Consider the following 121,697-nt stretch of genomic DNA (forward strand, 5'->3'; position numbering starts at 1 on the left):
CCTGGAGCTCCCCTGTCCCTCCCCTGCACATCCACAAAGACCCTACAAGTTCTGAGCTGTGTCTGGGGCTTGCAGGGGGAGGGAACAGGAAGGGCTGTCCTTCTCTGTGTCCTTAAGATGCCGTCTGTTAGGTGGGGCTAGTACATCAGGACGCCCCACTGCCCGCAAAGAGCTGAGCAGGGTTGGGGGGGTGGGGGGTGGGGAAGAAAGCAGACTGAGCGCTCCTGGAAAATTCCAGGACGGATTCTGCTGTCGGCCTGCACGGAAAGCCGAGGGGGTGGGGAGGGGGGCGGGGGAGCAGCAGCCGGGCACTAGACAGAGCCTGGAGGTCAGAAGTCCCGTATGCAAAGAACGTTCAGCACACCACCAGATGCTGCTGAGGGCTTGGGCCTGAGCAGTCTTAGTGAAGACAGGCCCTTCCACAGGAACTTACAGCGAGTCAGGGGACATCCTGTCACGGCCGTGGCTGGGGGTATGCAGGGTGGGGACCCCTTCCAGACCTGGCCCCTGCTTCCCCAGTCAGCCTCTGCCCGCTCTGTCCCTGGGGGCTGACCTCTCTGGGTCCTCTGACCTCCCTGGTTTCAGCCACTGGGAGGGTCCAGCAGGAGATCAGAAAGCAGGAGGAGAGGGCGGGGTGCGGGTGCAGGGAGGTGTCCCTGGTCTCCGCCTTTTCAGAGCACCCCTAGTGGTTTGCCATGCTCGTTGAGGGCTTTGGACCCTCCACGGACTACTCCGGGTTCCAGTACGGCCCCCGCCCTGTACCCTCCCGGACTGGCGAGGCATCTCAGTGCAGCTGACGCCTGGGACTCACCCCCAACTCAGGGGGCCCGTAGCCCTGCCCACGGTGACTAAATGCCCTTTGCGGACTCCGCGAGCCCGCTGACAGGACCCTCACCAAAGCCCATGAACACTGACAGCATTTCAGTTAGGCCTCGAGCCCCACCCCCCTCAAACGTCAGTAAATTATTCACAGAAGAAGTTGTATAGGTCATCTTTTTCTGAGTCCAAGGTAATAAAAAAGAGAGCAAACCAGAAAAACACAGCCCAAGGAGGAAACATCAAGCACTTTGGAAATGAAAAATGTATTTGGCTAAAGGAGGAGACAGAAGTGAAATGGCACTCTAGGTAGGGGTGAAGGAGGGGGTCCTCATTGGTGTCAGTCCGATGCAGCCCCTGTGTTAAAAGAAGCAAATGAGGGGCGCCTGGGTGGCTCGTGCGTGGAGCGTCTGACTCTTGGTTTCTGCTCAGGTTCTGATCTCACGGTTCGTGAGTTCAAGCCCCATGTCAGGCTCTGCGCTGACAGCACGGAGCCTGCTTGGATTCTCTCTCTCTCCCTCTCTCTGTGCCCCTCCCCTGCTGGCACATGTGCTTGCTCTCTCTCTCTCTCTCTCTCTCTAAAGAAATAAACTTAAATAAAGGGACACAAACGCAAGCCTTAAATGCTTTGATAAGAACTATTTTTAATGTTTATTTACTTTTGAGAGAGAGAGAATTTGCGCTGGCACACACAAGCAGGAAAAGGGGAGAGGGAGGAAGGGAATCCCAAGCAGGCTCCACGAAGCACAGAGCCCTGCTCCAGCTCAACCTCACGGGGCTCGATCCCACGGAGTGTGAAATCATGATCTGAGCGGAAGTCAAGGGTCTGACACTCAACCCACTGAGCCACCCAGGCCCCCCCTGGTAAGAATTCCAGAAGGACTGAAAATGATTGACTTATATTCAACCCCAGAATTCAGATGGTAAGTAACAACAACAAAGTTCAGCAGAGAGTTTTCAAGAGATAAGGTAAAACCTGGAGTTATGGAGGAGAAAATAAACAAAATCCAGACTCAGGGGGGAAAAAAAAAGGCTTAGTTATTTGAAAAGGAGAAAATGTAACTCAGAACAAATGCACTTTAAATCTTTATATGAAAGGTGAAAATCTAAACAAATTGGTAATCTTTTTTTTTTTTTTAACCGGGGGGGAGGGTCGTGGATTTACACTGAAAACAAAGGAATGAACTTTCTTTCTTTTTATTTATTTATTTACTAATTTATAAATTTGGGGAGAGAGAGCACGGGTGCGCAGGGCAAGGACAGAGAGAGAGGGAGTGAGAATCCCAAGCAGACTCCTCGCTATCAGCTCAGAGCCTGACTCGGGGCTTGATCCCAGGGACCATGAGATCATGACCTGAGCCAAAATCAAGAGTCAGTCATACAAACAACTGAGCCAACCAGGCGCCGCGCCCCTCCCCCCAGCCCAAATTGGTAATTTTCTAAGCAAGTGTTAATTACCAAGGTTTTCTCACAGGAGCTAATAGACTGAATGTTTATGTCCTCCCGAAATCTGAATCCCCTGCGGGATGGTATTAGGAAAGGGCTTCGGGCAGGGCACCAGATCACGAGGGCGGACAACTAGAGCATAAGGTATCCAGACGTCGTGAAGGACCAGCCCAGCAGATGTGGCCACATCAAATCTGGGACTCGAATGTGACAGAATCAACCAGCAACAGTTCAAGGACAAGAACTATCCAACGAGGAGGAAATGTTTACAACGTCTGCAGAGGTGTTTGGCTTCTATTCCGCGAAGGTGCGAACAACTCCTGTCGTTTTATTTGTTTTAATTTGTTTTTTAATGTTTATTTATTTTTGAGACAGACAGAGACAGAGCATGAATGGGGGCGGGTCAGAGAGAGAGGGAGACACAGAATCTGAAGCAGGCTCCAGGTTCTGAACCGTCAGCCCAGAGCCCGACGCGGGACTCGAACTCACGGACCGTGAGATCGTGACCTGAGCCGAAGTCGGCCGCTTAACCGACTGAGCCACACAGGCGCCCCTCCCCTGTCGTTTTAGATCACGAAGCTGCGTCAGGCTCGTGTCCGGCTCGTGTCAGGCTCTGTGGCTGCAGCGGCCACCGCACACACATCCCACAGGAGTCCGGCCGTCCTACTACTGTTCACGAGCGCGTGCAGCACCTGCTACTCTCGGGCCGCCAGGAGCCCCTTCCCCTCCCAGGCGCTCCCGTGGCCACGTCCCTGACACAGTTTTGGTACTCAGAGGTCGTTCGTTCACGTCCGTGTGTCTGGCTGTTAGGATCTTCCTGCCTGTGTGGCCCCCAAATCTGTGTTGTTTTGCACGTGATGATGTGCTTGTCGATCATTCGGGACGGACCCCTTCTGCACAGACAAAGCTGTGTGTGAAAGGCCTCCGACGCCCCTCTCCTCGGCACACGGGGCTCCCTCGGAGGGTCTTCTGCTCGCCTCAACCAAGACGACACGGCGCCCAGGGTGCACAGGGTGTAATTCAGACTCGCGGCTTGGAAGATGACGTTGCAGAATTGAAACTGGCAGCAGAAGTGACTGAAATGAAATCTTTTCTTAGATCTTGGCAGAAAGGAGGCTGACCTTGGAGGAAGGAGTTTGAGGATCAATTCCTTTCTCATTGGTTATTCGAGAGGATGTGTGAAGGAGCCAGGAGGCCAGTCCCGACGACAGTGACGGTGCTGTTTGCTGAGCCTTCTCGGGGAGCTGGTGTGAGCGGACCGCACCCCGCATTGCTTGCCCGGGGATTCAGGCCTCCTTGGAAGTGGCCGGGGGCCCCACTCAGGTGCCTTCGCTGGGGGAACGTGGGCGAGACGGCGGGGGCCGTGTGGAGGGGCGTCCCGGGCCACGGTGGAGCAGAGACCAGGGTCCCCCCGGGGAGTTCAGGGCCCAGGGCGTGGCCTGTGCAGGCCCTGCTAGAGCAGGCTTCCTCTGCCAGGTATGCATGGGACGAGACCCCAGTGACCTCGGGGTCTGAGCCACATTCTGGGAACAAGGGGGGAGAGAGGTAGGACCCAGAACACATCTAGAAGTGGTAGGAAGGGTTCGTGGAGCCCTCCCAACAGGGACGTGCTGTGCATGAGCCATAAGCAGCCTCGGGCCCCGACTGCCTCCGGGAGCTGCCTCTGCCTGGCTCCCTCCGCGGAGGCCCAGGGCCCTGGCCCAGCTGGAGCAGACGGGCCCAACTCCTGGGGAGACCCCAGCTGGAGCTCTGATGGCACGCATGTACCTGAGAGTGGCCCAGAGCTTTCTTCCTCTGCATGGTCACCTGGGGCCGGGGACAAGGAGCCCTGCCGGTCACCACGAATGGAAGCCCACGGCGGCCCCGTGGCCCAGTAAAGCTCAGTCCAGGGGGGTGAACTGCTCCATGCCTCAGTTTCCTCATCTGTAAACAGAATAGCAGCAGACTTTCTTCCAGGGGATTCAAAGATTGGCTGAGTTCAGTTCTGTAAAATATAAGGACAGGACTACCACCCACGCACCGCCCGTGCTTCTAGAACACCCCGGAACCTACTTCCCACTTGGGCTTTTGGTTTCAACCCTTCCCAGATGGATGCAGCAGAAGAGGGGGGCCCGGTACCCCCCAGAACTCTCTGTGACCCGCGCTTTTGGCCAGGCAGTGAGAACAACTTCCTGTCAGGGGTCCCAACATCACCCCCACGTCTCCCCAGGCCTTGTCTGCAGCCTTCCTGCTTGCATCAGCGGTCACTGCCGCCGTGAGTCCCCACAGGCTCCGGCCACAGAAGGTCATTGTCTCTTTGCTCACACCCAGAGCACGGCCGGGCTCAAAATTCTTCGTGCAGGAAAGTGAGCATCCAACTACCACCTGGGACCGACATGCACCCACGCAGACCTTCCGCCCAGCTTGCACCCGTGCCCGCAGACCCCCAGCCTCGCCTCTGCCCCACCTGCAACAATCCTACGCGGCTTTCTCCAAGCTCCCCGTGGGGCCTCAGTCTGGCCACTGGGTGTCGCTGTTTCCCGCGGGGCCAACGTGTGGTGTTCTCACCTCTGTCCGGTCCCCCAGTGGCTCCCTGGGCAAGGTGGGGTCCAAGCACAGGCTTTTGGAGTTGAATGACCTCTGACCCCAGACATACCCACTGAGAAGCCTGTCTTCTCGGGCTCCCTGCTGAAATGTGGATTCTCGGGCCTACCCCAGTCTTCCGGAACCAGAAAGTCTGGGCATTCTGATACTCACGTTTGGGACACTGTGCCCTCCAGACACAGGAGGTTGCCCGGGAAGAGGCACCTCCCTTTCCTGGCCGACTCTCGAAGCACTTTCCTTGCTGTGATCTGTGACTGTCATAGGTAAAGTCCGTGATTCCGTGGGGCTCTCCGGAGAAACCACGCAGGGCCTCCCTCTGTTCCTGACCTTGCCCCGCTCCACGGGCCTGGCCCACTCTGCACCCCGCCTTCACAGCCCTGGTTAACCTTTCTCCCTGTCAGATCTTGTCTCAGACGTGCTCCTGCCAGAAAGTTTCCCGGCCCTCCCGCTGCCACCCGGAGTGCGTGCGCTCGCTACCCTGGGTACTTCCCTGAGGCCGCAGGCCCTGCACCCCCCGGGCTCGCGCCCTGGAGCAGCGAGGCCACTCGGCTCCGGCATCTTGTTCAGAGTTGTTCATTCTCGTGTGGTTGACACACAGAAGGCACGAGAATGGTGCTCAATAAACAAAAATACGAACCGATGACGCAAAATGCCAGAACCTCTCCCAGAATGTTTCCGGAAGAAATGAGGCAGACGTCTGTCGCGTGGAGGACAGAAATGTGGGTCTGTTCACACGGTTGTGGGTGCTAAGGGAAAGCATTCAATTTCCCGAGGTTTAAAAAGTCAATTGCACATACTTGTTGGGGTCCCCAAGACCACCCAGCTCGGTGAGTCACTGGGGGCCCCCCGAGACTCAGCACAGGCCGCGCTCCCAGCTGGGATTCACAACACAGAAATGGTAGGGCGCGCAGGAAGGGAGAAGTCGGGGGAGCAGGCCTGAGCTCCGGGGGGCCCTCCCTGTGCACTCACACAGGCCACCACCAGGTGCCTGAGAGAGACGCAGCGCCCGGGGTTTTAATCGGGGGCTGGGCAGGAGGCCCCCTGGGCCTGGCGTAGATTTCGGATGCCCGGGCGGAAGCGGGTGCTCAACTCGAACCATGCCGCACAGACCGCACAGAAGTCAGGGGCAGCGAGGTCCTCTTATCCATGAGTTCCAGCCGCGGGCCACCTGGCGGGCGGGTGTTCCCAAGGAGGGCAGCGGGGCCTGCTGGTCAACCCTTTCTTGGACGCGATGTGTGGGTGCCCTGGGTCTGCCGTAACAGATGACCTCAAACGGGGAGGCTCAGACACGACAGTTTATTGTCTCTGTCCTGGAGGCCAGCATAGGAGAGGTTCCTGCCCACGTACATCTTCCAGCGTCTCTGCTGCTGGCAGTCCGTGGCTTGTGGCCCCATCACTCCCATCTCTGCCTCCGTTGTCACGTGGCCTCTTCTGTGTCTGTGCCCACACTTCCCCCTCCTTGTGAGGACAGCAGCCATTGGATTGCGGTCCCCCCTACTCCAGTGTGGCCTCATCTTAACCTGATCACATCTGCAGTGACCCTGTTACAAGTCACATTCACAGGACTAGCGCATATATTTGGGGAGGACCCCATCCAATCTACGACAGCCAGAAACCACTGGGACCTGTTTCCCTGGCACCAGGGCAGAATTTTCCAGCAGTGGGAGTGGCAGCCTTGGTGCGGCACAGGGCAGTGGGGCCAGCCCCAGCGGCGTCCCCCGACTTTGGCCTGGATTCTGCTCATCTCAGATGGGAGAGTCCTGCTGGGTCGTCCTGATGTAGGCATATCTCTCAGGCTCATGGAAGCCTTAATCCCTAAAAGTCTGAGTCCTGGAGCCAGAGGAGTGTGATGGGGGCCCAGAGGCTCTGTAGTAATTGGCACCCGGGTCTCCCCTGGTCCCTGTGGCCCTTGGTGCCTTCCCTGACTTATGGACGAGGACACTGATCAGGCTGCAGGTGACTCCAGATACCTGCCCGGGCCCCCCACCTCCAGGGGAGAGGCCCGGCCCCTCCTCTCTGAGCCCCACCTTGAGCCTGTTCACAGCCCTGTGGTGGGGCCCCCAAGGGTCCTGAGGATGGGGCCAGGAGGCTTCTCTCTCTGAGAACCAGCAGTGGGTCCCCGGGGGGCACAGCGGGGCCCTACCCCCGCTCCCCTAACCTCACCCCAGCTCGGTGCAGCCTGGGGAACAGACGACTCCATGAAATGCTAACTCCTGAGCCCTTCCAGAACTTAGAGGCTGTGCCCATACCCCCGGGGCACCCCCATGCTTCCCCCTCCTTACCCTGGAAGGGGTGCTTCACCCAGCACGCTCAGGCTGACCAGGGGCAGCACGGGAAGTGGGTGGTGTTTGGGGGGGAAATCAGGGAGAGCCCGGGGTCCAGGGTGCGCAGAGCATCGGAGCCCGTGTGCAGCCTCGGAGGCGCAGAGAGATGGGGACGGGGGTGACCTGGGGAGCCGGCGCTCAGACAAGCGGGCAGCGGTGAGGACGCGGTGGGCTGCCCGGGAGAGGAGCCGCGGCCGCCGAATTTCCCGGCCTTCCCGGGCGCAGGGCTGAAGCCCGTGGGCCGTCCCCACGTCTCAGCGCTGCCGCACGGGGCTGGGCTCCCGGGTCTGCCCTGCAGGTGCACGTCCTTCACTCTTGGACCCCTGTGTCCCGCACCCCAGGGCGCCCTGTGCCCAGGGAGGCAGCTCAGCGGGGCGGCAGGGGGCACCGCCAACAGACGGGTCAAGACGGGCCTGTGGCGCCTCTTGCCACACAACTAAGCCATCACCCAGGGACACAGTGTCTTCTCGGGGTCCCCTCAGTGGGGCAGGCTCTGTATGACACATACTGGGCAGAGACCCCTCCGTCACGGCCTGGACACCTGGGTCTGGACACTGCCGAGCTGAAAGCCACACTTCACAGCAGGCGGCCCCTGCCGGGGCCAGTCCTGCCCCTCGGGCTGAGACGGAGGTTTCAGGCCAGTCCCTGCCTCCTCCTGGGACCCGGCGGGCTGTCTGTGGGAAGGTGAGCACAGGGCCTCTAATGGCCTTCCCTGGCCTGGGGTGTCCCAGCAGGCTGGCTCTAGCCGTAGTTTGAGAAACAGCATCTTGGAGACGCCGGGCAGGAGCGGGCGGCCGGCAGAGGGGAGCGGGCCTGTGTGGCCCACAGACCGGGTCACCGTCCACCTCAAGTGCCGGGGGACAGACGGTGCGTGCCCTGCCTTCCTCACGCAGCTTGGGGGCACGGCGGGCAGCAGACCCGTAGGCAAAAGCAGTCACCTGCACTTTTCACATCCACTGTGGAAAAGCGGAGGTGAAAACGCAGACTCTGTATCACGGCGTGGCAGGCGGCAGCCGAGGGGCCCACGGCCGAATGGAGACACAAGACCGCCTGGGCCGACGGGGAGCTGGCCAGGGAGGACCACCCAGGCGCTGGGGGGAGGACTCCACGCCCCATCCAGGGCCCTGGCTGACCGGCACACTCTCCGGGGGGGGTGCTGTCCTTGGTCTCAGGTGCCTCGCTTGGTCTGGTGTCGAGCTGAGGTCGAGGCACACCTGGCCAGGTGGCCCTTATCTCCAGGGCTCCGGAGACAGAGGTCGGTTGCCTGGCCAGCTGCCGGTTGTCGTCACGGGCTCCCTCGGCTCCCAATGGGCTCTTGGCCTGAGGCGACGCCTCTCTGGATTGCAACAGCTCCCCCCTCCGCCCCCGTGTCGCTGACACAGGGTTCCTTCCTGTTTGGGAACAACACGCACACCACCCCCCCCCCCGGCTTCCTGGCCTGTGCCCACCCACCCACCTGCCGGGACGAACCGGCCAGTCCTCCCAGGCCCAGGCTTCCCCCTCCCTCCCACGTGCCGCACCGCACAAAGCGGGGTCCTTCCCTGAGGTGGGATGGGCCGGACCGCGTGACCCGGCTGGCATGCAGCACACAGCTCGGCGGAAGGGCGTCCGGGGGACCCCATGCAGCTGAGATGACTCCCTGGACGGGAGGCTTGGCCACAGCCCAAGAGAAGAGCGAGCAGGGTTGAGCAAAGAAAGGGACAAGCATTCCAGGCAGAGGGAACAGCATGGGCCAAGGCACAGAGGCACGTGTCAGACTGGAGCGAAGGGGTGTGTGTGCCTGGAAGATACAGGGGGAGGTGGTGCAGCTCCCCAGCCGGGAGGGAAGGGGGCCCAGAGGAAGGGGTGCAGCCACCAAGGGAAGGAGCCAGGGCAGCCGCTGAGCCGAGGGTGCCCAGCCCCGGGGAGGGCATGCTGTCCTTGTTCTTAGCGGGCAGAAAGGCGCACGGTGTGGTGTGTCCTCTCTGACCAGCTCAGGGCAGAGGAAGGGCTCACCAGGGCCGGGCCGGGCTGACACAGCACCGTGACTCCCGGGGCCCAGGGCTGCGCAGGCTCACCAGGCTGTGGTGGGGCAGGTGCCATGGTGGGGCAGGACCTGAGAATGCCGGCTCCATTGGGGGGTCTGCACACGTCCTCCTGACATGGGCCTCAGCTGGGCAGACCCCCCACCTTTGTCCTTCGGCCCCTGCGGTTCCCCCTGGGTCCTCACCGCCCTCCTGGCCCTGGGAGCGGCACCCTTCCCCATTCTCGAGGCCCCTAGTTCCTCCCACTCCACTTTGACCTTCTCCTGGCAGCCCCCTGGGGTTCTCCCCTCTTCTAGGCTCTCGGCTCCCAGCACCCAGGACTCCTCTAGTCCCCACTCCTCCCCTACCTATTAGGGCTTCTACTTTTCCTCTTGCTGATACTACATCAGCTAGAGCAGCCAGACGGGTCCTGGTCGAGAGTGAGTGCTCTGGGAGAGGGGAAGGAGGGGAGGGAGGGAGGGAGGGAGGGAGGGAAGGAGGGAAGAGGGGAGGGAGGGAGGGAGGGAAGGGGGAGGGAAGGAGGGAGGGAAGGGGGAGGGAAGGAGGGAGGGAAGGGGGAGGGAAGGAGGGAGGGAGAGGAGGGAAGGGAGGGGGGAGAGAAGGAGGGAGAGAGAGAAGGAGGCAAGGGGGAGGGAGGGGAGGGAAGGAAGGAGGGAGGGAGTAGAGGGAAGGAGGGAGAGAAGGAGGGAGGGGAAGGAGGGAAGGAAGGAAGGATGGAGGGGAAAGAGGGAAGGGGAGGGAAGGAAGGAGGGAAGGGGAGAGGGAGGGGAGGGAGGGAAGGGGGGGAGGGAGAGAAGGAGGGAAGGGGGGAGGGAGGAGAGAAAGAGTGAAGGAAAGAGGGAAGGAAGGAAGGAAGGAAGGGGAAGAAGGAGAGGGAGAGGAGGGGAGGGAAGGGGGAGGAAAGGGAGAGGAGGGGAGGGGAGGGGGAGAGGGAGGGCCCACTGAGCTGGAGAAGTCCAGGCCAACTGTCATGGCGGGCATGCCCCGGGCCGGCTGGGACCGCACCTTCCCTGGGGCCGCCCGGGCTGCTCTCTGCCCAGGGCGTGGAGCCTGCGCCCGCGCCTGCTTCCTCGCCCGTCGGATGGACAGACCACCACCGCTTCCGAAGGCTGTGGAGGTTCCCGCGTGCTCAGGCCCAGCCTGGCTCAGGCTCTCTGGGTCCCCGGGGCTCCCAGGATGCCAGACAAACCCAGATCCATCCACGAGAGCTGAAGGGAGGGACTTTGCTGGGCTGGGGATCGAGCCGGCACGGGGAGGTCGCGTGCCCGGCCCCAGGGGGAGGGTGCCGCCTCCTCGGTCTCCGTGAAGTCTCCTGCGGAAGCCACGATGCTTCCCCGTCCCCGGCGACCGAGGCCCATGGCGTCAGAGCCCTAAACACGGCAGGAATCCACGTCCTAATCCACGGCAGGCCCCGTCGAGAACTCTGCGAGGCATGGGCGCTGCTCAGGGAGCACCAGGTCGGGCTCCGGCCTTTCCTGGCTTCCCAGGGCACCTGGGGCTCCACTGCACGGGTGCCTCTGGCCCGGCTGGCCTGGCTCCCTTTCCTGCAAGTGGTCGAGCGTTGCATTTATTCCAACCACCTGTCGACTTCGCAAGCGGAGGACTCCCAGGCAGATGTGCCCCTGGGGACGTGAGTGAACACCAAACGTCAGGGCCGTCGGGAGTGGAGAGGCCGAGGAGACCCTTATTTCTAAAAGGATCAGGAATGACTGTGCCCTCGGTGGGTGTATGTGCGTGTGCGTGTGTGTGTGAGAGAGAGAGAGAGTGTGTGTCTATACAGACGGGGCATATATATTTTCCAAATTAAGCCTTTCCCTTAGGTCAGCAAACTGTGGTCCCTGGGCCAAATCTGGCCCGCGATTCGTATTTGTAAATAAAGTTTTATTGGCACACAGCAACACCACTCTAGCCACTTTTGCACGGCCACAGCAGGATTGAGTGGCCGCAACACAGCCTAGAAGGCCCGCCAAGTCTGAAAGATCCGCTCTCTGGTCCTTTAAGAAAAACTCGGGGGACCCCTGAGCCCAGCAGGATGCACTTGGCTGGGGCCCGGCATCCGACCGCTGAGGAGCTGGGAGGGGCCGGAGGGCAGAGGGCAGCTTGCCAAACTCTGTTTTTCATTGACCGGACTCTGAAGGAACCTCCCCCGACCGAGGGTTCAACACCCTGGCTGTCAGGCCCTGACATGCAGGAGAAGTGTCGATAAAGGGTCAGGTAACAGCGACAAACAACGAAAGGCAGAGAGGGTGCAGCGGGGGAGCCCATCGACCGGCCTCCGGACACCAGCTCGAGGCCAGCTGGGAAATGTTCCGAGCGCTGGCCAGGGCCAGTGCGACCCTGGGGCCCCAGGTGGCCGGTCGGGCACGGACCATGGCCACCCGCCAGCTGCTGGTGGCCCCTCCGGAGGCCCTGCTCAGGCCCCTGTCCATCCCTAACCGGCTGCTGCTGGGGCCGGGCCCTTCCAACCTGCCTCCGCGTGTCCTGGTGGCCGGGGGGAAGCAGATGATTGGGCACATGCACAAAGAGATGTTCCAGGTAGGCCACGTGGGTGGTGGCAGCGGGTGTCCTGAGTGTCCGCCTCAGGGGGGAGAGGGCAGAGGCGGAGGGTCTGACCTGCGTGCCCACGGCCCCCAGATAATGGATGATATCAAGCAAGGCATCCAGTACGTGTTCCAGACCAAGAACCCCCTCACCCTGGCCATCAGTGGCTCGGGGCACTGTGCCCTGGAGGCCGCCCTGTTCAACATCTTGGAGCCAGGGGACCCCTTCCTGGTCGGGGTCAACGGCATCTGGGGGCAGCGGGCTGCGGACATCGGGGAGCGCATCGGTAAGAGACGGGGCAGAGGGCGGGGTGCGGGCCCTCGAGCCATCCTTCCCCCAGGCCTCCCCCCTGCCTCCCGCCCGGCAGACCCACCGCACACGCCCCAGGCGCCAACCGTGGCCCCTCCGCGGGGAAGTGCCCGTCCCCTTCACGCCACCACCCCCGCCAGGCCCGCTGCTGCCTCCTCCAAGCGGGCGCTGGGGTGCTCGAGAGACCCCCGTCTCCCAGTCGCCCAGAGCTTGAGGACAGCTGTTTCCAGAGCACGTGGGCAAGCCTCAGGTTTCCGCACAAACCCGAGACAGCCCCCGCAGCTCCCCAGGGTCCCCGGGCTTCACCTCTGCTCTGTGACAGGACAGGGTTCTGGAGGCTGACACCCCCTCCCAGGGTCTCAGGAACAGCCGCCTCTCAGGAGCGGCCAAGTAAACAGAGGCACCGACGAGGTGTTCACTTCCAGAGTAAAACTTTCTGAAGAGGGACCAAAATCAAGAGCAGGAGTGTGCAGCCGGTTTAATGATTGATCGTGGCCTTTGGAAACATCCTGCACGGTCAGCTCCACACATGGCCGCACTCGGTCCTGGTTCATGGACAGCCCCTCACCCCTCACCCGTCCCCTTCGTTTCACACGCCGGTTTTCAAGGGGAGGCGGCGTCGGGCAGAGGCCAGGGCCCCTAGCGGACCTCACGGGCTCCCCCGTTCCTGAGGCCCTGCCTGACCCCTGCGCACCCCGGGCGAGACCCTTCTTGGCCCCCACCCGCACCCCTGCCTTGGGGTCCCCCCTGAGGCTCGGTGGTCCCACGGCCTCCTTCCTTCTACACCGACTCTGGAGCCGCTGTGCAGGGGGGCGCAGGGGCCCGAGAGGGAGAGCGGGACGGAGGCCTGCCTCCCAGAGCCTCACTCGTCCGTCCGTTGCTCCATCAGTCCATCACCGCACGCTGCTGAGGCGCGGCCCACCCACCAGGCCTCGTACAAATGCTTGTCTACTGGCCGAGGGAGGAGCCCGGCTGGGCTCGGGGAGGTTAGCCCGAGGCGGGGGCAAAGGAGCTGAGCCTGGTCGCTCTCATCCCGCGCACCCCCGGAGCCTCAGCTCCCTGAGCACACCCCACTTCCTCTTCCCTGCGGCCACGGGCCGGGGCGGTCAGCACAGACCCCCGGTCTCCACGCTGGGGTGGAGGGTGCTTACCTCTCACGCTGCCCCCGCCCCCAGGAGCCCGAGTGCACCCAATGATCAAGGACCCTGGAAACCACTACACTCTGCAAGAGTTGGAAGAGGTAGGGTGGGGCACGTTGGCCCTAGGGAGGGGAGGAGGCCGGCTGGCCGAGGGGGCTCGGGCTGGGAGACTGGGGCTGACCCTCAGCTCTCCCCGGAGCAGGGGACCGTGCACAGGAGGACTTAGGGGCTGGTGGGAAGCCTGATAGGGAGGCTGCCTGGCAGGGAAACTGAGTCAGGAGCCCGGTTCCGTGGGCTGGGCGAGAGGGGCTGAAGGCAGGAGGTGGGAGCAGGACGCCCTGACACTCAGGATGCCAGTCCTCCCCGTCGGGAAAGGTCCGTCCCAACCAGCCAAGACCCTGGGGACTCAGCTGACCTCACCGGGCCCCAACGGGACAAGGCAGGAGGAGGCTGGGCCCATTCCGGCTCTGTCTCGGGGCGGGGGGGGGGGGAAGTCCTTCTCCTCCCAGAACCAGCCCACCTCCCGGAGCCCAGACGCGGGCTCAGCACATGAGGCCCATCCAGTTTCCGCCGCCCAGATCTGTCCCATCCACGGGGAGGAAAGGAGGGTTAGGGGGGCAGATCCTGCCCTGCCCTCACCAGGGAAAGTCTTTCTGGGAGGGGCTGGGGGGCCCACGGGGAGGCGCCCACCCCCTCTGGCTGTGCCCACAGCTGGCACATCCGTCCCACTCAGGCCCTGGCCCAGCACAAGCCGGTGCTGCTGTTCCTGACCCAGGGGGAGTCCTCCACTGGCGTTCTGCAGCCCCTCGACGGCTACGGGGAGCTCTGCCACAGGTGAGCCTGGCCCAGGGGGCGGTGCCGGGGGGCGGAATCAAGCACATCTCAGAGTCTGGCTGGGCGTGGGGGTGCAGGCAGGCCCCTCCGGGCCAGGGGGCAGCAGGGGAGACCCGGCTCCCCCCATCTCCGTCACGCACAGTGAGATGCAGTCGGTCCCGGGGTCCTCCTCGCTCCGCACTGAGTCTGGGTGGGCTCCACCCAGCTGAGGGCAGGACCAGGTGCTCCCACCTCCCACTACCCTCCTCCAGCCTCCCCACCGCGGCAAGGGGCTGGCCAGACCTCGGGTGTAGTCGAGTGGGATTCAGGTCTGGAGAGCTGACCGCAGGATGGGAGGAGGGAGCTCTCCGCAGCCAGGCAGGCTCACCCTGCCAGGACAGCCCGTCCCCCGGGGTCTTGTCCAGTAAACCAAGCCTGGGCTGGGACCCTCGGGACATCCACGTGTCCCCTCCATGCCCAGCGTGGGATACTCTTCATGCTTCAAAAGAATTGTTTAAGTCATCTCGGTGCCCAACGTGGGACTCAAACTCATGACCCTGAGATTAAGAGCCACACATTCCACTGCCTGGGCCAGCCAGGCGGCCCCATGCCTCTCTCGCTTCCTAAGAAAGTGTGGAGGTGGAAGAGAGTCAAAGTTTCCAGCTCAGCTGTTTCTGGACTCTGTCCCCTCTGGGCTCTGGCTACACGGCCAGCGTGCTGTTGCCAGAGGGACCAGTCCCTGAGCCCTGGGCCCCACGCGGGCCTGTGGGCCTGAGTGCGCAGAGCCCCAGCCGCCCCCAGGACCACACGCCGCCGGGGCGGGCCCTCACGACTCCCAGACCCCCGGGATGGGCTCTGTGTAGGAACCAGGGCGGGCCGAGGGGCGGGCGTCAACGCCCGTCCACGGCAGGTCTCAACCTCCAGGAGGAGGCGCCCTGGGGGAGGCCAAAATTCCTCCACGCTTCTGTGCGGGCTTTCACGGCCCCTCCAGGAAGCCTCTCCTGCCTCACTGTCCTGCCCTGTGCCCCCAGGTACAAGTGCCTGCTCCTGGTGGACTCGGTGGCATCCCTGTGCGGGACCCCCATCTACATGGACCAGCAAGGTAAGGCGTGTCCCCTGCACCCGGCCGCCCTCCCCGCCACTGCCCGGAGGGTGCAGAGGGCCCTGGGGGGGAAGACTCCTGAGGCAGTGCCTACAAGCCCGCCGGATTAGGACCCCCGGGGACGCTCGTCTCCTCGCCGAGGCAGGACCTGCCCGTGGACTAGTCGATGCCCCAGCGTCTCTGCGGCCCCGTGGCGGGGAGCAGGTGGAGAAGCTCCCCCAGCGTCTGGAGAGGCGCTCAGAGCCCCTCAGGGCTGGGCGGGAGAAGCGTCAGGGCCCCTGTCAGTCAGGCCGGGCCTCAGGGTCCCCACCGGCCTGTCACACGCAGCGAGCACTGTTTCCGGGGTCGCCTTGCCGGCCAGCCTGGAGAAGCCTTCCGGGCCCAGCGTTTCCTCCCAGAAGAAAGGCCCGATCCACAGGGGGTGGGGCCTGGCCACAGCCACCCCTCCCCTCGCTCCATCGGGCAAGCTTCTTCCAGAATCTTTTCTTACCGGGGCGCTCTGGGCCGTCAAAGGGGAGATTTCTGGGCTGACCCTCAGAGCCTTGCTCCGAAAGGAAGGGCTCGGGGAGGGGACGGGGCTGTCCCCGGAATGCCCACACTGCGCCTCCTGGGCTGGCGGTCCCCGTGGTGCCAGGGAGGAGGCTCCAGCCCAGATCCCAGGTGACAGCGCAGCCCCGAGAAGCCAGGGTTGGAACCCGGGACGGCCTCCGCACCGTCCCTGTCCCTGCCTCCCCGTCCTCAGTGGAGGGTGTGGACCTCAGGGAAGTGTCGGCGAACGCTGCTCGGGGCGTTCGAGGCCTTTACCCGTCAGTTTCAGTTGGCAGGATTGAATTTGCGTGAATACGCCAGGCTCACCCTTTTCCCGTCAGTAGGCCTCTGGGCTCCTTCTGGGTTGACGCTTTCAGGAGTAGCCTGCAGAGGGCGCTCCTGCACAGACGAGGCTGCTGGGGCCGTGTGCGCACAGCTCCCTCAGGCCCCGGCTGCAGGGCCTGCAAGGCGGTAGCCGTGAACCCTGTGCTTTGCCAAGACCCTTCACAGCCACCTAGAGCGTAAATCTCAGGTGGTGACCTTGTCGGTTTTCGCGACAGTTCGGCGGCCGCCTGAGGTGGCTAGAACACCCGTTTCGTCCTGTGTTCTGCCACACGCTCGCTCACGACACTGATGCCACGCGTGGGTTCCTCCACCCGAGCCGACCCGACCGTAGGCGGGTGGCCTGCAATTTCACTCCATCTACGTGGAGAGGGCGTCACGTCGCATAGGTCAGGGTCTCACTCCTACAAGACCGTCCAGCCTGCCTCACACAGCACTTGTGCTGCAGGTCCCCAGGTTGCCCAAAACTTCTGTTCGACTTGCTGGGGTCCGGTCTGGGTGGGCACCCTCCCCACCCCCCCACCCCCGCGATGATCCCACCCGGGGCGGAGCTTGGCCCCCAGGAGCACACGCCCCTCCTCTCCACAGGCATTGACGTTTTGTACTCTGGCTCCCAGAAGGTCCTGAACTCGCCTCCAGGGACCTCGCTCATCTCCTTCAGTGACAAGGCCAAGTGGGTGACTCCTGGGCCCCTGACCTAAGGTGGATGTGCAGTGAGGCCGGAAGGCCCCTGAAGCGGGAGGTCAGAGCAAGAGAGGGAGGGCTCAGGGGCTGTGCTCAGAGACACCTCTGGCCTGTCCACCACCCGCCCTGGACAGGTGCCCACCCTGGACAGATGTGCCCAAGCTCTGAGTTCATAGGGCAGGGGGTAGCCAGGGCACGGTGAGGTCCCGGTGTGAGGCTGGTGGCCTGCCCAGTCTGGCCTCCAGAAGATTCTCCTCATGGAGCCTGGGCTTGTGTGTGAGGGTGCAGGGCCTGGCATTCTGGAAGTTCCCCAGCCTCAAGCCAAGGACTGGGGGTCCAGTGCCTGTCTCCCATGCCTCCACCCTTGGCTCAGCGTCCAGGAGCTGAGGCACGAGCTGCTTGACGGGGCGGGTGCGGACCACCTTTGTCCAGCAGCCCCGGTGCCCCCGGTCCCCAGCGTCCAGCCCCTGAGCCCGGCCAGGCCGGGATGGGGGAGGACCCAGGGATGCGGCACCGAGACAGTCTCGGATGGGGTCAGGGGTCGTCTGTGGCCGTGGGAAGTCTGACCGCCTGCGGGAAGGTCCAGGAGGCGGCTGGTGGTCTGAGTATAGAGCTCGGGCAGAGGCCCTGTCTGTCACGCCCGTCTGGAGAACAGGTGTATTTAAAGCTTCGAGATTGGCTGCATTCCTGGGGCCTGAGAGGAGAGGAGCCGAGGTCCCCAACCATGCCTGGCCCCCCGAGGTGCAGCGGCTGGGAAGACACACACCCTACCTGGGCCTGAGCACAAACACAGGGGTCCTGGGGGCACCTGCCCCTCTGGCTCGCTTCCCCGGAGCAGGCTCGCCTGACGAGACCACCCCCAGGCGCTCCGGCCAGACAGGCGGGCACTCACGCTGCTCCTTCCTTCCCAGAAATAAGATTTACACTCGGAAGACGAAGCCCGTCTCCTTCTACCTGGACATGAAGTGGCTGGCCAACATCTGGGGCTGTGACGGCAAGCCCAGGATGTGAGGACCGCAGGGCCGGGGCCGGGGCCATATGTGGTGGCGGGGCGTGGGGGTGACCTCTCTCTACACCCAGCTTCTCGTCAGCTTTATACCCTGGGTTCGGGGCCCACGCCCCAGCCGTAGCCGCAGGACTCACCAGAGTCAGGCCATCGATGCCCGCACTCGGCTCCCCCACCCCTCCCTGGCCTGGGAGCTCAGGTCCAGCAGCACAGCCCCGACCACCCTTGCCCCAGGCCCCGTCCTCCCAGACCCAGGGAACCTCTGGACGCTCTGGGCCTGGCCCTGAGACACCTTCCCATTCCTGGGCCTCGGCGTACCCACCTCTCAAAAAGAGGGGCTCAGCCAGGGCTCCTTGTGAAAAGGCTTTCGCTGTAGCCCACACAGGGATTAGGGGACCAGGAAGCGTGCCCTACTCAGTGGGCACAGCAGCTTCTCGGGAAGGACAGGCTGGGTGGGGAGCCAGCCCTAGGCGATCGGGCCAGTGTCCCTGCCCCGAGCCTCGCTCTCCCCAGCCCTAGCTGCCTCTCCAGCTGAGTCCGTACCCCCAAGCCAGACAGCAGCCCCCTGGGAAGTGGCTAGACCCGTTGTCAGGGGGCCTGGCCACCCCCCACCCGGTGACACCGGACCAAGTCCCCTCCTGTCTTCCAGATACCATCACACGACCCCTGTCGTCAGCCTATACAGCCTGAGAGAGAGTCTGGCCCTCATAGCGGAACAGGTGAGGGGAGTGGGGCGGGGAGCCGCGTGGAGCGGGGACTCGGCGGGTGCAGGACCCCGAGGGAAGCATTCTCAGCTCCTGGAGTCCCCGTGCCGAGGCTGGTGGCCTCTCAGAGGCCCCTTCTCCTGACTCCCTCAAGCCCTTCTGAGGACACAGATGGGAGGGATTCTAAGTGCCGGGCGGTCTGCCGGGTGGGCCTGGCCTGCACCGAAGGAAGAACGGGTCCACGGAGCAGCAGAGAGAGGGGGCGTTACAGCAGAGGGTGGGCTGCGCGCAGGAGCGCGGGGAGAGGGGTGGGAGGGCCGGCGGCGGGCAGAGGGGTTCGGGGGGGGGGGGACAGAGCACTTTCCCGCAGCCCCCTCCAGCTCCCGGGGTGGGGCAGGGGCCAAGCGGGGACACGTGGGTGTGACCAGGAGAGTGTCTTTGTCCGGTGCAGTGACCACGCTCTCGGGGCACAGAGTGTGTGGGCCCCGCGGGACAGAGGACAGGAGACACTGCCCCCAGCATAGCTGGGGGTCATCCCGGTGTCTCCCGGGAAGCCTGCGGCCAGCAGCCCAGAGGCGGGAAGAGCGCCATGAGTGGCCGGCCTCCCCAGGAGGCTGCGCGCTGTGTGGGCCTTGTGCGCCCTTCCGTGCCTGCTCATGGAGCCGGCACCCCCGGGCCCGGCCAGCAGGAGCTGAGGAGTCTCGAGAGCTGGGGGGGGGGGGGTCACCGGCACCCAGGCTGGCCGTGCACCACGGGGGCGTGTGGCTGAGAGGGGTGAGGACAGCGGATCGTGGGGTCCGTGCACGGGGAAGACGGGAGACAGGACAGCATGCGACTCAGAAGCCTCTTTCTCTCCCCTGGCCAGCGTCCCACCTACAGCAGGGGGATCCCACCTCGCACCCTCCGGGGGCCACAAAGCTCCAACCCATGGCTGGGCCCCCCACTGGCCCCCCCAGGCCCAGACTATTTCCACTGCCCCGAGGTGGCTCCAGCTCTGGCCCCTGGGGCAGAAGCGGGGCCCCGAATCGGGGGACTCCGGGGGTCTTTATGGGGATCAGAGTCCAGGCTAGGAGAGGAGCCCCTCCGTAGTGTGAAGCTGCCCCCCACTATGGGTGAGACACAGTTTCCCCTCTCTCACCACCGAAGGAGGGACCCCACCCTGCCCTCCCCTGCCCTGCCCACTGGGTGTCCTCTCCCCTCCCAGGGCCTGGAGAATAGCTGGCGGCAGCACCGGGAGGTGACGGCATATCTGCATGGGCGCCTGCAGGGGCTGGGCCTGCAGCTGTTCGTGAAGGACCCAGTAAGGAGGGCAGAGGGCAGGGGGCAGGGGGTGGGGGACAGGGGGTAGGGGGCAGGGGGCGGGGAGCAGGGGGTGGGTGGCAGGGGGCAGAGGGGTGGAGGGCAGAGAGCAGAGGGCAGGGGGCAGGAGGTGGGGGACAAGGGGTGGGGGGCAGGGAGCGGGTGGAAGGGGGTGGGGGAAGGGGGTGGGGGGAGGGGGTGGGGGATAGGGGGCAGGGGGGTGGAAGGCAGAGAGCAGAGGGCAGGGGGCAGGGAGCGGGGGCAGAGAGCAGAGGGCAGGGGGCAGGGGCAGGGGCAGGGTAGAGAGGGGAGAGGCAGAGGGTGTGGGGGAGGGGAGAGCTCCTACCCAGCCCCCTCTGAATGGACACAGATTCCTGGGGTCACCTGGGTGGTCATTTTTACGGTCGCAGTGGCCTGGCCTCTGATCTTCGGATGCTTAGCTCAGTGACCCCGCTCTTCCCGACAGCCTCCCCGCCTAAAGTAATGATGGGCGATCTCTGAGCCGGAAGACGCCCGTGGCCACCGGAGCCCCGGCAGTCCAGCCAGGCGGGGGTGGAGGGCGGAGGGTCCGCTCGACTAGCCAGCCAGTCCAGGTTTCAGTAGGAAACAGGAGAGATGGTGACCCCCGTGTCTTTGGGCCCCTTCTCCCTCCCTCCGTGCCCTCCCCCATCTCTGCCCGCCCCTCTGGGGCCTGAGACCAGGGCTGGCCGGGCCAGGACAGGTGGTGCTGGCCGTAGGCTGTCGTGGAAGAGGCTGAGTTGGGCCTGTCCCACAGGCACTCCGGCTGCCCACCGTCACCGCGGTGGCCGTGCCCGCTGGCTACGACTGGAGGGACATCGTCAACTATGTCATGGACCATTTTGACATCGAGATCACCGGCGGCCTTGGGCCCTCGATGGGGAAGGTAAGGGGCCAGCTGTTGCTCTGAGTGGCCAGGGGTGAGGGCTGGCCACGCCTGCCACGGAAGTTACATTCTCCACCCCCACATGGAGCGCCACATGGCCAGGCCCAGGCCGAGGTCGGCGGTCATCGGTTCCCCAGGACGGCAGGGGCACCCACACGGGAACATCCTTCTCTGAGCCCCAGGGGTTTTGCAGGGGGAGCTGGGAGAACGAATTCTCCTGCCCCCTTTCGCCCCAGCCTGGTGAGGTTGTGGGGTGTGGCCCCTCCGATTCCACCCAGAATGTCCTTCCCTCCGAGCGGGCAGACCAGGCTGAAGGCGCCAGGCCTGGGTCTGGCTGTGCCCACTGAGTGAGCGATTCTGAGTGACCTGTAACTGACCGTCATCCTGACCTTCCTTCTGGAGCTCTGTGCGTGCGGAGGGAAGAGAGCCACCCCTGCCTGGGTCTGGGAGGGAGGGGGGCTCCCTGTATAACTGGGGGAAGCTCTCGGTGCCGGGGTGGGGGGGGACCTGGCTCTGCCTAGACCTCACTCAGGGAGGGGCTCACATCTGCCCCGGACCCTCCCCCACCCCTGCAGGTGCTTCGCATCGGCCTGCTGGGCTGCAACGCCACCCGGGAGAACGTGGACCGAGTGATCCAGGCCCTACAGGAGGCTCTGCAGCGCTGCTCCCGAAACAAGCTGTGACCTGGCTGCCTGTGTCCCGCCCTCCCGGAGGGGCCGGCCGGAGGCACCGGGAGCAAACAGACTCTGCTGTCGGTCAGGGCCCCCGGGGGGCAGGAAGGCTGCCGTCCCCGCCCCAGGAAGTCCTTCTCCTTTCGAGCGGCACCTCCTGGAAGCGGACCACGTGGGCTCGGGACCCACGGCACCTCCCAAATGAGCTGCAACCCCCACAGGCCCCTGGCAGGTGGACACTCAATAAAGAATCGTCGGTCATCTGTCCTCACTGTGTGTAGGGCGGGCGGCGGAAGAGTCTGGCCCCTGACTCTGCCCTCATGGGGGTTGCTTGGGGGCAGTTCCTCGCCTAGGGCCTCCCCAGGGCTGGAAAACAGTGTGTAGGGGCCCTGTCACCATACACCCTGCCCCACATCTCGCGCCTGCAAAATACCGCACCCCCCACACCGCCAGGGCGACCCCCGTGACCCACGGGGCTTATTACTCGTGACTTGTGATCAGAGTCACAGAGATTAAGGCACCAACATGCCCGCAGCACACAGCCAGGACTTGACCTGGGAAGACTGAAGGTCACGACGTAGGCACACGGGCTTCCACATGTGCTGAGAGTCTGGGGGCCTCAGATGCATATCCGAGCGTGGCCTCTGCACCCCGACCCCTCCCTGTTCTTGGCTTGGCCCCCTCTGGCCCTCTGGCCCTTAACTGCCCCCTTGGGGTTTCTGCCCAGGCGCCCTTAGCTTCTCCTAAGACTTCTGGGACATGCAGCCTCGGCTCTACTCGATCACAGCTGCACCCGTGCCTCCACATCCTCACTGGTCCTAAGAGCCCCCGGAGGAGGGCCTCAAGTGGAGGTGGACACCCACAGCCCGTGACCTTGCGTAGGGCAGGGGTCGGCCTGGCTCGCCCCCCCGTCACTCACCCAGCTGCCGGCCGGCACAGTTGAGTGCGCTGGGGTCGTGGGGATGACCGGAGGTCGTCCGCCCCCTGAGCTCACGGACACCAGGAGAGACGCACACGGGAGCTGAGGGGGCCGAGGGTCTGAATCCAAAGTGGAAGGTGGGTGGAGGGAGGCTCTTCCAGAGAAGGCTGGACAGGGCCGTGTGGGCCACCTTGGAGACGTGGCCTTTGTCCCGACAGCAGCCCTGTCCAGATTGGGTTTTTCCTGCAGCAGACATGGGGATGAGAAAGGAATCCCCATCCGGTGGCGGGTGCCCTGTGCCCCCAGCCGGTCAGTGCCCCCACCGGACTGTCAGCACAGACCAGCTTTGTAGGTGTTTGCGTGACATATTCCCTATTGTGTCTGCTGCTTTCGTTTAACACTCTTGATGGTCACGCGTGTTGCCGTGGGGACGCGGGGACACTGTCTTCCTTGCTGGTGCTTTTCCCTTGTACGGATAGATCACAATCTGTTTCTCATCTGCTGTGAAGGGACCTTACCATTGGGGACTATTATGAATAAGGCTGTGATAGACTTTCCTATACGTGGCCTTGCACAGACACACGTGTTCACTGCTCTTGGGAAAATAACTACGAGGGAATCATGGGGTCCCACTGTAATGCTTCAGCTTTATAAGACGCCACAAAACTCTCTGAAGTGCTCCTAACATTTCACATCTTCACCAGAAGCATCCGAGAGTCCCAGTCCCTCCACAGCCTCACCGATGTCTGGTGTTGTCTTCTTGTCTAGTGGGTGTGACAGCGCACGTGATTTGGTTTTCATTTGCCTTTCGCCGATGACCGATGATATCGAGCATCTTTTCACGCGCAGACTGGCCACGTGTGAGTCTTCTTGTGAGACTTGTCGGCTCAAGCATTTGCTCCTATTCCTTGATTGTCCTCTTTTTTATTGTCATTTTATGGTCGTTATTTTATAGATTCGGGATACTGCCGGAAGAGTGGTGAGCCTTTTCTCCTTCCCCGCAGCTTACCATTTCATTTTCTTAATCGTGTCTTCCAAAGGGCAGGTCTTTTCCTTTGGTGAGCTCCTGCGGCTTCTCTCGTGGTCCGTGCTGTCGGGAGCCTCTCCAGGACACCTTTGCTGACATTGATATCTTCATAGGAAGATTCTTCTGGAAACTTTGCGGTGTCAGCTTTTGTGTGGAGGGGTTCATGGTGCACTTTATGTTAATTTTGTGCACGGGGTGGAAAAGAGCCAGGGTTTGCTTTTTTTCTACACTGACAGCCAGTTGTTCGAGCAACGATTGTTAAACAGACTCTCCTTTTCCCACCTGACTGGGGCGGCCGCTTTGCCACTGACCATCAGGGCAGACCTGCTTCTGGCCTCTCCCCCGTGTCACGGCCTCCTCCCTGTCGCGTACCGCCTTCGGTAACGCAGCTTCGTGAAGCGTCTTGAAACCAGTTAGTGCAAGTCTTCCGATTCTGCTCTCTCTTTTGAAAGATTGTTTTTCCTCTCCTAGATCCTTTGAATTTTCGTGTAAATTTGGAATCATCTTGTCTATTTTTTCAGCATAGCTTCCTGGAATTTTGATAGGAATTGCAGTAAATCTATGCATCAAGTTAAAGACAACGGAAATCATCAAAATATGAATTCCGTTCCATGAACATTGATTTGGGTCTTTTAAATCATACTCCACAATGTTTCAGTGCAAGGGCTTCCATAGCCTTCGTTAGATCTATTCCTGGGTGTGTTAGTTTTGACTACCGTAAATGGTAGTTTAAAACTTTTATGTCCAGTTGTTTATTCTTAATGTATGCAAGTGCAGTTGATTTTTCTCTGTTAACCTGTCTTCTAACCTTGCCAAGTTCACAAGGTTTTTTGTGGCTTCCTCTGGATTTTCCATGTAGGTGAGCGACGTATCTGGCAAAAGACAGCTTTACCTCTTTTCCGATATCTGTGCCTTTTACCTCCTTCTCCTGCCTCGCTACACGGTGAGGACCCTGTAACACACGGCTCGTGGTGGGCGGCTCGGGTCCCAGAGTCACCTAGGGTCTCGTGGCCAGTGGCTCCTTCTCCACCGGGGCCCGGCACCGTGACGGACGCTGCGCTCTGAAGCGTGAGTGGTTCTGTGCTCCAGATGGCGCACCCTTGCTCCCGTGTTAGAGTTCTTAGAGATGCCGTGTGGTGTCCCCTTCTCCCAGGGGTACCCTCAGGGCAGTGGTCATATTGCAGCGTGAAGAGCTCACCTGCGCCCCGGCCCCACTAAGAGCCTTCTGCATCGCCTGACACAGGGACATTCCAAGTAAGATGCACACAATCTCCAAAATCGGTGAGGGCCACCTGGCATTGTCCTTGCTCATCACAGGAGGCGGGGCGAGGCATCGAAACTTCCGCTACTCCTTAGAGGCAATGTCTTGGCATGCCCAGACCCCCGAACCTCTCAAATCGCCAACTATGAGACAGACCCTTGAGACTCTACCATTTCTCTTCCACCCTTTGGCATAAACGCATCTTACGAGGCATCCAAGGCACTTGCCAGTCAATGCTCCCCGGGTCTTATTAGCATGATGTCATCAAAAGAGTGAGCCAGCAAGATACCCCACAGGCCCAGTCCAGATGACAAAGGTCCATGGGGCCTATATTGTGACACAGAGCAGGGAGGTCAACCTCAGCCTGGGGCAAGACTGGAAACATAACTTCTTGCCTCTTCCAAGTGAACACAATTGTTTCTAACCGCCCCCCCCCCTCCACCCGACGGGGGCTGGAAAGAACTCATTCCACAGATTGGCCACCACGAAGCACATGCCACCGGCTGTGCTGTCCTGTTCTCCTAAATCCGTAACAGTCAGCACCCAGCACAGCACCTTGGTTACAGGCTAAAACTTGGTTCAGTTGAAGGGATCTGCTGTCATTCATCATGATCCAACTGAGATAGAACATTCTGAATTCATTTGATTATTTGGACTTTATTTTGAGGGGCAGTTTTTAGACACAGCCAAATGGAAGGAAAGGACAGATTTCCCATAACCCCCTGCCCCTACACATGCACAGCCTCCTCGTCCCCAACAGCCCCCGCCAGAGGGACCATGTGTTACAGGTGACGAAGCCATGCAGACATGTCATCATCACCCAAAGCCCCTTACTCTCACCAGGGCTCACTCCTGGTGTTGGGCACTCTGTGGGTTTGGACAGACGCGTCATGATATGTATTCATCAGTTTAGTACCACACGGAGTATTTGCACTGCCCTAAGAATCCTCTGTGCCTCACTTGGTCATCCCTCCCCCCGGCAACCACTGATCTTTCCACTGTCTCTATAATTTTACCTTTTTCAGAACGTCAGAGTTGGAATCATACAGAATGTAGCCTTCTCAAATTAGCTTCTTACATTTAGTACTAAGCTTTCGTTAAGTAGTAAGCAATAATTTAAGGTTCCCCCCTGACTTTTCATGGGTTGATGGCTCAGCTCTTTTCAGCACTGAGTAATCTCCCCTTGTCTGGACAGACCACTGTTTATCCATCACCTACTGAAGGACACCTGAGTGGCTTCCGAGTGTTGGCAATTACGAATGAAGTCACTGTAAAAATTCGTATGCAGGTTTTTGGGCAAACATGGGTTTCCAGCTCGTTTGGGTAAATACCAAGGAGTGGAATTGCTGGATCGGGCGGTAAAAGTGTTTAGTTTTCTAAGAAACCATCAGCCTGCATTCCTCCCGGCTCCTGATGCTCCCTGTCCTCGCCAGCGTTCGATGCTGTCAACGTTCCAACGTCGGCACGTGGAGTTTCCTCCCAGTTGTTTGAATTTGCACTCACAGATCGAGTTGAGGAGAACAGACATCTTGACAACCTTGAGTCTTCCTATCCATGAACATGGGACGTCCATTTATTTACCTCTTCTTTGATTTTGTTCATCAGAGTTTTGTCATTTTCCTCATACAGATATTTTGCATATTTTGTTGGATTGATACCTAAGTGTCGCGTTTTTGATTCATCCGATTTTTGCTAAGGTTATACTGGTGAATTCGGGTCTTTCGGGGTAATGCTACGTTCTGCTATTGCCCCTGGGAGACAGTGTGTTTTGCTAGACTGTTTTGGCCATGAGAATAGATGTGTTTTTGAACTTTTCCCTTTGGCCTTCCCCACTATTGAGGCCCTTAGCTCTTCCAAGCACAGGCGCCCTGAGACACACTCAGACACTGAGGAAATGACCGCAGGGTGGGCCTGGACACTTTGTCCCCACTGGGAATCGGATTGGACCAAGGTCCTGTGTTCTTTTCTTTCTTTTTTTTCAAATAATTTATCGTCGAATCAGTTTCCATACAGCAGCCAGTGCTCATCCCAGCGAGTGCCCTCCTCAGTGCCCACCACCCACTTTCCCTTCTCCCCGACCCCCATCCTCCCTCAGTTTGTCCTCAGGATTTAAGAGTCTCTTATGGTTTGCCTCCCTCCCTCTCTGTAACGTCAAGGTCCTGTGCTCTGACAGCCTCTGCCCTCATGGCATTTTGTGTCCCCCTGGATTCGTGTCAGCTCAGGTCCCAAATCACACAGCCTTCAAAGGCCCTGCCATTTCCTCTCCTCTGTGTGTGGCGATTCTGGCACTCGGCCGGGGGCTGCTTTGCAGGAGGTTTGGGGAAGGTGTCGCTACACGCATCGCCGTGGGGTTGCAGGTCCCAGGGTGCGGGCTGTGGCTCAGACGCCGGGGCATAAATAGCACTGAGAGGCAAGGAGGGTGGAGAGTGGACACCGTCTGCTAGGCGAGGGCACACGAAGGTCACGTGAGAGCTCAGCGGGGGAGGGGCTGCAGGTGGCCGTCACGGGCCGATGAGAGGGCGCGGGGTGGGGATACGGAGCCCTGAGAACAGAAGGGGGGGTGGTGTCAGATGCCAGGAGATGCTACCTTGCGTAAGACGGAAGACGCCCCACCTCGGCGGGACCAGCCCCTGTTGGCAGAGGGAGCCGCAGGCGTCCCCTCTGCTGGCTTCAGGTTCCTCTATGGGGACAAGGTGGGGACACCTGGCCGTTTGCAGAGAGTGGAGAAAGCTGGAGATTTTCTGTCTGCACAGAATTTCTGTCAGCCTCTTCTACTTCCGTGTCTCCAGGGGAATATTCTCCACATAGATACACGGAAAGCGGCGGCTGCCGTCCCCACCGAGCCTACCCGGAGCATTAATTTATTCAAGATCAGATATAGAGTATTACATCACCACGGAGGAGCATGGGACTCAGGTCGGGACAAGCCCTCGAGCTCCAGGTCTCAGGCAGACGCTTGGCTCTGAGAGTCTGATGACATCACACAGATCCACACGCGTCTTGTGAAATACAAGGCGCCTCCGTCCCAGGCCCTGGGGAGACCAGGCAGCTGCTCCGGGGGACCTGCTGCCCGGCGCTCCCAGAGTCCCGGGAGGCCATCCCCCGGGCAGTCTGAGGTGGACGTCTCTACCGCCCATCACCTGCCTCGGGGTGAAGCCCATTCCCTTCCCCAAGTGTCCCGGGTCCTCCGCGGGGCCGTGCAGCCCGGCTGTGGGTGGTGAAGACCGAGCAAAGGCAAGGCCGCTCAGCACTCCTTGCCGTCCAGGGTCCTGGTCTTCCGGAAGATGCTCTGCATGGCCGAGATCCGGTCCTCATCCTGGATGTTGAAGACCTGGAACTGCAGACGGGGCGGGGGACAGAGGGGTCACAGAGGCCCCTCGGAGCCCATCGCAGGGTCCTGGACGTGGCGCGGGACAACAGGTGCTCCTTGGCCGCCAGGACTTCCTGCGTCTGGGTCTCTGCCTGCACGGACCTCTTGACAGGTGGACCCACGCAGGGCCCTCTCACCCGGGGGCGGGGGGGGGAGGGGCTCTTCCTCACACGCAGGTGTCCCCGGATGGGCCCGACACAGAGGAGGCCCCAGCAGGTGCTTGTGGAGGACGGGGCACTCACCAGCCCTCCTGCTGCCGTCCCCCGGGGCCCCACATGTTCTGCAGGGAGACCAGGTTGGCTCTTTGGGGTGAGGGTGGGGGTTGGCCCTGGGGGAGAGGAGCGGGAGCGGGCTCTGCGGGAGCAGGGGAGGGGAGGGCCTAGCGAGCCGGCAGAACCTCGGAGACTCAAGGAGGTGCGGTCGGCAGAACAGCCGGGCGACCCCTGAACACCAGGCCGGACGCAGGATGCAAAGTCCGAGGACACAGCGTGGGCCTCCCGAGTCTCGGGATGCGGCAGGAAACTGGCCCCGTGAGGCCCAGGGACAGCCACACCCCTTCCTGAGGAACGGAGGCCAGCGTAGGCAGGCAGGGTTTGAGCACTTGCCGTACGTGGGTTTGGGGGTGGTTCTGGCGGGCGATGGAGGCACATTCGGACACGCTGCCCTGGGGCCCTGGGGCGCCAGTGGGCAGGGTCGCTCGTGGCCTGTCTGACCTCCAGAGGTCACGTCTGCCCCGGCCGGCTCTTGCCGGCCCGAGAACCGGCCCGGCCGGCCCTCCTTCAGCTCCTGCCCACCCCGGGGGAGCGGGTCCCCCCCACCCCGTGTCACCCCGGGCCCATCTGAGACGCCCCTGCCATGCCCACCTTGTCCAGCAGGACATCAAAGTAGGCGGTGGCCCAGTAGGCAGGGTCGCTGGCAGGCAGCTGCAGGAGGGCCTTGACCCCGCTGCCGATGCGCGGCGGGGGGCCGCGGCCCAGGTGGGTCACGTGGAGGCGCAGGGACGCCTCGGGTTGGCTGGCGAAGCGCTCCACGCGCTGGTACAGGGCGTTGAGGTCCAGGCCGGCGTCGCTCAGCAGGTTCCGCTTGGGGTAGACGAAGTGCGGCAAGTTCCCGGTGGCCAGGCAGCAGAGCAGCACCACCAGCAGCCGGTACACGGCGCCCTGCAGCTCCGCCCAGTCCTCGGGCGCCGGGAAGAGCGCGGACGCCCACAGCAGCACCGTCTGCAGCGGGGCGGGGTACGCGGTCCGGCCCAGCCCCGCCCTCCCGGCCTCCCCTCCACCCGCGCCCCTGCCCACCTACTCGTGGCCCTCCCGGCCTCCCCTCCACCGGCGCCCCTGCCCATCTGCGGCCCTCCCAGCCTTCCCTCCACCCCCGTCCCTGCCCACCTGCAGCCCTTCCGGCCTTCCCTCCACCCGCGCCCCTGCCCACCTGCAGCCCTTCCGGCCTTCCCTCCACCCCCACCCCTGCCCACCTACTCGTGGCCCTCCCGGCCTCCCCTCCACCGGCGCCCCTGCCCATCTGCGGCCCTCCCAGCCTTCCCTCCACCCCCGTCCCTGCCCACCTGCAGCCCTTCCGGCCTTCCCTCCACCCCCACCCCTGCCCACCTACTCGTGGCCCTCCCGGCCTCCCCTCCACCGGCGCCCCTGCCCATCTGCGGCCCTCCCAGCCTTCCCTCCACCCCCGTCCCTGCCCACCTGCAGCCCTCCCGGCCTTCCCTCCACCCCCACCCCTGCCCACCTACTCCTGGCCCTCCCGGCCTCCCCTCCACCGGCGCCCCTGCCCATCTGCGGCCCTCCCAGCCTTCCCTCCACCCGCGCCCCTGCCCACCTGCAGCCCTTCCGGCCTTCCCTCCACCCCCACCCCTGCCCACCTACTTGTGGCCCTCCCAGCCTCCCCTCCACCGGCGCCCCTGCCCATCTGCGGCCCTCCCAGCCTTCCCTCCACCCGCGCCCCTGCCCACCTACTTGTGGCCCTCCCAGCCTTCCCTCCACCCGCGCCCCTGCCCACCTACTCCTGGCCCTCCCGGCCTCCCCTCCACCGGCGCCCCTGCCCATCTGCGGCCCTCCCAGCCTTCCCTCCACCCCCGTCCCTGCCCACCTGCAGCCCTCCCGGCCTTCCCTCCACCCGCGCCCCTGCCCACCTACTCGTGGCCCTCCCGGCCTCCCCTCCACTGGCGCCCCTGCCCATCTGCGGCCCTCCCAGCCTTCCCTCCACCCGCGCCCCTGCCCACCTACTTGTGGCCCTCCCAGCCTTCCCTCCACCCGCGCCCCTGCCCACCTACTTGTGGCCCTCCCAGCCTTCCCTCCACCCGCGCCCCTGCCCACCTACTCCTGGCCCTCCCGGCCTCCCCTCCACCGGCGCCCCTGCCCATCTGCGGCCCTCCCAGCCTTCCCTCCACCCCCGTCCCTGCCCACCTGCAGCCCTCCCGGCCTTCCCTCCACCCGCGCCCCTGCCCACCTACTCGTGGCCCTCCCGGCCTCCCCTCCACTGGCGCCCCTGCCCATCTGCGGCCCTCCCAGCCTTCCCTCCACCCCCGTCCCTGCCCACCTGCAGCCCTTCCGGCCTTCCCTCCACCCGCGCCCCTGCCCACCTGCAGCCCTTCCGGCCTTCCCTCCACCCCCACCCCTGCCCACCTACTTGTGGCCCTCCTGGCCTTCCCTCCACCCCCACCCCTGCCCACCTACTTGTGGCCCTCCTGGCCTTCCCTCCACCCCCACCCCTGCCCACCTACTTGTGGCCCTCCCAGCCTTCCCTCCACCCGCGCCCCTGCCCACCTACTCGTGGCCCTCCCGGCCTCCCCTCCACCGGCGCCCCTGCCCATCTGCGGCCCTCCCAGCCTTCCCTCCACCCGCGCCCCTGCCCACCTGCAGCCCTTCCGGCCTTCCCTCCACCCCCACCCCTGCCCACCTACTTGTGGCCCTCCCGGCCTCCCCTCCACCGGCGCCCCTGCCCATCTGCGGCCCTCCCAGCCTTCCCTCCACCCGCGCCCCTGCCCACCTACTTGTGGCCCTCCCAGCCTTCCCTCCACCCCCACCCCTGCCCACCTACTTGTGGCCCTCCTGGCCTTCCCTCCACCCCCACCCCTGCCTAGCCACCTTCAGCCCTCCTGGCCTTCCCTCCACCCCCACCCCTGCCCACCTACTTGTGGCCCTCCCAGCCTTCCCTCCACCCGCGCCCCTGCCCACCTACTCGTGGCCCTCCCGGCCTCCCCTCCACCGGCGCCCCTGCCCATCTGCGGCCCTCCCAGCCTTCCCTCCACCCGCGCCCCTGCCCACCTGCAGCCCTTCCGGCCTTCCCTCCACCCCCACCCCTGCCCACCTACTCGTGGCCCTCCCGGCCTCCCCTCCACCGGCGCCCCTGCCCATCTGCGGCCCTCCCGGCCTTCCCTCCACCCGCGCCCCTGCCCACCTGCAGCCCTTCCGGCCTTCCCTCCACCCGCGCCCCTGCCCACCTGCAGCCCTTCCGGCCTTCCCTCCACCCCCACCCCTGCCCACCTACTTGTGGCCCTCCCAGCCTTCCCTCCACCCGCGCCCCTGCCCACCTACTTGTGGCCCTCCTGGCCTTCCCTCCACCCCCACCCCTGCCTAGCCACCTTCAGCCCTCCTGGCCTTCCCTCCACCCCCACCCCTGCCCACCTACTTGTGGCCCTCCCAGCCTTCCCTCCACCCGCGCCCCTGCCCACCTACTCGTGGCCCTCCCGGCCTCCCCTCCACCGGCGCCCCTGCCCATCTGCGGTCCTCCCAGCCTTCCCTCCACCCCCGTCCCTGCCCACCTGCAGCCCTTCCGGCCTTCCCTCCACCCGCGCCCCTGCCCACCTACTCGTGGCCCTCCCGGCCTCCCCTCCACCGGCGCCCCTGCCCATCTGCGGCCCTCCCAGCCTTCCCTCCACCCGCGCCCCTGCCCACCTGCAGCCCTTCCGGCCTTCCCTCCACCCCCACCCCTGCCCACCTACTTGTGGCCCTCCCAGCCTTCCCTCCACCCGCGCCCCTGCCCACCTACTTGTGGCCCTCCCAGCCTTCCCTCCACCCCTGTCCCTGCCCACCTGTAGCCCTTCCGGCCTTCCCTCCACCTCCACCCCTGCCCACCTACTTGTGGCCCTCCCAGCCTTCCCTCCACCTGCGCCCCTGCCCACCTGTAGTCCTCCTGGCCTTCCCTCCACCCCCACCCCTGCTTAGCCACCTTCAGCCCTCCTGGCCTTCCCTCCACCCCCACCCCTGCCCACCTACTTGTGGCCCTCCCGGCCTTCCCTCCACCCCCGTCCCTGCCCACCTGCAGCCCTTCCGGCCTTCCCTCCACCCCCACCCCTGCCCACCTACTTGTGGCCCTCCCAGCCTTCCCTCCACCCGCGCCCCTGCCCACCTACTTGTGGCCCTCCCAGCCTTCCCTCCACCCGCGCCCCTGCCCACCTACTTGTGGCCCTCCTGGCCTTCCCTCCACCCCCACCCCTGCCTAGCCACCTTCAGCCCTCCTGGCCTTCCCTCCACCCCCACCCCTGCCCACCTACTTGTGGCCCTCCTGGCCTTCCCTCCACCCCCACCCCTGCCCACCTACTTGTGGCCCTCCCGGTCTTCCCTCCACCCCCACCCCTGCCTACCTGCAGCCCTTCTGGCCTTCCCACCACCCCCACCTCTGCTAACCTACAGCCCTCCCAGCCTTCCCTCCACCCCCGCCCCTGCCCACCTACTTGTGGCCCTCCCCACCTTCCCTCCACCCCCACACCTGCCCACCCACCTGTGACCCACACCACCTTCCCACCACCTCCACTCCTGCCCACCCACAGCCCATCACCCTTATCGAAGCTGTCCCCTGGAAGTCCCCTGACCCCCACACCTCTCCCCCACACTCCATACCTCCCCCCAGAGGTCCCAGAGCAAGCCCCAGCCCCTCTCCACTTGTCCCTATCCTGCCACCTCCCCAATTCCCCGAGGCACTGCCACTGAGTCCAGGCTCGGAGGGACCTTGGGGCCCCACCCTGGCTTCCCATCCGTGGTGCCCAAGACCCCTCTCAGGAGATTCTGAGGCTCTGCCCCTCCTCTGGCCCTTCCCCTCGTGCCCTGCGCCCTGACTGCACTCCTGCTATACAGAGCAGCCTGAGCCTGTGGCATCGTCCTGGCCCAGGTCTGCATCAAAGCCGTAAGAGTGGACCTTCCTCCCCCTGTCCCTGAGCCCCCCAGCCAGGGCCCCTCCCCAGCCACAGTTGTGCCCTCCCACCAGCCCCCATCATCCCTGCTCACTATGGGGCTCAGGAGCCACAGTGGGCCAGACGCCAAGGGCCCTCTTAGAAGCTGCCGGCCCCTCGGGGATGGGATGAGGGCCTGCAAGGGTGGGAGCGGGTCAGACGGGCTCTCCTGTGCAGGCCAGGCCACCTCTCTGTTAACCCCCAGCTCTCATCACGGAGCAGCACTCGGCAGGCCTCCGCACCCCACCACGGCTCGCTCCAGGCAGAGACCCCGCCCGCTTCCCCTTCCCGGTCTTGTGCCCCGGCTCTGGCCTTCCTTTGCTCTTCTCAGCCCCTGCCGGTCACAGGGGCCGAGCAGGACACGGCTCCAGCCATGTCATAGCAGCCAGTGAGCAGCACAGGGCTCAGAGTGGGGACCCCCGGTCGGTAACATTCACGGCCGCGGGGGCCAGTGTGCCCACGAGCCCCCTATGCGCACCTTCAGGTGACCGAAGGTCAGGCCGGGGCTCTGGCCGCCGTCGCGCCAGCTCTCGTGGTTGATCCGGTCCAGGATGGAGAGGCCGTCCAGACGGTGGCCCGGGAGGGAGCCCAGCGCACCGAGCAGCCTGGTGAGCAGGTAGTCAGTGGAGACCCTGGGGGCCGGGACAGCACACATACTCGGTCAGCATCGGGGCTCCGGCCAGCCGTCCAGGGACACGCTGCATCCCCAGAAAGGAAAGCCCCCAGCCGTGGCCTCCCCAGGATCAGGTCTTGAGCCCCACAGGATGGTCCAGGCCACGGCAGGGACTATGCCGCTGCACTCGGCCCGGCCCAGCCCCACGAATGTCATCCACTTCCAAGGATTAACTGTGAGAGCGACCCCTGCTTACTTCAGCCCCGGGCTGCATTCCCGGGCGTGGGAGCCAGTGGGGCATCACCCTGGCCGCACCACAGCGGCCTTGCTGTTTAAATCCTGTCAGAGCTGGAGGGGGCTCAGTCCCTGGCCCTTGGTTCGGGGTCTCAAGGGGAGCTCAGCCTCTGCCCCACGTCCCCTACTCTGTCTTTCCTGCTCACGGACACCAACTTGGGGTCTCCCTTTGCCGGCCGGAAAGGGAGGGGAAGGGGCATCTGCACCTCCCCAGCTCACAGACTCCTGGGGTGGAGACTGGGGGCCCCACAGGGGCTGCTGGGGCTCTGGGGCCAGGCGGGGCCGGGGACACCACAGGTGGCGGTCTCCTGGCAGGAGGACCTACCGTCTCCTAATGGGGAAGGGCCACCGGGACAGGAAATGCTAGCAAATTCCCGGTGCGATCCCATCCCCCACCTCACTGTGTGGACACCCCTCCCGACTGTCCCCGGGACCTGTGGGACCCTGGGTGAGCCACCCGGCCTCTGGTGTCCAGAGCCTTCTGCGTTTCTCTGAGTGTCCCCTCACAGCCCGCCCTGGCCCCCGGCTCGGGCGGCAGGGGGCACGGCTCCACCCTCCCCGCAGCTCCAAGAGGGGCGAAGCTGGCGGTGGGCAGTGATGACCCCACGTCCCCCAGAGATCCCAGGGACGTCAGCGTGGCACAGAAGCCTATGGGGCAGAGGCAGGGGGAGGGGGTCCCCGCAGACCTTCCTGCCCGGAGTGGGAAGAACAGTGGGGTGGCAGCCCCCTTCCCGCCGGCTCCCCAGGACCCCACAGACCCCAGGACGCGTGTCCGACCTCCAGTGCTGGGCACTGGCTGGCACCAGGGCCGCTTCTTGGCTGATGGTCCTTTTCAAGCTGCCTTCAGGGAACCCGCGCAGCCACTGAGGCCTCTCCGGGGCGGGCACCCCGAGCTTTCTCCGCACCATGGGCACGATGTGGAACCGGATTGTTCGCCAGCCGCTAGACACGAGCAGGGACAGGTGGGACTCCTTCTCCTCCAGGCTGTCCGCGTTCAGAGAACCTGCAACAGCCCGCCGTGCCCTGGAACCCTCATCTCAGACGGCCCCCCGGGCCTCTGGGAAGGGACTGGGCAGGTGAAGGACAGGGCCAGACCCGGGACGGCTCGGGGTGAACACACGTGACCCCAGAGGCCCGGTGTCGGGAGATGCGTGCCTGGTGCCCTGTGCCCAGGAGGGCCTGGATCCAAAGGCTGACAGTGGATGCGCCTGGCTTCCACTCCACACCCTGGGTCCCCAGAGCCACACGCCAGATGGCGCATTCCAGTAAAGATGCTTCCCGCTCCCGTCACCCCTCGGACCCAGCCCAGCGCCCATATCCAGAGCCCAGAGCCCCCAGACCACCCAGGAGGGGACATTCCAAGGGTGGCAGGGCTGGGGGCTGGCGAGGCGGAGACACTCGGGGATGACCCGGGGCCCTCTGGCCTTCCTCCTCAGCTGTCCCTTCCCCTCCAGTAAACAAATTAATACCACAGAGAGAGGAGGGGAGCCGAGCAGTGTGGGGGACACTCCTGTCACCGGCCCTTACCAACCCCAGCCAACACCAGACTTGGAGACGTCCCTCCTTCCCTCCCCCAGCACTGCCCAGTGAGGGTGCTGGTCAGGGGTCAGGGGACCAACCGTCTGGGAGCCATGTCCCAAAGGGAACCCCCAACATGTGCCTTGAAAATAGGTCTCTGCAGGGACTGAGCACGGGGGGTGGGGCTCCTCACGTCCTACAGCGGCACGCAGCCCGCCCTGGCCCACCCACGGCGTGGGGGTCTTGTAGGAAGGAGCCTGGGCCCCGTCATGCAGACCGCTCCCCCCAAACCCCTGTGGAGTATTCCAGGTCCTGGCCCTCCCCCCGGACCACTCCATCGCCTACATGGGCCTCAGTTTCCCCATCGGTTACAGGAAGGAAGGAGCTCAGTGACCCCTGGCCCCTTCCAGTTCAGGGTTTGAGGCACTTGTCATCCAGAGCCACTACTGGTGGCTTCATTTCCCTACCTACCATTGGTCACACATTCTGTCCGCGGAGGCGGCTTGGAGGGCGGCCAGCCACACCCGCAGCCTGTCCCAGCCACTCCCTGCCTCAGCCCCCAGCCCGGTCTCACCGGTTTGTTCCCAGGTGCGGGCAGCCTGAACCTCGTCACCTGGGGTTGCTCTGCTCCCCTTTTAAGGTAAGTGTCTGGGAGCAATGCTTGGAATTTCCCTGCGTGCCCAGCTCGGTCGGCCCCTTGGGCGTGGCTCCCAGCCTCCTCTGCTTTCTCGGCCGGGCCGGGGGACGGTGGGGACCTGGGAGTGGCAGCTCAGAGTGTGCCTGAAAGGCCCAGGGCTGGGCCATCCCAGCAGGCGGGGCAGACGGCCTGCAGGTGACAGGGCCAGGTGGGCATGGCCACCGTAGATCATGGAAGGAGACAGCAGTGGCCCTGCCAAGTCACCTGCGGTAATTGAAAGGTTCAGAAGATGATCAGAGAAGATGTCCAAGGGGCCTGATGACAGGTTCCGGCTGCCCTGGGAGGGCTCTATCTATCGTCAGCTCTGAGAGGGTGGCCACCCGCCCGGGTCACCAGGCAGGTCTGGAGAGGGGCCAGGGTTGGACGTCGCCCCTCTTGCTGTCGGGAGACCGTCCAGAAGCCTCTCTGAGCAGCCCGGGGCAGGCCACTGTCCCTGCGACGGGCTGACCTTCCATCCCCGTTCTCTGACGTTATGGCAGACGCGAGGACCAGGCGGCTGCCACCGCCACGGCCCGTTCCTTCCCAAGGGAAGCGGGACTTCTGTTTGCGTCCCCACTTCTCTGCCAGGACACCCCGGTGTATTTGCTCTGGCCCCCAGGAGGGTGCTCTGCTGTCCCGGGCCTGCACCCACTGCACACACGCACCCACGCAGTCTTCCCGCTCCGCGCGCTGTGACCAGATGCCGGAAGCGGGGACGCCCGTCATGCTGAGCTGGAACTGATAACAGAACCACCTGCCAGAACTATGGCAGGGACCGTCATCGAGCAGGTCAGCTGGAAACCCCGTGCCCGGACTTGGCTTCTAGCTGTTCGTCAAGTAACATCCATTAACGTGTTGCCGCCAAAGTCACCAGGTGAAAATCAGGCAACGTGGAAATGGGTGACCTGCGTTCTTAGAAGCGTTTGGAACCAGAAAGGATCTCAGGGCGGGATCCCCCAGCCCGTGTGCCCTGACGCCCACCGAGCCATCACGTGTCCGGGCACACGCACGCAGACGCACACCCCCTGAGCCATCGCGAGTCTGTGCACACGCACGCACACACACACCGCAGCACACGCGCGTGCCCAGCGTGTCCCGCCCGCTACCTGGCGAGACGAGGCCCTGGTGTCTGCAGCGCACCACGGCGGCCACCAGAAGGTCCTTGAGGACGCGCAGGACTTTGCCGGGCGCGATGTGGCCGCGGCACCCGGCGCCACCCTCGGAGGAGACGCTGAGGACGTCATCGGCCACCCGCCGTTCCGGGCGGGCCCCTTCCCGGGAGACACCCAGGCGGCAGGGCGCAGGGCCGTCGCCCGCCTCGGCGGCCCCCACCTCCTCAATCAGCAGGGCGTCCGCGTCCACCCGCAGGGGCACCTCCACGCGCAGGGGCTCCTCCGAGGTGCGCAGGGCAAACTGGAAGGCCTCCAGGTCGCGGGAGTAGTCCACGAGGAAGCGGGGGTCCAGCTGGTGAACGCGCTCCAGCACCGTGAGCAGCACGTTCTCCGCGCGCTGGAAGTCCTGCGCCCGCCGTGCCCCCTGCGAGCGGATGGCCCGCAGGTAGTGCTGCCACAGGGGCACCTGCACGGCCATGGCCGGGGCGGGTGTGGACAGGACAGGGGGAGGCACCGGCCAGGCGAGGAGCACTCTTCGGGCGGGCCGGCTCCCCCGAGAAGCAGAATTCCAGAGTGACGGGGGCTGCGGGCCCGACCCAGACCTTTGAAGCCAGGCTGAGTCAGTCACCGACAATTAGGAATGTCACCGCCGCAGCCTTGGGTGGGGAGGCGGGGCCTGGTCACCACCCAGCCCGGGGCCTCCCTTCTGTCACGCTGACTCCGCCTCTTGGGCCCAAGGCACCTTCAGGCTCCCGACCGCCCTGGAGAAAAAAAATCAGTCGGCAGGCACCGCCACTCAGGGTGTGGCCACCCCCCGCCCTGCTGTCCTGGAGGTGGGGACCCCGTTCCTGGCGCCCCCCACCCTCATGCCAGCAGCCGCGCGGTGTCTGTGGCATCCGGGCCCCCCTGCGAGCCTGGGGGAGGGCCGCGTGGCATGCCATCGCTCCAAAGAGAAAGGTGAGGCCCGGGAGGCGGCCTCCCCAGACCTCCTGCATGGGAGGCAGCTGGAAATCAGCGCTGGGACTGTGTTTCCACGGCGACCTGAGTAGCCCCCTCGGGCACTTGTGCCCCCATGCGAGCTGGAGCCTCAGACGGCAGCCCGGGCCGCAGCCCGCTGTGAATCCTGCCTCCTCTCCCGTCAGGGCCACACGTCCAACCGCCACCCCCCCCCCCGGCCGCCCCGAGGCCCTCAAGCAGCCTGCCCCCCGGCCCGCGGGGCCTTCAGCCTGAGGGGGGCCCGCACCCACCTGGCTCTGCAGCGGAAGCGAGTCTGGTTCCAGGAGCTGTCTCCCCGGCCCCTCCTCGCTGGGCGGAAAGCCTCGCCCTGCCGAACCCCTCCTGCGCCGTGCTGGGAGCGCTGCCCGGCCCGGCCCGTCTCCCCACTCAGGGCCGGGCAAGTCCCAACCAGCAGGGGGGACCGCCCCCGCTGACCCTCGGCCCTGCTGGGCTGGCCCGGTATGCTGGGTGCCCCTGCCGGGGTGTCTGCAAACAGCGAGCCTGGAGGTAGCCCCCAGCAAGGCATCCTGGAGACGCTGCCCTGCAGCCCTCCAGCGGCGGCCTCGCCCCTACCCACACAGGGGCCTCAGACACCGGGTTGCGGCAGGCAGGGCCTGGAGCCAAGATGCTCACTTCCTGGTGCCCGGAAGCCCCGCTGACTGGCTCTCTCTTTCCGCACCTCCCCGGTCGGGGAGCTCACCACCTCACAGAGCAGCCCATGGCACGGCCAAACAAGAGACCAATTTCCTGCCTTAAACCCGGCCCCATCCTGTCCTCCGGGGTTGCCCAGAGCACGTCCGCCCCTCTCCCAGGGCAGCTGCTGCCTGTCAAGGACCCAGACCCCCTTGGCCTCACACCCCACCTCTACCCCGTTCCGTTGCCCCCACACGCTCTGCCCTGGCCCCTCTGTCTTCATGGGACTCTGACCTACGGGGCACTGCTGCAGAGGCGCTGGGAACTGCGGTCCTGACCCTGACCCTGGGTCACAGGGTCCTGTCTGTACCCTGGCTCCACCGTCTGTGACCCGATGATCCCGTGTCCCTTCAGCTTCTTTTCACGGGAACCTCACGGCAATCCCGAATTCACCCGGGAGACCCTGAGGCCCCGTCTTCCAAAGCGCCCGCTCTGGGGACGGTGCCGCAGGGACCTTCCCCATCGGGGGCAACCCCCACGTTGTGCCCCCAACCCCCTGTCATCCGGGGAGCTCTCCTCCCTTGCCCCCTGCAGCCCCCTCTTCCGGGCAGTGACACAGAAGCGCCCGAGGCCTGCGGTCCACGTTCCCCTCCTCCGCTGGTCAGCGGACCCTCTCTGCCTCCACCGTCGCTCTCTGCTGACCCCCGTTCTACAGCCCCTGCACCTGCTCCTGCTGCCCCACGGCAGCTCCGTGTCTGCCCCCGGACTGCCCACGGGCACCTCGCACCCCGTCCCCTGGGAGGGCAGAGGAGGGCAAAGACGCGGGCGCCACCCCGGCCCGCCGGGCAGAGTCTGACCACAGAGGGACCGGGACCGCCACCCTGCAGAGCCCAGGGCCAGCGTGGCGAGTGACCGGGGTGGGGGGGGGGGGGCTGCAGACCCGGGCCTGGGCGGCCGGGCCGCGGGGGCAGTTTGCTGGCCGGAAGATGTGCCGACCACCAGCACGTGTTTCTGCTTCTACCTCCCCGGAGAGCTCGGCTCAGGGCAAGCTCACAGATCCCGTGTCTCGGGAGCTCCCAGAGGCGCCGCAGAAAGGGACCCACACCGAGCCCGTGAGGCGGGCCGCACGCTGCCTCGGCGTCGCGGGCTCATCTGGAGAGGTGGTCCCGGGCGGGTGCCACTCAAAGTCCATGCGTCGGTCTCCCGTGGCGGCGGTGACACATCACCACACACCGGGGCGCTGAGAACAACACGAGCCTGTTCTCTGCCGCTTCTGGGGCCAGGGGTCCCAGGTCAAGGTGTCGCCGGCCCCTGCGAGGCTCCCGCCTGCCTCTTCCAGCCCCGCCTGTGCCTGCGCGCCCACGCGGCCCTCTCCGTGTATCTCTGTCATCGCCCTCTGCCTCTGTCCTACGAGGACCCTTGGGAGGGACGGCCCCGGCCGGCCTCACCGCACAAGCCTCAGCTCTGCTCACCCGGGACCCTCTCTGCCTGATCGTAGCGACGGGTTCCAGGCGCAGGGAAGCGGCCACTCTTCACGCGCATCGGACCGTGTCCCGCGACCTCCTCCGGGAAGCCGCCTCGCGTGTCTTGCGCTCACCCGCCCCTCCGCTCAGACTCCCAGGCCCCCGTCCACACCACGCTTGTCAAGTCCCCGCACGCACGGCCCCGGGGGGGGGGGGCCCGGGACACACAAGCAGACGCTGCCTGAGCTGCCAGTGTGATCCCCCAAAACGGTCAGCGTTGCCCGTGGGGACCCCTCCCTCCGTGCACGGCGGCGGGCCTTTCCCTCAGGGCCTCGCGGTCTGGCTGAGCCCGCGTGCCCGGAGCACCCGGGCCAGAAGCCGCTGGCGCTCGGGAGGCACACGGAGCGGTCAGGCCTCAAGAGAGGACACGCTCGGGGGCCATTTGACACTCCGCGCGAGCCGCTGCCGGCCCGGCCTCAAAGCCGTCGCGGGGAGACGAGGAGGCCACACAATGGGCCCCCGAGACGCCTCCACGCTCTGACGGTGACGGACGGCGACTCGAAACCGGCCCCCCTTCCACACGACGCCCGTGAGCTGCCGGCGTCAGAGGGCCCCTCCCACACGTGGCTTCCGTCGGCTTTAGGCTGGGACAGCAAGGCTCGCCAAGCTGGACGAACTGGAGTGCTGGCTCCCACGAGGGTCCCTGCAGCCCCACCGCCACGGGCAGCCCACCGTCCCGGGCAGTCCCACCGTCCCAGGCAGTCCCACTGTCCCGAGAAGCCCCACTGTCCCGGGCAGTCCCACTGTCCCAGGCAGTCCCACCGTCCCGGGCAGTCCCACCGTCCCGGGCAGTCCCACTGTCCCAAGAAGCCCCACTGTCCCGGGCAGTCCCACTGTCCCAAGAAGCCCCACTGTCCCGGGCAGTCCCACTGTCCCAAGAAGCCCCACCGTCCCGGGCAGTCCCACCATCCCAGGCAGTCCCTCCGTCCCTGGCAGTCCCACTGTCCCGAGAAGCCCCACTGTCCCGGGCAGTCCCACCGTCCCAAGAAGCCCCACTGTCCCGGGCAGTCCCACCGTCCCAAGAAGCCCCACTGTCCCGGGCAGTCCCACCGTCCCGAGAAGCCCCACCGTCCCAGGCAGTCCCACTGTCCCGAGAAGCCCCACTGTCCCAGACAGCCCCACCGTCCCGGGCAGTCCCACTGTGCCAAGAAGCCCCACTGTCCCGGGCAGTCCCACCGTCCCGGGCAGTCCCACCGTCCCTGGCAGTCCCACTGTCCCAAGAAGCCCCACCGTCCCGAGCAGTCCCACCGTCCCGGGCAGTCCCACCGTCCCTGGCAGTCCCACTGTCCCAAGAAGCCCCACTGTCCCGGGCAGTCCCACCGTCCCGAGAAGCCCCACCGTCCCAGGCAGTCCCACCGTCCCGGGCAGTCCCACCGTCCTGGGCAGTCCCACTGTGCCAAGAAGCCCCACTGTCCCAGACAGCCCCACCGTCCCGGGCAGTCCCACTGTGCCAAGAAGCCCCACTGTCCCGGGCAGTCCCACCGTCCCGGGCAGTCCCACTGTCCCAAGAAGCCCCACCGTCCCGGGCAGTCCCACCGTCCCTGGCAGTCCCACTGTCCCAAGAAGCCCCACTGTCCCGGGCAGTCCCACTGTCCCAGGCAGTCCCACTGTCCCAAGAAGCCCCACTGTCCCGGGCAGTCCCACCATCCCAGGCAGTCCCTCCGTCCCTGGCAGTCCCACTGTCCCGAGAAGCCCCACTGTCCCGGGCAGTCCCACCGTCCCAAGAAGCCCCACTGTCCCGGGCAGTCCCACCGTCCCAAGAAGCCCCACTGTCCCGGGCAGTCCCACTGTCCCAAGAAGCCCCACTGTCCCGGGCAGTCCCACCATCCCGGGCAGTCCCTCCGTCCCTGGCAGTCCCACTGTCCCGAGAAGCCCCACCGTCCCGGGCAGTCCCACTGTCCCAAGAAGCCCCACCGTCCCTGGCAGTCCCACCGTCCCGGGTAGTCCTGCCGTCCTGGGCAGTCCCACTGTCCCGAGAAGCCCCACTGTCCCAGGCAGCCCCACTGTCCCGGGCAGTCCCACTGTGCCAAGAAGCCCCACTGTCCCGGGCAGTCCCACCGTCCCGGGCAGTCCCTCCGTCCCTGGCAGTCCCACTGTCCCGAGAAGCCCCACTGTCCCGGGCAGTCCCTCCGCCCCCGGCAGTCCCACTGTCACTGGCCATCTGGTCATCACAGGCAGCCCCGTCACCGCCTAACTCTGGTATGCGGTGGCCCGAGGACACACAGGACACACAGTCAAGATGGACGTAGTCTGACGTGCGTGTCTGACGGGCGTTGGACGCGGCCATGGGCGCTCATGTGCTGCTTCTGCGGAACATTCAAGTGTGACAGGCCGTGTGCGTGCGTCTGCCAAACCTGGCCCCTTTCTCTCGTTCGCCCCTGGAAGGGGGAAGCAGCAGAGAAATGGGGGCCTTTGAAGAGCCACGCTGGCTCCAGTCGCTGGCTCTTCCCAGCCGCCTGCCGCCTCCAGTCCCGGGCTCGGCCTCGGCCTCCTCCTCTGCGGGGATTAGAGGCAGAAGGTCTGCAGGAAGGCACGGAGGCCGAGGCCGGGAAGGCAGCTGGGGCAGGTCAGGGGAAGAGGGAGAGGAGGGCGGCAGGGCCAGCAGGGGCGAGGCCCTGGCCGCAGGAGGAAGGCCTGGGCTCCAGGGCTGGGGCTGCTCTGAGGTGGCCTCAGGGTGGGGACCGCAGGAGCTGGGTCCTCTGTGCCTGACCCACCTGCCCCGTGGGGCGGCTGCCCGGGGGGTGGGGGGGAGACAGGCAGGAGCCAGCAAATTAAAAGTCACCATGGGAGGGAGAAACACGTTCCTTCTGGCCGAAAACAGCCCAGGTCGCCGGGCCAGAGGGAGCTGACGGAAGTGTGGGGTCCGAGGGCCACGGAGCAGGAAGGAGGAGGGCTCAGAGAAGGCGCGGCCCCGCGAGCCTCAACATCGGGACCCGTGCCTGGCAGGGGGAGGGCTGGACAGCGGTGACCCCCCCCGAAGTAGGGGGGCTCGTAAGGGAGGGAGCCAGGCCCCCGATGTGGCCACAGCCAGCACCCCTGCCCGGGCTTGCCTCAGAGACTTCGCGGTGGGTGGGTGGGTGGGGTCAGAGTGAGAAGGGAGCCCACACAACCTGCAGCATCCCTGTCACTGGGCGTCAGACTCCCCGAGGCCCGAGAACCAGCGATGCCTGGGGTTATTCTGCCCTTGTTTTCTGGTGATTCCTCAAGGGCATCGTCTGCTGGGTTGCAGGACGCGGGAGGCACAGAGCACAGGAGTCACATCACTGGCCCTTGTCCCCCCAGGTCCCAGGGGCTCTCCCCACCGACCGCCCCCCCCGCCCCGGCACTGCCCAGGGGCCCCGCCCATCCCACCTGTGCCACTCCATCAGGCAGAGGACTGTGGGGCTACATGTGGGAGGTGACGGGGCACCTAACACCAGCAGTAATGGGGGGAGGGGGCGCTCGTCAGGAGGCAGCAGGCCCCCTCGAGGAAAGTGCCCGCGGAAGGTGCCCGAGGTGGTGAGCTGGGTTGTGAGGGTTCATCTGTGTGGTGGGGGCTGCCCAGGGGGCGGCCCGAAAGGTGAGCCATCCAGGTGTTTGTGGACACTTGGGGTCACCCGAGGAGAAGCAGCTGTGTGGCCGGCCAGCACCGTCACCCGGAAGGTGGCCACCCCCAGCCAGCGGCAGAAGCCACGGGGAGCGGACAGCTGAGCCACGAGGTTTTCCAAGCGAGAAGGAGTCTGGGGGAGTCCACAGCCCAAGATGGGGGCCGGCGGGCGCCCAGGGGGAGAGGGGGGCTCCCAGGGTCTCAGTACAGGGGTGGGGAGAAGGGGTTGTGAGAAAGGAGGACCCCAGGCAGACGATCTCTCAGGCCCGAGGAGCATTGATGTGGGTCCCCGTGGTCACGCAGGGCCCAGCTCTGTCTGTCCAGGGCCCAGGTGCTCAGCGCAGGGCCGGACGGGACTTCTCCCCGACCCTCCTCTAGACCACGGGATCCACAGCACGGCTCAGACCAAAGAATCAACTAGATTTCCTTCGAGGCTGCCTTAGAGCTGTGGCAGAAGGGTCGCCCCCGGTGCTGCAGGCAGGGCTGAGTTCGGTTTGATTTGGTTTGATATTTTTTATGGTGATAAAAAGCATAACGTAAAATTTACCTTCCTAACAATTGTAAGTGTGTAATTCAGCGACATTAAGTGCATTTACATTGTTGCTATTGTCATACTGTTGTGCTACCAACGTCGCCCCCCCCCCCCCCCCCCGGCTCCAGAACTCCTTCCCAAACGGAAACTCTGTACTCCTCGTCAAAAACTAACTCCCCACTCCCCTGAGCCCCCCGCCCCCCTGTTCTACTTTCTGCCTCTATGATTTTTTTTAAGACTTTAAGGTATCTCGGGGCGCCTGGGTGGCGCAGTCGGTTAAGCGTCCGACTTCAGCCAGGTCACGATCTCGCGGTCCGTGAGTTCGAGCCCCGCGTCGGGCTCTGGGCTGATGGCTCAGAGCCTGGAGCCTGTTTCCGATTCTGTGTCTCCCTCTCTCTCTGCCCCTCCCCCGTTCATGCTCTGTCTCTCTCTGTCCCAAAAATAAATAAACGTTGGAAAAAAAAATTTAAAAAAAAAAAAAAAGACTTTAAGGTATCTCTACACCCAACACGGGGCTCGAACTCACAACCCCGAGATCCAGAGTCACAGGCACTCTACCGACTGAGCCCGCCGGGTGTCCTTCTGTCTCTGTGACCTTGACTGGTCTAGGGACCTCATGTAAGTGGTGTTGGCCCTGTTGTGACCGGCTAGTTTCACTGAGCGTAACGTCCACAAGGTTCGGGTCGGTATTTCACGCCTTGTGGTTGAATAACACTCCGCTGGACGCACAGATCACACTTTGCTGCTCCGTCCACCGTCCGTGCACACTTGGGCTGCTTCCTCCCGCTGGCTGTTGTGAGCCTGGGTGTCCAAATCTCCCTGGGACAACCCGCTTTCAATTCTTTTGGACACATACCCGCAAGCGGGACTGCTGGGTCCTACGGCAACGCCACGGCCAGCCGCGTGAGGGGCCGCCGTAGCATTCGCCGTAGCGGCCGGGCCCTTCTGCATTTCCACTCCGGGCATGAGCGTCCGGTTTCTCCACACTCCTGACAACACTTGCCATTTCCTGGGGTCTGTGTTACAGGAGCCCTGATGATGCGTGTGGACCCCGCTGTGGTTTTGATTCGCGTTTCCTTCGCAATTAACGAGCATGTTTTCAGTTATCGGCCGTCCTTGCCTCTTCTTTGGAGAAAGGTCGATTCGGGCCTTTGCCCCCCCGTTGCTCAGCTGTAGGAGTTCTTTACAGATTGTGGACCTTCATTCCCACATCTGATATATGATTCCCAAATGCTTCCTCCCAACCCGAGGGTCACCTTTTTGCTCTCTCGATAGCTTCCTTTGACGCACACGAGTGTGTCAGTGACCCGATTCACTTTTCTCCCCCGTGTTCTCTGTGCTTTGGTGCGACACCCAAGAAATCGTGGCCACGGCGCTTTTCTCCTGTGCCTTCTCGTCAGGGCTCTGTGGTTTGTTCCTCTGACGAGTCCTCAGCAGGACTAAGCCCGGCCGCCCCAGCTCTCAGGTGCACAGGGCCTGCCCACGGCGGCCTTCCCCGGCAATCGTGTGAGCAGACGTCTACAGGGTGGGTTCCGCCCCAGGGAACCTCTCAAGACTCGCTCCCAGGCTGCCCCTGCCACGGCCAGGGCTGACCGGCGCCGCTGCGGTCCTCTGAGGGCGGACTGGATGCCGAGAGAGGCCCCACGAGCCGGCCCGAGAGGGAAGGATGACGCGTCTCTCCCACAGCACGTGTGCCCGGGGGCCCGCTTGGGGACGCCCAGAGCCTCACCCAGGCGCGGACCCAGATGTGAGTCTCCCGGTGGCCCCTCAGACCCCACCTCTCTGCTACAGGCCTCCACCTCTGTCGCATGGGCAGAGGGGGCAGACGCACAGACAGCGACCAGTCGGCCTCGGCACCAGGCAGCAGCCCCGGGCGGCCCCCGAGCCGGGCCCAGAGCAGGGCTGCACTTAGTACACGGCCTGCTTTCCTGTCCGCACCTGCAGGGGACACGCCCGCTAGAGGCCTCGAACCCCGGTCAGCTGAGCTGAGCCTGTCAGTGGGAGTGGCTCCTTTCCTGAGCGATCACCCGCCCTCCCGACATGCGGTCACTGAGGACGGTCGGCTCGGCGGGGGGGGGGGGGGGGGGGTCACTGAGGAGCACAGATGCAGAGCCAGTCAGGTCCTAAAGCCAGTGGGTGGGACGGAGGCCCTGAGGGGCTGGACGGCGGCACCCCATTCCTTTACGGCCTCCTGCCCTCTTCCCCGGGGTTGCCCTGCGTGTGACCCGCCTCGGGAGGATGTGTCAGGGCCACGTGTCCCATCCACAGCAGGCTCAGCTGACCCGCCCTGGTCCTGTCTGTCATGGCCTGTACAAGAGACGTGGACCAAAGGCAGGCGTGGCCTTGACACCAGGAAGCCAGGACTGTCATGCGAGCTTTGAGGTCCCTTCCCCTCTCGGGAGGGTCTGAATCGGGCGTGGCAAATTCTGGTGCCCCTGGGGCCAGTGGCGGACAGACAGAGGTGAGGCCATCTTCTTGCCCTGGGTCAGGACAGCCGTGACCCTCCCTGAGCCCGCCCGGCCCACCCGGCCCACAGAGATGCCGCCTGCATGGTAAGGACCTCACGTCACACCCTCTGTTCATTCCAGAAAATTTTGTGGGGGCCATGCCCAGGTCCAAGGCTGAGCCCCGTCCTGAGGGCTCTCCTTCTTGTCCATCGACGGCCCAGGACCGGGAGCCACAAGCAAGGACACCAGGCGGTGAGGCCTTGGGGTTACGCACCGGGCCTGTGGGAGCCTCAAAGGGGCTGGGCTTCCCCCTGAAGGAAAGGGTACAGGTGTGGGGGTGAAGGCCGGAATGTGCTAAGCTTCCCCACAGGGCCTTAAGGGCTTAAGGGGAGAACAGGCTGAGTGAATGCTAGGGTGGGGTCAGGGCAAAAGTCGCCCGGAAGGATGCCCCACCCACCGGAGGCACCACCTTTCCTGGTTTCCCGCAAGCGATCACAGACGGTGTCGCCGGCCACCCGGCCGTCACACGGATGCCCCGACGGAGTTCCCCAGGCAGGAGCTCTCACCGGAAGCAGGCCATGCCCTCTGTGCCCCCAGAGCCCATCTGGCTGGGGTCAGATGAGGCCCAGCCCCTGTGCCCCACCAAGGACACCTGTCTCACACCTCTCCCAAGTCCTGGGGCTCAGACCCCAGGGGTGCTGTAGACGGCCTTGGGTGCCGGGAGGTGCCCAGGCCACAGCACGGGTCCCCTGGGCTCCGAGTCTGTATCTCGGCTTCGTGCCTTCAGTGTACTGACCTGTGCACGGAGCCTCCTGCCAGGCCTGGACGCCAGTGAGGTAATGCCCCGCCTGAGAGCCAGTCCTGTCCCTGCATGGAGCCTCCTGCCAGGCCTGGACGCCAGTGAGGTAATGTCCCGCCTGAGAGCCAGTCCTGTCCCTGCACGGAGCCTCCTGCCAGGCCTGGACGCCCAGTGAGGTAATGCCCCGCCTGAGAGCCAGTCCTGTCCCTGCATGGAGCACTCCTCCTGGGGGACCAGGACAGAGCTCAGGTGTCTCTCAGGGACAGGTGCCTTTGCGCACCAGTGGCCCTGTCTCGAACGGCTATTCTGAGGAGAGAGCCTGGGCCCCTAGCATCCCTCAGCAGCGCTGGTGACAGATATGCTCCCTGACCACCAGGTCCTTCTGGCCTTGCCTGGCAGGCTGCCCCAGAGGAGCCCGCCCCCGGGGCCCCCACACTGGCCTCCTCTTGTTAGAGGGGCGGTCAGTCCTGGCTGCCAAGCCCACCTCCAGGGACTCCACTGGGAGAGGTCCACTTAGAGCGAGGACTCGGCGGGGGGGACACGGGTGTGACCGGATCCCCAGACCAGACTCAGTCCAGAGGCCCCAGGAGGCCCAGGCTAGATGGGCACAGGTCTGTGTTTGTCCCTCCCCTTGCCTTGCCCGGGGGCTGGGTCCCACCACCCCAATGGGTGAGCTGCGAGTGTCCCGGTCAGTCCCTTATGTGGCTCTGGGAAGCTTTCAGTGACCGAGGAGTGTGCCAGCTATGGGAGGAATCCCCGTGGGGCAGATTACCCTAAGAGGGCTCCAGAGGGAGGTCAGATTCTGGAAGGCCAGTCCAGGTACGAGGTTAGGGCGATGGGGGTCTCCTGGGGTCCTTAGACAGGTGGTTTCCCCTCTCCAGCCCTCAGCCTGTCCACCTGCTAGACACGATCCGACTACTGACCTCTACAGTCTTTTCTAGATGTTAGGGAAAAACTGGGGTTTGTTTGTTTGCTTGTTTATGATTGTCCATCGGGAGGAACCAGTGGCCCACATGCCACCTTCCCCTGACGTGCGGCCCCCAAGCACACAGCACCTCCTGCGGAGAAGGCTGGGGCCCTTCCCCGCGGCTGCGGGAGGAGGTCCGGGGCAGAGGCCAGCCCCTGTCCGGGCGTGGTCGCGCAGGTGGACAGCTTCACCCAGGGCGCCTCCAGGTCTCCAGGAAACCGCTTCCAGACAACAGCGTTCTTTAGTCCCCATGGCAACAGGGCCTGCGCTCCTGTTTCCAGGGAAACAAAATCCTCAGCGTCGCGGTTGCCACAGCAACGTCTACGGGCTTCCTCGGCCACTCGGTCGCCAGCCCAGAGGGGCAGCTGGGCACCTTGGACGGAGGAGCCAGGTGTCGTGCCGGCGTGGGGCTGGTGCACTGACGCAGGTCCTGGCCCGGCCCGGGTCCCGGCCGGAGACTCACCTGGCCGCCAAGCCCCGGCTTTCTCGGAGTCCTGCCCTCCCACTCGAGATGAGCTCTCCCTCCAGCGAGCCTGGCCACGGGGGTGCCACCGCAGAGCGGTCCCCACTGGGGCTGGACAGCGTGATCCAGGTCAGTGGGGTGCCCGCCCTCCAGCACCCTCCCGGGAGGAGGCCCTGAGGGCACCTTGGGAGGGTGCGTGGAGAGGCCACACCTCCCCCGCTCCCCACTTGAGGGCTCACGTGGTCAGCACGAGCCTGCGTACACACGTGTGCACGCACACACACGTGCAGCCGCGGCTCGGGAGAGGAGGCTGGGGGGACACTGATGTGGGCAGAGGGAGACCCGAGCCCAGCCCCCAGCCTCCCCATCCGTGCCGGCACGAGCTCAGGCCGCCAGCCCTCTTCTCTGAGCCTCAGGCTTGCAGCCTGCACGCTGGGGACGGGGACGGCCAGAGCAACTGTCCACGCTATCGTTCTGGGACCTCGTGCACTGCTTTCTTTGTGGCCAAGTGTGGGATCCGCCACTGGCGGGTGGCTGCGGCTCGTCCCCGGTTCCAGGAGCTCCCCGGGTGCTTTTCTCCAGAGCACCACCTGCATACCAGCAGCAACTATGGTGGCCGAGAGCGTCCCCAGGCCTCTCTCTCCCTCACTCCCTGCCCCCCAGAGCCAAGCCACTGCCTGGTGCCCGCTACTGCCATCACCTGACTCTGGCCACCACAGCCGGGCAGTCCCCACCCTGAGTGACCCCTGGGGGACCCCAGTGAACCTTGGTGCCCCAGCTGACTCAGAGTTGTCTATTAACCCAGTTCTTAGAATCTCAGACGGCGCTGCAGGGGGTTGACACAGCCCGGCATAAACAGCACAGGTCGCCAGAGAAGAGTATTCGCCCACAGTTGGTGCCAGGTGATTAGATACCATGATGGAGGCACCTTACACCCACGCCCACACGCACACGCGCACACACGGGTGCCCACACAGGACAGGTCAGGATGCAGCAGGAGAGTGAATCGGGTGATGCCAACCACACAAAACAAGGTGGCCCTGGGTGGGTGACTGTCTCTGTCCAGCTCCCAAAGGGTCTCAGTTCCCTGGATGGAGAGAAGGATAGAGGCAGGAAGGAAAGGCTTGCACACCACAGTTCTCAAGACCCGTTCATCCAGGCACCCCATAGGATCCCCCTATCAGCCTGGGAGGATTCTATCACCCCCTTTGGATTCCAGGAAAACGGAGGCTTGAGGGTTGAAGCACGTCGCTATGGTTACAGGCAGTTCGAGGGAGAGACGCAGGCTGGTGCCATTGTCTGGCAGCGGGCACAGGTGCTTGGCAGACACGGCTGCCCCCAACCCCCTGCGGGAAACTGTCTTCTGAAAGCCACAAGGAGGCCCAGCCAAGGTCCGCTCTGCCCGCCCAGCCAACACCTGTTATTTGCATCGTGGTGATGGAGATCTTGGTGCCACTGCCCTGGGGGTGAGCAGGCAGGCGGGCGCCAAGAGACGTCCAGATAGGGCTGTCCAGACGGGGAGGCAGGCCGGAAGGATCCTCCAGCCCCTGGCTGCAGACAGGGAAACTGAGGGCCCTGGGCAAGGTGTGGCTGGGGGGTGGGGGCCTCTTGTGACCAGGCCTGAATGTGCTCCCCACACCCCCTGCAGCCTCTGCAGAGCATCCCAGAGCAGCCCGCCCCTGCCCTCCCGCTCAGAGGGGAGGGTCCAGACCCAGTGCGGATGGAGAGGGGTGGCACGGGAGAGCCTGGGTGGTGGGTGCCAGACGGCTGTGATCCTAGACTCAGTCCCCTGAAGAGCTACCAGATTGGCCAGACCCTGTGCCTTCTGGGTTCAGGATTGTGTTGTGTTGCGTTGCGTTGTGTTGTTGTGCTGTGTTGTTTTCTTTTTCGAGCAGCAGGCAAAACTTATTAGATTACAGGATCAGAAAGGAAGAACAATATGGAAGCTCTCTTTGCAGAGGGGGGGCATTCGGAAGCGAATGCCCCAGTTTAGGTTTCGATCAATGGTAGTTTTCCAGGAGTTTGTCTGCGATACCCAGACTTCCAAATTTACTGACAAAAGTCGTTGCGATATCTTCTTGCTGTCATTTTGATGTCTGAGGATGTGAAGCGGGGTGGCCGCCGGCCCCGACGTTGAGGGGTTTGAGGCCAGGGCTTCGTGTGTGACACCCAGGAGGTCCGGACGGGCCACCCTGAAGTGATTCCCCTTTTCCTTTCCTGATCCCAGCCACCTGTCGATCCTTCTTAGGCTGCTTCTGTCTGTTTCGTTAACGTCGACATCTGCTATTCCTTTGCTTTCCAGCTCTTTGAGTTTGTTGCTCAGCTAGTTGTTTGAGATGTGTACTTAGCTCATGAATTTGCAGCCTTCTGTTGAGCTTTTTTTTACCTTTTAAAACAAATGTGTTAAAATAGATACATACACATATACACATAAAGTTTACCATTTTAACCATGTTTAAGTGTGCAGTTCAGTGGCACCGAGCACATTCACCCTGCTGTGCAACCGCCATCTCCAGAACTTTCTCACCTTCTCAAACTGAACCTCTGTCCCCGGAAACGCTGACCCCCAAGCCCTGCCCGTGCCCCCGACGCCCACCCTTCGTCTCTGCCTCCGTGACTTCGGCCATTCTCGGGCCCTCACAGAAGTGGAGTCCTACGGCACCCCTCCCTCTGTGTGGGTCTGTTTCACGCACAACGTCCTCCGGGTTCAGCCGTGTTGAAGCCGGTGTCAGAACGGCCTTGCCTTTTAAGGCGGAGTCACTGTCTGCTGTGCGGACGGACCACGTGGTGTTTATCTATTCCTAGGTTCATGGACAGTCAGGTTGTCTCCACCTTTGGGCAGCCGTGAATGCGCTGCCCTGAAGACTGACGTGCGCACCTGTTTCGGTGCCCGCCGTCCCTTCTTGTGGAGATGCGTCAGACGAGTTGCTGCTGGGCCACACGTGACTCCCTGTTTAACGGGAGGAAACACCATGCTATTCTCCACAGCGGCTGCACCATTTCACATTCCCACTTGCATTTTTTTTAATGTTTTATTTATTTTCAAGAGATAGAGCACCAGCAGGGGAGGGACAGAGAGAGGGGGAGACGCAGAATCTAAAGCAGGCTCCAGGCTCCCAGCTGCCGACGCAGAGCCCGACGCGGGGCTCGAACTCGTGAACCACGAGACCACGACCTGAGCCAAAGTCGGACGCTTAACCGACTGAGCCACCCGGGTGCCCCTCACGTTCCCACTTCCTTTTTCTTCTTTTTTTCAAGGATGCTTTTCTTCTAAACACTGTGTTAGCGGCATCCCAGAAATTTTGGTATAATAGTTTTCACTGTTATGCAGTTCAAGCTGTTTCCTAATTTCCATTGCAATTTCTTATGCTCTCCATGGCTTATCTAGAGGTGGAAATACCCTGATTTCCAAATATGTAGAGATTTTCAAATTCTTTTCTGCACCTCCTTTGACTACATTGTGCGCAGAGGTGTTGTTTCGAACGTCTTAGCGTGGAGAAGCCTCTCGGCATCCACGCAGAGATAGTGGGAGCTCAGTGGCCTCGGGGGAGGGCTCCATGCTGGAAATGGACATTCAGAGTTGTTGGCATGCGGGTAACTGGTGAGTGCACACACAAAAGGAGTTGGAGCACCCCCACACTGAAAGGCCAGAGAGGCAAGAAGGAACCAGCTAAGGAGACCAAGATGGACGGCCAATGAGGCGAGAGCAACTGGGAGGAGCGATGTCAGGGAGGACACGGTGACCCACATGCTGCCGACAGATCAAGGAACACGGAGACCACGGACCGCTGGGTTTAGCAACACGGAGGTCGTGGATGATCTTGATTGCAAGGGGCACGTAGAAGCAACAGTTTTCTTACAGAGAGGTGTCGATGCAAACAGTTTGTATCCGTAAGAATGGCCTGATAGAGAGAGAAAAACCACTGATACATAAGAGAGAAGGAAGGGTTGCTGGAGCAGTGTGTTAGGTACGTGTGAGAAGATGGGGGATGGGGTGGGGTTGGCTGGGACGGATGGGCTGGGAAGGGGTGAGATGGGATGGGGTGAGGACGGGAGGGGGTGGGATGGGCGGGGGAAGGGTGGGAGGGGGCGGGATGGGATGGGGTAAGAGTCGATGGGGGGATGGGGTGGGATCGGGTGGGATATGACGGGACGAGTGGATAGTTGGCCAACTTTTTTCTCCAAAGGGCCAGATAATTAATATTTTAGGCTTTGCAAACCATAAAGTTTCTGTAGCAACTCCTCAGCTCTGCTGTTGGAGCACGAAGGCAGCCACAGACAATATGGAAACAAATGGATTATTCTCCAACAAAACTTTATTTACAAACAAGCGGCAGGCCAGATTTGGCCTACGAGCTACAGCTCGCTGAACTGCGGGTTAGAGGACAGATAAATAGAAGGAAACGTGGGTCGGTGGGTGGAGGGACTGTTTGAGGCTGGTGGGTGCGTGGCCGTGGGTGGATAGGTGGCAGATTGGAGAATGGCTGGAAGGACATTGCCCACAAAGGGTGGGGAAGACAGTAGATCCCATATTCTAGGAACTGGCCTTTGAGAGGAAAAACATCACAGGATTTGTTTTCCCCCTTGGGACGAGCAATTGCGTGCATATAGAAACGTGCAGGCGTCCGTCCTAAGCGTGCGGCTCGAGTGAGCCCTCCGCTGGGCTCAGAAGTCCCCCCACCGACACAGGTTAGTCTCGCCTGTTTATACAGATGGAACCGCGTGTGTGGGTGTGTGTGCTTGTGCACAAGCACTCTCTGTGCACCACCATATCTTCACCCAGAATGCAGCACGCGGTTATAGCTTGCTCCTTCTTTTGCTCTATAGGATCGCATGGTGTGACTATACCGCGCTTTTCTTCCATTTTATTCTCAATGGCCATTTGAGTAGTTTCCACTTTGGCCTAGTAAGAGCGGCATTGCCGCGAACATTCTGGCACGTATCTTCGGGGCCCTGTATATACATTTCCATCCGTGGAAATGCTAGGTCACTGGTTTGCACGTGGTCAGCTTTAGTGGATACCGCCGAATGACTCCACAGAGGTCGCACCAATTTATAACGTGGAACGTGGGAGGGGCTAGTCGCCATACGTCCTTGCCCACGCCCGGCACTCTTGTCATTTTCCTATTTAGCTGTTACGGTGAAGGTACAGTGCCACTGCATTGTGCTTTTACTCATCGTTTACCTGGTAACTAGTGAAGCTTTTACTCATCGTTTACCTGGTAACTAGTGAAGCTTTTACTCGTTTACCTGGTAACTAGTGAAGCTTTTACTCATCGTTTACCTGGTAACTAGTGAAGCTTTTACTCATCGTTTACCTGGTAACTAGTGAAGCTTTTACTCGTTTACCTGGTAACTAGTGAAGCTTTTACTCATCGTTTACCTGGTAACTAGTGAAGCTTTTACTCATCGTTTACCTGGTAACTAGTGAAGCTTTTACTCGTTTACCTGGTAACTAGTGAAGCTTTTACTCATCGTTTACCTGGTAACTAGTGAAGCTTTTACTCATCGTTTACCTGGTAACTAGTGAAGCTTTTACTCGTTTACCTGGTAACTAGTGAAGCTTTTACTCATCGTTTACCTGGTAACTAGTGAAGCTGAGCACATTTCTGTATATCTAGGGACCCCCTCGATAGCTTCTTTTGTGAGGTGTGTGCTCTAAAAGCTTGCCCATTTTTCCGTTGAGGTACCCTCTCTTTAAGTTATTATTAAATTTTTTTTTTTTCAACGTTTATTTATATTTTGGGACACAGAGAGACAGAGCATGAATGGGGGAGGGGCAGAGAGAGAGGGAGACACAGAATCGGAAACAGGCTCCAGGCTCTGAGCCATCAGCCCAGAGCCCAACGCGGGGCTCGAACTCACGGACCGCGAGATCGTGACCTGGCTGAAGTCGGACGCTTAACCGACTGCGCCACCCAGGCGCCCCATACAATCTTGAGGCTTCCAGTAAACGAACACCACCCATTTCTTCATTTAAGTTTTCTTTCTTTTTCTTCTTTTAATTTTTTTTTAACGTTTACTTATTTTTTGAGAGACAGAGACAGAGCATGAGCTGGGGAGGGGACAGAGAGAGAGGGGGAGTCACAGATTCCCAAGCAGGCTCCAGGCTCCGAGCTGTCAGCACAGAGCCCGACGCGGGGCTTGAACTCATGAACCACAAGATCATGACCTGAGCCGAAGTCGGACGCTTAACCGACTGAGCCACCCAGGCGCCCCTAAGTTTTCTTTTCCAGTTTTGCTCAGTGTAGTTCTCGATGAAAAGGTCTCGCACGCGTTTCGTTATTACGTTTACCTGTAGATATTCGACGTGCCGGGATGCTACTGTCGCTGCGTATATGGGAACAGCAGGAGAGGCCCTGTGTCCAAGCCTCCTCAGATCTCCAGCCCACAAAGCCACAAAGAACTCTGTCAGCTCCTCTTGCCCCTGAGACAGCCCTGCCCCCAGCCCAGGAGGGCCACAGCCCACCCCCAGGGTTCTCACCTCCCCCTAACCTCAGCCCACCTCCCTGACCTCCCTGGTTGCTTGCCTCACCCACTGATGCCCCACTGTGGCCAGTTGCCACAAAGAGGGAGTGCTGGCTCGCGGCACCCCTGCGTCCTTCCCGGAAGGGCAAACTCCGCACCCCTGGATTTTAACTTGTTGAAGATAGTTTCTCCACCCACAGGCTTTGTGGGGCCCCGGGAACCCCCCAGGGCATGGGAAACACTTGTGGCAGAATCTCCCCCATCAAAGAGCGGAGGGGGCGCGGTGGAGGGAAGGTGCTGTCGGGAGGTCCAGGAAGCGAGGTGGGCATGGCGATGGAGTCGGGCCACAGCCTCTGAGCAGAGGGAGGGCAGTGTGGTGTCCTAGTCCTGGTGCCGGCTCGGTGTCCTCAGCTGTGTGATGCGGTGAGACAGACGGTCTCTGGGGCTCCCCAGACCCTGAGAGGGCCCACCCACAGGTCAGGAGCTGGGATGGTTCCAGAGCACCATGGTGTGGCAAGGCCAGTCACTTACCAGGAGCCGTGCCCTGTGCTGTCCCCAAGCGAACCAGGGACAGCGGCCCATCTCCAAATCGTCCATCCGTTCGCCCTGACACAGCCAAGGCCACGGCAGACCTGGTCAGATCAGCCAGCTGGGCCAGTCAGATGGGCCACAGGTCCTCATTCAGAAACACGCTTTCCCCACCGCCACCCTAGGGGTCAGGGGGACTGTGGCTCCCCATCCCTCAAGGGGGCATTCAAGGCCTTTGTGGCTTCCTCTCCTGCCTTGTTCCCCAGCCCCTCACAGACTCTGAGAAGCCACCCCACTGCCTCTGCCTGCGCCCTTCCCTCCGCCAGGACACCTGACCCGGGCTCCCTCTGGCTGTTGGACTCTTACTTATTCCCCAAGGTCCAGCTCACCCGCCACCTCCTCCAGAAGTCGGTGTGGGCACGGGGGGCACAGGAACCATAACATCAACAGGCTCCTTGCCCTTCCCAGAGCTCTTTGATATGAGTCATTTTGTCCTTAGTGATTCATACCTTGGGCTGGGCTTTCAGCCATTCCTGTACTGCCCTGTGTCTGGTTGATGCGAAGCATTGATCGCACTGGGGGCTCGGTTGGGGGGGGGGGCACGGAGAGGAATGATAGGTCCTGCCCCTCACTCCCAAATGCCTCGTTCAACGCCTGGCCTGGATCTCCCACTTACTATGAGTTGAGGACCAAAGTGCCAGCCATAGGAAGCATGCCCCTGCTCCTGGGGTGACGCCCGGGGCCCTAGAGGGCTCAGACGCACAGACATCTGAACCGAGCGGGGCTAAGACACAGCACGTCAGGGGCCAGGTGTTAGCCCAGACACAGAGAAGCTCTTTTTCCTACGGAAACGGAGCCTGGCAGGCCAGCGCCCTGGCCAGGGCTCCCCCCGCAGCAGGCCAAGCCACGGAAACATGGCAAGCAGACGTCCGGTAGCTGGACTTGGCTGCAGGCTCTGTCCTCAGACGTGTTCTTCAAGCTGTGCCCGCTCCTGGCGAGGGCCAGCGCCCGCCACCTACGGATGCAGGAAGGCCTGTGGGAGTGCCCGGTGAGGAGAGGCTTGGGGCCGCGCCGGCGTTGGGAAGGTGCTGGGACCCATGGGCTCAGGGCCTGAGTGTGAATGACCTTGAGTGGGCCCCCAGCTTCCTCACGTGGTGGAGGCAAGACGCTGGCCTCTCAGGGCACGGTCAGGGGCGCACACACGTCTGTAGGAAATCCTCAGCGGTGACCGCCCAGCCCCGCCTCACTGGTGCCGGCTCACCGCTGTCACTTACCTCTCCGCGGGTGGGTGCCCGGCCCTGCACCCTTCCCCTCCCCTGCAGCCCAGCCTCCTGCAGAGCCCCCGGCGGCCACACGGCGGCACTGTGGGAGCTCGGCCGCCAGACCCCGGGGCTGGCCAGTCCACCGCTCACAGGGGCCCGGCCGGCTCCTGCACTCCAGCTGGTCACTTGGCCTGCTCCTGCCCCGGGAGGTGACAGGCTGTCTGTCCCCTCCCCCCTGGGTGACAGGCTGTCTGTCTGCCCATGCCCCCTAGCAGCCTGGAGGTTTGGAGGGAGCCACTCGGGGACTTTCTGATGCTGGTCACCAGCAAGAGGAAGTGATGAAATTGCTGTGTGATTTCCATTTCTGACCTACAACGCCCCCTGCCCTCCCCAGCCTCCTCCTGACCCACAGACTCCACACCCCACCCTCACAGAACTGTAGCCCCCCGGGGCTCTGGGATGCCCCCTCCCATTTCCCAGATGAGGACCTGAGGCCGTTGACGCCCAGGGTCGCGCGGTGCACCGGCCGTGGGGGAACAGGGACCCATTCTCCTAACGGGGAGTCCTGCTCTGATCCAGGGGTGGGGGTAGATAGGTGAGCCCACGGTTCCCCCGTCCACACAGCCACAACAGGGAGGGTGACAGTGATGAAGCGGTGACTGCCCCCCTTAGGGCCGAGATCTGCTCCCATGGGCCGTGCCATGCAGGGGCTGTGACCTTGCAGCGGCCCTTAGCCAGGGTTGAGCAGAGCAGGGCACTGGGGACAGGAGGAAAGGACACGGCTGGGTTCAACTACGAGTCTGAGGTCTTCTGTTAACCAGTGTCCAGCCCTCCGACGGGCTGAGAGTCCCGGGGCGGGAGGCAGGCTTCTGGAAGTCTCCCTGTGCACTGGCCGCACACGCGGACGTCCACCCCCACCCCCACCCCAGGGCCCTGCCACAGATGGCCGGCCAGGAAGGAGGGCCTCTCCGGCCCGCAGAGGAGGCCACCCGCGGGGACCTGCAGGGCCGCAGGTGGCGGCCAGGGGCTGCAGACAGGAAGGTCTTGCGGCGGGAAGGGAGGACCTCTCCGGGCCAGACTCAGGCCGGCCGGGAACGGGCAGCGGGCGCCGGTGTCCAGCCCGCGCGTCCCGAGGCCCCGAGAAGCACCCGGGCTGGAGACCAGGCCTCTCCTCCCGGCCCCGCCCCCTCCCCTTCCCCTCCCCCCGCCGCGCCCGCCCCCTCCCTGCCTCCTCCCCTTCCCTTCCCCCTGCTGGGCCTGCCCCTTTCCCTCCCTAGGTTTCCACGGGGGCGGGGCGGGGCGGGGCGGGGCTGCCCCCACCCCACGGCCCCTCCCCTCCACGCGCCCCCCGCCGCGCCCCCTCCGCTCCAGCTGGGCCTCGGCCCATCGCCGGCACCCGGCCACAGCTGGAACCCATTACGCCCCCAGCGCCTCTCGGGACGTCTCGGCTAATAAGTGACCCTCTGTGAATGTTAGGAATGAGTCAAGTTTATGCCTCGCTGCTGCCTTCCCGTTAGCGGGTGGCGCCTCGGATGCCCGAGGGAGCGGGGGAGGGCGGGGGAGGGCGAAGGGGCAGAGTCGTTCCTGGCCTCGGAGGGAGAGCTTCCTGGAGTTCATGCTCCTTGCAGCGGAGGGGAGGGGGGGGGGGGCGGGGGCGGGTCTCGCTACCCCGCTGAGCCTCAGTTTCCCCGCGTGCAAATAAAGGCTTCAGGGCAGACAACGGCTGAGCCCTTTCTGCCGCCTTTCCTCCCAGGAGGACAGGAGGGGCCGTTGATGGTCTTGGCACCCTTTCCTTGCTTGGCCCGGAAAGGGAAGCAGGCACATCGTCCCCTGCCCCCAAGGCAGGCTTCTCACCTCCCACCCAGAGCAATACTGGAGGGGGTCATCTGGGGGCAATGGTGGGTAAGGGGGCCTCCCCAAGACCCCCCAGCTGACTCAGATTCAAACACCCCTGAGAAGTAAGGCTCCAGCCTGAAGAAGGGCTGGGCCCCAGGTGAACCAGAAGTGGGGCCCTCACTCCAGCCAGAGGGCATGGAGGTCAGTCCCCGGCATTTGCTCAGTGGCTGCCCAGCAACTGGGCTGCTGTTGGGGATCAGAGCGGGGACTTACCAGGTGTCATTCCAGAGCCCGGGTCTTGGGGTGGCTCTTGGCAACCTGGTCTTGATTGAAGAGGCCTCATGTCTGAGGAGAATTTGAGGTCGTGTGTGCAGAAGAGACCAGACTCTGATCTCAGGAAGAAGGAACGTGGGGGTTGTGGGGGGGAATGTACCAGGGCAGCAGGCTGGGCAGGGCAGGGGTGCACCCAGGAAGCCCTCCAGCCAGGCCCTCCGGTTCAGAGCCAGGTAGACAAGTCTGAACCTGCAGAAGGTCTTCAGGGAGAGCTGGGGGGAGCTCAGAGGAGGGAGGGGACAGGCGGAAGGAGGCTGCTTGGTGGTCATTCACCAGGACCCCGGGCTGGGAGGGAGAGCTGGGGAGTCGTGGGGCCAGGAGCAGGGGTCCTGGGAAGCTGGAGGAAGGATGAGTCTGGGCACACGGTGATGAGTTCGAGAGGCCTGGGAATGGGGCAGGGAGTGATAGGAGGACCTGGTTGGCAGCCCTGGAGAGTCATGGGGAGCAGACATCTGTCTCCAGAACTCCGGGGAAGCATCCGGCGACCTTGTCACATCAAGGCCTCTCATGTCCACAGTGCAGTGCTGTTTCACAGGCCCCTGAACATCCTTCCCATGGGCGGTGCCACAATTAGACATGGCAAGAAGGGCACCCCCAGGCCCTCCCCCAGCTCTGCCCACCTCACGATGCAACGAATCCCCAGGGCCGAGGCAGTGTGCCAGCTCAGAGCCCAAGACCTCCCAACACCAGCCTCTGGGCATCCAGGACCCTGGGATTTCCTGCCCACTGCCAGGCCTCTTCAGACCTCTCCCACAGCAGTCAGCGGCTCTGGACTGGCCAGGGGGGAAGGCCGTCCTCACTACCCTCCCACAGCCCACCCTGCCCTCTCCCAGGGCCCACCTGTGCCCTACCCGGTGGGCAGGGTGAAGCCCCAGGCAGCTGGCCATGCCCTAAAGGGAGGCGGGTGGGTGGTCTCAGGTCCTTACCAGTCCTCCCAGCAACCCAGGCCGTGAAGGTGGAGGCTGTGTGGGCAGCTGGGTGGGTCGTTGTGTCCCGTGGGCCAGAGCAAGGGCGCCTGCCTGCCAGCGCCCTGCAGAGGCCCACTGGGGACACCCAGCCCTGCCCTCACAGAGGGGGAGCAGGGCCAGAGGGCAGCGCACAGTGGCCACCGAGGCCAGGTGCTGTCCCGGTCACCGGTGCTCAGGGCACTACCAGGACAGGCAGGTGCCCTCCCACCTTACAGGTAGAGAAACCAGGGCGCGTGCTCTGGATGACAGCCTCACCCAGGCCTCTCCGGGGCACTTTGCTGCCGCCCTGGGGGAGCTCTGCGGTAGCCCCCACTAACTCCGCTGGGCGCGTGGGGCTATTTGGCGGCTGTCCAGGAAACTGCCAGCCCCCGGTGTCTCTCTGGACGGCTGTTTTTCAGAGGCTGGAGGACACCGTCTTGAGTCCCATGGCCAGCAGAGAAGACCGGGCACTGACCGTGCGTGGGGAAGGCTGGCCGGCTTTGCCCACCCCTGTGCCCGCCCGAATCCGTGAGATCGTAGCTGGCAGCCTGAGGGACGAACCACACCAAGGTGACGGGAGGTGGTAGGGGTGACGGTGGGGGTGGGGGTGGGCGCCGGGGGAGCCCCAGAGCCCTGAGGTGGAGGCTGGCTCGGTGGACCGAGCCGCCGCTCAGCTGGCCCCTCCCGGCCTGTCATCATCTTCCAGTGCGATGGGGCACAGAGCCACACCCTCCCACGGGGTCAGCCACGGGGGTCGTGTGTCCACGCCCACCGTGTGTTTTACGGCTAGCCCGCAAGGACTGTCCAGTGCTGCGTTTGTGTTTGTGGCACCTTCGCGACCGCCAGTCTGGACTTCGTCCGTATTTGTTCTTCATTAGATGAGTGAAAATCCTGAAGGCTGACACTCGGGAGGCGCAGGTGCTGAGCAGCCCCGCCCCCGACCTCTGCTCACCCAGCCCGAGGGCCCCCTAGGGCCAGCGCTTTGCAGGAAGTGGCTCCAGGCTGGGTCCCCGTGTCACGGCCGCCCAACTGGCCAGGCCGCTTGGCCCCCGCTAGTGCTTGTGACTCCCTCATGTGTGGGTCCCAAGACCCCCTCGCCATAGTGAGGGTCTGTCCAGCCCCCCGAGGGAACCAGTGGTTCACCGGGTATGTGTTAAGGAAAAGGAAACTCCACTGTGCACTTGGAAAGGCAACTTCCTACTCGGATGAGATCCGGTTACCCCAGATCAGCAGTTCTCACTGCTTCACAGGGCGTGGGGGGACCCGCTGTGCAGGCCTCGCCCACACCCTCGCTTTCATTGGTTTGGGGCTGTACTGGGGTCAGCAGCACGCCCACCAACAGGAGAGGGAGGGAGGCCTCGAGCATGAAGTCCACGTCCCCCATCCCGGGGTGTCCCGGGTCAGAACTGGGACCCCTGCTGGAAGACGGGGGCAGGCCAGCAGCGAGAGCCCAGTGGCCGGCCCACAGCCCCACCGTGGAGACGGTGCGCCGTGGCTGAGCAGGTGGGGGGCCCCGGTCCGGCACCCCTGGCCGAACCCGGGGCCGCACCTGCGCAGGGCTGCAGGAGCCGCCGGCCGTGTCAGCAGGGGTGCAGGAGGAGAACGAGCGTCTGCAGGAGGAGCTGTCCAGGCTGGGGGAGCTGCTGGCCCAGGCAGACGCAGAGCAGGACGAACTGGCCGGCAGGTACCGCGCGGTCAGTGCGCGGGTAAGTGCGTGGCAGACGGAGGTGGCAGACTGGCCTGCGGTGAGGCGGTCACCTGTTGGGACTGGCGGCCAGACTGGTGGGACGCAGTCTCGGGACACAGAGGGACAGTTCGTCGGCCATGGACACAAACGGCAGACGGGAAAACAGGCTGGAGGCGGGAGGGCGAGAATAGGAGGGGCGTCCAGGCCCCGCTGCCCCCGAAAGTGCCCCTAGATCTCACAGCCGGGCTGAGGACATTGACTCGTGCCCTGGCCACCTGGGAGATTTGTGGGGGCAGCCTGGTCAGTCCTGAGCCCTCAGCTCCGGCACCTCGCCTTTGGGGTCTGCTGATGAATTGGCCCCAACACTCAGAGCTTCTAGAGAATTGGCTCGCCCCCCCCCCCCTCGCCCCACCTCTACGTTTTCCTGACAGCCGAGGCCAGCACAGACCTCAGAGGACACCTGTGACCCCCTGGGTCCTCCACCTTGGCCCCCTGGGCATCCACAATGCCTTCGGCCACAGCAAGAGACCATTTGGTTATAAGGTGTGGAGGTGGGGAGGGCCCCCTGTCGTGTGGACGGGGAAACCGTGGCGGCTAGGTGAAGAAACTTGCCAGGCCAGACCCTCCTTCCGGTGTCTGCGGCTTCTGAGGCAGGACTGGGCTAGGGATGCTCCGTGTGGGGTGCTCAGAGCCCCTGGCATGTCTGGCTCGGCCCCCACCCCTGCAGTTTTCGGAGTCCTCCTTGCCCTACGTGGCGGGATAGATGACCCCACTTTCCAGATGTGGAAACTGAGGCTCAGGGCAGGCCAGAGCTGCCCAGGGCCGTGCTGCCAGTGTTGGAGCTGAGACCTGAACCAGGGTCCCGCCCTTTCTCCAGCACGACCAGTGACCGGTGCCAACTGCCCAAGGGCCCTGGGCTGGCCTCGTGTCCTCTGGGATGCCCGGAGCTACCAGAAATAGGCGGCATCCGCAGCCCCCGGACTGAACACCTGCTCGCACTGCTGCCCCCGCCCCTAGCGAGGCCCTCAGGGCAGGACCACAAGGGCCCCCCTCGCCCCCCGTCAGGGCCAGGAGTACATCAGTGAGGTCGCCTGCCCTTCCTGGCGGTCTGTGGCCTCGGCCCAGTCGTGGGGGTGGGGGGCCTTCCTAGCACAGGGTGGGGAGATGTTGGGAACCAGTGGTGGGAATAGAAGCCAGAAATCCTGCGGACAGATTAGTAAGCCTCATGAGTCAGAACTGAACTCCCAGACCCCGCAGCTCGGCGGACATGTCAGGCTCCCGCAGGCATCTCAGCCTCCCCTTGGGCAGGCGCCAGCAGGGGCCAGGCCCCCCTCCGCGTTACCCCCAAGCAGATGGCGGGGTGGGGTGGGGGTCGGGGGGGAGGTGGGACTGCTTGGTGGGCATCGCCATCCCAGTTGGCATCCCCACAGCCCCTGCCCCGGCCTCTTGGCTCCGCTGGGCTCTCCGGCCCGCCCTCCCTCGTCCTACTCGTGGCCTCCAGGCTCTCCCGGCCTTCCCGTAGCTCGGCCCCCCACCAGCCTGCCTGCTCGGCCCGACGGCCCCTCCCCGGACACCCCCAGTGTGCTCTGGGTCAGCACATCTACGGGCAGCCCCCAGCACCTCCTGTTCCCCTTGGAGGTCTAGAGTCCCCATGTGCTCAGGCTCCAGCAGGGAGCCAAGAAGGATGCAGACTCTGGGCAGGCCTGGTCCGGCTTAGAGGACTCCCCTCCCCACCAGGACGCTCAGGGTGGGCGTGGTCCCTGCCACGTGCCGGAGGAGGCACTGGGAACACATTCCAGCACAGGCGGTGGGCACGGCTGGAGGGGCGGGACCCCACACGCACTCTCTCTTAGGGGGGCGACCCCAGGCCTGCTCTGCAATTCAGCCATGCTGCCTGCCCTTTAGGAGCCGGGCCCCGAGGCCCCCTCCTCAGCCAGCCAAGGGCCCTGGGCACGTGGTCAGGGTGTGAACGCCCGCCCATCGGACCCACTGTTGGGGGGGGGGGTGGCTGAGCTTCAGCAGACCCAGCCGTACCTGGACCCCAACCCCGCTGGGGCCTGAGGGGAGCCCTCTCTGCCACCTGTGGGAGGGCTCGGTGCCACAGCCGCCCTGCCTGCTGGCGAGGTGGGTCACGATCGCTCTCCAGCTACAGGCCCGTCTGGAGACCACCGAGGCTCGGCTGCGGAGGTCGGAGCTGGAGCATAGCGCGGACCTGGAGGAGGCCCTGGGCCGTTTGGAGGCCGCTGAGCAGAGGTGAGCTGGGTGGATGCGGCAGCCGGGGCCACAGGGAACTCGGCCATCGCCCCCAGAGGCGGCAGACCCCGCTGTGCCTTGGGGCTGTTGGCCAGTCTCTTCCCAGAGTGACTCCAGGTCAAATTTGCCCGTGGGAGTTGGCCACAGGCTTGGGTGGACAGGGCAGGGTGGGCAGAGGACCAGCCTGCTGTGGGCCTCGGGCGTGGGGTGCAGGCCCCCCAGGTCTGAGGGTCCCCCCGGCCCTGCTCCCCCACGTCTGCCTCCTCTCGGCCCCGCCGCCTGCCGAGGCTGCCGCTCTGGCCAGTACTGCTGGCGGGTCCCCTGAACTGACTGTGGCCCGTGGTTGGCACAGCCAGTCCCGGGGTCCCTGGGGGTGCTGCCCTCAACCCCACCCTTCTTCACACTCTGGCCCTGACTCCCAGGCCACTTAGGTGCCAAGCCACTCTGACGTCATGGTCAGGGGCTCATCCGTTCACTGTTGGCAAGCATGGGTCATGGCCCGGCACCCCCAGGGGTAACCTCAGCCCTCCAGAGGTGGCCCCCGAACCCCCAGGCTCCAGGACAGCATCCCTGGAAAGGGAGAACATGTCTCCACACTGCAGGGAGGGCAGCCAGTGGGGCTGAGCCCCTGAGCATGGCTGCGTCTCCGGACCTGGGGGAGGTTAGGACACGTGTGGACTACTTCCCGTTACTTGCTTTGTCCTCGGGGACTCTGGAAAAAGAAGGAAAGTGCCGGGAAGCATTTGGAAAACCAGTTTTCCAAAAACAGCGGGGGCGGGGGGTGGGGGAGGTAATACCCCAGGAGGAGGGTGATGCCTGAGTTGCAAAGAGGAACAGAGAAGGTCTTTTCTGTGGCCCTGAAGCCTGGCTGGGAGGGCTGGCTCTTGGATACTGGCTCCACCCAGCTCGGCTGCTTTCGGTGGAGAAAGGCCTCCACGGTAACGGTAACGGGGGCTGCCGCCTTCAGGGGATGGGGGGGGGGGGCTTGCCTAACTTGCTCTCTGCATTGCCCTGCCCCTTCCCCCCAGGCCCGTCCCTCAGCTCCCAGCGCTGCCCCTCTGAGCAGTCTGTCTGAGGGCTCCCCTCGGCACAAGGGACGGAGACGGCCGAGGTGGTACGGTTGTGGACGTGGCCAGGAGAGCCCATGTTGCGGGGGAGGGAGAGCAGGCATCCCAGAGAAGGAGGAGGGGGCCAGGGTGGCACTCAGAAATTGGCCCCAGTTGGGGGAGCCATCGGGGACTCATTGCAGGTGGCCAGTGCTGCTTAGGAGCGGTTGCGGCCTTCGGGCCTGAGCTGGGGCGGCTGGGTCTCAGGGAGCCTTTCTAGAAGCCCCGGGCCGTGGCCGAGCTGCTGTGGTGTCTGCCCGTCCAGGAGCACGGGGCTCTCCCAGGTGAACACCCTTCTGCGGGAGCAGCTGGGGCACATGAAGAAGGCCAATGACAGGCTGGCCGAGGAGCTGGCCAGGACGACGGACGGCGTACTTCACCTTCGGGGCCAGCTGGAGCTGAGGGAGGCACGGCACCGGGCAGAGACACAGGTGCTTTGCCCGCTTCTGCCCGTCGGCAGGGGCCACCTGATCCGGCGCTTTGGCTGGCGGTAGGGGTAGGCAGTGGGGACCAGGACAGGGTGAATTGGCTCCCACTGTGGTTCCCCTCCCCCCCCTCCCGGGGGCAAGGCCGCTGACCTCCTGCCGCAGCACGTTCGGCCCTCGGCTGGGCCCCTGCAGTCTACTTTGTGGGGGACGCTAGGGTAAGGAGACCCTTCCTTGAGAAAAGGCGAGCAGGACCCCAAGAACAGACTTGGAAAGTAGAACAAGGTCACAGGGCCACGTCCTGCCCCATTTTTGAGAGAGGTGGTCTCCGTGGGCCCGACTCCTTGCCGTGTCCTGACTGCAAGGGCGGGGGCCACACCATTGCTCCCAGCCCGTGGCCAGGGCCAGCAGGGCCCCCTGCTGTGACCTTGCCCCCCCCCCCATCAGTTTTCTGAATCCCTAAGTCCTTCCGGGGGCTCAGGGCACAGTGCTCCAGGCACAGCCTCAGCCGGTGGTCACCAATGGCAAGACCCCTGGCGGGAGCCGGGGCAGATGCCTGACACAGATGATGCCCCCCCCCAGGTCTCCCCACAATAGGCTGGTGAGCACCGAGTGAAAAGAGGCCTTCATGCGCTGATGTGTCACCGGACCCGGGCCCTGGAAAGGGGCATGGCCGGGGGCAAGGCAGGCCTCTGTAGCTGCAGCCAACCCTAAAGGGGCCCAGGTGTCCCCACGGCCTTCCCCCTGTCCTCTGCAGACACCACTGGCAGGATTCCTCCCAGACGCTGCCTGGAAAACGGCCTCCTCCAGGGAAAGGAGGCCGAGGTGGCCCCTGTGGGCCTGGGCCTCAGGCCGACCCTACACAGACATCCCTCCACAAGCCCCCCCGGTCACTGCACCTCCCACCAGGGAGCAGGTGGGGGGCCCTGTGCCCAGCCCTCTGTGGTTGCTGTTGCCATCAGAGGCTGGGGGTGCCCCCTGCTGCACAGAAGGCCGCCCGAGGCATAGCCAAGGGTGTGTGTCACTCAGAGGGCCATGTCCATCATCACATGACAGAGGAGGAGCTGATGGCAGGACCCCCCACCCCCACCCCTGTGAGGCAGGGGGCGTGTTCGAGGCAGCCCCTCCTCCTCTCACTGCGGGCTTGTGACCGCTGAGTGGAAACAAGGCCCCTGGATGCCTGGTCTCGAGTTGGGCTTGTCGAGGGTCTTTATCTCCCCCTCCTCCTCGTCCTTGAAAGGACGTCCCGCTGGTCAGCGGGGGTTTTCTCCCAGTGCTTTAAAGACCCTTTGTCTCTGTCTCCTCCCCCGTCGCCGCCCAGCGCTCAGCTCCAGGCGCCTGTGACTCCGCTAGACTCCTCGCGCAGGCGATCTGTCCTCTCCCCTGGCTGCTGGAAGATCCCGCTTTGACTTTGCTGTTCTGCAGTTTTTACTAGCGTGTGTCTATGTGCAGCTTTCTTTTTGTTTATCCTGCTTCGGATTCACCAGGGTTCTGTGTCTTCTGTTATTTTTGGAACGGAGCGCTTCCCCCTCTGAGCCCTGCCTGGGCTCACGCTCTCTCCTCCCCACTTGGTGGCTCCGCCCACAGCCATCGGAACCTTCGTGTCTGCTTTCTTTGTATCACCCTGGCTTACACTCTAGATAATTTCTTCAAATATACCTACTTGGTCAGTAATTTTGTCTTCGGCGTCCAATTTCTGTTAAACCTGCCTGCTTTGCTTAAATCCCAAATACCGTGTTTTTCATCTTTAAGGATTCTGGTTGATTCTCTTCCAAATATCTTACACTTAACTCATGGTCAAGCTCCTGGTTTACTTGCTGATGCAAATTAAATAGTTATGTTCCAAGCTGTGCCTGATGTTCTGACGTCCAAGTTCTTTAAGGTTAGTGCTGTTTCCTTGTGTCTTTAGTGATTTAAAAAAAAATTTCTTAAACCACAAGCTGCTTATTTTTCTCGCAACTTTGTGAAAGTTCTTCGAAACCTAGAGTGGATGTGGCATCTTCCAGAAAGGATTTCCGTTCACTTCTGACAAGTACCCGGGGCTCTAACAGTCTTTGGACCTGTTAGAATTGAAGCAAATTTTCAACCTGAGTTTTTTTTAAACCGCCCAGGTTATGTGAATTCAGGTGGCATAAAGGCTGATGTGTGGTTCCAAATCCAGAGGGGGGATTTTTTTCCTTCCTGTCTTACCATTCAGGCTGCTGTCACAGAACACCACAGACCGGGGGTTGGAGAGGGGTGCTATGTTACGCTAACGTTTCTCTCTCACGGTTCTGGAAGCAGGAAGGCCACGATCAAGGTGGGAGACTGTTCAGTGTGTGATGCTCCCCGGGTCGGAGATAGCACCTTCTCCCCGTAACCACACACGGTGGAGGGGGCGAGGGAGCGCTCTGGGGCCCTTTTATAAGGGCACTAACTCCATCATGAGGGTGGAGCCTGAAAGCCCCGCCTCCAAATACAGTCCCACCGGGGATGAGGTTTCCGCATAGGACTTTCAGGGGACACAAACATTCTGTGTCCCCTGTGCCTTCTCACAGTGCCCTGTGGGCAGGGCTGTGAGCACGTGTGAGTGCGGACGTGTGCACCTGTGTGTCCTGCTCAGTCAGCTCCGGCACACCCTCCAGAGAGATCTCACTCACGAGCGTGGGCAGACTCCACCTCTGGATGGGCCTCACCCTTTCCTCTGCATCCCGAGCCCCTGTGGTCAAGGAGGCACGTTCAAGTTGCTCAGTTTGGCAAGAGGCTGGCCGCCGATGTTCCTCTCAAGTTCCTGACCTCGCCGGTTTCTGGCCTCAGTGCTCCCTAGCGTGTGGGTCAGGGGTCCCTGCCCGAGTGCTCCCTACCACGTGGGCCAGCCCAGCCTGCCCTCAGGGAGCTGTGAAGCCTGGAATCTGATGTAGCTAATCGCTGTTATTGGACAGGTCCGTCCAGGCATCCGGTACTGCAAGGCATGTCTGATCCCTGCTCTTTGCTGATCACAATGGGGTTTGGGAGGTGCAGTGTGAGTGCACAGAGGACCCCGGCCCCGGGCACCAAGGGGCTTTCCCTACAGAAGGCATACAGGGCTTGGGTGGGGGGGGGACCTCAGATGTGGGGTCAGGACAGGGGTTGCAGCAGAGGCTCTGTGAAGGTTGGAGAGTGTGTGGGTCTTGAGAGCTGGGAAAGGTGAGGTCACTTTGTGTCAGGAAGCAGCCAGGCTGCGCTGTGACAGGCAGGGGACAGAGGAGTGTGGGAAAGCACTGGGCATGCGGTGAGCCCTCTGGGGGTCCCGGAAGTCAGCACTCAGGACGCAGCCCAGGGACCAGGGACAGGGGAGGTGGCATGGAGACTCAGGACGCCGGGGCTTCAGCTCAGTTCTCTGAAAGGCTGGTGCCACTGGCCACACATGGCTCTGTCCCGTTCCCGCCTCCACTCTCCCCTCTTCCCCCGCCGCCCCACAGTCCTGCTGTAGCCTCCTGCTCCGCCATTACTCCCCATTCACTCTGCCCCGTCTTAGCGGGCGGCTTCCCCACTGCCTCGCCATGAGCTCTGAGTGGTAGAGGCTTCTGTGTCCCTGGACGTGTTGGGGCCCCCCTAGAGTGACAGCTGCTGTCCTGGTGCTGGAGGAAGGGGGGAAACCTGGCCTCCCCGCCCCCCCCCAGGCTGGGAGTGGGGTGGCTGCTGAGGGTCGCCAAGTACCTCCCACCCCGGCGGGGAGACCAGGCTGGGTGAGTCCCAGGTCGGGGCAGGAGCTGGATGTGGCCCCCTCCCCAGGTCTGCGAGGTGGGGGAGTGAGCACTGCCCCTTTTGGGAAGACGAGCCCCTGGGAAAGGGGGCTGCAGAGCCACAGGTGATATGGGTGTGCTCCCCACAGAGGATCCGGGAGAGGCAGTGTGGAGAGGCCGGTGGGGTTGCAGGCTGCACTCGCCTCGCACGCCTGAGCAGACTCAGGCCTCTTGCTCGCAGATCCGGCGCACACGCTCGGGAGGGTCCCAGGACTTCCTCCTCCTGTGGAGACAGGTCACCGCACTCCGCGTACAGCTGGCCGAGCTGCGCACAACCGCAGAGAGGTAACGCCATAGGGTCCACCGGGCGGTGGGGGAGATGGGGCGTCCGGACCTGTCTGGACCTCGCACTGGCCCCACAGGTGCGGTGAACAGGCAGGAGGGGCGGGTGGCGGGGGGAGAAGCAAGAATGGACAGACCGAGATGGACAAGGGTGCAGGGGAGAGAGGACGGCGGGGCAGGCCAGCTGGGGGGCCGCCGCAGAGGGGGGAGCTTCAGGGGCCCTGGGATCCCTCCGGCACCTCACACAGGTCTGACCTGGGAGCCTCGAGGTACAAGACGGCACCCCCATTCGCACAGGGGGAGGCTGAGGGTCGGAGGGCCGGCGTCCTGATGGAGGCAGACAGCCCATCCGGTCTGGCCTGGCCCGGCCCCTGCACGCCCTCCCTGGCTGTGACGAGGGGACAGTGCACACCTGGTGGTGGGGGCTTCTCCTGAAGATGGCCGGGGAGGGGGCTGCCGTGGTAGAGGGCAGGCCGATGTGACCGGATCCTGCCCTCCCCCCGGACGGTCCCGAGGCTCAGCAGGGGGTGCTGCTCTGGTCTCCCAGGGCTCTCACTGACATGCGCGTGGAGATGGCCAGGACAGCCGGGCGCCTGCAAACGGCCTGCCTGGCCCTGGGCTCCAGGCTGCGGCTGGCGGCCAGAAGTGCGGCGGGCGCCCTGGAGCAGCGGCTGCGGGGCCAGGTGCGGGAGACGCTGCAGCTGCAGGGCCGCTGGGACGCAGAGAAGGTGGCGCTCCAGGCCAGGTGGGTGCTGGGGGCCCGAGGGTGGACGGAGGCGGGGAAGGGCCACCCCGCCCTGTCCTGTCTCCCAGGCAGCTGCCGGTTCTGAGACTCAGGCCCGTGGCCCGTGCACAGCTTTGCCTCCTGATCTGCACCCAGCATCCTGCTTCTCCCACCCTGCTGGTAGCCCAGGGACGGTCCCCAGGTCACTGGGCTCACGCAACCCTAACCCACCCCCCCCGAGGCCAAGGTACAGCTCCCGACATCCGAGGGCTTCCATGAACACTGCAGCGGGCATGTCTCTGCTGTTCCCAGAAGGGAAACTTTCAGGCCTAAGAGCACCTTCCTGCAAAGGGGGGATGCCTGCTTTGAGATAGACCATTTAAGAAGCTAAGGCAGGTGGAGGTGGAGTCTGCGAGTAAGCACAGAAGGTTCTGGACACAGAACCCACGTCTGCAGCTCAGAAATCTCTTGAGAGCAGCTTCAGCAGGAAATGGGGGGACAGCTCCCTGGGGAGGCCTCTCCTACCGGCCCCAGGGCACAGTTCCACAGAACCGAGGGGTCTGGGGCTCCCTTGGCCACAAACACCTGCCAGGCTGAGGGGAAGAAAGCTGTCCCGCCCTCAGGGGGTGAGTTGAGTGAAACGAACCCTAACTAGCCCCAAAGGAGCATGATTGCAGGGCCCGGGGATGCCAGATGGCCCAGCTCAGCCTGCAGGGGCAGCTCTGCCAGGCCTGAGCGGAACACCCCAGGACTACAGGAAGGGAGACCCCGGGGCCACAGAAAGGGAGACCCCGGGGCCAAGGCAGTGAGAGCCAGGGGCCACAGGAAGGGAGACCCCAGGGCCACACGAAGGGAGAGCCAGGGGCCACAGGAGGTGAGAGCCAGGGGGCCACAGGAAGGGAGACCCCGGGGCCACAGGAAGGGAGACCCCGCGGCCAAGGCAGTGAGAGCCAGGGGCCACAGGAAGGGAGACCCCAGGGCCACAGGAAGTGAGAGCCACAGGCCACAGGAAGGGAGACCCCGGGGCCACAGGAAAGGAGAGCCGGGGCCACAGAGGGGAGACCCAGGGGCCACAGAGGGGAGACCCAGGTCTTTGAGAAGAAGGTGGCTCCCGGGCAGGAAGGGACAATAACGTCACCTGCTGTTAGACTTACAGCACTGGACGTGATCCAGGCAGAGGAAGCCGCTGGGCCCAGGGCCCAGAAGTGGCTGCTTGCGTCTGTTGTGCCCTATGGACAGGGGCAAGGCCTCAGGAAGCCACTGGCCATGAAGCTGGAGGGCAGAGCCAGGGTCAGCGTGAGGGTCTTGAATGCTGAACTCTCATTCTGCACTTGGCTCCAGAGACAGTGGGGGCCACCGAAGGCTCTAGAGCAGAAGAGAAGCGTCTGATCAGACAAGGCACCAAGGCCCACTCAGACAGAGGCGGCCACAGCACAGGAGGGATCTGGACACCGCCTGGACATCTTCGGGGCCCACGTATGCTCTGGGCTTCGTTCTCTGCTCTGACAACCCCTCCCCCAACGCCCGACTTTTCTCCAGACTCTCTGAGCAGACGCTGCTGGTGGAGAAGCTCACAGAACAAAACTCGAAGAAGGAGAGAACCATCTCTTCCCTCAAAATGGATGTCCAGAAACTGGTGCGTGGGGCTGAGAAGAGGCAGGTGCAGGGCGGGGGTCCACCTGCCGGCCCCGCTGAGGAGTCTGCTCCGGCCGCAGGAGTCCCGGCGCAGCGGAGGCCAGCGGGCAGCGGACACTTTGGAGGACCAAGTTGAAGCCCTACAGCGTGTCTTGGAGAGCATCACAGAGGTGCTGGCCCATCTTGGTCCTTCCCGCGGTAAAGCAGAGCATGAACCGTAGGATCCCGATGGTCCCAGCTGAGCCCTGACGTCGTGATCTGGAAGGTCCCCATGTGGCCACAGCCCTGAGCTCTCTCCCCTCCGTCCCTTCCTCTCTGAACCCTGAAGGTGGCCCAGGAAGACGCAGGGTGCCCGGAGCGGGCGTGCAGCGGCGGTCCCGAAGCTCAGGAGGCACAGGGCCAAGTGCAGAGGCCCGGGAGCTCTGCGTCCCCCCACCGCGGGGTGTCCCCACCGCGGGCCCACGCCCTGGACGCCCTGCACCCCGCGCTGCAGGCTGTGCACGCGGCTATCGAGAGGTGGCGGCTGCTGGAGCAGGTGGGCGGCCTCAGTCCACAGGGGCCCCGGAGGCGAAGCAGTGGCCTGGTCTCCACCAGGCGCAGCTTTGAAACCCAGGCCGGAAGTGCCATTACAGGGCCTGCTGGTGGCTCGCCCTGGGGCCACAGGAAGGGGGACCTGGGTGCCCCAGACGGGAGCCAGGGGTCTTTGAGAGGAAGGGTCTCCGCGTGGCCTGTGCCCAAGCCCTATAGTCCCAGGGAGGGGGTCCCCATCTTAAGTGCATCTTTTCTGGGGGAGTCTGTGGTCAAGGCCTACGCAGGCCAGAGTGACTCACGCCGCACCCCCTCCTCGGGGCAGGAGCTGCGCCTGCAGCTGGGGTCCTCCCAGGCGGTGGCAGCCAGGCTCCGGGAGCAGCTGTCGGAGGCCCAGCGGGAGCTGCAGGCCTCAAGGAGGCTCCTACAGGAGCGGGCGCAGGAGCAGGTGCGGGAGCCCGAGGACCTCCTGCGCGAGCTGGAGGCGCAGAGCTGCGAGGCACAGCGCTGCAGGGCGTCCAGCGAGCTCTTGCAAAGGTGACCGGAGGGCTGAGCAGGGCGGGCCGGGCAGTGCCAGCCTGGGGGGCCTTCCCCCATAAGGCCTGCCCACAGGCCACAAAGAGGGTCCCATCCCCAGGAGAGAAACTGCTCCTGGCAAGGCCACCTCCCTTGGCCTGGCCTTGTCCCTGCAGCCCCGGGCCTGCTCTGAGTCCCCTTTCCCTCGTCTGGGGTCGTCTGGGCCCTGCCGCTGCCCAGGACGCAGCTTCCTGAAGCCCAGGCTGAGCGTGTGCCCTGCCCGTGCTGCTGCATCCCCAAAGTGCAGCCTGGCTCCACTTCCACGTGTTCTCCCACCTCCCGCTCCCCCCTGACCCCCAGGACTCCTGCCAGGGGTCCCACTCATCCTTCAGAAATGGTCCCTACATCCCTGACCCCTTCTCTCCTCACCGTTGGGGTGGCCTAAGGGCCCCCCTGGTGTGTCCTGTGGACCCGGTGGCCTATGGTGCGGTTGGCTGTGAGGCTTTCTGGATGCTTCCGGGCACATCTTACTGCCCTGGGGTTGGTGGGAGTGGGGAGGCGTGGGACAGGAATCCCTCGGGGCCTCATAGTCCTGAGTGAGGGGCTAGATGGGGCTTCCCAAATCCACACTCTGCGTGAGCTGGGCTGTGGGAGGCCAGCAGGCTCTGGCTGGAGGAGCTGGGGGGCTTCCAAAGGAGCAGGACAGGGAGCAGGTAAGGCTGCTTCCACTCTTCACCCCTGGGGGAGCGGGACACCTCCCCGGGGAGGCCCCTTCTCTGCGCGGCCTGACTGCCCTCAGTGCTGAGACAGGAGGTCTGAGGAAAACAGAGCCCCAGCCCTCCTCCAGAGGCGCCCAGGGAAAGACCAGCAGAGGAGCTGGCCTGGTGGGGGCATGGCACCACAGGGGGCTGTGGAGGGCTCCCTGGAGGGTGGACGCCTTCCCAGGGGCAGATGGGAGCAGAGGTGGGAGCGCAAAACCTCGAGAGCAGGGTGAGGTTGATGTGGGCCATCACTCTGAGGAGCAGAGGGCCGTGGGGCCCTGGGGGCGTTTAGCAGGGGCATGGCCTTCTAAACCCATGGCTTGGAAGGGCTGGTCTGGCTGCTGGCGGCCAAGCTGCAGCATCTGGGGACAGGTGGGCAGGCCAGGGTGGGGCCCCCTGTGTAGGGAGGAGGAGGGGCCGGATCCAAGGGGCACTCGGGAAATGGAAGCTTCAGGGGCGAGGGCCCGAGGGGGAGCAGCTAAGATTCAGATTCCCGGATGATGGGTGGCAGCGGAGAAGGCTCAGGGATGGGTCAGCCAGCGAGCACAGCTTTGCACAGGTGCTAGATCTCAAGGGCCTGGGGCCCCCGTCAGGGCAAGGTGAACAGGACAAGCCGATGTGGAATTTGGGGAGATACCAGGCAGAGGAGGGGACCCTTCCTTCCAGCTGAGTTCTGCAAGGACTAGCTGAGCTTGGACCGTGGTGGCTGAGGGCTGAGCACAGGACGTACCAGGCAGCAAGACCCCTGATTGCTTTCAGGCCCGCACAACCTCCAGGAGGGGACAGGCCCACCAGGGGCCACCCCAGTATGGAAGGCTGGCTGGGGCTGGGGACGCTTGGGTCTCTCTTGCTCCCCACCTCGCTTCCCCAGGCTGCTGCCCTGAGCGGCCCCCGGGGTCAGGTGCCCACCTTGCCCTGTCCGTGCTCCTGGCACCGGCCAAGGCTTGACTATGCCCAGTGAGGGTCCCTCGGCTCCCCTTCCCTGGACCCATGTCCTGGGGCTGCCCCAACCTCTGCCTCCCCTGCTCCCAGAGAGAAAAGGGCTCTGGAAACGGCGGTGGAGGAGATGAGAGGGAAGGTGGCCTGTGCAGACGCAGAGAAGCAGAGGCTGGAAGCCGAGAACACGGAGCTGCACAGGAGCCTCCTGCTGTGGGCGGAACAGAAGGAAGAGCTGGTGCAGCAGGGCAAGCGGGGCCGCCGGGAGCTGGAGACCAGGTGGGCGGGGCCGCCGGGAGCTGGAGACCAGGTGGGCGGGGCCGCGGGGAGCTGGAGACCAGGTGGGCGGGGCCGCGGGGAGCTGCAGACCAGGTGGGCGGGGCCGCGGGGAGCTGGAGACCAGGTGGGCGGGGCCGCGGGGAGCTGGAGACCAGGTGGGCGGGGCCGCGGGGAGCTGGCTGGGGCGGGTGAGAGGGGGCGCATCACGCCCCTCAGCCTCAGTGTCCCCCACCACCAACAGGGCCACCCCTTTCCCAGGCTCATCTACAGGAGAGGGGGTGCCTGATGGGGCGGCAGGGGCAAAGTGTTCTCCAGACTCCTCCAGGCTGGGCCATCACCCCACACCCACACACCTGCCCCAGGCGCACTCCCCACCCCTCGGGGGCAGATCTACCACCCTGGGCCCAGCAGAGACGGGTGCCATGAGCCGTGCGTGCACACGCACACACACTCCTCACCCTGGGTGTCAGGGTATGGACCAAGAACACCACCGCACCCCCAGCCCTGAAGCAGGACCCACGAACCCCCTGGCCCTGCAGGGGCTCCTGGGCTGCCAGGGAGCTGCAGGTCATCACCCCGCCCATTGTGCCCCCTCCATCTTGCCCTGAAGTGACCTCACACTCTCTGCCCTCTGGTTTCCGGACCTCAGTCAAGGGCGCCTGGAGCAGCTGGAGGAGAAGGTCTCAGGGCTCAAGAAGGAGCTGGTGTCCGCCCAGGAGGCGCTGAACTCGGCCCGGCTGCAGAGGGACGTTCTGGAGAGCGAGAGGGAGGGTCTGCACAGAGCCCTGGCCCGGGTACACTTCCATGCCTGGCCCTCTGCCACCATCTGCTGGGGCCCACCTCCCCCCACTCACTTGTCTCCTCCCGCTCCTGCGCCCTCAGTCCATCCCCAGAGTTCCCAAAGCCACCCGGGGGGGGGGGGGGGCTCCTGGGCCTCCAGGCAGTGGGCACCGGCCTACCCTCCCTGACCCCTAGCCACACCCGCCTCTCTGTGCCCTCTCCCTTGGTCACCCTGCCACCTCTCCTGGATGCAGCCTGACTACCCAGGGGCCCATCGTGTGTCTCAGAGGCCCCCCCACCCTGCCCCACCCAGAGCTTCGGCTCGCATGCCTCCCTCCACAACGCGGGGCTCGCTCCCTCCCCAGCACCGACAGCTCTGACGTCGTCGGGGTGACAGCCGCCCCCCCCCCGCCCCAGGCCGAGTCCAGCAACACTGACCTGGAGCTGCTGGTGACCCGGCTGAAGTCGGAGGGTGTGGAGCAGAGGGACTCCCTGGCCAAGATGGCTGCCCTGACGGAGGGGCTGGCTCGGGACAAAGGCGCCCTGGGCCACCAGGTCCTGCAGGTGAGGCGAGGGCCCCGGGCTGGCCGTGTGGCTGAGCCCAGGTCCCCCTGGCGACCCCGCGTCTCCACTCCTCCATTCCTGCGCGGAGAGCGGGTGTGGGGGAGAGGCCCAGGGGCACAGGGGTGCCTGCCAGGCCCGCGGGACTGAGGGTGCGCGTGGCGCGTGGCGCACGGGCCTGGACGCGGACCCCTCCCTGTCCCCACCCGCGGCAGCTGGAGCAGGAGCGGGAGCAGCTGCGGGAGCGGCAGAAGGCTCTGGAGCAGGAGCGGGCGGGTGCCCTGGAGCGGCTGGCGCGGGCGGAGCAGCAGCTGGGGCCGGTGCAGCAGGCCTGCGGGCGCCTGGAGGAGCAGCTGCAGGGGCGGGAGGCCGCCTTCGAGCGCCAGAGGGCCCGGCTGCAGGAGCAGGTGGGCCAGGTGAGGCGTCCGCGGGGCTGCCCCTGCCCCTCTGGGGCGTGGAGGGTCACGGGGCACCTTCAGAAGTCCGGCGGGCTCGGGGCACCTGGGACTTCCGGCTGCAAAGCTAACAGACTTGGCTAGACTCAAAGCCGGCGTCGAAGAGGGCTCCCCGGAGGTGGTGGCAGCGGTGGCGGAAGTTGGGGGGGGGGGGATTGGTAGAGGGTAGAGACGGGGGATGGGGGGAGGGGAGCTGCAGAGGACGCTTACATAGGGCCTGCCCCTGGCCCCTGGTTTCCACACGCTTGGGGGTCAAGGGCTTCACGGCTTCCCTCTGTGTGTCTTCTCTCCTCCCGGACCACGTCCCCACTTGCCGTGGGCTCGTTCACCGACGCGGCATGCTCGGACCTTCTGTGGACGCCAGGCTCTGGCCCAGCACGGGCTCCGGGGAGCGCCACTGAGCGGGGTTGCTTTCTTCTAGTCCCAGCGTGTTGCCCTGCGTGGAGCCCTGTGCTGGCAGCCTTGTGCCCCCGGTGGCATTCAGACCACATGTCCCCTGCCTCCTCTGGGACTCGGCTCGGCCTCCCTCAGTGTCTCAGGCTCTGTCCCATCTCTTCCGGTCTGTCGCCGGTTCCCCCTTCTTTCACTGAAGTGTGAGTTACACTCAGGGAGCCAGTGCACGGTTCAGCGAGTTGTGACGGTTGTGTGCGTTGTGTAGCAAGCACCCAGGAGACGTGGACGGTCTCCCCGGTCTTGGGGTCAGCACCGTCCCAGGCAGCCTCTGCTCTGACGTGCCCCCCCCCCCCCACAGCCTCCCACACTGGCTTCACCTGTGGCAGAACCGCAGGTTTTGTGTCCACCTTCTCTCTCAAGAGGATGTCTTTGCAAATCTGGCATCGTTAGGTGTATCAAGCGGGGGTGGGGGGGGGGGCGCTGACAACAAGTAATATTCCGTTGTACAAATAAACCACATTCACTCACCCCTTTACTTGCTGCTGGACATTTGGGTTGTTTCCAGTTTGGGGCTGTAATGGACAAGACTGCTGTGAACATTGGTGCACAAGTTATGTACATACTTGGGAGTGAAATTGTCCGGTGCTAGGTGTGCATTGAACTTAATAAGAAACTGCCAAACAACTTCCAAAGCGATTGTATTACTTTATTCTACTGCCAGTGGCACAGTGTGGGGGGCACGAGGGGGTTCCAGGGGCTCCTCAGACTTGTCAACGTTTGGCATCATCAGTTTTTGCTTTTTAGCTCTTCTGTGTGTGTGAAGCTAGGTACCGTTGTGGTTTTAATTCTCATTTCCTGGATAACAAATGATGTTGAGCACATTTTCATATGCTTATTGGAAATTTGTATACCTTATTTTGTCAAGTGTCTGTTCGAGTCTTTTGCCCATTTTTTATTGCGTGTGTGTGTGTGTGTGTGTGTGTGTGTGTGTGTGTGTGTGTGTTTTGGCTCTGGACGTATAGGAAGTCTTCACATATCCTGAACACGAGTACTCTGTCAGATGGATGTACTTAGAAGAGTTTACTCAAGTTCATGACTTGCCTATGCATTTTCTTAGTGCTGTTTTTGATGGACAGAAGATTTTAACTTTGGCGAAATCCAACTTGCCAAGTTTTAAAAAAATGTATGCCTAGTATTTTCTAGGTGCTGCTGACACATTTCTGTGTAGGACAAGGAGAAGGAAAGACCCTCCGGTGTTTTCACCTGGTTCTTACATGTAGGTCTGTGATCACTTCATGTTGATTTTTCCGTATGGCAGTGGCTCTGAAAATGTGTTCCCTAGACCAGCGGCATCAGCATCACCCGGGAACTAGATAGAAATGCAGATTCGTAAAATTCCCCACTCAGAACCTACTGAGTCCGTCAGTTAAGCGCCCAACTTCAGCTCAGGTCACGATCTCACAGTTTGTGAGTTCAGGCCCCACATCGGGCTCTGTGCTGACCGCTCAGAGCCTGGAGCCTGCTTCAGATTCTGTGTTTCCTTTTCTCTCTGCCTCTTCCCTCCTCAAGCTCTGTCTCTCTCTCTCAAAAATAAATAAACATTAAAAAAAAATTTAAAAAACCCCAACCAAATCAGAAACTCCAGGATGGGTGGCAGACATCTGGATTTTCAGAAACCCTCCAGGTGATTCTGATGCATACAAAAGTGTGAGGACCGCAGGTATGTCGTGTGAAGTAGGCATTGAAGTCTGTTATTTTTCAGATGAATATCCAATTGTTCCAGCACCAGTTTTTACAGACTGTCCTTTCTCCCTTGAATTACCTGAGTAATTACCTGACTTGTTGAAAGTAAATCGATCATATATATATGTGTATGTGCACAGATCAGATTGTCGATCGGTACAAATCAATCTGTTCCTTCTTTCCCCAAAACCACACTGTCTTGGTTACTGTAGCTTTTCAGTAAGTCTTGAAATTAAGTAGTGTGACTCCTCCAATCTTATTCTTCCTTTTCAAATGGTGTTCGCTGCTCTAATTTCTTTTACATATCCATACATTTCAGAATCAGCTTGTGAATTTTTGTCCCCCGCAAAACCCTCCTAGGTCCTTGATTGGGATTGTGTTGACTCCATAGGTCAGTTTTAGAAGACTGGACACCTTCACGACATTGAGGTGTCCATCCACGAAAATGTGGTATATCTCTCTTTCTTTACTTAGTTCTCTCAGCTGGGTTTTGTGCTCAGCGTAGGGGCCTTGCACACGTTTGATTACATTAATTCTTGAGCTTCATATCGTGAAGTGCCTTGTTGTTTTAATTTTATTTTTCTGGTGTTCATTACTAGTGTATGGGATACAGTCTCATCGAGGAACTTTAAGTCACGCGACCTTGACAAAGTCACTCATGAGTGCCAGGCTTTTACGTGCTCGTAATCATGGCATTTGTGGATAGCCAAAAAAAGAAGAGTTTTACTTTCTTTCTGATCTTGGTGACTTTTATTTCTTTTTCTCTTGATGCACTGACTAAAGAGCCACAGCACAGAGTTGAAAAGAAACGGTGAGAGTGGCCATGTTTTCACCGACCCCCGTCATGGTGAAGGAATTCAGCCTTTCACCATCATGGATGATGTTCTCTGTAGGCTTTTCACGGATCCCCCTTATTACACTAAGGATGTTCCCTTTCATTTCTAGTGTGATGACAGGATTGTTTTTTTAATCTTAGATGAGTTTTGAATTTTTTTAACATTTTTTAAAAATACTTATTCATTTTTGAGAGAGAGAGAGACAGACAGAGAATCCAAAGCAGACTCCAGACTCTGAGCTGTCAGCACAGAGCCCGACGTGGGGCTCAAGCCCACGAACCATGAGATCATGACCCGAGCTGAAGTTGGACGCCCAACTGACTGAGCCACCAAGGGGCCCTGAATCTTGAATTCCTTTAACTGCTTTTATTTTATAAAGTGATAATATCATTGTTCTCCTCATTCTGTTAATGTGGTGGATTATAGGGGCTCATGTTTTTAATATCACAACAACCTTGCATACCTGAGACAAAGCCTACTTGGCCATAAGTTAATAGCCTTTTTATATATTTTTGGATTCAGTTTAATAACATTTTGTGAAGGATTTTTGCATCGATATTCACGAGGACTATTCGTCTGTGATTTTCTTTTCTCATAGTGTTTTTCTCAGTTTTGGAACCAGGGACTCATAAAAGAAGTTGGGAAATTTATTTACCTCTTGAACGTGTTTTGACATTGGTGTTGTTTCTTCCCTAAATGTTAGTAGAATTTGCTAGTGAAGTCATTTCAGTCTGACATTTCCCTTGTGAGAATTTTGATAAGGAATTCAAGTTCTGAAACAAATGTAGCATTCCTCTGCTCTCTGTACCTTCACTACCGTGCAGTTCAAGCTATCTTCTCATTCCCCGTGTGACTTCTCTTTTGGCCTGTGGCTTATTGATGTACATTGCCTAACTCCCAAACACGGGGATTTTCCTGTGTTTGGAAATATCTACTTGTCACCCATTTCTAATATAATTCCGTTGTGGTCAGAAAACATACTCCATGTTATTTGAATAGACCTAAAGGTACTGAGGCACGTTTTATGGCCCATCGTATCTTGTTGAGCATCCCATGCTCATGTGAGAAGGGTGTGCACCATGCCACTGGTGGATGGAGAGTCTGTGAATATCAATTAGGTCAAGTATTCTTTAAAACTTCCATGTCCTCACTGTTTTGGGGTTTGCTTGTTTGTCTTATATGTTTTACTTGGCTGGTTGTTTTTGTCCCCTTGTTCTAATCATTAGTGCTGGAAGGGCATTAAAATCTCCATCTATGATTGTAGGATTGTCTATTTCAGCCTTTAGTCCTGTCCATTTTTGCCTCATGTTTTGAATTCCTATTATTAGGTGTATACACATTAAGTAGTTCATGTCTTCATGATGCGTTAACTTTTCATTGTTATAAAACATTCCCTCTTATCTCTTTTTCTAGATACCTACTTTTTGTGATATTGATTTAGCCATACCAGTTTTGTCATGCTAAGTGTTTTCATTGTGTATGTTTCCATACGTTTACTTTCAATTTGTCTGTTTCTGTGTATTTAAAGTGTGTTTCTTATAAAAAGCATATTATTGGGTCTTGCTTTTATTGTTACTCTGACAGTCTCTACCAATTAGTTGGAGTGATTGTACCATTTACATTTAGTGTAACCATTGATATGTTGGGTTGAAACATCTTTGTATTTGTTTTCTTGGTATTTGTTTTCTTTTTTTTTTTTTTTTTTTTTAATTTTTTTTTTTTTCAACGTTTATTTATTTTTGGGACAGAGAGAGACAGAGCATGAACGGGGGAGGGGCAGAGAGAGAGGGAGACACAGAATCGGAAACAGGCTCCAGGCTCTGAGCCATCAGCCCAGAGCCCGACGCGGGGCTCGAACTCACTGACCGCGAGATCGTGACCTGGCTGAAGTCGGACGCTTAACCGACTGCGCCACCCAGGCGCCCCTTGGTATTTGTTTTCTATTTGTCTCATTAAAAAAAAAAACATTTTACTTTCCTCCCTTCTGGCCTTTTTTGAGTTAGTTACGTATTTATGTAGAATTGCATTTTGTGTTGTCTGTTGATGTTTCTAAGCTATAGTTCTTTTCCTTATTATTTTAGTAATCACTCTAAAATTATGATTTGCATTGTTCATATTTAAATAATATTTTACTACTTCAAAAACAATTTAAGACCCTCCCAGCAATGTATTACATTTAACCCTCTCATCCTTTGTGCTCTTCACGCTATGTATTTTGTTTCTACATGTGCTATTATAAACCCTACCATATATTATTAAAATTTTTGCTTTAAACAGTCACACACACATACACAAACATACACACACACACACACACACACACACGCGTGCACTCCAGTTATCTGGCAAAATTCTTTATCTGCATAGGTATATTAAGTGTAATCTTTTTCAAGTCTTTTTCTGATAACTCCATCATCTAGATCCCCTAATGGCTCTCTTTCTATTATCTTTCATCTCTTGGCTTTCAGTCATTTGTCTTGCCTGCTGATATCCATAATAGAATATATTGAATAAGACTTTATGTTTTTGTAGGGATAACTTGAGGCTCTGAATGATACCAACTTTTTCCAGAGGGAATTTGTTTTGATCTTGGGAAATCAAAGCAGGGGCAGATCATTTTTATCCAGTCCTGGATCAAGCTGGTTTGTAACTGGGGTTCAGTCTTTTGTGAGGAGCAATCTATTTCCCGTGCATCCCGGAGTATAACATAGCTCTCCTGTCTCCTAGCTGGAAGTGTGGGGTGTTGACCAGGGCCTCCATCTTTTGGTGAGCCCTAACTGCAGATTTTGTTTCTCAGTTCTGTAAGACTGCCCGAAGTTCTACCTGACTTCTCAGACTCTCACCTCCCATTTCTCATTCACATTCATGGTCCCTTGACCCTGTACTTCTTGGGAGTTATTTAAAAAAAAAAAAAGCAATAAAAAAAACAATATAGAATCTGAGTCTCCCCTCCTTTCTGATGTTTTCTGTTTTCTCCTCTCAAACCCCAGCTGCTTTGGTAGCTTTGGATGACACGTCAGGTCTCCCTGATCTTATAAGCCCATTGAAGCCCATAAGCCAAGTTCCCAGACTTTTAGCCAAGGCTTTATGCATGGCTGCTAAGGCTCTGGGCCTTGCACGACTTGAGATCTGGAGAATACCTCAAGGAAGATATGTGATGAAACGCTGGGCTCAGCTGGATACATGTCTCCTTGGCTCTTGGCTACTTGGCATCTCTTATGCCCTCAGTTATATTAGACATACATCGTATAGATTTTCTATCTGTTCCAGGTGGGAGGGTGGGTCTTTAACAACCTCCCTCATCATTACGGAAGCAGGAAGTTCTGGTCTTTATGTTTGAAGAATATTTTTACTGGCCATGGAATACTAGGATGGCCATTATTTCCTTCAGCATTTTGACGAATTCATCCAACATCTTCTGACTTTCATTGTTGCTGTTTAGAAGTCAAATGTCAGTCTTATTGTTGCTCATTTTAAGGCAAGGTGTGTTTTCCCCTGATTGTAAAAGATATATTTCTTCATCTTTGGTATTCAGAAACTTTAGTATACTCTATGTGCTGTTTTCTTTGTACTTATCCTATTGGAGGATTGTGGCTCATTTTATTTTATTTTATTTTTTCAACGTTTATGTATTTTTTGGGACAGAGAGAGACAGAGCATGAACGGGGGAGGGGCAGAGAGAGAGGGAGACACAGAATCAGAAACAGGCTCCAGGCTCTGAGTCATCAGCCCAGAGCCCGACGCGGGGCTCGAACCCACGGACCGCGAGATCGTGACCTGGCTGAAGTCGGACGCTTAACCGACTGCGCCACCCAGGCGCCCCATTGTGGCTCATTTTAAATCTGTGGCTTGAAGTATTTTATTAGATTTTGGAAATTCTTGTGCAGTGTCTGTTCAAATATTCTCTCTCCTTTCCTTCTGTGACTCTAATTGTACATATGTTGGACTTTTTTACCTTGTCCTATAAGTCTATTACACTCTCTTCTGTGTTCTTCCTCCTTTTTTCTCTTCATGATTCAGTCTGAACACATTCTTTTGTCTATCTTCCAGATTATTAGTTCTCTTTTCCATCTAAGCTGACATTGAACTCATACATTTATTAATTTTGCTTATTGTATTTTTAAATTATATCGTTTATATTTAGTTTCTAGTTCTGTTGTGAAGTTCTGCATCTTGCCATCCATCATCTTGAACACTTAGTCACAGCTATTTTAAACTCTGTGTCTGACAACTCCAATATCTGGGTGCCCAAGGGGTCAGGGAGGCATCCGTGTTTATATTATTACTTTTTTTTCCTGCCATATCATCTTATCTCCTGATATGCCTGGTAATGTTGATTAAATGCTAAATATCTTAGGGAAAAAAAACTGTAGAAATAACTTGAGGATCTTGATGACACTGTTCTTCTTGCTGTGGTCCTGGCAAGAAGTGAAGGTAGATGATCACCATAGTCCCTGGTTGAAGGGATTCAAACCAAGCTTCAGATTTTATGAGAGATGGTCTACTTCCGATTCACCACCACTACCAGGGTGAAGTCCTGCAGCGAATACAACTCAGAGCTGCAGTGTTTGTTCGGGCCCCTCTGCTAGGATGGCTCTGAGCTTGAGTTTTTTGTTCCCCTAAGGCCAGAGTGCTGTCAGAAGCTCTCCTTGGCTTCTCAACTTCTCAGCCAAAACTTTTAAATCAAATTCTGAGCAGAGAAGAGATACCTCGTTCCTCTGTGTCCCTTCCTCTGAGGTCCCAGCTGCCTCGGCAGCTCTCAGAAGCTCTGTGCAGATTCCTGTGTTATGTTCCGTCCAGGTTCCTGTGATGCTCTTGATGGAAGTGTCGGTCTGCAGCAACCAGGTCCCCCGCCACTTTCTATGGCCATCACTGTGTGATGTTTCCTGCCCCCTGGACCCTTGTGGGCTGACCCGGGTTGCCATTTAGATTGGCAGCTGGCTCCTCCCTGGGAGCGCTCGGTTCAGGGACGCCTCCATCATGGCTACAGGCACCGGGGCCCCTCTGCTGTGAACACACACGTACTTCTGAGGTCCAATTCGTCTTATGCCCACCCTTCCCTCCTTGCCATTCTGCACGAAATCGCTTTTTTTCCCTCCCACTCCCTGCTGGACTGTCCCTTCCCCCTCCTCTAGGTCACGTGCAAGAAGCAGGCCCTGGAGGAGCAGCTCGCCCAGAGCCTGCAGGACCGGGAGGCCCAGCGGGACACGCTGCAGAGGACCCTGCAGGAGAAGGAGGCTCTGTCTGAGGAGCGGGCCCAGCTGCTGGCCAAGCAGGAGGCCCTGGAGAGGCAGGTCCGGCTCACGGCCGAGGAGGCGGCCGAGCTCAGGTACCTGGGGCCCTACCAGCAGGTTCTGTCCACACGGCCTCGCCCTCGAAGAGCCCGCAGTGCGGCAGGGGACAGGCACTCACTCGGCGACTGTAGGGCAGGGCAATGTCATGTCTACATGGGAGAGAGGCTGTGAATGAAGGGCAGACACAGAGCCTGGCTGAGAGGAGCATCTAGAAGAATTGAATCCAGTGGGAGTCCCAGGATGGCCCTCCTGAGAGAGGTGGCCACACTGGCCAGATAGCAAGTGCCAGAAACCCAGTCCAGACCAGCAGAAGGAAGGCATGGGATGTCCCGCTCAAGGAATCTAAGTTCAGGATACACGTGGCTTCAGGCAAGGCTGGATCCAGGTGCTCCCACAGTGCTGTCAGAATCCTGCCTCTCCCTGCTCAGTGCTACTTAACTCAGGAGACTTTGTTCTCAGGCAGAGTCAGGGTGCGAGGTGGTAAATGGTCAGTGGCCACCCCAGGCTCCCTCCTCCAGCAGACACAGTGTCCTCCTCCCCCCCAAAAACCCAAAAGCTGCTGCCATTGGCCATATTGAGCCATTTGATATCCCTGAACCGGTCCTGGGAGTCGTAAGGCTCAGACTGGCAGGCTGGGGTCACACGCCCGTCCCTGAAGCCAGGCACAGTGTCAACCCCAGGGAACCATGAGGCTGAGGGCAGGGCCAGAGCGAGCTTCAAAAATCAGCAGGGGCCACTTCCAGAAGACGTGAAACAGGCACTTGTAGGTGAGAACGGGGGTGCCCTTCAGGCTGTCACCTGGTAAGCTGAGCTGGTCCCATGGCCTCTGCAGCAATCCAAAAGCTGGTTGCTTTCTGTCACCAAACTTGTGGGCTCTCTTGGGAACATCTAAGTATTTTTGTAGAAAAGGTTTCCTCCTGGAACTCCAGAACCTGGGGGTCACCAGAACCCTTGAGTCCCAGGTCCTTGAACATCCTCACAGACAAACCTCTTTTGCAAATGAAAGTTCGCACAGAAACAGGAACAGAAAACCTAACAAAGGCCTGCTCCGGGTCAGCAGGAGCAGAGGGTCCCTGCCTGTCGCCCCCTTCCAGGCCCCACGGGTGCTCAGACAAGCAGGGGTTGGAGGGCCCCTGTCACCTGTCAGTATTTGCTGCCCAGATCACGGACAGAGGCTGGGCAGAGGCCGTGGCAGCCCAGGGTCCTCCCCGTAGGCTCTGCCCCGATCACTGGGCAGCCCTGTGGCCCCAGACAGTCACCTGGTCATTAAACAGCACTTTACAGTGACCGGTCTGAGCTTCCGGTGACAAGGCTGCTGGGGGCTTGTCCTGAAATCACATATGCTGACACAGGGTGCCGCCTAGCTCCCACAGTAGGTGTCTGGCTGGCTCCGTGGGCCGGAGGGTCTGGCCACTGCGGTTTTAATGAGCTCCGGGTAATGTTGATAACCACCAGGTGCGAGAAGTCCTGCGGCAGCCCTTTGCCTCTCCGTGGCGGGCTGATGACAGAGGACCCCGGGTTTCAAGCCCCTCCAGCCCCCACACCCAGGCCCTGACCAGGCTGCAGCGCTAGGGACGCATGCCCAGTTGAGGGGTTGCTGGCTTGCTCGGCACCCGGAGAGGTGGATGGAGGGTGTCTGCCTGCATCCTGCCTGCGCCCTCGCTGGTCATGCCGGGCCTCTGCTCCAGGAGGCTGGGGTGCTCTTGGGCTCCCAAGGAAGGAGAGACCGGACACACCCTTAGATTCCCAGGCTCCGGGGTGAAAGAAGATTCTGGTGTCTGAGCGGCAGAGACCGCTTCTCCCAGAGGGGACCAGGCTGCTGTCTGGGAGGAGGTGGGTTCGAGGTGTTGGGGAGGGCATCCGAGGCAGTCCCCGCTGCCTTCTGTTCACACAGAAGCGGGGAGCAGGGAACGTGGGGTGCTTACTAGGATGGGGACTGGAAGGGGGCACTGGGGACATCGGAGGAGTGAAGTTTCTGGGCTCTGCAGGCAAGAGCCAGCCCTGGACGGTGTCGACACGCCCAACCCCCCCACCAAGGTGGCAGCGGTGAGCAGGGTCCCCCAGGGCCCACGGCCCTCCCCGACCCATCGATTTGTGTGAGGATGTGTGTCTGCCGTTTGTGTGCTCACGTGAGTATTTTTGTGTGTCTGTGGTGTGGTGTGTGCGCGTGTGTTTGGTTGGCAGATGTTTTCACCGTAAACCCCTCGCGTGGGGCCAAGCACAGTATCGGTTACAACGTGCTCGCTGGCTGGTCGACGACCGGTGGGCTGATTGGTTGTCTTCTGACAAGTCCTTCAAGCCACTTCACCCCCCTCCCCGGGAGTGAACGCTGCTCTGAGTTGCAGGTATTTTCCGGACATTTGCGTCTGCGTGCACAGAGACACCGCGGCAGCTTTCGTCCGCGGTGGACGCTGGGCGTGCCCTTCCGCTCTGACACGTTGCTTCTCAGAGATCAGAGAAGAGAGTTTCCTCGTCCTCGATAACAACTCACTAGATGCACCGTCATTTCTAGAACATTCTGCCACTTATCAGCATGGAAGCCACGTCCAGTTAGTGTGCGATATAAGGCTGCAGTGAGCATCCTTGTACGTGTGTAGTTGGTTCACGCGTATTTCTAAAGAACCGACACTTGGGAGTGGAATCCCTGGCTCAAAGATAGGCACGCTTTAAATCTTGAAGTTTCCTAGCCTCCCCTCCACAAAGAAAATGGCCCTCGCACCCTTGCCAACATTGAATATAAACATTATTTAAAGTTGTGTCAATCTGGTGCGTGGTCAATGACACCACACGGTTGTCATTTGAATCTCCTTGAGTACCAGTAGGGTGAGCAAACTTTATATGTTCATTCCCCTTTTGCGTTTTCTTTGTGAATAACAGTCATTTTTCTCATTTTTCTGTAGGATCAGCTGACTTTCTGTCATTGATTCGTAGGAGCTCTTTGCATATGATGGATATTAACTCTTTGTCCCTTGTCTTTTAAGTTGGTTTGTGAAATCTTTCTGCATAAGCCCCCAACCCCTTTAAGTGTATTCAGATCTGCTGGCCTCTTTATTTTTGTCTTCTCGGTTTTGTGTTTTGCTTACACACTTTATAAAATACCTTTCTCTATTTTTTCTACGATTTTTATAGTTCTGAGTTGTTTATTTGTTGTTGTGCTTTGTTTTGTTTTTCATTTAGCTTTTTAATCCACCTGAAAGATTATTTTGTGCAGGGCCTAATTTGGTTTTAGAGATTTCAAAGGAATGATGGGCCATGCCTGGCTGGCTCTTGGTAGATCCCACGACTCTTGATCCAAGGGTCGTGAGGTTAAGCCCACATTCAGCGTGGAGCCTACCTAAAAAAAAAAAAAGAGTTAAAAAAAAAAGGAATGAGATGTTCATTCTGTTTATCTTCTGATTGATGAGCCCAGCCTCGGTGGGCACTGTTCCGTTATCTAGCTAAAGGACTCTGCACCGTCCCTCATCAGCAGGACCGCCTGGGTGACCTGCTCCACTGTCTGATGACTCTGCAGGGCTGAGAGGGACTCTCTGGAGAGAAGCCTCTTTGAGACCCAGCAGCTGGTGACGCAGCTCCAGGCACAGCGGGAGCAGCTGGAGGGACAGGCCCGGAGCATGCGGCTCGCTCGGCAGGCCCTGCAAGGTACTCCTCGGGCAGGCTCTCTCTGCTCCTCTCTCCCCTCAGTGGAGCTCAGTCCCCAGATGTGCTGCTCACACTCCCCAGCCCCCTGAAGGGGCACGAACACAGGCCTGGAGCTCACGTGGCTGATCGGGTCACGCCACCATTGTCTAGGAGGGCCGGCCACCTGCACAGCCTGCTCTCGGTGCCGGGCCCAGGCGCGGAACTGGGCTGCGGCCACAGGGTCAGCATGGTGGCTCCCTACCCAGCTCCCGTGCTCCCTTCCCAGGCCCCGTGCTCCCTGCCCAGCGCCCCTGCCTCGTGTGGGCCTGGCCAGAGCCAATACGAGGTGACAATTAGGACCTACACTGCAGTGGGGCGCGGAGTGCATTGTCCCACGGGCTGTGGCAGCCTCCTCAAAGCAGGTGGCTGTCACCCCATGGGGCCGTCACTCCACAGGGAGTCTGTGAGGGCCACAGGGGTTCCATGCTGTGGGGGCCCTGTGGCCGGTCCCTGATGCCTCTGTCACTTCACAGTGGAAATGCAGCAGCTGAGAAGTGCCTGGGAGGTCCAGGAGACAAAGCTGCAGTGGGACGTGGGGAGGCTTCAGCGACAGGTGGCACAACAGGAGCGGGACTTGCAGCTGGCCCTGGAGAGCCAGGCGCTGGCCCACCACGAGGACCTGGCTCGGCTCCAGAGGGAGAAGGTCTGCTTCCGTCGGGCCACTGCTGCGTGGTCGCTTCCCAGGAGACTGCCATGTCCCAGAAGCCAGCAGACACATGGGGGAGGGAGCTTAGGAGACCAGCCAGGCGAGAGGTGCCCCGGCCATACCGGGGCCGCACCCCGAGGACTCGAATAGTTCACGTGGGCGGTCCAGGGCCTGGAGCATCGTGCAGGGGGGGTCTTCTCCCCCACAGAAGGGGCCAGACCTCGGGTTGGCTGGCCTGGCTGCAGTCTGAGGGCCGGTAGCCGGAGGGAGCTCCCTCCTCCCGCTAAGCTGTCCCACTGGCCACAGGCCCCTGCGAGGTCTTGTTTAACACGTTACACATCTTCTGAATGTGGGGGCTAGGGAGAGGTATATGGGCCACTACATAGGGATGGCAGATGGTGAGACCCAGCTCTTGCTTTAATGTCCTTGTGCGAGACAAAGGGTGTTTAGCTGACTGGAGTGGCCATTCCTGGGGTCCTGTCCTGTCCTGACGTCCCACGAACCGGGTCTCACTCAGGACTACGGGTACCTGCTGGCCTCACATGTCCTGACTTACGCAGTCTTCATAGCCTGTTCCTTTGCATTGGCCCAGGAGTCCCTGAGTCTGTCTCTGACAGAGGAGAAGGAAGTGGCAGCTCACCGGTTGGAACAGGAGAAGAAGCTGGTAGCAAAGAATGCGGCCAAGAGGGAGGCTCTGAAGGAGGAAATTCAGAGCCTAAAGCATGAGCGGGATGAGAGTCTCCTCCAATTGGAAAATGAGATGCAAGAGGTGATGGGAGACTGTCAGGCAGGGGGAACCCTCACATTCCACCTCACCGTGCTTTCTCTGACCCACAAAGAGGGCTGACCTTTCCAGATCACTGCTATTTAAGCTTCAGTCTTCTCAGCAGTCCCAGTCGACAGACATCCACCCACCTACTTATCCATTCATCCATCCATCCATCCACCAATCCATTTATCCATCCATTCATCCACCAGTCCATCCATTCACCAATCCATCCATCCACTAATCCATCCACCAATCCATCCATCCATCCATCCATCCATCCATCTATCCACCAATCCATCGTCCATCCATTCACCAATCCATCCATCCATCCATCCGTCCATCCATCCATCTATCCACCAATCCATCCATCCACCAATCCATCCACCAATCCATCCATCCACCAATCCATCCATCCATCCATCTATCCATCCATCCATCCACCCATCCATCCATCTATCCACCAATCCATCCACCAATCCATCCATCCATCCATCCATCCATCCATCCATCTATCCACCAATCCATCCATCCACAAATCCATCCATCCATCCATCCACCAATCCATCCATCCACCAATCCATCCACCAATCCATCCAACCACCAATCCACCCATCCATCCATCTATCCATCCATCCATCCACCCATCCATCCATATATCCACCAATCCATCCACCAATCCATCCATCCATCCATCCATCCATCCATCCATCCATCTATCCACCAATCCATCCATCCACAAATCCATCCATCCATCCATCCACCAATCCATCCATCCACCAATCCATCCACCAATCCATCCAACCACCAATCCATCCATCCATCCATCCGTCCATCCATCCGTCCATCCACTAATCCATCCATCCACCAATCCATCCATCCATCCATCTATCCATCCATCTATCCACCAATCCATCCATCCACCAATCCATCCACCAATCCATCCAACCACCAATCCATCCATCCATCCATCCGTCCATCCATCCGTCCATCCACTAATCCATCCATCCACCAATCCATCCATCCATCCATCTATCCATCCATCTATCCACCAATCCATCCATCCACCAATCCATCCACCAATCCATCCAACCACCAATCCATCCATCCATCCATCCGTCCATCCATCCGTCCATCCACTAATCCATCCATCCACCAATCCATCCATCCATCCATCTATCCATCCATCTATCCACCAATCCATCCATCCACCAATCCATCCACCAATCCATCCATCCACCAATCCATCCATCCATCCATCCATCCATTTATCCAACTGTCCATCCATCCATCTATCCATCCATCCACCAATCCATCCACCAATCCATCCATCCATCCATCCATCCATCTGTCCATCCACTAATCCATCCATCCACCAATCCATCCATCCATTTATCCAACTGTCCATCCATCCATCCATCCATCCATCCATTTATCCAACTGTCCATCCACCCATCCATCCATCCACTCATCCACTCATCCATCCACCAATCCATCCATCCATCCATCTATCCATCCATCTATCCACCAATCCATCCACCAATCCATCCATCCACCAATCCATCCATCCATCCATCCATCCATCCATTTATCCAACTGTCCATCCATCCATCCATCCATCCATTTACCCAACTGTCCATCCATCCATCCATCCATCCATCCACCAATCCATCCACCAATCCATCCATCCATCCATCCATCCATCCATCCATCCACTAATCCATCCATCCACCAATCCATCCATCCATCCATCTATCCATCCATCTATCCACCAATCCATCGTCCATCCATTCACCAATCCATCCATCCATTCACCAATCCATCCATCCATCCATCTATCCATCCATGCACTTGACTGTCCCTCCATTTGTCATCATCAATCCATTGATTTGAATATCCATCCTTCTATGTATACACTTAGCTCTCCTCCCACATACACGGCCGTCTATCCACACGCCCGATTTTCCATTCACACACCTAACCATACATCTATCCATCAATTTCCTTAAGCACCCATCAATGATCCATGCACTCATATGACCATCCATCTGTGCAACCACTCACTTGACCATCTGTCCATCCATTCACTTAAACATCCTTCCCTCCATCCACACACTCAGCTGTCCATCCATATCCACCATCCATCTCTGTCTGACCATCCACCCACCTGATCATCTAGCCAGTGTGTAGAGAACTGAGCACGGGCATGGAAGCTGGACCAATGCAGACAGAGTAAAAAGGCCCCACTGACCCGACTCGGGACAAGGGCTGCCTCTGGACCGATGCCCCTCCCTGAGCAGGGATGTGGAATCAAGAACACAACACGTCCTGGCAGAGGCTTTAGCACCCAGCATTCTGCTGCAGCCTCCCCTTGTGGAGGCCCCCTGACCCTCACAAGCATTCCCCCCCCCCCCCACCAAATCCTGCCAGGCCCTGTCACTGAAAGAAGAAGAGAGGAGGCTGCTGAGGGAAGAACTCTTCAGAGCCATGCAGGAGCTGGGACAGGTGCGGCAGGAGGCCCAGAGCCAACAAAAGCAAGCCGAGGTGAGCCCTGTGTGCCCAAGCCAGACACTGGGTACCCAGCCCGGCCACCTGCATTGCCCAGCAGGCTCAGGCAGACCCTCAGATGCACCCCCTTCCTTCCTGGTCCCAGGGACACAGCCCTCTCTACCCTCCAGGGAATGTCCAGGTCTCCTGCTGGAAGGGGGCACTGTCTTAATGGCAAGGAGAGGCCCAGTGAACCAAAGCCGGCTGGGGGGTGGGGGCTTCCAAGAGCCGGTCCCTACTCGCCAGCAGCGGGCCTGGCCAGGAAGGGGCCAGAGAGGAGGGCCTGGGGCCGCAGGGGAGCCAGCGGCAGAGGCGGGCAGGACCCAGCCCTGTGCCCCGCCCAGCCCCATGTACATCCAGCCTTGCCTGTCTGTGCACTTGAGATGCACTTGAGATGCACTTGTCAAAACGGAACTGCAGGAAATGTGCGTGAGGCCTCTTGGGGCTGGCTCATTAGAGACATGGGTCCAAAGGAGAAACCAAACTGGGAAAGGCCAGCACTGTGCCTGAGGCAGACCCTCGCTGGAAAGGACACCACAGAGAGTCTCCAGCTGAGCCAGGAGAAAGGCATCCCCGAGGGACGAGGGACAGGAGAGACCCCCCGTGGGTAGCCGCCCACAGGTACACTGAGGCTGCCTCAGGCAACGATCTGGGGCCACCTGGGGCTCCAGACTCCATCAGGAGCCCATGTCCAGGGAACAGGGCAGGCAGCGACCCTGTGGACCCTGTGTCCCCACCCCATGTGTGGAGCTGGGCCCCCACTGCTGTCTCCAGTGGGGGAGGCTCAGCCTATTATGAAATGCAGTGCAGTCCCACCAGTGTAGGCAAGGTGGGGATGACCCCTGCCCCCGCAGGGGGAGGTGGCCAGAGCTAGGTGAAAGGACCACGGCGAGCTCAGGGGAGGGCTGTCTGCAGCGGGGTCAGGACCCCAGGGGCGGGCACTGAGCAGAGGCAAGCAGGGAGCAGCCCAGAGGCCCACGGGGCGTTTCTCACACCCCGCAGACTGCAGGGAGCCAGCGTGGTCCAGGGCAAGGCCAGGCCAGCACCTTGTCCCTTCTGCCTCCTGCCTGTGTCGTTCCAGCTCCTGTCACTTTCGTTTTTATTCTAGGAGACCCTTTTTCACCCTTGTCCCTGGTGTGTCCCAGCCCCAAGGTCAAAGGGTGAGATGCTCCCCTGGTGCTGAGTGAATGACTCAGAGAGTCAGGGAAACGAGCGTGTGGACAGAACACCGGCTGCAGTGCCCCGCCCAGAACTGGTGTCGGAGCAGGAGCCACTGTCTCAGCGTCACTGACTCTGCACCTGCTCGAGCAGCAGCGGGCACTGAGAGGGCTGCCCGGCGGGGGCAGATGCAGAGCCAGCGGGGCCTTGGGGAGGCAGGGACACGCAGTCCTGTCCCAGGGGCACAGTCGGCAGGAAAGGGGGCTGCGGTTAGGAGCCGGCTGCCTTCCACCCCCTCCCCCCCACCGCCAGACAGGGTCACTCTGAGCACCGCCACCCGGAGGGGCTCCCGGCACCCAGAAAAGTCTTGTCCAAGAGCCCCTCTCCCTGGAGCCCCCGCCCTGCTCTGTCACGGGCTGGCCGGTGCTTCCGTGGGCACGGCTGGGAGGCGTGGGGGGGCCCACGGGGTGGTGCCCTCCTTCCTCCCATTCCCGCCGAGCTGCCCCGCCCATCCCACTCTCGTCAGGGAACCAGGGACCGCCCCCCCCCCAGACCCTGGGAGCTGACCCCCCAACTCAGAGGGGCTGGTCGGGAGCCTTCCCCCTCTGTGCTGGCTGAGTCGCCACCTGGACTGGGGATAGCCGGCCAGCCAGCGGGTGGGCACTTCAGCGAGCTCGTTAAGGGTCGTTTTGCCCTCCTGGCAAGGAACGTGGAAGTTACAACCCACTGAGGACGGAAGGAGAGGAGAAATGCCTGCCGAGGAAAACCAGTCGTGGGGTGATGTGAGAAAAGCCCCCTGGCAGGTGGAGGGGCTCCTGGGCTGTATCCTGTCACCCACAGCCTCCGCAGGGCCTTCCTAGCCAGGCCGCCACAGCAACGCTGGGTCCGCCCCGAGGGCACGGCCAAACGGGCCACCCAGGGTGATACCTGTCAGTGCAGGAGGACGGGAGGGTGGTGGGGGGTAATGCAGAAGGACGGCGGGGGCAAGGGGAGGAGGCACCAGTGAGGCTCCTCCACCAAGAGCAGGAGGCCAGGCCTCAGAGGGCCCCGGCCCACTAGCGCCCTGGGGCAGCGGCCTACAGAATCTGGGTGGGCGGGGGTGGGGCTCCAGTGCGGGGGCACCAGCACAGGCACCCGTGCCTCCCCGGGATATGAAGCCGGCTCCACTCCCCCCCGCCCCCCCCGTGGGGGCCTAGACCACCCTGGGGCCAAGGCAGAGGCGAGGGGGAGCATCCGGGCCGGGAAGCCAGGCGGGCCTCGGGTCCCAGGTGAGCAGGCGGCGTCCTTGTTCGTGGCCAAGGAAAGCTTGGGCACTGCTTCCTAGCCTGGGGCCCAGGGGACCCCTCCTCCTCCAAGTGCCCACCGGGTAGTGCTGGAGAGGAGGGTCCAGAGAGCAGAGCCAGGCCACGCTGAGTCCGATGAATGTCTGTGCTGCCTGAGTGTCTCTGCAGGGGGGCCTCCATCTGGGGGGGGTGTGTAGGCTGAGCCCCATGGCCCCGTTCCAGGCATGTCTGTGGGTGCTCGCATGTTTAGGCTGGCAGGGACCGTGGGCATCCCCGAATGCCACCTGCCTATTTGAAAGTTCGGGAAACCAAGGGCCAGACCGACTGAGGGGCTCCTGTGTTCGCCTGGACTCGGGGACGGGGCTGTCCTGAGACCCGCCTCCCCCCTTCCCTGCCACCACCATGTCTTCTGAGCTGGGGTCCACCTTTCTGGCCCTCCACCGACGGGCAGGGTCCCAGAGAGGGGGGCTAGAGGCACGCCTCGGAAGGGTGAGCCCCCCATGCACTGACCGCAGTGGACGTCCCAGACTACAGGACCGTGGGACCCGGGCTGCCTCTCCCATGCCCACGTCCTGGGCACGAATGCCGAGCACACTGCCCAGCTGAGGGGGTCTCGAAGTCAGCCTCCTCGGAGGGCAGGGCCTGTCTCGTTCGCCAAGTGGCTGTTCTTGGCCCCTCAGCTGAACGGCCCAACAGCAACATTTCAGGCTTGAAAGAGGTCAGCGCCTGAGTCCCTGACTGGGTCCCCGCCCCCAAGCTGCCCTGGCCTGGTGGCCTGGAGACCCCAAAGGAAAGGCATGGGGGAAAGGGCCAGCCCCTCCGCGCGGGAAGACCCCCCCCCCCCCCCATCGCCACGTCCCCTCGGGGCCGGCAGCGGTGGCACGGGCAGCGGGCGGCATGGGAAGGCTGGCCCGGGGCTCTGCTCTGCCCACCTTGTGCGGCCCGAGCGAGCCTCCGCCCGGCCCCGGGACAGCAGATGGCTGTCCACCGGCCGCTCAAGCCTCGGGCTGCCCCTGGATGCCGCGGCCAGCTTGCTGCTCTCTCCAGGCCACCGTCAGCGCCACGGCTGCGGAGCTGAAGGCCCTGCAGGCCCAGTTCGAGGACGCCATCTCGGCCCATCAGAGAGAGGCCGCAGCTCTGAGAGACAGTCTCCGGGAGATGGCGGCAGAGAGAAGCAACGCCGGGAGAGAAGTGAGGGGGTGCCAGGGGAGGGGTGCCGGGAGAAGGGGGAGAGGTGCCGGGGAGGGGGAGGGGTGCCCGGAGACCCATCCATCCCACCAGCCCTGGGCAGAGCCTGCGTGCGGTGGGTCTGGCCAGGCTCTGCCCACATGCAGCACGACGCACGGAGCCCAGGGGACTGGGCACTGGGTGGGGTGGAGCTGCCCTGGGGGTGCCTGGGGGCGGGGGAGTGGAGGGGCAGAGGTGTGGGGGGTTTGTGGTGTTTCCGGGGCCGACCGTGCGTGGACCCGGCCGCGGCCTCAAGGCTGCCGCAGGGGCCCCCAGGAGCCATGGGCCGGTGTCCTGCGGTGGGGGAGAGTCTCGGGCAGGGCAGGCCAGGCTGCGGCCCAGCAGGCAAGCAAGCCTGGGGAGGTGTTCCTGAGGGAGACATGACAGCACCTGGGGAGCCTGGGAGAGGGGAGGGCAGGAGGGCATGGGGATCTGGGCTGGGGGAGGGTGAGCCTGCGCCCAGGTGGGGCCGCGAGGACTGGGGGACCCGTGCCCTCCCCGGGCCAGGCGCCGAGGCCGGCAGGCAACGCGCTGACCCGGAGCTCGGGGGGGCACAGGCAGGCACCGGCTGCTGAGGCAGCAGCAGAGAGGGGGGGGGGCTCCTCAGCCCTCCCCCAGCGCCCCCAGGGGCAGGCCCCGTGGTGGAGGGAGAGGGAGGGAGAGAGCATGATTTAACATGACAAGCTGTTTACTTTGGCCCCCAAAGAGAAAGGTCTCCTTTCAACAGATTTCAAAGTCAGGCCCGGTCAGCGACCACACGGGGAAGCAAAATGAGATTTTAAAACTGGGGGCTGCAGGGGAGGGGCCAGGAGACTGGGGGCACATTTGTTCTGGAGAGGTGAAAGAGGAGAGAGCACAGGCCTCCCGAGGAGCTCAGGTTCCCAGAGAGGGGCCCCCGGAAGGGAAAGGGGGCCCCCGGGAAGGAGAGGAAACCCCTAGAAAGGAAAGGGCCCCAGGAAGGAGAGGGGGGCCCCCGGGAAGGAGAAGGGAGTCCTAGAAAGGAGAGGAAACCCCCGGCAAGGAGAGGGGCCCCCAAAAGGAGAAGGAACCCCAGAAAGGGGAGGGAACCCCCAGAAAGGAGAGGGAACCCCTACAAAGGAAAGGGCCCCAGGAAGGAGGGGGGGGCCCCCGGGAAGGAGAGGGGAGTCCTGGAAAGGAGAGGAAACCCCCGGCAAGGAGAGGGAACCCCAGAAAGGGGAGGGAACCCCCAGAAAGGAGAGGGGCCCCAGCAAGCAGTGGGGGAGCAGGAGGCTGAGGCGGGGGCAGGAGGAGCAAGCCGGGAAGAGCCTCCCAGGCGCCAGGCTGGCCCGGTCGCCATGGAAACCATAACGTTTTCACAGCCTTTAAACTGAAGGAACGTCCAGGCTTCTCTCGGCGCTGCCCGGAGTCCACACGTGTGTGCCTGCACACACACGTGAACCCACTGCACCGTTCACACCCCTGCCCACACGTGCACACGCATGCACACAAGTGACAGCGTACCTGTGCATGCACCCACGCACACTCACCCGCGGACACAACACTCACAGGGAAACCCGCGGACACCACAAAGCACGCGCAAACGGGCGACAAGTAGTGCACACAGCTCCACGTGCACTTACACGCACATACGTCACGCATGTGTGTGGGCACATGGGCACGCGTGTTCCTGCATGCGCGTGTACAGGTGCACCCGCCACACTCACACACGTCGCTTGCAGACACGCACGCTGACCACACACGTGTGTGCTCGCACGCACGGGCGAGAGCCCCTTACCGGCCCCTCCCCTGCCTTCCCTCAGGCGGTGCAGAGCCCTGGAACCACCTCCCTGCAGGAGATTTCAAAAGATGCTGTTTATACAATTTCTAGTAAAGAAATAATTATTATAATCACATTAAGTGATTTGGCTGTAAAATTCCTGTAAAGAGGATGGCTGTTCTCATGAGGCAGAGGGAAGCGGGTGGGGGTGCAGGGGTGAGGGGGGCCCTTCTCCAGCTTTGTTGTGCTCGTTTTCATCTCCTCTGCCCTGGGAAATGAAAACAGTTCCTTTTATGATGGATAGGGCCCTTTGCTGGTCCTTGACCTTCTCGGTGGATTTTTGCTGAGCTCGGCGGAAACTGCCCTGCACAGTTGTGGCTCCCATATGTGGGGGGTGGAAGGGGAGCGGGGCGGCGGGGGGGGGGCTCAGGCCCTTCCCAAAAACAGAACAACAATAACAGCGGGCGGACACGGGAGCCAGGCTGGCCAGGGGCCTGGACAATGTCCCGCTGAAACGGCCAGCAAAGTGGGGTTTGCTCTTGGCAAACCAGCGCCTTGACATGGCTCAGAGTTTTTGCGGCTTCCCCTCTGTCGGCACGCCGCCGGCCCCCTCCACCTCCTCTCCGCCTCCTCCTCGGGACACCCGAGCCTGAACGGAGCCCTCTCTAGAGTGCCCCGGTCAGGGCTGGAGCGCAGGCCTGGGAGGCGGGAGACCAGAGGTCCCGGCCGAGCCTGGAGATCTCCCTCACCAAAGTGCGGGCGCTGGGAGGTGGGCCGCCCCTGCCCTGGGTCTGCCCTCGCCTCCAGACCCTCCCTCCAAGGGTCGAGGGGGAGGTGGTGCTGGGGCGAGGAGTGAGGCGTACCCCCGACCCCACCCTGACCCAGCTCTGGCCCTCGCTCAGGCCCTGAGCTTCACACAACCACAGAACCCGCAAGCCCTGCCTAGAAGCCCCCAGAGGGCGTGGGGGTCCCGCTGTAGGGAGGACGGCGTGACGGGTGTCCCATTCTGGGCCTGGAACACGTCTGGTAGGGGCAGGGCACAGGACTCACACCTACAGCCTCTCCCCGTCCTCGGGTCAGCTTTTCAGAGCTTTCAAAGCGGCCGGAGTCTGGGCTGCTGAGCCCTGAGACCAGGGTGGCCCCCACTGGCTCCAGAGCCTGCCCAGCCGGGGGCCTCTGCTGCCCCCCACCCGTTGGGTTTAGGGTGTCCATGCTTCTGCGGAGCACTCTGTCCAGGGCCCTGGTGACAGTGAGAACCTGCCGCCCAAGCAAACCGGACAGCCTGGCCCGAGCCGGCCTTCGTGCTGCCAGAGAATTCTGAGGGCACCGTCGCCCAGAGACCCACCCTCCCCTGCCTCCCACGTGATAGGGAGATGAGGGCCGCGGAGCAGGGGTCTCGAGCCAGGGCCACCTGCACGGCTACCCACCCCAGGGCGGGCAGCAGCCCCAGTGCCACGGCATCGCTGAAGGCCAGCGGGCAGCAGCAGGGGTGGGGGGCCGTCAAGCGGAGGAGGCATCTGGACCCGGGAGGGGGCAGTACGGATGTGTGGGCACAGCCAGGTGCCACGCTGTCCCTGCTGTCCGGCAAGCAGCATCCCCGGGGGCCAGGGAGGGAGCAAGGGCCCAGGGCCAGCAGGGCCAGACCGTCACCTCCCCGGTTCTGGGACCAGCCCTCGTGAGGCACCCTGCACCCCCAGGTGGGCAGAGCCAGGTTGTCTGCTTTTCTCTCAAGCACCTGGGCACACAGGGCTGGGGGCACCTGGGCGCTGCCGGACCAGAGCCAGAGGCCGATCGGCAGCTCCTACCCGCCCCCCCACCCGCCCGTGGCGCCCCGGCCCCCAGCGGCCCCGACAGCCTCGTGCCCCTTCCCCAGGCGGAGGGGCTGCGGGCACAGCTGGACGAGGCCCGGGAGGCACTGGCCGTGCTGCGCGGGGAGCTGCAGGGCAGCGAGGAGAGCCGCGAGGGGCTTCGCAGGGAGGCCCTGGAGGCCCGCCGGGCGCTGGGCGAGGAGGCCCGCGAGAAGGCTGTGCTGCAGAGCTCCAACACCGAGCTGCGGGCCGCTCTCCGCAGGGCCGAGCAGGACAAGGCCAGGTATGAGCCCGTGCAGCATCCGTCAGGGGGCCTTCCCGGCCCCGAAATCCACCGGAGGGGCAAAGTGTGCGGGACGCGGGGTGTTCTACTGAGGTGGGCCGCAGGATGGTGCGTGGACTCACTAAGCTCACGGGGCCGGCTGTCCATCAGAAGGCTCTGCGGTGCCCGCACACGAGCCGGGACCTGTCCCTGCCCTCGGAGCATTCCCGTCCAGAGGGCCACACAAGCCCCAAGTGGTGGGCCAGAGACGGCCAAGGGCTGGGGAGTGGAGGGAGGAAGAGAGGCCTGTCCCAGGACTCTGGGAGGCGCCCCATGGGAGGGACCGGGAGGCCGGGACCGCAGGCCTCGCAGAGGGGCATTAGAGGCGCGGGCCTGGCGCTGGACACCGGGTCTCTGGGAGTGTGGCTGGAGCACGGAGTAGGGTGGAGGGAAGGTCTAGAGGCGTGGAGAGGGGCAGATCCGGCTGGGCCCCCGGACCTAGTATGCCCGAGGGGACCGGCCCCAGGCAGCCCCAAGGAGGCTGGGCTCCGGGACACCGCAGAGCCGAGATACGGGGGAGGCATCCGGCCAGAGCGAGGTGGGCGGCGGGAAGGTCTCTGCGGGAGCTGCTGGAGCCCCAGCCTGTGACGCTCTGCTCAGTTTTCAGAGGTCCAAGGAAGAAAGGGAGCAGAAGGTGCTGGTCCTGGAGGAGGCGCGAGCAGCGGCCCAGAAGGAGGCCTGTGAGCTGCGGGCCAGCCTACGGGAGGTGCAGCAGGCTCGCGCCGACGCCTGCCGGGAGCTCCAGGAGCTGGGCACACAGGTGAGGGCAGCCGTCCTGGAGCCCCGCCCCCACAGAGACGTCCCCTCCCCCCTCTGTCCGGCTCCCCCAGGTGCCTCCAGGGCACCCCCTGGACCGCGGAGCCCGAGCTCCAAGACACGGCCTCGCTGTCTGTGCCTTTGGAACATTCTGTCCCCACACTTGCAGCCTCAGCTGGAGGGCCCTGCTGAGACTCGCGGGGCTCCCGGCTGGGTCTGCCCCATGGGGTACGGATGACAAGCCTCAAGATTAATGGCTGAAAACGACCGCTTGGACGCCCGTGGCCCCGAAGATCAGGAATGCGGCGAGGGCACCGAGGGGCGCCTTGGCTCTGCCTGACGGTGCACGTGCCAAGAAGACTCCACAGCAGGGGGCCTGATGGCAGGGCTGGGCTCACCGGCAGGCGGCCTTGCTCGCGGGGCCGGTGGCCGTACCGGCCGGCGGCTGGGCACCTCCCGGCCCGGCTGCCTCGGGGCTCGGAGACCACCTGCGCGGCTTCATCCATCTGCCTTGGTCTCCAGAGTCAAGGGCCACTCACACCGAGTTCACTCGGTGTCGGGACCGCTCAGAGGAGGGGCCTAGATACCCCTCCAGGCGGGAAGCCGGTCCAAACATCCACAGCCGTTGTGAGTGGGCCGTGAGTGGGCCTCTGCAGCCTGGGAGTGGGCCGAGAGGCGCACGGGAAGGAGAAACCCGGGTCCGGTGCTCCCTCCAGGCCAGGCGTGGGCTGCACCGCCCTCCCTCCTCCCTCCCCCACCACCGACCCCCCGTGAGGAAGGTCTAGCGCCTTCCTTTTCAGATGAGGACATCGAGGCACAGAGACATGTGTCGGACCAGGGTCCCCGAGGGTGACAGCCAGCGAGGGGCCCAGCCCGCTCCTTGCCCACGGGGTGTCCTGGCCTCAGACAAAAACGGCTTCAGGAGTCCATCGGCTACAAGGGCATGGTCTCGGAGGGCACCCCCACCACCCACATCCCCCATCGCCCAGAACTGGGCTTGGCCAGAGTGGGGGGCGGCGCTGCCCAGGAGGAAGGCTCCCTCCCCAGCACGTGTGAGCAGAGGCAGGGGCCCAGGAGGGGCCCGGCGACCCCCTCGGTGCCACCCCACACTCGCAGGTGAACATGCTGCGGGCTGAGGACCGGAGAAAGAACGTGGGGACTGGGTGCCACCAGGGCTGAGGGACAGGGGTGCTGACTGAACGAATGCAGGCAAAGTGGGGACCCCCTGCATCTCCTAAGGTTCTCGTGTTTTAGAAAGGGACAGTCTCGCCCAGGGGACGTGAGAGTTCTGAGCCAGGGGGCAGGCAAGAGCCCCCAAATGCCCAATTGTCAAAGAGCCTCTGGATTCAGAGTGACACCTACACCCACCCCTGCACGTGTGTTCCCACAGCCCGGCCCGCGTGGGACCCCCTGGTCCGGACCCAAAATCACGCACACGGCGGCTGCCCCGAGCACCCACCGTGCACAGAGAACCTGCACTCTCCTCCCACGACCTATGTGACCCTTGTGTGACCTCGCGGCTCCTCACTTCCACCCGTGAATGGGGTCGTTAACACTGTGGCCACCCGGAGAGGAAATGGGGTGGGGCCCGGCCCTGCCCCCTGTGCCAGGGCTTACGGTCTGGCAGAGGCTCTGTGGCCTCAAGCCGGGAGCCTGGCTGCCTCCCCCAAGCCTGTCACTGCCCTAGGGGTGACGTGTCCCTGTCTATTCCGTCATTGACTCACAGGTATTTAGGGGGCACCTTGTGTGAGCGGAGGCCCCATCCCGGGGGCTAAGGGGCACAGGTCAGGCTGTGACCAGGGTCTGCAGAGGCAGACAAGGTGGCCTCATTGGAGACGACGGGACGGGTGGCTACGGAGGGGCAGGAGGTCAGGTAGGGCCCCTCCGCACCCAGGCCAGGCCGCCAGAGAAGAGAGGGGCCTGGGACCCAGCAGACCCGAGGGGTGAGCGTGGATGGGTAGAAAGAGTGACCCAGGTACGAGAGCCCAGGACCGGCCTCCCAGAGGCCAGGCCTCTCCTCTCGGCCCATAGGTGCTGTGTGCCGGGGAGGCTGGTTCACCCCCGTGCCACCCCGCGGAAGCCGATGGCGTTGCATCAGGCCCCCTGAGGCTCCCCAGCCCTGGTCTCAGGACGATGCTGACCCAGCCTTTGCTACCACAGGCCAAGAGCAGCCACAGACGAGCATGGGGCTGGCTCGAGGCAGCCGGTCCCCTGCCGCAGGAGGGGATAGCCTAGGGCCACCAGCTGGCTGGGGGGTTCACGAGTCTGAAAGGACGCCTGCCAGGATGTGCTCTGTGGTCCTGAGGTGCCCCTCTCCACCTGGGCTCAGGGGCCCCCACGGCCAAACACGGGCTGGGAGGCAGGTCCGAGGTGCCCCTGGCCGTGACACGCCAAGCAGGGAGTGAGGACAAGAGGCCTGGGGGCGAGGTGCGGAGGGCAGGTGGCTCTGGGACAAAGGGCTTCTACGTGAGCCCTCGTGACCCTCCCACAGGTCCTGAGGCTGCGGCGGGAGCTGGAAGAGGCGGAGGCTGGAGCTGAGGCCCGCAAGCAGCAGCTGGAGGAGGGCCTCTGCCAGAGCCGGGGGGCCGAGCGGACCCTCCGGGCCGAGCTGCACATGGTCACGGGGAAGCTGCAGCAGGCCGGCAGCGTGGCCGACGGCCTCCAGGCTGGCCTGGACGAGGCCGGCCGCCGGATCCACAGCCTGGAAGGGGAGCTGGCCCGGGCTGAAGGTGCCAGGCGGCACGCGGAGGCCCAGCTGGGCCGGCTGTGGTCCACCCTGTGCCACGGCCTGGGGCTGCGGGGACGAGGCCCCTCAGGCTCCCCCGAGTGGCCCGGCTTCCCCAGTACAGGTCAGCGTCCTCAGTGGCTTCGGGTAGGCTCCTGTCCCGGCTCTGGCACCCACCCAAGACACCCCCTCCCCTCCCTGGGCCTCACGACCCACACAGTGAGGGGCCTGGACCCCGTGCCCCCGCAAGCTCCCTGGGGGTGGGGACAAGCAGAGAAAGGGGGGGCAGGACACCTGCATGCCTGTCACCAAGTCCCCACCACATCCCCTCCGCTGCCACTGTCCTGCAGGCTCAGATAGCATCCAGAGCGCCGGCCCCCCGACCAGGTCCGGCTCACCACTCCGATGGCCCTCACCGGCACCTGGGGACCCCTGCCCAGATGTGGACGTGGCTTCTGTGCGAGACGCCCTGACGGACTTTGTGCAGAAACTGCGGGTTGCCCAGAGGGAACGGGTAAGGGGGGTGGAGGGGACATGCCCCAGGGGCCCCCAGAAACACGAGATGCTGCCCGTCACTCTGCTGTCCATCTGTCCATCCACCCCAGATCCGCTGAGGCCCTGGCGGGCCCTGGGGTCACCGGGCGCCTCAGCGCTCAGACTGTCCTTTGTTGGGTGTGACAGATAGCAACAAACACCACAGTCCCTCAAAACTCAGCTGCCGCCCCAACGGCTCAGGGCCTCCTCCCTTACTCCCAATGAGCAGCAGAGGCCCTGGCGCCAGGCGCCACTATGATGCCCACCGGGGTCCAGGTCAGCGTGCCCGAGCCCCCCAAACCTCCAGCCGGACACCTCGGCCCCCACTCACCCACCGGGCTGCCCCCTGACCTGGGTCCTTCCGCCCAGGACGACTGGCACCTCCAGGTGGTGAGCCTGAGCGGCCGGCTGAGCGAGGCAGAGCGCGAGCGTGCCCAAGCCCAGAGCCGCGCGGCACGGCTGCAGGAGGCACTGGCAGAGGCGGAGGAAGGTGACCCCCTTCCCTCGCCCCGTCCCCGAACACCGCTGACAGGGCCACATCGCCACCTCCCGGGCTTCCCCCCGAGCGCCCCACCCTGGCGGCCGGGAGGGTGCAGTCCTGGAACCTGCTCGGGCGTGGGCCAGCGTGTCCCGCGGGTGTGCCCGGCCCTCTCACAGTGGCTCCCCGTCACCAGGGGATGCAGTCCAGAGACCTTGCAGGGTCCGCAGACCCTCCTCCCACCACGCTGACCTCCCGGAACCCGATTCCACAGCCATGAGGCCCATCTCTCCGTCAGGCCTCTGACCCCTGTCACCACCGAGAGCGCCCCTGGCCTGCTGGTCGCCCCACTGCATCACGTGTCCTCCTTCCTCCGTTAGTGGGTCTGCCCAGGAGGTGTCTGGAAGGAGGAATGTCTGTGGAAGGAAAGAACCTGGGAGAGAAGGAGCAGGCAGAGGGAGCCAGGACCCCAGACCCGCCCCCAGGGACCCTCAAGTGGCAGGGAATTGTCAGACGGGCGGTCGGGGGGGGGGGGGCTCCAGCCCCCACCGTCCAGCTCCCAGTCGCTTAGCCAGCCTGTGAAATGGGCAGGGGTGACCCCCATGTGGCGGCCACACTGACCTTGGGAGCCAGGCAAGCAAGCACCCTGCTCGCCCCGCAGCCCGGCGCCAGGCGGAGAGTGAGAGGCGCAGGGCCCAGGCAGCGCGCGCCCTGCAGGAGGAGGCGCTCCGGAGCCTGGAGGAGCAGCACCGGGCTGGCAGGCGGGCGGCCAGCTGGGAGAAGCGGAGGCTCCAGGTGGGGCACGCAGCTGGCGGGGACCTGGGGACGGGGTGGGGGGGGGGTGAGGGGGTGGCTTCTGGGGGGGCGGAGGTTTGGGGTCCCCACGGGCAGAAGCACAACTGGGCTGGAGCAGGTGGCCTCGAGGGACATGGTGGCCCCACAGCGCTCATCGGGGGCATCCCCTGGCAGAGCTGCCTTGGAGGTGGTCCCAGCCCTGATTTGACAGATCAGGAAAACTGAGCCTTAGGGAGCGCCCTGCATGACAGAGCTGGCGAGGCCCGGAGCCAGGGGCAGACCCCCAGGGCAGGAGGGGCGGGCCGCGCCCCATTTTACGTGCGTTCACGTGTGTGTGTTCTGTGCGTGCTTGAAAATAAGGCTTTCCGTGTGCAGGGTACACATTTGGAAATGTATGTATTAATTAAGTCAACCTTTACAACCATGTCAGTCACATACTCCAGGTTGGATCTGTCTCTCGAGTTTATGAAAACCGGGAGCGAAGTGCTGAATTTTGCCATCACGGTGGGGGCAGGGAGGGCAATCCCTCCTTTTGTCTGTAAGGGTCTTTGGTTTATACATTTCTAGGACACGTTCTTCACAACTTGAAGCTTCTTGGCCGCTCTGCCTCTTACCAGCCTAGAGCTCCCGGTGCCTGTTCTGTGCCATTTGTCCTGAGTCTGCTGTGCCTGACACGTGCAGTGGCCACCCCCCATCCCCAGGTCCCGGCCCCTCGCTCCCGCCCTGTATGTTTTCGGTCACCATTTATCTCATCCGCCTGGCCTTGGTTTCAAGCCCACCTCGGAGCGTGTGCCTTTTCCAAAGGAATTTATCCCGCTTACAAGTTTTGCAATAATTTATTTGCTCTGGTTTTCTTTGGTTGCTGACAGGATCCTTGCTGATTTAATGCTTCCTCACGACTTCCATGCCAGCCTTTTATTTCAGCGTTATTTGCTCCCCCTGCCCCCTTCCATGGCGGTGGGAGTGTGGCAACAGTGAGCACGGCAGCCGACGTGTCACCGCGCTGTGCACAGGGGACGGGACGCCTCTGGCTCCCCGCCCCTCCCCCCGCAAGGGCTCTGCACCTGTGTCCAGGGGCTCTCCCTGGGCCCCTCCCCTGCTCCAGATGGCCCTGCCTCCACCTTTCTTCTGAGTGCCCGGCGGGGGTCCATGAAGCCCCTGAATTGGAACCCCTCCTCCTGTCTGCAGGAGGCTCTGTACTCACAGCAGCCCACACTGTGTTCCTTTCCAACCGCTAGGCAGCCATTGCCGCAGACTGATGACTGAGCCCCGGGCAGCGGGCAGCGTGAGCTGCCAGCCCCACGGGGGGGGGGGGTCCCCCCACCTGGCACAGCGGGGGGGCTCTTGGCAGGGGGTGGGGAGCTGCTTCCTTACCTGAGGCAGACTCTTCGCAACCCATTTCCTGGCTGAGGAGCCAGCGGCTTCTGGGGGCTTCTCCGGCTCCCGGCTTGGGCCTTCCTGTCGGCCCTCACGACAGCGCGGCGGCAACGGCAGGACCCCCACACGGCCCCCTTCCCACTCGAACCCCACGGCCGCTGCTCTGCCGCCAGCCCGCCGGGCCCGTGGGCGTCACCAGGCCCACCTGGGTCATCCCCCTTTGGTTAACTCAGAGCCACTGAGGAGTCACCTTAATCACGTCTGCAACAGGCCCTAACGTGGTCACAGGGTGACCCTGGGGTAACCCCGGGGCTGCGGGGCACAGGCCAGGTCAGAACTCTGCCCGCCACACCCGGTGTCAGCAGTGGGTCCAGCAGGTCGGGGGGGACGCGGTGAGCGAGGCTCACGACCCATCTCCCCGGGAGGGGCCTGTTTCTACTCGGACTTCTTTTCTTGTTTGCCCCGTGACCCCAGGCTCAGACAGTTCCAGAAAGGTAATGTCTAGGTGGTTTGAATCGTTCCTTCCAGAGAGGAAGCCAGAAGGTCCGTTTATCTTGGAAATTCAAAAACGTTCCCCAAACGTGGACTTGTTCCCTCTGTTATCTTAGCCTGTGCATTATCTCCGCTTGCAGAGTCGAATCTGTCTTCGGTCGACGCACGTTATTTCCACCTAAAAACCACCGCTTCTCCCCCACCCTCTTCCCACCCTCTTGTCCTGAAATTCACTGCAGCCCAGCCTTGCTCTCTGGGCCTTTTCCTCCTTGTTCATCTTGAATGTCACCTCTTGTCACTGGCTCCCTGCCACGTCCCAGAGAACTTCGGGTCTTTATCTAGGTTAGTTCATCTGACTGCCGTGGCTAACCTAGTCCCTGTCCTCATGCCTGGATTGGTCCTTGTGGGGTTTGGGGGGGTTTGTTTTGGTTTTTTTGAGAGAGAGTGCTTGCAAGTGTGGGGACGGGGGCAGAGGGGGACAGAGAGAGAGAGAGAGAGAGAGAGAGAGAGAATCCCAAGCAGGCTCCACGACCGGTGCAGAGCCTGATGCAGGGCTGGATCCCACAACCCTGGGATCATGACCTGAGCTGAAATCGGGAGTCGGACACTCACCCGACTGAGCCACCCAGGCACCCCGGTCCTTGTGTTTTTAATCTCAATTGTTCCCACTCTGGCTCCCCTTCATGAGAGCGTCAGTGAGCCTTTCCTGACACCTGTTCCCATTTCTTGCAATAACTCTGTTCTCTTTTAACTCAATACCCTCAGATCTGATCCCTCGGACTTTGTCTCTTGAACCACAGTTGATTGCTGCTGTCGAGATTTTCTTCCTCTGCACGTCTTCAAAGAAGGGGGTCTGGTCTTGTTCAAAGTCAGGAGTGGAGAGAAACCCACCTGGGACTTCACATGTCCCTGTCCAGATATTTCAGGCCCAAAGTGAAAGGCGGAGAGAAAGGGGGAGCCATGGGGACCCACGGGGACCTTGGGGGCTGTGGGGAGCGGGCAGGGCAGCAGGGGCAGCATGGGCGGCACCAGGGACAGGGAGGGTGAAGGCCCTGTTCTCAGGGGCACGGCTGGCTGTGGTGGCCGTGGTGGCTGGGGTCCCCTCCTCTCCAGCACTTGCCTGCCAGGGGATTGGGGGCCTTCGTGACCTCGTCCTTATTAGCCTGCCCTCCAGCCCCCAGCCCAGGCCCTGAGTCAGCGTCCCCAAGGTTCTGTGAGGTTTCCACACATGGGTGCAGAAGGCTCTTCTGGATGTTGTTCAAACCTTCTCTACCCCTGTTCATTTTCCTGCTTGATTAAGAATTTCCTCAACTTTTCAGCAAAGTCTATGTGCTAAAATCTATCCGTTGTTCTTAGAACTCTAGCGATTCTCCTATTTTTAGGCCACTTGGTTCTGTGTGCCTCTACCTCGCGGGAACCCCCAGAATCTCTGATCTCCAGGTCTGAGGAAGGTCTTTCCCAATTTTTAAATGTTTACTTATTTATTTTGAAAAGAGAGTGTGTGAAAGGGGGAGGGGCAGGGAGAGAAGGAGACAGAGGACCCAAAGCAGACTCTGCACTGTCAGCACGGAGCCCGACGTGGGGGTCGAATCCAGAAACCGTCATGACCTGACTGAAGTCGGATGCTCGACCGACTGAGCCACCCAGGCGCCCCTTACCCAGTGTTTTCACCTGTCGGCCATTGAGGTGGGCACCCGGGAGGGGGATTCAGACGCACCTAAGGCGCAGAGGCCCCAGGCCCTTTTGACCACCAGCAAATCCCAGCTGCAGCGTTTGCAGCCAGCGAGGGGCTCGGGAGGCGTGGCCACACGCCCCACCGCCCACGCCCCCACCGTCCGTCACGTGGCCAAGCCGCCAGCACGTGCTAGAGCAGGTCTGCGTCCGACACGGCTGCTTTCACTTTCATGGCTGGGTTTTCCCCCCCCGGTTCACAGGAGCCAATGTGTTTGTCAAGAGAAAGTCAATTAAAAACATATTTTCCTAATTAAATGGTAGGCTGTGCTATGCAAACAGTAAGATTCTTGTTTGAGAGCAAATCCCTCCCCGTTTCCAGGGCCACCCTGGGAATTCGAGAGATCAACAGGGCAGAACCGAGCACAGAGAGCTAAGACACGCGCCCAACACCGCAGCCGGGGGTCCTCAGAGCAAGCGGGGGTGCGGGCCCACACACGCCCCCCAGGGGGAGAAGGGCTGTCCCCCCATCAGAGCCAGGTCACAGCCTGCCGGGCATCCGACCTGCCCCAGCCCCCCAGGGCCCTGCACACGCCCTCTTCTCCTGAGCGCGCTCCTCCGGGCCCCAAACGGCGCCAGGTTCCAGAAGCAAAGCGGGGAGCCGCTCGGCCTCGTGGGCTGGCGGGCCGTGCCGTGCGGGTCGGCGGGCCCACCCAAGCCTGGAGTGAAGCCCGCCGTTTAGTGACAGCTGTCTGCATCTGTACCCCCTCGGGGCGCCGCACTTGCCAGACTTTGGGCACAGAGATTATTTTATCCTCATGCGGTCAGTTGGTGAGCTTCCGCCGCCACCGGCGAGACACGGAGCGGCCGAGGTCGGGTTCCCGAGACGCACGGGACTTGCCCGCAGACGCTCCGCACCTCACTCACTCCACACGCCACCTCACTGCCTCGCCCCTGCTCCTCCCGCGGCGATGCGGGGGCCGCCGGGGGCCGCCTCTCCCCTTGGGGCGGCTGTTGTCGTCTGGACCTCCGTCCACCTTGTATTTTTAACCGCCGAGGACCCGCACACGCTATTTGACATTCTGTTACACATGTAGCTAGGTCTCTGGTTGGACCCGTTTTGTACCTGAGGCTCTATCTTATTTATACCTGTGGCTGTGTCTGTTTCTTGGCCTCGAGGCTTTCTAGCTGCTTCTCTTAATCTGACCTGCCAACAGTGCCTCTGTTTTACTGGTCTTTTCAAAAGAACCAACTTGACCTCTTCTCGCATTTTTGCCTACAATTATTCGTTCCAGCTTATATTAACATCCTCTCTTGTGTTTTTGTAACTTCCCTCATTTCTTAAACTGAGTAAGTGATGTATTTATGTTTGAGTTTCCTCCCTCAATAGAGCATTCCGCGTTTTCACAGTTCCCTTCCTTGGGGGCCCGTGTGCACCACGGGTTTCTGACATGAATTCTTTTTCTTTTTACCACTTTTCTAAGAGTTTCAGTTTTTACTTCTCAAAAGAATGATGACACATCTGTCTCTCTTTTGGTTGCCGTGTCCGGTCGCACCGCTGAGGGGGTGAGGCTCAAGGGCCGGTAGGAGCTTTTGATTAGCTTCCGGACGGATCTGCGTTTATGGTCCTGCTTTGTAGGTTGTCGGTTGTTTGCTCTCTTGGTTTGGTTTTGTCCGTTTGTTTATGGCATGTTTGGAGGGAAACTGGGCAATGTTTACAGGGAAGAATGAACGTTTGAGATTTTTAAAGGAAAACGATAGTTGACAAACAACAGTGAAACTGACGATAAGGCTCCGCCGGTCAGAGCGGAGAGCGGAGTGAGAGAGGCAGGCAGCGTGGAGTCCAGAGGTGTCTGCCATCGGGCCCTGGGCTCCCGTGCAGGCCGGGTCCCCTCTACGTCTGAGCGCTTCCTGGTGCCGGTGTTTTCCTGGGCCGGGCCCCGGGGGGATCTGGGCTCCGAGGCTCCCAGAGGGCAGCACCGTGTGCCCAGCTTCCTGCAGCTACCTGGACCCTCCAACCGAACCTGGGTTTGCGAGGCTTGCTTGCCCAGCATCAGGACTCGGAACTAACGCGACACCAGAAACGACAATAACCCAGTGGTGCGCGGGCTGACCTTCCTAAAGGGCGCACCGTTCATGACGGTTCGTTTGAATTCCAGAAAAGTTGAGTCATTACAAGAGGAGCACAATCCTTCACAGAAGTGGTTTGGACCTCTTTAAAATACCATGAAATATTTAAGCCATATTTGAAGGAAACCTCTGCTTTTCTGCTGGAAACGTGCACAAGCAGAAAACAGTAGGTTTCAAGTGTGCAGGGGAGGGTGAGTCACTGGCTTTAGGCACGGTCCCCACTGTCCGTTTCTAAAGTACTCGGGCGTCAGACAAAAAGGAGGATGTCCAGGGTCAGCCCTGCAGCCCCTCCCCCAGGCAGGCACTCCCCTCCCTCCTCTGAATCAGCCTCCAACGCAAGCAGGGCAAGTTCACGCCAGCATTTGTGACAACCGAGTGAGCGAGCGAACGGGTGGGAAGGCCTTGCAGACACACACGCGGGACACGGCCGCGTGAGCGCTCCTGGCTGGCCCGGGACCCTGTGGCGGCAGGGCTGGCACCCGCGTGGCTCATCAGGGGGTCCCTGCGCCTTCCGGCCTTCCCTCTCTGGCTCCGTGCCCAGTCTCCCTCTTCCTGAACGAGCACCCCACTCGCCTGTCTGCAGCCCTGTCTCCCCTCCCCCAGCCAGGCTGCTGGGAACAGCTGCCCCCCTCCACCCTCAGCCCCACCTCCCCCCACCTTCACACACCTGCAAAGGTCACAAGCAACATTTGGTCCCATCCAAAGGGTCCCTTATGGGTCTGCGTCTGCCTGACCTCTTGGGACATTCCACACGGGGGACCAACCTCTCCCTCCCTCTGGTCCTCCTGGGCTGCCGTCTCCGCCTCCTCCCCTCTGCTTTCACATCTCCTTGGCCCAGCACCTGTTCCCTCCCCCTCTCCCCTCTCCCCAGGACAGCCCTCCCCTCCCTGGGCCATCAGAGCCCTGGGCCTCCAGAGCCACCTGGTTCTGTGACACTGGCCCCACATCCAGTGACTCCTGGGAGGCTCCTCAAGAGCGAACTCTGAACCTTCACCCCCAAAGGCGCCCCCTTCCCATCTTGGTAAGTGGGTCCTGGACCACCCAGCAGTACAGGCCCGGGAGCCCTTGGGACACCAGCGGCTCTTCAGCCCCCACGTGACACCCCCAGCCGTCTCTAGAGTCACGTCATGTTCTTCAACTTCTTGTCCCCTTGAGTCCAAGTTACCACGGGCTCCCGCGTGGACAACTGTGGGACTCCCAGACTCCCCCAGCGCCACACCTCTGCCTTCCCGCTCAGCCCCCAGAGCACTACAGGTGTGACTCCTGATTTTCTGGAGTCTGAGGTCCCAGAAGGCACAGGCCACCTCCCCCACGGAACACTCAGGAAGATTCAAATGCAGGAGACTGGCCTGGCACGGCGGGCAGGACGGCGGCTTTGCCGGGCAGACTCGAGTAGGCTCGGGTGTGTTTGTTTGCTCACAAGAGCTCTCCAGGCCCTCTGTGTGCCCGCCCTGGGGCCCAAGAGACACAGCGGCGCTGTTCTGGGGACGGCTCCGAGCAGGGGGTGACAGGGACGATGGCTAACAGACGGCCAAGCGGTGCTGCAGGGAGCCCAGTGCCGCGGGGCCAGGGGGCCACGGGGCCAAGAGGACATCGGGCAGAGCTCAGGCAAGGGGCAGCCAGAGGCTCTCACTTGAGAGTGAGCAGGGTGGGCGGGTTTGACGAGTGGTCGTGTCCCCTCCTCGGTTTTCATCCTGAGGGCAGTGGGGAGCCTCTGCAGGCTCAGAGCAACCACACGGCCCAACTCAGCGTACGGACTGAGACGCGTGGTCGGCCACCCCGTGGAGCATGCCCGGAGACAGCAGAGCGAAGGCGTCACGGGCGCCCAGGCAAACGATGACGGTCTGGGCAGGCTGAAGCCAGAGGGGCCAAGGACTGGGCAGGGAGGGTGAGTGGGTGTCGGGGGAGGGGAAAGGGCCGCGTACCGGGGCTCGTTCTGAGCCCGATGTGTCCAGGGTGCCCGTGGGGCAGGGAGTAGTGTCCTAGGACAGATGCTTCTGTGCACACAGCAGGGTCAGAAGTGCTGACGGGGGCGTGGGGGGGGCGACGACACACGGGGGCAGATCTCAGAGGCAGAAGGGGGGGCGCACGGGCTGCGCCCACCAGGCTCGGTGAGCTGGGGAGGACTACCGTCGACCGTTACAAGGGCTGGAAGCCCCGGAGGGATGCCACGCGTCTTCTGAGGCCACCCCGGCCACAGCAGAGAGCCCGCCCACTGCAGCGGCGCCCTTCCCACCAGGGCTCCAAGGGAACTCCAAGTGCACGGGTACTCGACCTGTTCTTGCCTTTTCACAACACAGCGACCGGCAGCACCGGCCAGGCAGATGCCCTGTGCTCCTGCCCCTGGAGCACACCCCAGGCCGTGTTTCCGGGAGACCTCACGATCCTTTCCGCAGGAGCAAGTGGACGCACTGCACGGGGCCCTGGATGAGAGCAGGAGGCACAGCCAGGGCCTGGCCCAGAGGGGGACGCGGCTGCAGGCGCAGGTCGCCCGCCCGGGGGGCAGATGCCAGGAGGCAGAGGGCACGTTGGAGCCCGCGCAGGTGAGGGGCCCCGGAGGGCAGGGCCCCGCATTCCCTTTACAGAATCATCGTCCCCCCGGCGGGAAAGGAGATGCCGGAGGCGAGCGTTCACACCTGGAGCCCCAGATGCCCAGACACCACGGCGGACAGACGGGGAAACTGAGGCGGGAGGGAGTCAGAGGCCCGAGGCCTCTCCCCGGGTTTCCGGCTCCACAGCACGCGCCCCTAGGACAGAGGGCCGGCTGTGGACGCGCAGCTCAGGGGAAGAGAGCGGGTGAGCCGTGGGCCAGGCGGGGCTCAGCGCTCAGCGGCAACAGCACAGGGGAGGCGCTTCCCGCGGGAGGAGACGCCGCGCGCCGGCGGGACCGCCTGCAGGGGGAGCTCGCGGCGCTGCGCGCAGGGGTGGTGGGCGGGCCTTGGCCGCAGGGGCCGGCGGTGGGGGCGGGGGTCCGTGGAGGGGCGGGTGGAGGCGGGGAAAAGGGGGCATCCCGTGGGGGTCCAAGCAGGGCCAGGCTGCCGGAGGCGCCTCTCTGGGTGGGCACCTGTTCTGCACCTGCCCACCCCTCTCCAAGCTCAGGGCCGCCCTGTAGACCTCCGTAACCCCATGCCTGGTGGTGACGCCCCCGCTCCTTTTCCTCTCCTCTCGTATGGCACCCCGGGGTGCCACAGCAAATCGCCCGGCTTTGTCCCCAGTGTCTGGGCCACAGCCCTGCATGGAGCCGTGTGGCCTGGCACACGGCCTACCCCGGGAGCCCCAGATTCTGCCGTCCACGTTGGAAATGACCCCAGGCCCGGGGAGTGCCCTACAGACGGGACCAGGGCAACAGCTGGGGAATGCACAGGCCTACGCAGTGGGAGACCAGGAAGGCTCAAGGGGAGAAGCCGATCTAGTCACCCACAGGGTCCAGTGTCCACACAGGGCAGGGTGCGCGACAGGGCCCCAAATAAAGCCCTCGAACAAAGGCAGACGGCGACGTCCAGGGGCAAGGCAGGGCAGCGAGCCGGCCCCCAGTGTGCAGACAGAATGGGGAGGCAGTGAGGCCGAGGGGCCCACTGGCCAGTAATTCTGTGAGTGGATCCAGTCTCCATGTAAGAAACAGGTCGAAGTGGAGCTATTCGGGTTGAAATGAGGGGTGGGGGTCACCAGAGCATCTTCCTGGGGCCCAGGTTGACTGAGGAGGAAACTGGGGCCCGGAGAAAGGGAACCAGGCGGGACATCACCCAGGCCCCACGCCCACTCGTGGCTCTGTGGGTCCACCCGGCGGGTGCCTGCTGTGTGGGGGCCCTTCCCCCTCACATCACCTGAGACGGACGGGGCTGTGTGGCAGACCCACCCGGCTGCCTATGACGGAGTTACACCCTCACAGCCCCCTCTGGGGGCAGACAGGATGGGAACTCGAGCAGGGAATACGGAGGAATCAGGCCATAGGGGAGGGCGGGGACAGCCTTTGTCGGGCTGATGACCTGGCGTCTGAGGCACCTGACCCTTTGCTTTCCGTGGCCCCATCTACAAAGTGAGGAAAGCAAGAGTCCTGGCGTTGACAGGGGTGCTGAGGGCCTCGGCCACGGTCCCCAGGGTAGGGTGGGCTTCCTAAGGCTTCACGGGGATGAGGATATAGAGGTGTCCTGCTGGCCTGCTGGCCTGGTTCTCGTGACCGAGAACCTCCATGAGCATGCCTGGGCCCCATCTGGGCAGAAACCCTCGTGGCCTGTCCCCTAGAACAGTGGCCTGAAGCACTCAGTGGGCACAGAGGAGGAGCACGGGGACACGGCCCTGCCGGCTCAAGCCCTTCCCGCTGCGGCGCTGGCCTGGGCAGAGGTGTGGGAGGCGTGTGCCAACGGGGGCTCATCTGCACACGCGGAACAGGGGACCGGGCCCCGAGGGGGGGGCATTTGTTACGGCTGCTCGAGGCAGCAGCACCCAGCCAGGGTCTCCAGGGGACAGTGGGGAGGGTCCATGTTAAACGACACAGCCTCACAGATCTGTAGGGGCCGCCTCAGGTCCAGGAGACCCCTGAGCCGGCCACCGCACACCCCTGCTCACCCAGACCTGCGGACCAGCTTTACGCGGGGCAGGCTGGGCTGGGCGGTGCGGCCCAAGGGCAGAAGGGCCAGGGGACCGTACAGACCGGGCTTGGCCTCACCGGAACCGAGTCGTTGCCCGTGGAATGGACGACGAGACGGTGGGTGTCCAGAACTCGCAAACTTTGGGGGACAGAGGGGCTGGCGCAGCACACGGGCACCAGCAAGGAGTGGAAGAAAGACAGAGGCCACCAGCCACAGCAGGAGCGGGACGGAGGGTGCGGAGTTGTGCCACAAACCGGGAGCAGCGGGGTCCCTCTGGGAGCGACGTCTGCCTTCGAAGGCCTCCCCGCGCCCCGCTGGCCCCCAGCCTCTCTGACAAGGAGGGCCCGCTGCAGTGCCCGCGGACCAGCAGGCCCCGAAGGAGAGCAGTGAGGCCCCACCAGGCGAGGGCGCTGCTGGGCCTGGACCCTCCAGCACAGAGTCTGCCCAAGCACGTGTGAACAGCTGTCCCAGGGCAGGCCCTGGCCACCAGACCACACCGCCCAGCTGATGTGGACTCGGGGACAAGTGGGTTTTCCAGAGGGGAGTGCCCAGGTCAGCGGGGTGGCAGTCAGGGGCGGGGCCCCTGGGAACGGGATGCAGGCACAGGGGCCAGCAGGTCAGGACAGTCACTGAAAGCCACTGGCCAGCTTGTCCATGCAGGGCCACCTGCCCTCCCAGGAAGGTGGGTCGGCCCACCCTTACGGTCACGGTCACGGGAGTCCTGCTTCTCCTGAAAGGCAGGTACGACACTGAGCTGCTGAGCGGGGGGGGGGGGGGAGCCAAGGCCTCTAGGGCCTCTCCTGGCAGCACGGGCCCGGCCGCGGTGGCATTGCCCAGGGCCGCGGAGCCAGTTGTGGGCCCCTGCAGCCCAGGTCGGGGAGGGGAGGAACAGCTAATGAGTTCCAGGAGGTCAGCTGTGAGGGGCCCCCAAAGCCATAAACCCTTTATTGGTGTCTCAGGAGGGGAAACCCGGATGTGGCCGTTTATTTACTTTGGATTTCACTTTTCTCTTCCCTTTTTAACATGCACTTCCAGGAGTGTGACTGGATTTTTAGACAAACAGGACCTTCCTTCTTCAGTGGAAGCGGATCCGTTGTTTTCCGCACCCCTGAAGAAGAAAGAAGTCCTTATTTTTGTGACGGACCCTTTGTTTTCCGCACCCCTGGAAGTCCTTATTTTTGTAACTGTTCTCCTATCACTGACCGAATAACTTTACCAGCCAGACAGAGCCGCCACGTCTCCGGGCCTCTGTGACACCAGCCCCAAGGCCTCGGGCACAGGGCAAGAAGACACCGGACGGAGGAGTGGCCAGGGGCCCCATCCGCCCCCCGCCGGGCACAGGGACTGGCCCGGAGCCAGCAGGACCCACCAGGCAGGCGGGCAGAGCAGGGTAGTGGAGGGGGCCCCGTTCGGAGAGCCCCAACTGCTGACAGGCCCAGCGCCCACCCATGGGCTTCCAGAAGGAGATTGTCCACACCCAGCACCCACGAGGCATGACCTGGGGTGTCCGTGCCTTCCTCCAAAAGGATCACCCACAAGGGACAAAAGGAGGCCCGCCAAACTTCCCGTTGAAAATGTTTGCTCTCTCAGTCCCCTGCCGTTAGCCCCCTGCTCTGTGACCAGCACGCCGGAGCAGGCCACCAAGAAGGCGGTTCTGTTGGGGGCAGCTTGCAGCCCCCTGAAGACAGATGGTGGGGACATAGGCTTGTTGGGCCTGGGTCAGAGTGGGCAGGGCCCTGAGTGCAGGGGGTCGGGGCTCCGTGAGGCCAGGGCAATGCTGGGAGGGCCCCTGGGCGGCAGGCCCCGGAGGCCACCCCAAAAGACGGAACCATTCCCCTCCCCCGCCGGCCTGAAGCAGGCTGGCACCGGGAGCCCGTGCTCCTCCTTCAGCCCGCTCCCTGGCTGCAGGGCCCTCCCTCTACCCAGCCTGCTCTCAGGGGACCCAGAGCCCTTTCCAGAACCTCCTTTCCAGAGGGGAAGGCTGGCCTGACCCCACCTCCCCCCCCACCCCCACCGCCAGAGGGACACCTGGGCTCTTACAGACGGAGCAGGAGACGCTGAGGAAAGAAGGGGACACGGCAAGGCGGGGGGCCCGGAAGGAGCAAGTGTCCCAGCCCGGGGGCAGCCTGCACCAGGAGGGGGACAGGGCGCCGAGGCACCACCAGCGGCGGCCGGTCAGCGGGGCCAGCCTCGGGGGTGCACCCAGGGGCAGGGAGTGTCCGGTGGGTCTCACGCCGCACAGCCCACGCGGAGGCGCGCACACAGCCGGGAAGGACGGGGTGGACCGCTCCCACACCGACCGATGCCGAGACCCAGCCCCAGACGACAGTGGGGTCTACCAGGCTCACACCGCAAGGGGCAGGCAGAGGTGGAACCAGGGCCCAGGGCTCTGTGGGCCCCCGCCGGTCCCCTCCCCAGGCCCCGCGGGAGTGGCCACACGGCCGAGGGGGCTTGTGCAGAACAGAGCAGGACGGGGAGGAGTGTGGGAAGCGCGGGGTCCGGCAGCCTGTGGGCAAGTCCAGGGGCTGCGCCTGTGTGTTTGGGGGGCATCTCCCCTCCCACCGCTGGCCAGACCCGTACCTCCACACAAGGACTTGGCAAGAGGGGCAGGGGTGAGAGTGAGTCTGTGACGCCCACGCGACCCTCCCCCCCACCCGACGCCTCCCCCAGTCCAGCCAAGCAGAAACTGGGATGCCAGCAAAACAGCTGTGAGGCCTAGCCTGGAGGCCCGTGGGTGGGGCTCTGGGCCAGACAAGGCCCAGGGGCTGAACGTGCTCGAACCCCTGGGTCGGCCTGCCAGTCCTGGGCCGGGGCCGGGGCCCGTGCCCAGCAGAGGGCAGCAGAGCCAGCTGGGGGCTGGAGGAAGGAATAGTGGCCCTAGGGGGAGGGCTGGACGCCCTACCCTGGACTCTGTGCAGCTCTCAGGTCGGTGGGCAGCAGGGAGGAGCCCAGGTTCTCACCTCGGGCCCGGAGAGCGGAGCAGGCCCAGGCCCAGGCCCGGCGGTCGGGAGCTGGCCACAGGGCCCGGCTGCAGGCTGTGCAGGCCCTGGAGAGCCAGGAGCAGACCCACGGGTAGCGGCGGCGGCCGAAGTTCGCGGAGGAGGAAGTGGGGCCTGGACCTCCGTGCCCCAGGCAGAGGGAGGGGTGGGGAGGGACGGGCACCCTGTAGCAGCACACCGCAAGGGTGCCTGCCTGGCCTCGGCCTGAAATCCTGCGGCAGGGGGGTCCCAGCCACCCCCAGGGGCTCTCACACTCCATCCAACCACCCCCACCACGCACCGAGGGAGGGGCGGAGCGAGTGTTCTGAGACAGGCCACCACCCTCTCTGTGCCTCCATCGCTGGGCCCCTAGGAGGAAGGGGAGGACAGTTCTTGGGCCGGAGGTCACCGCAGGTAAAGTGTCCAACTGCACCTAGCACGTGGCGGTCGGAGCAGAGGTGACCCCCGCACCTGTCTGTCAGAGTCAGGAAGGGAGAACAGTGGTGTACGTGGGGACAAGGCAGTGACGAAACATGGCAGTGCCCCTCCCCCCGCCGGCACTCCCCCCCCCCACACACGAACGCACACCTGCTGGGGCTCACCCTTGGGCTCCTGGGGGCCATCTGGTCCAAACTCTCATTTTATAGCTGAAACCCAGAAGGGTAAAGTGACCACCCAGTGTCACCCCCAAGTTAGTGTCCCTAACCCACCAAGCCACATTTGCCAAATTTATAAGCTGAGCAGCACGCATTTCCTTATCCCTCCGAGTGCGTTCACGGCCTGAATGGAAGGGGGTCCATCCACTGCAGGTGTGCCGTGGCCTCAGTCCCTAGGACCCCTGGGATGGGTGTCCCTGAAGAGCATGGCTCCACATACCCCCGTGTGACAGCCAGCGAGTCCCCCGCCTGCCTGATGTCTCTCTCCCAGGCACCTGCCTCTCCTCAGGACCCCCAGAGCTCTCCACAACCACGGCCTGGGAGCCCTGGCTACAGGCCCTGCCCGCCCCCCACCACCGCCCACCCACCTGAGCTCCTGCCCTGTCCCCAGGTGGCCAGTCTGAAGAAGCAGCCGGACCAGGAAGCACCTCGGCATCAACAGGCCCGCCTCGGCCAGGCCTTGCGGGCCAAGAAGTGAGCCCCGCTTGCCCAAGCCCCCAGGGTGGCCCGACGGCCCCAGCGCCGACCCGACAGCGCATCAGAGCCGCCGCGGGGAAAACGGACGTCTCACGCTGCTCAGAGGACTGTGGTGCCACGGCCCAGAGCCCACCACGCCTCCCCCGGGGTCCTATACCAGCAGGCGCCCCGCGATTCCACAGAGCACCGAGCTCCCCCCGGCCCTTGGGACCTCCACCTCTGCGCACCCTGGACCGGCCTCCGGGACACTCCTCGCAGGCGCCGCCCTGCCCCTGGCCCGCACCCGGCCTGGCACTCTGTCTCCACTTGGGACGCACTGATCTGGCCAGACCCTGGTCACCAGGCCCCATCAGGCCGGCTCCCGCGGCCACAGGCTGCGTTCCATGCCTTCAGCTCTATAAACATGGGGAAACACGTGGGAAATATTTCCACCAACTAGAGCCAAAAACATAATGTCCTGCGAGGCCCAGCCACCACTTCCCTACGTCCAGAGGCCGCGGAACCTTCCGTATCCAGGAAGTGCAGGTCCGTCACAGTGGCAGGTGGCTGGAAATGACTCAGAATCAAGTCCCTGTGACTCTCCGGCCACGGGAAGCACTGGCCGTGAGAGCTGAAGCTGTTACAGAATCCCCCACTTTTGCAGCCTATAAACTCTGGGAAAATTCCTGGGGGAACCGGCCCCGGTTGCTAGGGAGACCGAGGTGGCCATCTCGGGCCTCTGTGGGGTTCACCTGTCAGCATTTTTACTCATTTCCCCCATGAACGTCGGCCAGAGTGATTTGTTTTCCTCCCCAAATGGCCTCCCCTGTTTTGCAAGCGGCACGTTTACGATACGCAGGGCACCGGCCAGCCCGGTAAATTCCTGCGTGCACAGGTGCTGGCTGCCCTCCAGGACTCCTGGGGGCGGGCAGGGCCGAGAGCACACAGCCCACCTCAGTGCTGTCCCTGCCCCTTGCTGCCCGAATGTGCGATCGCCGTATGTCTGTCTCAAGATCGATCCAGGGCTTAAAATAGGCCATCCTGTCAAGACCTTGCTTTCCGCTTGAATTTAGCAATGTGTTCCCACAGGCGGTCATGTGTACGAAAGCAGCGGCTAGAAGGATGGGAGCAGCCGGGTTTCATTCCGCCCTCAACTCAGCCTGCCCACCGGTGGCTGTGTGGCTCTGAAGCCCAGCCCAGGCTCGGAAGGAAGCGCCGGGTGACCCCTTGGCAGTGGCTGCCTTGGGCCCAGGAGGCCGAACTGGTGCTATCTGCGGCCCGATCCGTGCCACCGGTGGAGGCTAGCGGGCAGGTGCACCCCTACTGCAGAAGCGTGCTCTGCCAAATGGGAGAGGCTGGGGCCCCGACAGGGGACGCGTGGCCCTCGGGGCCTGGCTTTTAGTAG

The 121,697-nt window shown here is 62.3% G+C and overlaps 3 protein-coding genes across 4 annotated transcripts; 2 read left to right on the plus strand and 1 right to left on the minus strand.

Moving 5' to 3' along the window:
* Positions 1-11,378: 11,378 nt before the first annotated feature.
* On the plus strand, positions 11,379-21,496 carry AGXT (alanine--glyoxylate and serine--pyruvate aminotransferase). The gene is made up of 11 exons (XM_045481979.1): positions 11,379-11,728; positions 11,828-12,020; positions 13,219-13,283; positions 13,916-14,016; positions 15,027-15,097; positions 16,556-16,640; positions 17,563-17,658; positions 18,307-18,376; positions 19,566-19,661; positions 20,436-20,564; positions 21,140-21,496. Exons 1-11 carry the CDS (start codon positions 11,498-11,500, stop codon positions 21,245-21,247), a joined length of 1,245 nt encoding a protein of 414 aa, XP_045337935.1. The 5' UTR covers positions 11,379-11,497; the 3' UTR covers positions 21,248-21,496.
* Positions 21,497-27,269: 5,773 nt separating this feature from the next.
* MAB21L4 (mab-21 like 4) lies at positions 27,270-39,700 on the minus strand. 2 transcript variants are annotated; one of them, XM_045481981.1, is made up of 7 exons: positions 38,452-39,700; positions 37,199-37,965; positions 34,676-34,901; positions 33,470-33,623; positions 28,676-29,032; positions 28,418-28,484; positions 27,270-27,779 (listed from the first exon to the last, which is right to left on the minus strand). In XM_045481981.1, exons 2-7 carry the CDS (start codon positions 37,680-37,682, stop codon positions 27,754-27,756), a joined length of 1,314 nt encoding a protein of 437 aa, XP_045337937.1. In that variant the 5' UTR covers positions 37,683-37,965; positions 38,452-39,700; the 3' UTR covers positions 27,270-27,753. The 2 variants fall into 2 exon arrangements, with proteins under 2 accessions (XP_045337937.1, XP_045337936.1); XM_045481980.1 differs by lacking the exon at positions 28,418-28,484 and having other exon boundaries at positions 38,452-39,682.
* Positions 39,701-48,739: 9,039 nt separating this feature from the next.
* Positions 48,740-120,314, plus strand: CROCC2 (ciliary rootlet coiled-coil, rootletin family member 2). Its single transcript, XM_045475163.1, is given in 32 exon segments — positions 48,740-49,279; positions 60,944-61,094; positions 62,082-62,230; positions 64,358-64,464; positions 65,836-66,060; positions 66,753-66,829; positions 69,771-70,044; positions 70,589-70,786; positions 72,305-72,401; positions 72,481-72,570; positions 72,729-72,935; positions 73,254-73,465; positions 75,238-75,420; positions 76,070-76,214; positions 76,618-76,764; positions 76,977-77,177; positions 85,324-85,517; positions 88,994-89,121; positions 89,634-89,803; positions 90,399-90,575; positions 93,003-93,116; positions 96,608-96,751; positions 100,399-100,616; positions 101,256-101,415; positions 103,903-104,260; positions 104,487-104,650; positions 105,040-105,160; positions 105,810-105,943; positions 114,010-114,156; positions 118,245-118,820; positions 119,084-119,308; positions 120,228-120,314. Coding segments are annotated over 32 exon segments (5,922 nt in total). The 5' UTR covers positions 48,740-48,937.
* The last annotated feature ends 1,383 nt before the right edge of the window (positions 120,315-121,697 follow it).

This window comes from Leopardus geoffroyi, chromosome C1 (assembly GCF_018350155.1).
Source record: "Leopardus geoffroyi isolate Oge1 chromosome C1, O.geoffroyi_Oge1_pat1.0, whole genome shotgun sequence".
NCBI classification, from domain to species: domain Eukaryota; kingdom Metazoa; phylum Chordata; class Mammalia; order Carnivora; family Felidae; genus Leopardus; species Leopardus geoffroyi.

Coding starts and splice junctions, on each gene's coding strand:
- AGXT (XM_045481979.1), top strand. CDS start 11,498: ATGTTCCGAGCGCTGGCCAGGGCCAGTGCGACCCTGGGGCCCCAGGTG. Junction 14,017..15,026: donor TACGGGGAGCTCTGCCACAG/GTGAGCCTGGCC, acceptor CTGTGCCCCCAG/GTACAAGTGCCTGCTCCTGG. Junction 20,565..21,139: donor TTGGGCCCTCGATGGGGAAG/GTAAGGGGCCAG, acceptor CCACCCCTGCAG/GTGCTTCGCATCGGCCTGCT.
- MAB21L4 (XM_045481981.1), bottom strand. CDS start 37,682: ATGGCCGTGCAGGTGCCCCTGTGGCAGCACTACCTGCGGGCCATCCGC. Junction 34,902..37,198: donor CCAGGGCCTCGTCTCGCCAG/GTAGCGGGCGGG, acceptor GGGCTGTTGCAG/GTTCTCTGAACGCGGACAGC. Junction 28,485..28,675: donor TTGATGTCCTGCTGGACAAG/GTGGGCATGGCA, acceptor CTGGCGCCCCAG/GGCCCCAGGGCAGCGTGTCC.